We start from the raw sequence: 144,179 nt of genomic DNA, 5'->3' as shown, positions 1-144,179 counted from the left end.
TTTCTGTACCCAGAACATATTTGTGAAACCAGTCAGGATACATGGTTCATCAAGCATTAATAGAAGATGTGGTTCTCAAACTTGAGTGGGGCTCAGGGTCCCCTGGGGGACTTGTGAACACACAGATCTTGGATCTCCCCAAGGTCTCTGATGTCGGAGGTCTGGGTGGGGTCCTAGAGTTTGTTTTTCTGGCCAGTGCCCAGATGGTCAGAACCACTTTTGGGAACGACACTTTGAGAACCACTGGCACATAGTAAGGAGGCCTCTTCCAGAGGCCACCGGTGAAACCACTGTCCTGAAAGGTAAAGAACATTTGTCCAGGGGATGTGTTAATGAAAAGAGCTTAAGAATCAGACAACAAGACCAAAGGAGCATGAAGTGCTTCAAGAGTGCAGCAGTGATTTTGTTCCAGCTGGGGCAGGAAAACCTGGGGAGGCCCTGCGGTGAGGAACCATTTGGACTGGGCGTTGATGGATGGCTGAGCACTGCTTGGTGCTGGCCCTGCAAGTGCGATGTGGTGGGTCCTGTGTCCCACTTTGAATCTGTGTTTCATCCTTGAATATGGTGGCTTGTGGCTGCTTAGACCAGTCATCAAGGCCAGTGCACACTAATGCCCTGGGTACAATGCCTAGGACCTATGCCTCTAATGCCCTTGAATATATTTTAAAATCAGAAGGAAAAATGAATACAATAAAAAAGAATATACAATAATGCATCTAGACTGGATTATATTCACCTTTATACCAACATAGGCACAAAATATACCTTTAAATATTTTTATAGAAGAAGGAGCCCATGAAAGCAAAAGTGCCATTTCCCCAAAAGTCACACTATGGCCTCACTGATTGAACGTGATGGAAGTAATGCTCTGACTTCTGTGAAAGGGCCAGGAAAGGCCGTGCAGCGTCTGCCTGGTTCTTATGGGATGCTCCCAACTCCCCCCGAGAGCCCACGAGGCCTATCAGCCTGGGCCATGTGAGCGAACTGCCTTGAACACCCAGCCCAGCCCCGTTGAGCCCTCAGATGACTGCAGTCTCAGTCAGCAACCACGGGAGGGCTCTAAGTGATAACGGCCTGCTGAGCTCTCCCCAGATCTTTCAACCACAAAACTGTGACCAAAATGAAATCATTTATTTTAAGTAGCTAAGTTTTGGGATAATGTGTTACCTTAAAATAGTAACCAGAACATCCAGCCAAGAAAGGGAACTCGGGGGTTGATGCTCTCATGGGGCTGATGAGAGGATGGACAACCCTGATCCCAGCACCCTGGTTAGTTTTATAGGATATACCGGATTGCTGACTCTCGAGAGCCCACTTGTTCACTGAGGTGCTGGGCACGTGATACCATCGCTTCTTCAGTCACTAGCAGGAAGGAGTTAGGAGTCAGCATTGCCCATGTGGCAAGGGGAAGCCCCTGAGGAATTTGCAGTAGGGAGCAATAGGCTGTGCTCAGGTAAGGATCACTGTGGCTGTGGAATAAAGATGGCAGTGGTGGGGTACAGGGAGGGGCATGAAGGAAGTAGGTGGAGATTCCAGAGGGCAGAGCCCTGGTCATACATCCTAGACAGGGTTATTGGATGCAAATCACAGAAATGTCATCCAGCCAATTTACACAGAAAATAGCCTCACTGAATGGCATTATTTCTCCCCTGTACACTTCCCTACCCAGACTGATGGGCAGCTGCAGAGGAAGGACAGGGATGTGCAGCCCAGGAACCTGGGAACAAGACCAAATTACCACAGGGCACAGCAGTGAGCATGCCATAGCATGCAGGGTAGCCACAGGACACCCACCATCGCTGCTGCAGAAAACCCTCCCTCTCGCTTTGTCCCTGGGTCAAGGTCACAGAACTGCCAAGGAGTGGGACAAGGAGGACTTTACCTGCTGTTTTTTGTTTTTTGTTTTTGTTTTTTAGAAGCCACCTCTTTAGGGTACTCTGAAACTCATTTGTATACTGAATAGCCCTAGATTAAAAAATAAATTCCACTCCAGCAAGTGAGCAATTGGTCTGAACCATCCTGTGGCAATGGGTAGTGTCATGGTCTGTTCTGTGCTGCGGTAACAGAATACCACAGACTGCGTAATTCATAAACAATAGACTTTTGTTTGGCTCATGGTTTGGAGACTGGAAAGAAGTTCAAGGTCAAAGGACCACATCAGGTGAGGGCCTTCTTGCTGCCACATCACATGGTGGAAAGTGTCACATGGTGAGAGAGGAAGAGAGAGCAGAAGAGGGGGCGGGAAGGGGCCAAACTCATGTGCCCACTCCCGTGGTCACTAACCCACGCTCACGATAACTAACTCATTCCCACAATAACTAACCCACTCCCGCAACAATGGTATCGATCCACTCCTCAGGGCAGAGCCCTCCTGACCTAATCACCCACTAAAGCCTCTGCCTCTCAACACTGCTGCATTGGAGATTAAGGTGCAACAAATGAACTTCAGGGCACACAGTCAAATCAGAGCAGGCAAAGGAGAGAAGATGCCACTTTGAGAGGATCTGAAGAGGGATGCAGGCCGGCAAGTCACCCAGAGTCAGAGTTAGGCTGTGATCTCTCACTGCTTATATTCACATCCTATCTTTGCCACTGGATAGTGAGTGACCTCGGGCAATTTATGCAATTATCCGATCACTTGAAATTTTCACTTCCTTATCTGAAGGATGTGGACAATAATATTATCTACCCATAGAGCTGTGGTCAGGATGAAATGTGGCCATTGTGACAAGGTGTTTATAATAATAGCTGTCCCCAGTAAGAAGCCAAGAGAGGTCGGCCATCGCCATCACTTTCAGTCATGGGAGGAGAGCCTGTGGGGAGAGTGAGGGGCTGAGGATGATGCTCGATTCTGTGTGGGCCCCGGGGTGGGGGAAGAGGAGACCTGGGGAGGTGCAGGCTGCAGGGGAGGCTGCTGTGTTCAGCTCTGAGTGTGCTGCACTTCTGTGCCCCGGGAGACTGGGTCAGACATGCAGGAGTACGTTGAGACAGCAGCCTGAGCTTTGGGAGTGGGGTCCAGGTTGGAGAAGATTCCGGAGGTCTGGGCAGGGAGATGGTGATTGCCCTGTGGAGTTCCACCTGAGGAAAAAGAAGGGCTTTGTAGACTTTGAGCTGAGCACTCCAGGAACACCCAGGTAAAAGCAAGATGGAGACAGGAAGTGTCTGAGCTCAAGTTCCTAGAAGCAGAGCCAGGGACAGGGTCTGGGTGCCTGAGAGATATTGAGACAAGGTCTCAGGAATGAGGGGCCAAGATGGGGTGGGAACAAGCTGAGCAAGGAGCTGACTTGGTCTGATCCATGAAGGGAGAGGGGCTTGGAGCAGAAATGCCTCTGCAGAGCTGTCCTTTGAAACAAGAGGAGAGGCCTCCTATCATCCCTCTGTCTGTTGATGACACAGTGTGTGTGTTTGCCAGGGGGTGGGGGGGCTCTGGATTAAGGGGCCTTTGTCAGCCAGGGCAATTCTTCCTATTCGAGGGTCCCACACTCACAGCAGCTGGAAGAAGGTGCGACAGTTCTGGAAAGGGCATCTCTGTAGGCACAACAGCATTTACATAGGAGGCAATAAGGAATGCAATCATCCGCAAGTAACTAAAGCTCCTCCTGCTCGGATCTCTGGGAGGCGGAGTAGAAGGCGCCTCTAAGAGTCACTTTGTGCAGGGGTGTGTGTGTCCGGGGGTGGGGAGTGGTGCTTACACCGCAATTCCCGTCAGTGTTTGGTCCCGTATATCTCCACGTGTTAATTATTGGCACCTTTGGCTACTGGGCAGCCTGAGCTCTGAAAGTCCCCAGGTAAAGACGTGGCGGGCACTGGAGGCTGGGCAGGTGTGCAGGTGGAGGGGTCAGGCCTGAGGTGGGCAGTGCCAAACAGCGTCTGCTACAACTTTTAACTGAAAACACAAAAACATCCGAGACGGAGCAGCCAGAGGTGGGAGGAAAATCAGAAGAACGGAGCTGTGGGGCGTCATTTTCACAGACGCACAGGGCGATCCATGTCACCTTCTCCGGCATCCCACCCCATTGTGTCTGAGCACTTTATCCCGCCAGCCTGGCCAGCTGCGGCTCTGAGAAGCCCAAAAGGGGTGTCTGCTGAGCCACCCACAGCCGGTCCAACCTCAGCCTGGCGCTGCCAAGGCACATTCGCGGTCGGCGACAGAGGGGCTGGAGATCTTCCCTAGAAAATAATGAGCGGAGAAACCTTTATTGATTAGTTAAATCCCGGGTAATCCTGGCTGATGAAGACAGATTCGGAACCCTCAACGGATTTAGGGACCCAAAACGACTCCTGGGGGCGGCCTGGGGCGGGAACGCTAGCTGGGGCTGCGCCTATGGCCGTAGATTTGCAGGTGGTATCCAGGAGGGGGAAGCTGGAGGGAGCCATTTTTCTGGCCGCCAGGGCGCGGAGGCGTCCCCTAAACACGGCACGTAGATTTGGCACGTAGATTTGGCAACTGCGAGGGCACCCCGGGGACACGAGTATTGTGGGTGGATCGTGGGCTAGCTCTTTGTCTCTTGCAGACGTCTCCTAAACGGCAAGAAGTGCTTCTCTGGTCTTGGCTGACGCTGAGCGAAGTATAACTTGACGCTCGGCTCTGAGCGGATCCCCACCACTTAGGGCGCGCAAGTGGATCCCAGAGCCCCGGCAGCAGCGGGGACACAGATTAGAGCAGCCTCGGGTGGGGGTCATTTCTCACCGTAGGAGGCAATGAAAGTGTCCTCCCGCGCTGCGCTCCTGCCATCCCCACGCTGCGAAACACAAGGTGACCCAGGACCCAACTCCCCACCGCTGGGGTCCTGCAGGCCTCTCCCTGACATTGGGGTCCCGGGATGCGTTAGGAACGCCTCAGTCCAGGAATTGCAAGACCCCTTAGAAGTTCGTTCCTTCTCCATCTCTGAGTCCCCTTAGAGCCTCAACACGGGCTCCTTAATCGAGTATCTTGCTCTGTGTCGCCCTCCCCACGTCTCTGTGTCCGATGTGACTGGGTTAATAAGTCCCAGTTGCTCTCACCTGTAAAATGAGTTTACGACGATTCTTCCCGAGGATTTGGAAACTGGGGTGTTCTTGGCACTGCGCCGCGGTCACCAAGTGTCCAAGGCTGGGTTCCCACCGCCTGGCCTGTTGGTGTCTTTGAATCACTGGCTGTCTACTCTAGGTCTGTCACTCCGGTGATCGCCTACCTTCCAGGGAGACCGAGGGGAGGTAGACCCCAAGACCTGTCCCAGGTGAGGCCACTTGGTCGGCACCCGGGGCTGCAGGCGCGGCGCCTTCGTCAGCCCGCCCCTCTTAGTCTTTCCACTCGCGGACGACCCCGGTCGGGCCACCTTACAACCGACTACTCTGCCTGCCTGACCGGTCTCGGGCTACAAACTGTGTGGAAGCGTAGGTATCTCCCTTAACTGCGACCCCAAATTCGGATTTACAAACGACTACGCAGTCCCGTGTGCCCAACGCCTTCCCTAAACCCAGAGATAAATCTGGGGGAAAATTCCTCGCGGAGCCGAAAAACAACGCCGGCGTCTAAAGCGTTCTCCCCCGAGCTGTAGCGATTCAAAAGACAATTATCTCAAAGGAAAGTTATTGTTTTGGTAATCCCGGGAACAGCTTGCAAGGGGAGATTTGGGTCTTTAGTAATGGAAAGTTAATGCGCAGACTCCTGTAATTATCCTTATCGGAAGCCCCTTGTTTAATCTGCATGTTTAGCTGAGGCTCCACTCGAATGCGCAGAGAATGGGAGACCCACTTTGCAGGGCCCGGGCTCGGGCTCCGGTCCATGCGTGCGCGCAGGCAGCCGCGCCGGGTTCCCGCAGAGCTCAGGCGTTTGCTCCTCCCTGGCTGCGGGACCTCCAACTGTAGGCCCCTCAGAGAGTGGGACTGAGGAGATCTGTTTCCGGGGTTCTGGCATTGGGAAGGGGGGACTCAGGGCTCCCAACGATGAGGGCTGGTGGGTTCAAAGCGCTAACCAGCGGTGACTTACCCACGTGATTTGGGGTCAACTTTAGCGAATATGAAAGTTTCACTGATTATTCAAAGAATCAGGCTTTCTTTGAATAATCGTGAAATCGGACAATAAATTGTAAGCCCCGATGAAAAGGTGTGCTTTCCAGTAGACAGACCCTATTTTATTCCAATTTACCTCCCTCCACTCCTCCCCAATTTAGAGTTGCTGGATAAAATACTGATACATACTCCTACAAACAAACAAACAAACAAAAAACCCTCCTTGTTTATCTGAAATTCACATTTCATTGAGTCTACCGTATTTTGTTGGTTAAACCTAGTACCCTGCCCGTCTCAGCCCCGGGCAGTCCACTCCTCTCTGTGCTTCTCTCCCTTTCCCCAGCTGGTGAGAGTCTGCAACCCCCTACAGTTCAGCCGGTGGAGAGTTGGGGATGGACTTGGTGGTGGATTTGGTTGGAGGTAGAATGACCATGGATTAAATACACGGTTTTCATTCCTTTCCCCTTGGGGATTTTCAGAGAAGGCCTTCTTGCAGGAAGGTCTTCCTGGCACCGGCGGCGGAGGTGGAGGGCTGGGCTGGCTGGGCACATATAGGTGGTAGCCACCAGGGTGTGGTTGGCAGTGGGGTCCCTAGGTCTTAATAGGCAGTTGGGTCACATCAAAGAAGCTTCAGGGCAACCGGGAGTGGGCCTCCACCCAGAGTCTGGAAGGAAGGAGAAGACCACGCCAGGATGTAGAACTTGCGACTTTTCGAGGGACAGGCAGAGAGCGGAGTCATCGTCCATTCCCTTCTTTCCTCCCCTCCATCCTAGAATGGGGTGGGGTGGGGTGGGGTGGGCTGGAGAGAAGAGAGGAGAAGGAGGTGACCGAGGGGACTGCAGCTGGGAGGGCGGTAACCAAGGGGAGGGGAACTGGTGGCGTACCCATCTCGCTGGTTCCGGAACGGCGACGCGCCGGCGCCCAGCTGATTGGAGCCCTTCAGGCCTCCCGCGCCCGACCGACAGCCCAATCCTATAAAGCTTCCTCTAAGCTGGGCCCTCCGCAAAACGGATCCAGAGAGGCTCGTGCCTTGCTTGCTAAGGAACCATGACCGGCCGGGACGAGCTGTCCGACGGGCGCACTAGCAGCAGGGCGCTGGGGCCTGGCGGTTCCCCCAGGGGCTCGCGCCCCCGGGGCTTCGCCATCACGGACCTGCTGGGCTTGGAGGCCGAGCTGCCTGTGCCCGCCGGCCCGGGACAGGGATCCAGCTGCGAGGGTCCGGCGGCAGCGCCGTGCCTAGGCCCGGGGCTTGACCGCTCCAGCCTCGCGCGTGGGGCCCTTCCGCTGGGACTCGGCCTCCTCTGCGGCTTCGGCACGCAGCCGCCGACGGCCGCTCGAACGCCCTGCCTGCTCCTAGCGGACGTGCCGTTCCTGCCGCCCAGGGGCCCCGAGCCCGCTGCCCCGCAGGCCCCCAGCAGTCAGCCGCCTGCGCTCCGCCGCCAGAAGCGCAGCGAGAGCGTCTCGACGTCCGGTAATCAGGCCCGCGCTTTACGCTCCTACCCCGGTCCCCCAGGCTCTGAACCGCGCAGGGGTCACAGACCATCGCCCCACCGCGCCCCTGGCCCCAGCGTCCCAGATTTAAGCGGGGAGCCCAGAGCGAGGCCCCGTCGCTGGAGGGGCATTCGCGGAACTGCGCCGCTTGCCCCTTGCTGCATCCCAAATCCCTGCCTCTCATCCGGGGTGCTGTTCTGTTAGCGATGTGGGGCCGCCACCACCTGGTTCCACCACCTGGAACCTTTTGATGAGACCCTGGGGTCTTGGCACCCCAACAGCCATCTCCAGAGGGCCTTTTTTCCCCCAGCGCCAGGCGCCAGTCTCGGCCTCTGGCAGCGGTGTTAGTCGGGAAGGCCCGGACCTTTGTTGTTCACCAGCAGCACCGAACAAGGTACCAGGTGGAAACGCGGGCGGAAATGATGGAATGATTGAAGGTCCTTGAAGAGCACGGGGCCTCGAGCCCTGGAACTGTCCGCCCATCGGGGTGCTGAAAAGAGAGTCCCGGGTATCTTGCTCCTCTGCCGGCGCGGCGTCCACGCAGTCCCCCGTGCAGGAGAAACAAGCAACCTCGAGGATTCATTGTAGTTACGCCTAGAGATGTGTTCCTGGCCTACCATTTCCCCCAAAGAAATCCTGGCGGGTCGCGGGGAAAGAGAAGCAAGGAAATTCTATAAAGGTCAAGGGCTAAGAAAGCGAGTGGTTTTTGGGTGTGGGAGAGAAAAGAAAGAATTATACAAGAAAGGGTGGACTAGCGAAGGTACGTGGTAGAACCTAGAGCTGAGTATCCAGGCAGCCAAGGCAAAAAGAATACATTGGGTCTCTGATACTAAAAGGAAGCATGTCAGATCAACAGGCAGGCACATTTTCGCTCCACTCTAAAAGGACTTTATTTCATGAGCCTCTATATAAGATAAAATGAAACTCCCTATTAGTGTCACTAAAAATGCAAAAACTGTCTTCGTGGGATGGGTTCCTTCTTACAAAACCAAAGGTAACTAAATCCTACTCTGGTGGCATTTCTGAAAGTCTGGAGCAGAGCTGTCCAAGAGAAATGCAATGTAATTACATGTTTGATGGAAATTTCTCACAGTCACATTAAAAGTGAAATGAATCTAAATACTATATTTTAACCCAACAATGATCACAAATATTATCATTTTACACATAATCGATACAAAAATATTTTACTTTTTAGGAGCACTAAGTCTTCTAACTCCACTGAGTGGTTTATGTTTACAGCATGTCTTGATCTGACTGGCCATGTTTCTTGTGCTCGATAACCTTATGTGTCTCATGTCTCATAGGTTGGACAGTCCAATACAGAATGTTTTCATCCAAGTCAGGTTTCTGGTGAACTAACTGATGGATGAGTAAAACTAGTATTATTTAGTTATTTTTGCCTTTATTCATTTTAAAAATGAGTAAACTTCCACGATATGTTTTATATCTAAAAGAAAAACAAAGAAGCAGAAAATGAAATATAAGCTACATATCAAGATAAATTTTGATGTTAAAGAATGACACAAATAGGTCTTCTTTAAAGAATTTGAATGCAGCAGAGGATACTACAAAGGGAAGAAAAAATGACCACAGACAGCAAAAATATCTTCAGAAATCAAAATTCAAGCCAGATAATGAAGAGTGTACTTGACATTATATGTCCAAGGCTTTGTCATTGTTTTCAAAATTATTAAAGAGTAAGTGGCCAGGCGCGGTGGCTCACGTCACTTTGGGAGGCTGCGGCGGGCAGATCACGAGGTCAGGAGTTCGAGACCAGCCTGACCAACTTGGAAAAAACCTGTCTCTACTAAAAATACAAAAATTAGCCAGGCATGGTGGCACACACCTGTAATCCCCGCAACTCAGGAGACTGAGGCAGGAGAATTGCTTGGAGGCATAGGTTACAGTGAGCCAAGATCGGGTCTTTGCACTCCAGCCTGGGAGACAGAGCCAGACTCTGTCCTCCACTAAAAAAAAAAAACAATAATAAAATAAAATAAGTATGATATTTTGGCATTCAAAAAACTTTCACCCTGCCCCAACAGCTCAGCTGACTCCCGCCCCCACGACGCAGATGCCTATAAAGTTGTGTTGTGAGCTTGTAAAATACATTTCAAAATAGAATTCATTTAATTATGAAAATACAGACATAAAATGAATTTGTATCTAGGTTTTAGTCAAGTAAAATTAGAGTTTAATCAATTAATAAATGGTTAACATGTTCTACAATATGAAAACCTTACCCAGTTGCCTCTTGTTCTAATTCATGATTTTTCTTTCTTATTCGATTCGCATTACATTTCAGTGATGATATTAACTCAAAAAGTTTTCTTAATTCTTCATTTTTTTCTTCAGTCTTAAAAAAAAGTGTTTAAAATTACTTTGTAAAGTCTAGAGACGCTCTTTTATCTCAAATATATTTCTCATAAGTGGATGAGTAATACTTATTTGGGGCTTTTGCTCAAATGCCACTTCTCATCAGAGCCTTCCCTACATAGCTGCAAAGCTGCCACCACCTTCCCAGTCCCTCTATTCCCAGCCTGCTAGGGGCTTCTCTGCACTCACATGATACTGATTTGTCTACTTTCTGACTCCCTTCCTTTTCCTCTTTTTTAATTTTATTTATTTATTTTTTTGAGACAGAGTCTTGCACTGTCTCCCAGCTGGAGTGCAGTGGTGCGACTGGGGCTCACTGCAACCTCTGCCTCCCTGGTTCAAGTGATTCTCCTGCCTCAGCCTCCGGAGTAGCTGGGATTACAGGTGTGCCCCATCGTGCCCGGCTAATTTTTGTATTTTTAGTAGAGATGGGGTTTCACCATGTTAGCCAGGCTGGTCTCAAACTCCTGACCTCAAGTGATCCGCCTGCCTGGGCCTCCCAAAGTGTTGGGATTGCAGCTGTGAGCCACCGCACACGGTCCCTGACTCCCTTCTAAGCACCAGAAGGGCAGAAATCTGCACATTTTATCCAAAACTGTATTCTAAGTGCCCAGAACAGTGCCTGGCACATAGTAGGACTCATGCACATTTGCTGAATGAATGAGGGATTCGCCTGTGGCCTGACCCAATATGAACAACACTAACTAAAATGGTGAAGCCCCTACAATTTGTACAGAGGACAGTGGAGTCACCAGCAGCTCCACCTTCCTGGGCCTATCATTGCCGGAGAAGACTCTGCATTCAGCCCGGCTGCCTGACCTCTGATCCTCTCTTCACCCTCTGAAATGCCTTCCTACACTCTCCAGGGCATACATCTTCACCATCATTTACACGTGCCCACCGAGAAGCGTTTCAAGGTTGGGTGAGAATGATGACTTGGCCACGGTCAAGGCTGTCTTATTTATGGTGGCTCCAGGGCAACTGAGGACAGAGCCAAGGACAGCACCTGGGAAAACTGTAGGCGGATGACACAGCTCAAGCCCCCTGAATCTACGGAAGGTGCACTCATGTTCTCTGGTCTTGGCAGACAGCTTGGAGCGAGACACCCTCGGTCCACATCACAGGTGTGTGGAAGTGGACCCGGCTGCCTTTGAGGCCTTCAGGCAAGAGCTTCCACTCCCACAGAAGGAAATGACTCTTCGTGAGCCACATGGGTGAGGCTGGTGTCTGAGATGTGAGCCATGGAGACCTTGCAGGGCCAGTGCTGGGGCCATCTTCCTGCACCTGCACCATCGGGGCAAGCCCCAGAGGTCCATTTGGGTCCACTCAAGGGTTTTCCGTTGGCTGCCTGGCTGTAGAAGACTGACCCTTCTGCCCATGTCAAACCATCCTCTCTGCACCAGCCTTCTTCAACATCTTGAGGTCTCCTGTTCTCTCCTTTACGCGAAGTCAGGTCACAGAAAAACCACAGACATCTCCTGAGGACCCCTGATGTGCGATGCACACAGGGCTCATAAATACACAGCTGTATGGAGATCTGGGGCTTTCAGAGTGCAGAGCCCTAGGAAGCCATGTTTTCATGTCTGAACACACATTGCCCTAAATTACTGACCAATCATTTTGGGTATATGCTGTCACACTTTTAGTTTTTCCTACTAGATAGTAGTTTTTTTGAGGAAAGAGGATATTTCACATACTGGCGTGAAACAAGCAAGAGCAAACTAACAAAACTCTGCCACTTTAAAACTGCCTTTTACAAAGCATGTCTGCTGAGCAGGTTGTTTCATTTGGATGGGTCAGGTGGAGAACTGGGGAAGGGGCTGGGAAGGGATCCATGGCTTTCTCAACAGAAGTGAGGATTTGGGAATCCTTAGGGACGTCTGTGCTGGATTGCTGAAAGAGATGGGATGGGGAGGAGGAGACGGGGGGCCACAGAGGTGTCAGGGCCTGAGGCACTGCTATGGGTTGAGAGCCAGTGCCTAGCTTGGGGTCAGGGCTGGAGAGTCCAGGGACTGGGGTGGTCATTACTCTTCAGCACATGGCTAGAGTGCATGTCTGTGACTCCCTTCCCATCTGCGCCCAGTGCTCAGACGCCTATGAGTTCACAACTCAGGAGTCAACCATGACAAGGGGCAAAGCAGATCTCAGAGCCCCGCCTTGACCCAGCCCCTTCCAGGTATGTGATGCCAGGGGCACGTGACCCCCGATCGACTGTCTTCCGTCACACATCGCAACAGCCCAAAGCAGGTACAGCAGAAACGCTCAACAATCATCAGCCCCAAACTAGAGCTCGGAATCATAGTAAAAAAATGAAATAATGGGTAGTGTCGTTAAAATGTCAACTGTACTTCACTCTTTATTCTAATTCCTAAAATCGGAGAATTCAGTTATTCTTTGTTAATCAGAGCTTCATTAACCAGATAATTCAACCAACAAAACCACCAGATTTTCTAGAAAATATGTATTTCGAATTGCAACATATTTGATTTTGCTGTTGTCACAAGGATATATGTACCCTCTGTGCCCCTGAAAATGGGGAAAGCATGCCCTCTGCCATCAGTGGTGGGCCTGGTCTAGCCATTTGGTCTCCATTTGGTTTTTGAGGGATGTCACAGAGCACAAGACAATGTGGGTGGAGATGCCATGTGTCACTGAAGGAGAGGGACTTTCATTCTGTCGCCGATGCAGTGGTTTCTCACTGTGCTCTTTAGGGCCTGGGGCCTCTGTGAAGGGGCAAGTGGTGGTGGGGGGTGTGGCATGGATGCCTTAGAGTCCCTGAACCTGCCCAAGCCCAGACAGCTCAGACTTTTCCTGTTTTGCATGCTGGCTTCCCAGGCAATCTTTTCTAAAACAAATGGATCTCAGCTAAAATAAATAAATTAATGTATAATGTTCAAAAATGAGCGAGTCAATGTATCATTCAGAAGTAAACAGATTTTTCCTCCTAGTAGTTTCTAGCCCAATATTCCTAAATCATTTTATATTCTTTGAGGAAGGAGGTATTTTTAGAAGAAAATAATCCAGTTAGGTGCATAAAACATGAAACTTTTCTGTACAGAAAAATATATTAATCTCGCAAGAGAAATCAAATAAAACCCAAGTGCCTTGCATGTCCTAGAAGACATGAGATGAAGTTCCATTGTGCACTTTTGGGGCCTGTCTGCTGTAAATGAGGTGTGCACTGCGCTGCAGCCTTAGAGGTTGGGACTGACATTTTCTCTTTTGGAGGCCCCCAATTTGATTCTGGGTCCAGAGTAGATGCTTGCAAATATTTGAAGGAGATTATTTGCAAACAGACTCTCTGGAAATAAATGAGCGTTCAGTGTGCATAGGCAGAACGGTTGAAGCTGGGCCGGCCTGCCTTAATGGATCACCTCCATTCTATTTCTTTAAATTGTGTTTTCTTCCTTTGGGATGGGTGCTTTAGGTCTTAGCTCCTGGCACATCCCCATGAAGACTCAATTCCCATGATCAATAGACTTGCTTAGTGGGAGACCCGAACTCTCTTTCAAAAACGTTCGGCCCTTTGAGGCAGGGATGGGGTCCTGGAAGGCAAACTTTGGCAAGAAGGCCCTTGTAAGGCTGCATTCTGCATTCACTTGTGTCAGACAAAAACCTCACCAGAAGTAATGGGAAGAGGCTGGGGAGGTACATCCAGGGTTTCCCTGGCAATATCTGCCATGCTCCAGGAAGACAAGCATTCATTCATCACAAAGGGAAGTTATCAAAAGAGAACTGTCTCTGTTAATGGCTATTTGTTCTGGGTAAAGTGTAAATGTATTTCTTCTCTGAGAAGTTTCTGATTAGCACCTAACGATGGCCCTAGGGACCTGTAATGTTCTGGAAGCAGGAGCCGAATAAAGTGAAATTCATTAAGATTCACCTCTGTGTGTAGCTCCTGGTTTGTCTTTGTGAAGGTAATGGTGTTGTACACTGGACTTCAGGTTTTATGATGTGATAAGACATATCATTATATTAGAGGACTGGTTTTCTATATTCCTGCATTAACGAAATACTTGTTTTTTAACTAGCTATAGGCATTTAATCCAATGGTTAGAGTAGGATAAGAAGTTCCTTCATTGAGTTCACCCATCAGGCTAAGTTCTTCCTGTGGCCTGGAAGTGCTCAGTGGCCTGGGAGGGCAACTTTAGCAAACGCACTATATTTATTTATTTTTTATTTTGGAGATGGAGTCTAGCTCTGTCGCTCATGCTGGAATGCAGCAGTGCGATCTTGGCTCACTGTAACCGCCACCTCCAGGGTTGAAGCAATTCTCTTGCTTCAGCCTCCTGAGTAGCTGGAACTACAGGTGCATGCCACCAGGCCTGGATAATTTTTTTTTTTTTTTTTGTATTTTTTAGTAGAGACAAGGTTTCACCATGTTGCCCAGGCTGGTCTCAAACTCCTGAGCTCAGGCAATCTGCCTGCCTCGGCCTCCCAAGGTGCTAGGATTACAGGTGTGAGCCACTGTGCACAGCCTAGCAAATGTACTCTTGGGACTTGTCTTAGTTTAGGTACTCCCAGAAGCAGAGCTTGAGTAAAGGATTCAGGTGCAATTGCTTTCTTGGGAGGTGATCTCAGCAAAGATGATGGAGAAGAGGAGAAGTGGGAGCCTGGAGGCTGCTCCTGCTGGGACCTCGAGGAAATCAGTGTAAGATGCATTCTGAGTTATCCCTCTGGAATAAACTGACCCTGGTCTCCTGAGGGCAGAGATTCTCCCACCCTTTGCAGGGCAGACTTCAGGTCTTCAGAGAAAGTTCGGGCCCAGGGGTGTCTCAGGCAAGGGTCATCCCTGAGAAGGTATGGGGTAAGCGGAGCTGAGAGAACCTGCTGCAGAGCCTGTGGAGGAACTGGGGGTTGCTGGATGCCCCCAATACCGCCCTGGGGCAGCCCTATGTGGAACACGACCATGAGACTCTGGGACACTTGAGAGGGGGTGAGAAGACAAAGACACATGACGAACACATCATGCAGGATGAGGAACCTCATCACCGCTGCCAAACAGATGGGCGCAATGAACAGTTACATACCCTGGCCTTCAATGACAGGATGGGCCAAAGCTTTCCAAGACTTGGTGTGAAAGATCACTGGGTGATTCAGGTCAAAGTGGCCAAGATGCAGCAGGCCATCATTGTAAGCTGGCGATGATACTGTTTTTTCATTCTCATATGTTTTTATTTTCACAGCGTGGATATCATTTGTCTTGTACACTGGACTTCAGATTTTGTGAAGAAGGGTCTGGCGGCCGCAGACTCGGTAAAGGACTTGGGTGCAGGGAGAGCAGCGCAGGCAAAACTGGGGTTGGGGAGTGAGCAACACACACACAGGACTGTGGAGAGCAAGAGAGCATGGCTTGCGTGTGACAGAGAGGTGCCCGCAGCCAGACCGCTTCTCCCTGCTTGAACAAAACCGAACTTATCCCACATCAACCTACATGACTGGGAAATAAACAGGGATGCAGCCTTCTATGACCCATCCAGAAGGGCTGGTTTCACAGCTGAATGTCAAGTTATCATTGCCTGTTGATCCAGTTACTAAATGAGTACCTCTGCTTACAATGTACGTTGTTTGCATGGGTAATTCTCTGCCCAGAAGAGCGACATACAGCATGTTATTGCCTAAGACAATGGTTGTCCTTTTAGATCTTCTTATCTCCACTTTGTTTTTATGAAGAACTCAGCACATAACCCACCATGGCTTTTACTGTTTTCAGATGCACACTCCAAGCTAGTTTTTAGCAGTGTGGATTTGGGCTGGCTTAAAGGTAAAAATGAGAATAAGGACACCTACTGTCATCCAGTCCTCTTCATTATCACCTATCTCACTCCCAGTGCCACGCAGGGACACAGCCAGTGCCAGAGCCTGGGCACTCCCTTACGTTTCATGTCCCGTGTGCTCTGCTTGTCTCTCCTGTGTCCAGGTGGAAATACTGCCTGACTTCACATATCCTTAGAGCGAGGAAAATGAAAACTACACTAAGTCACCATTTCTCACTGATCAAGTCAAAATTAATGATACTATTAAGTGAGACTTCAGGGAAACAAACTGATGGGAATGCAAACTGGTGCAGTCTCTAGGGAAAAAATTGTCAATATATAACAACATTACTGACATGTGTTTTTGGTTTAGCTATCTTAGTTCTAGTCATTTATCCTGAAGATTCACATCCCAAAAATATAAAAACACATATGCACAAGGTTATTACTCACTGCAGCATTATAGGTAACTGGGAAATAGTGGAAACAACCTAAATGTTCATTCAAAGGAGACTGGTTAAATAAACTGGTATGTCCACACAATGGAATGCAATGCAACTTAAACAAGAATGAGAGACACCAATATGAACTGACTGGATTGGAACTGAATATGGATAGATTATCATTTCTATAGACAGAAAAATACAAATGTGTTGTTTTCTATATATATGGATATTTATGCATACATACTTTTCCCCTTACAGTCTGCTAAGAAGGCCTAAAAACAGTGAATCCCAAGTAGCAATGAGCACACCTAGCACCCAGTTTGTGTTTTCTAAATACCATTGTCCAATGAAAGAAACCAGGGATCCTTGGAGAAACAGCTGATTTCAAGGCTGGGGCTGGCAATGAACAAGATGCACCTGGAACAGCTGTGCCAGAAAATGCAATAAAAGGCAACTGAAGAAAGATGTGCTATGTCCAAAAGACACCGAAGCCAACTTGAAGGGACTTTTGCAGTCAAATCTGGAACAGGGTAAGCATCATAAACACTCAATAAATACTGTCAGTTACTCCCTGAATAAATAAAAAGCAATGGTCCAACCTGAAATAAAGTAATACATGATAAAAATAAATAAATGCAGGAGAAGGAAAACTCTTCCTCATAGTGGAATGTTAACTAATAAACATAGAGGGAACTATGGGTGACAATTGTCAAAGAATGCTAAAATGAGTTGGTGAATGTCTAATGAAAAGCAAGATTTTCACATGGTCTCACTGTACTTCCCTACAAGATGCTCATTAATTACAAAGCAACATTGTCACTTGGGCAGTGAGAAACTTTCCAGACACCAAATCAAATGATCAAAGCTACTGTCACCAGTAATGGATACCGTGGGCCCCCTGACCCAATGTACTAAAAAAGCACAGAGATACTTCTGGGTGTTTCCAGAAAAATGCATAACTGGAACCCAATCATAAGGAATTATCCAACAAATTCAAATTGACAGATTGCCCTGTACTCTGCAAAGACACCAGTCATGAAAAACAAGGAGAGACAGAGAGATTGTTCCAGACCAAAGAAGACTAAAGAGGCATGACAAGAAAATGCAATGTAGAATCTTAAAATCTTGGATTTGAATGTCTTTTTCTTTGGGTTTAAAGGACAACATTGAAAGAACAGGGAGGCTGGGCACGGTGGCTGTAATCCCAGCAATTTGGGAGGCCGAGGCGGGCAAATTATCTGAGGTCAGGCCAACCCCGGCCAACATGGTGAAACCCCGTTTCTACTAAAAATACAAAAATTAGTCAGGCGTGGTGGCATAAGCCTGTAATCCCAGCTTCTTGGGAGGCTGAGGCAGGAAAATTGCTTGAGCCGGGGGGGCGGAGGTTGCAGTGAGCTGAGATTGCACCACTGAACTCCAGCCTGGCCAACAGAGCAAGACTCTGTCTCAAAAAAAAAAAAAAAAAAAAAAGAAAAGAAAAGAAAAAGAAAGAACAGGCAAAATTTGAGTAAGGTCTATAGAAGATAATATTGCAACAATGACCATGTTAATTTCTTGACTTTCATAGTTGAACTTGTTATTAGAAAATACACGTAGTTCATTTAGGCATAAAAGAACATTATGCCTTTAACATACTTGCAAATTTCTCAGAAAAAAAGATACGCGTATAGAGAGATGTGTAAAGCAAGTATTGTAAACTCTTAAGATTGAGGGGAACTGGAGACAAGTATACAGGAATTCTCTGCACTATCTTGCAACTTTTGTGTAAGTCTGAAATTATTTCAAAAATAAAAACCCTCATTTGGCAAAATATTCAATATTGGTAAGCTGGGCAAAGGGTACCTGGGAGTTCTTTGGACGATTTTTGCAACTTTTCTGTCAGTATGAAATTATTTCAGAAAAAAAGAAAAGATACTAGTGTCCACTTATATATTTAAAAGTCTTGACTATAAACATTTGCTAAAGTCATGGCTATATCTTAATCTGAAAGAAAAAATTGCCATCTGTCTATTACTTGTGTTAATTAATAGATTACTTGTGTTAAGCAGACAGCAAAAATAAATAAACAAAAAGTCGAGAAACCCCTCATAAAGTGTAGCATTTTAGTGAAAAAATTATACTTTGATTATTTTTCCTTTGGGGATTAAGTGTTGCACACATTTTTTTTTTCCCTTTCTTTGACTGCGCTTTAATGGAAATAACATGGGCATTACTGGAAAAAGCAAAAAACCCACATTGAATTCACTTTTTTGTGACACATGAATAATTCATTTAGCATTGCAATTTGGTGTCTCATCGTGTTTGTCCTTTTCACATTCTCACAGAGAAGCGACTTAGTGGCGTCTGGTATCACACACCTGCCTCAGAAACACAGCACGTCAAACACTTCCAATAGCTGTGCTGGAGCTCAGCAGGTTGAAGACGGCTTCCAGCCTCCCCTCTCAGAACGGGGACCCTGTATAGTCAGAGGTGACTTCTTAGAGGACGAGGCAGCCCAGTGCCCACTGCCAGGCACCCTCAGAGCAACCGGCTCCTGGGTAGATCTGGCAGAGGAGAGCGGCTCACTTGCGCCACAGGAATGCTCTTCACAGGATGCCCACTCTCAAGAGCAGAACAGACCCACTGTCAGGATCCGGAAGGAATTTACAGCAGAGTAGTGGGTAAAATTTCAGACGGATGAGGGTCAGGACTGGGGCCGGGAGGTGGAGGAGGCTGGTAGAGTGCCAATCCTCCCAGGAACAAAGTGCAAGCTTGGAGGAACCTGACATCCATCCATCCACACTATCCATCTACCCAGTAAGTCGTCTCTGAGCTTCTTGTGAGCACCAGGAATGATTCCCCCATTTTCCCTCTGTATATCTGACCCTTCCTCCATCCTTAACCTCTGGCAACCACTGCACTATCAGTTGTTACAGTTTCATCTTTTCAAAAATGGCTTGGGAATGGAAAGATAAAGCATAAAACATTTTGAGTCTGGCCTTTTCCACTCTTGAGATCCATACAGCTTGCTCTGGGAGGGGTGCAGATGAACACCACTATATCCCTTCCTTTAAGAGGCCAGTGGCCATCTCTACTCCCCATATCCTGCCCAACTGTGTCCTCCATGCAAGGGCACCAGAAGCTTCTTCGGTTTGAGTGAGAACCACCTGTCTTACTCCAGAGTGGGAAGAATGTGGGTCTCCCACCTGATCAGTCTGCTGTCTCCTCCATGCTCTCAAGAGTTCCAGGCAGCGGCCAAAGTCACCAGCCCTCTGCAGTTTGAGAGCCTTAAATCTGCATCTCCCACCTCTGCAACAAGAAGAGTCAGCTGCAAAAGGCGTGGGCTAGGAGAGTCCTGAGTTCAGGTGATTCCAGGAGCCTCCCACCCAGTCTCTCTAAGCCCTCCTGGCTGGCCCCCTGGATACAGCCCCACATGCCAGGAAGTACCTGTGGTTCAGCTGGGCTGCCTAGGTTGCAAGGATTTGAGTATTTTCTAAACCAAAGTCTTACTGAAATACCAGGGGTTAGGTCTAGGTCCTGCTGCTCACCACACAGAAAGCCAATGACTGACACAAGGAGTATTGCCAAGGAAGAAGGCTTTAATTCAGTGCCACAGCTGAGGTGATGGGAGCTCAGTCTCTAATCCATCTCCCTGACTCACTAAAATTAGGGGTTTATACAGCAGAGAAGATGTAACAATGTGTAAGAAAATAGGAACCAGGGAGGCTTAAGGAAGCAATCGTGATGAATGAGGGGTCTGGCCTCTCCCCTGGATGCAGTGATCTGGTAAGTTTCAGTTCTTTGATACTTTAGGGTTGAAAGGCCTGAGGGTCCTTTCTTGAAGAAGGAACTCAGATAAAACAAATGTAAGTTTCAAGCTTTAAGATGGGAAGGGTTAATGTCTATGTTTCAAAAAGAAAAAAACTGTCTATGGGTCAATTTCAAAAGGTTGCCTCTGTGTAAAACAGAATTATAGTAAATCTCTGGTTATTTATGAAGGGATGGGCTGGGGTGTTCTAGGTAATTGGATATCAGCCATTTTTAATAATCATTAATTTCCTTTTTTTCTTCACTGTTCTAAAATGTTCTGCTTTGTTGAGAGAAAAGCATGTATTTAAGTGATATTTTTAGTTACAGTTTGAAGACTACAGAAAGAATATTTGAATTCATTAAACATGACTTCATACAATATAAATGTATTTATATGTGTATATATGTATGTTATATACATACACACACACTTTGAAATATTGTGTGTGTGTGTATATATATATATGCACTTTGAAATAATTTTGGACTTACATAAAAATTTCAAAAATAGAACAGAATTCCTGTAGGAACTGCAAAGATAGAACAGAGAGTTCCCATATACCCTTGCTTGCCTCTTACATAACCATAATGCAATGATCAAAACCCAGAAAATGACTTTGGTGTAACACTCCTGATTAAACCACAGACCTTAAGCGGATTTCACCAGTGTATCTGTGCCTCACTCTTGTGTGTGTGTGTTGGCAGTGTATAGTTCTATGGATTTTGTTGCATGTATAGATTTATGCAACCACTCCAACACCCAAGATGCAGAAAGGTTTCATCACCTCCAAAGAACTCCCTCATTTTTCCTTTTCATATTTCACCTTTCCCCATCCTTAACCCCTTGCAATCACTGCACTGCTGTTGGCTGTTACAGTTTCGTCTTTTTGAGCAGGCATAGGAATGGAAACATGCAGTGTACAACCTTTTGAGGCTGACCATTTCTACTGGCACAATACCCTTGAGATCCAGGTTGCTGGGTGTATCCACAGTTCATTCATTTTTTTTTCCTGAGTAATTACTTCCATAATAAGTACCACGATGTGTTTAATCCATTCATCCAAAAATGAAGAACATTTGCTCTTCCAATTGTGAGTTATTAGAAATACATGTTATAGACATATATGTACGGGTTTTTGTGGGAATGTAAGGTTTTATTTCCTCAGCATAAATACTTCGGAGTAGGATTGCTGGGTCATATGGTGTTTGTTTAAGTTTAGAAGAAACTGATAGTGTTTTCCAGAGTTGCTCTTCCAGTTTGCATTCCCACCGGCAATGTATGAGAGTTCCAGTTACTCTGCATCCCTGCCAGTACCCGGTAGTTTCAATATTTTGGATTTTAGCTACTCTGAGGTGTGCAGTGGCATATAATCATGGTTGTAGTCTGCATTTCCCTGATGGCTAATGATGTCAATTATCTTTCTGTGTGCTTTTTTGCCATGTACATATTGCCTTGTGTCTGTTCAAATATTTTGCCTATTTTTAAATTAGATGGTTTGATTACTTACATTTAAATTTAGACATAATTTTTCTGTATTCTGGATACAAACTGTCAGATACGCAATTTACAAATATTTTTTTCCCAGTGTGTAGCTTGTCTTTTCATCATTTGACAGTGTCTTTTGCAGAGCAAAAGTTTTTAATTTTGCTTAAGTAAAATTTGTCTTTTCTTTCTTTTATAGATTGTTTTTCTGATGTCATAGCTAAGAACTCTTCACTTTACCCTGGGTTACAGAGGTTTTCTGTTTTCTTTTAAAAGCTTTATAGCTAAGCACTTTATTTAAATGGGATGGCCCATATATTTTCAGAGCAGTGTTGCTACACATTTGTTCAGTAAATTAACTCTGCCAGAAGAATATTTTGCCTGTCCAAATAAACTCCATAATGTTATAAAATACAATACTGAAATTGGTGTATGACCATTTTTAAACAGCAGATTAAAAGTATTTTAGTCAACAAATGGTGCAGAGAAGACATCTTTTTTATTCCTTGCATCAACCTGCACTTCAAATAGATACGAAAGAACAACTTAAAAGAACTATCTAGTGAATGCTCACGTATTCATCACTTAGGTTCTACAATTAGCATCTTTACCGCACCAGCTTTATCATTATGCCTGCATCTGTTCATCCTCCTATCCACCCATCGCTTCATCTTATCTTTTTTGATGCGTTTCAGAGTGAGTTACACACAGCAGGACACTCCCACTAAACACTTCGGCATCACACCATTAACTGGGGTTCAGTATTTTTTTGTACTTTTTTTCTGTAGTAAACTTTACAAAAATTGATTTTTTAATAGAAAACTGGCATTTTTGGTTTTGATTTAGACAATTTGGATCCACTTGACCTTAAGATACAGGTTAGTCAGTATAATAGAATAGAAAAAGCATGAGATTTGGAGTTAAATTTTGATCCACCCCTTCCTAGCTGAGACCCTTGGGCAGGTCACCAATATCCCTGGGGTGGGCTGCCTCTGGGGCTCACTCAGGGGCTTCAACACTCCTGAGGCCTAGGTCCCTGATGCTCTCTCTGGGCATGCGGAACCTTATAAATGAATTAATCATATGTGATTCTAACATAAGACAAGATGGAAAACAAGCAGCTGGAACCTCAGATTCATCACATGTAAAACAAGGATGCCAACCTGTTTGAGCTAGGAAAAGCGCTAGACATGGACACACGAGTCACTCTCCTGTCACACACTGCCTGGATGTGAATATTTTCTTCTTGCCTTTTTGGTCACATATAGAAATTCTTCTCCTGTGGTCAAATTATGGTAAAGGCTAAGGAGGGGGAATAGTTTTCAGTTTGCAGAAATTCCAGCAGCCCCTGAGTGATGATTTATTGAGCTTGTATTTCCGACACCAAAGGGTGTCATGTCACTTGCAGTGGGCGGGTATTCGAGGGACACGTGCACTTTCTGTCTCCTTACATAGGGTGAGACAATTTCCTCAGGTCAGTGTGACGAGCTAGCAGATGTGAATTCCGCCGTGCCCCCAGAGTCCCTCAGGCCTTCAGAATTGGTTATGGACATGCATCATCTCTTGAGAAGCCCAGCTGATGAGTGGAGGTGGTGACATGTATGAACAGGGGGCACAGGACCACCTTCGGTTCAGGTGAACACATTTATGCAGAAGTGAATCTTCCAAAAGAGGACTGCAAGAAAATGCTGCCTGCTGCCTTTCTTCAGCCGGAATTGTTACATCAAATGCTGTGACTACCTCTTGCCTTTGACCTCAGATAGCACATTTTGAGTACTTATGGGAATATATAAAGTCCTCATTCCTCATGTTTTGGAAATCCTGTCGGCTGCTTACAGATCCACAGAGGTGATCAGGACAATGTGCGTCATACCTCTCATTGGTTTGGCCGCTGGCTCTTTCAAAACTCTCCTCAAGGTTAGCATCATTTTTATCTCAGTTTCTGATCCCCCAGACACTGAAGTCCTGCGTGGTCAGACTAGACTCCAGGTGTTATGAGAAGGGAGTAGAAATGACCGGATGGGAGACACGTCCCGAGGTCACCAGCCCTAGGAGTCCGGTATTCTCACACCCCTCCTCAGCCCACACTCACGACAGACAGATGGGGCTGCTATAAGGGGACAACTCTACCTGAAACAAAGTGGTCCATTCTGCTAACCAAGGAACGGGATAGGGACAGAGAAAAGAACAGTCCCTTTTATGAGCACATTTATTCCTTTCCGGTCATTACCTGAAGCCAAAAGAAAGCACATGCCTCCAGCAACTGCAGTGCAATGATGTCTCCTACTTCTCCCACAAAAGTGGACCAGCTGCTGCATTTCTTTTTCTTTCTTTCTTTTTTGCTTTTTTGAGACAGACTCACCCAGGCTGGAGTGCAGTGGTGCAGTCTCAACTCACTGCAACCTCCGCCTCCCGGATTCAAGAGATTCTCCTGCCTCAGCCTCCAGAGTAGCTGGGATTACAGGCGCCTGCCATCACGCCTGGCTAATTTTTGTATTTTAGTAGAGACAGGGTTTTACCATGTTGGCCAGGTTGGTCTCAAACCCCTGACCTCAGGGGATCCACCTGCCTCAGCCTCTGAAATTACTGGGATTACAGAAGTGAGCCACTGCACCCGGCCCAGCTGCTGCATTTCTAGCAGCTGTAGACACAGTGGAGAGGATGGTGCCCCCATTATACGCATATCACATGGGCCGAGTGGGAAGCCCAGTGTGGCTCTCCTTCCCTCCCTCCCATCCTGGAAGGAGCCTTCTGAGATTTCAGGGAGGCAGTAGGCAGATGCCACCAGGTGGGCACAGGCCCTGCTGGATGGACTTCACATGGTGCAGAAGTTAGAGGGGTGGTGCTTGGAGGCTGAGACTTGCAGGGAAGTCTCCAGAAAGGAGGAGGCTGGAGGCTCTGCTCCACACCACACAGGTCAGAGCACCTCTGGGCTCTCTTTTCCTAAGCTCTTTTCAAGAGGGCCCTGGAGTGACGGGGAACCCAGGAGAGTGGCATACCGTCCTGGGGAGAGTGGAGATGCTGGGGGTGTCCTTCAGAGCAGGGCACGCTTGGGCAGGAAGTGCAGGTGTGAGAGTTGTCTTCACTGGACGGGCCATCCTTAGAATGAGACAGCCAGGTGGGAAGGGGCCCTGGAAAACCTCCAACTGGCCTGTGCACTGGGAGCAGTGTGCACTGACGTGGAGCCACAGAAATTTGCACTGTTTACTCTGCCTGTGTGGAACCTGGGATTCAAACTGCCAGGCGGGAAGCACTCTAGCAGGGACTCTGGGCTTATGGAGAGTCCCTGTTTCCTCCTTTTCTTCCTTTTCACTCAATAAAGCCCTCCTTTACTCACCCTTCAAACTGTCTACAAGCCTGAATTTTCGTGGCTGTGAGACAGACAAGGACCCCGTCTTTAGCTGACCTAAGGAAAAGTCCTGCAACAAGAAGACGGCAGGTGTGATCTTCGGGCTTCCACAAGGGGCTACAAGGGGTCAGGTCGTGTGACTAGAGAAGGGCTATGCTCTCAGGAAAGGTCGGTCTCGTGCCTCCTCTGTCCCTGAAGTGGTCAGAGAACATGCATTTGGACCTTCATCCAGGAAAGTTTATGTCCTTCCCACTCAGGGTGCGGCCCCCAGCAGCTGTAGGAATGCAGACTCTCAGGCCCGCCCCGACCTGCCCTGGGACCTGCACTTTAACCAGACCCAGGTAATTCACGCACAGGCTGAAGCTTGACAGACTCGGGAGAGGGCTTTGGACAGGCGTCACTCAGCGTGGCTCCTTCACTCAGCTTCTTTCCCCTAGAGCACATCAGGAGCCTGGACCTCACTGTCAAACCTCCACCTCAGCAGTGAGGATGACAAACTGTCTGCTGCCTCCTTCGTTCTTTGTTCTGAGTTCAGAGTCCCTGCATCTTCTGGTCTGCACGGGCACTGGGATCATCAGCTGCCTTCCCACAGATGGGACAGTCTTCTCCAGGTGACAGCAGCCTTCCTGAGCCTGTCCAAGGAAAGCACGCCCTGACTCTGCTCCTGTGACTTGAGGCCAGGTCCTTTTCAGTGGCACTGGCACAGCTGTCATCTGATACTTTGCTCTCTTTCTCCCCCGCGGCACAGAACCTGCCAGCTTGGGCACAGTGAGGCCAGGAGTGTTTCCCCAAGTCCACATGGTGACGCACTCATTCAGAAAGTCAAAATGATGGTCTTTTGGAACAAAAAGATGCAAGGCCAGATTAATTCACGAGTCACAGAGTTGAAGTCAAAGAGCTGGGCTCTGCCTGGCTATAATGTGTGGGACTCATGGGGCCCTGACTTTCTAGTGAGTGCTATGAGTTTTCAGAGATGGGGGCAGGTACTCAGTGCTCCCAAACCATTTTTCTTTCCGTGAGATGAGTGTTCCATGGAATACACTTTAAGGGATGTGTGCAGTGATTAGTGATTGCAGCCAAATGCATTCAAAACAGGCTCAGCCCTTTATACAACAAGCTGACTGCTTCAGTGATTACGACCACGGTGTACACCAGCACCTCAGATCCACGCTTCTGCAATCAGGATCACCCGCAGGACTTTATGAAAAATACTGACCCCAGAAGTTTTGATATGATTGGTGTTAGGTGGGACCTCTCAGCAATGTGTTTAAAAAACACCAGGCTGAGGATGCGGGCTCTGGCTGCGGGCAGGGCCTAGGAGAGCAGTGCGGACCTGGCCACTTGCTGCCTTTCACCTGCCCCTGTTTGTCTTCTGCTCTATTGCTTTAGGGCTCACAAAGTAAGCACTCTCTGTAGAATGATTGGGGGGTTTCTTTTTTACTAAGACAGTAATGGCAGGTCATTCATAATACTCATGTCATGCTTTTATTCCTTATTTAAAGTCTGTCTTCATTTTGTGGTTCGTGGAAAACATATTCTCCTCTTGGGTCTCAGCATGATGCTGGATGTTGCTTGGGAACAACATTAGATGTGTTAACCATGTCATCCCTGAGACAGAAGATCGATGCCTGCCACTGCACAGGCCTAAGAAGCCAACTATGTACCAGGAGGCCTGAGTTCCATTCCTGCTTCTTGCATTTCACACAAGGTGACTTTTTAAAGCATTCAGCAAATTCAAGGTCACCTAAGATTTGCACTCAGAGGACTATCAAGGGCTTGGGTGCTCACACAGAGTTTGGCTTCATTCCTATCTTTAACACATAGGAAATGTATCTTGGAGTTCTCCTCTGATAGTTTCACTTATTTCTTAGATGAATCGACCGAATATTAATTATAATTATGTGCCTACTGTGTGCAAGCTCTGGGCTAAGATCTGGAGACCCGTATAGGAGTTGACTTCTCTGTTCCTCAGGGAGCCTGTGGCTGCTCACTGCACAGCTCCCTGGTGGTGGCAGCCAGCTGGCCTTCGACCATCACAGCCATCACCTTCACGGCAGAGTCCCCTGCAGGTCAGGCTGAGATTCCCTGTGTGGGACTCTGGCTGAGACGGCTCCCCTGCATGAAATCCCCACTCACTCGCTGCTCCTCCCTAGGAGGAATCTCTTTGCAAATCACTTGTTCATGGCTCCCACATCAGTGTCTGCTTCTGGGAAATGTGACCTAAGACAACTGTGTCCAGCAAGACAGAAAATAAACACACACACACACACACACACACACACACACACACAAATAATGGCATTTAAATGGAAATCGGGAGGGTGATAAGAAGCCAGCCAAGTGGAGGGCAAGAGAAAGAACATTCTAGGCAGAAGGAAGGACTGCAAGAACCCCCAAGACAGGAAAGCCCATGGAGTGGTTGAGAACTTGAAAGAGGGGCTGAGACTCAGGGCTGTGAGGCAGGGGAAGGAGAAGGTGGGAGCTGGGGCTCCGGGAGGTCCCCTGCAGAGAGTCTGGGTTTACTGAGCTGTTGGGTGATCTGCTGCCCAGGGGCAATTTTAAAGGGCTAAAGCAAAGTATTAGAGGAAGAGATGCAACAATGGACTAATCTGTCCCAGTGACTTGCTTTTTCCTCTATTTTCTAGAAGAAACACATTCCATAGCATCTACCACACTGAGAAACACCCAAACATCACCCAGCTTGGGCCAGAAGAACACTACATGCTTTGCTGGGAGAATGGCCATCTGCTGGGACCTCAAGTTACAGATGCCCCGTCCCCCCGTCCCCCATGGCGTCCCAGCACCCTCCACCACCAGGCCTCCTTGAAGCACCACTGTTATCTTGGCTGAATGAGTCCTGAAGCTGTATTTTACAGTCTCGGCCTGTGTGTGTCATGTCTTATGTAAGGTTATAGGACTCCAAGCTATACATTCCATTTCTAAAGAAACTTCTTGTATTGTAACTGATGAGTGTTCCTTCCTTCACATATTCTTATTTCAGGGTGGCAGAGACTTCCGCCATATCCCCGGTGGTTCTCACCTTTCCAAAAATGGGATTTCTAATTACTTGTCCCCTAACATATGACATCACTGAAGCTGGCTTACTTTTTGTCTACACATGAATTTGAGGTGCAATGAAAACTTACTGAAGATTCAGATGAACCGATCAAGGGGGTGTTTTTTAATGAACACCGGTGAACAACAGCAGGTACCTTTTTCTCTAAAGATTTATTATTTAAGCTGGGCAGAGGCTGTTTTCATTAACACAGTCTTGTGTTCTTCCGGTGTCTGGTGCATGGGACACAATGCAGGCTTCATTATCCAGGAGGAGAACATCTTTTCTTCTGGGATCTTCAGCCAGCTGCAAGTTCCAGGACAGCACAGTAGCAGCTTTTCCTCTTTCCTCGACTTGTGAATGAGAACACATTCTTCGCTACAGATGAGCCCAGGCAAGAATCATTCAGCACGCTTTGCACAGTGGGGGCCTCCTTCTCACCTCCTTCCGCTGCTGCTTCTTCCAGATAAATCAGAGTGCCAGCCACGTGTACCATTTGTACCAAGAGCACCAAAGATCGATGTGCTTGTTCTTCATCCATAAGGACAGACTATCCTCACCCTTCTAATCATTTTTACAGCCACAACATCTCCAACAAACGATATGCCTCTTTGTATTATTTTGGAAATCTACCTTTTAACAACACAGCATGCTGAGAATCAGTACAGCCGCATGGCCTGTAACCTGTTACAGTTTCTTTCTACGTATGAGAGCTTGTGATGCACCACAAACTACCAATGGTTCAGATGTGGGTTCTTATGTTTTTAGGAAATACTGTGAAACTGTTTGCTAGAGAAAAAAGAAGAAAGATATTGGTTGAAATAAAGGCTGGGCTCATCTCTGGATGTTAATGATGCACTCTGCCCGCTGTGTAGCATGATTAATACATATCTGAACTGTATTGTAATACAAAGACTGTTTCTCTGTACTCTTTTAAATCAACACATTGTCATCACCAATACCTTGAATTCAAATAATGTGTTTCTTCTATTTAATTTTAATGTTTATCATCACTTTTTTCCTTATAATATTATGGTATGATAAGTAGGAGACGCTGTTTTTATCTACATTGGTCAGGTTGAAAGGAATTCTCAAGGCCTTGTTACTGAAATGCTAGAGGTTTGGTCACAGTCCTGCTGCTGGCTGCACAGAAAGTCCATCACTGAGACATGACGACTTCCAGGGAGAAGGCTTTAACTGGGTGTTGTAGCCACAGAGATGGGAGATCCGCCTCCAATCTGTCTCCCCAACCAACTAAAATTACAGATTTCGCCAGGTGCAGTGGCTCACACCTGTAATCCCGGTACTTGGGGGAGGCCAAGACAGAAAGATCACTTGAGTCCAAAAGTGTGAGATCAGCCTGAGTAACACAGACCCTGTCTCTACAAAAAACAAACACAAAAATTAACTGGGCGTGGTGGTGAGCACCTGTAGTCTGAGCTACTCAGAAGGCTGTGGTGGAAGGACTGCTTGAGCCTGGGAGGTCAAGGCTTAAGTGAGCCAAGATTGTGCCACTGCACTCCAGCCTGGGTGACAGAGCAAGACCCTGTCTCTAAATAAATAAATTTAATTAGGAGTTTATATAACAGGAAAGAAATTTAACCATATGTGGGAAAACAAGAATTAGGGAGGGATAAGGACAAGGGGCTGGTCAACAGGCAGCATGTGGTCATTTAGGCAATTGTGATGGGTAAGGGGTCTCGTGTCTCATCCTCCAGATGTGATTTGGTGAATTTCATTTCCTGATGCTCTTTGGGAGGCCTGATGGTTGATTTCCTGAGAAAGGAACTCAGATAAGACAAGCATAACTTTCTCAAGTTTTAGGGTTGGGAGGATCAATTTCTGTTTATTCAAAGAAACCATAAATATCAGTTCTATGGGACAATTGGGCCAGTTTCAGCCTCAAGGCTAATCACTGCAGAAATAGACTTTAGACACATATTAGAGAGTTACCAAAGTGCTGAAGACAGAGGCAGGCCCATCAAGAGAGATGTTTTAATAAGCCCATGAGCACATCTACATTACAGGGCATTCTGAAGGATCCTTTCTATTGGTACTGGATTTTGTTTCAGTGAGTACTACTTGAGACAAGGGGGCCTTCAGCCAAGTTTGGGACAACTTTATTAAACTACAATTTCATTTAGAATCAACATTTTACTACTACTTGTTCAAAACCGAGTGTGGAAGAGGTTCTTGAATTATCAGCCTCTTAACTACTCCTCAAACTACATTTGTCACAATGACCCATGTCAGAAGGTATTTCCCTCATAGCTCCATGTAAATACAGAAAGCTGGATTTCATTATAATAATTATAGCCTTACAGTAACAAAAGATGAAGATTCTTTGGCCATTGTTCCCTTTATTAAGGCAGCCACAGATGGAACAGATCTCTATTCACCCACAATTTTCCCTAGTGTCACGGAAGCCACATCAAGAGATATGATCAGCACAAGTCTGAAAACTTTAAAAGATTTTCTTTTCTCAGCACACACATTTGGATAGATGCCCACACCCCTTTTCTTATCACGTTGTTTTAGAGGAAAATGAAGAATGATCCCCTTGGATTATTATCTGGGAGATTCTTTCCTTCTCACAGAATGACTACATTTCACACCCCAATGCCTTTTATTGACACACAAAAGATGAGATATCTAAGATAATAATGTAAAGACACTGATTTTTATTTTTTGAGAAACATGCCATTTAAATGAGTTATTAGTATTTTTGATATAGAAAATTAAAACATTAGATGCCATGCTACTATTCAAATCATGCTCATATTTTTTATTTTATTTTTGAAAATTGTAAGTATTTGGCATGCCCTCAATAGTGGCAAATACTTGCTTCATGAAGGAAATTCAATTTCTAGGATCAGCCAAAGTTCTTCATGCTGGTGGCTCTTCACAGAATAAGGTGGTTGCTGCAATTTGAGCAGCACGAAACGAGATGCAACTATAAGGAGGTGAAACTGATTCCTTTTTGTGAGTGATCTACACACAGAACTGGAAGAATCTGGAATATTTAAATGCATTTATCTATTTAGGGACTGCTCCAAGGGAGGGAAATGAGTAATTTAATCTTCTAATGCCATGACTAAATATATATCATATTATTGAAAGATAATTAATTTGATTAAAATTCTCAACCTAACCACAAGCCTTGTGTGGGCATCAACACATTCTTTGTCCATATTTACTGCATGTTGGGAAATGCACATCCAGTGCTTCAGATAGTATTCTGGCACGGCTTCTGCTAGGGCAGTCAGGAGGCAGGCTGATCTCGTGCCCAGGAAACAAGTGGACAAAACTGTCAAACACAGCCATAGCCAGGCTCTCAAACTGACCAGGAGCCAACAATATATCGAAAGGTGTTATTTATTAAAAACTGCTAAATTTTGAGTAGTAACAGTGGGAGTCTGTGGTGTTCTTTCCCTGGGCTGCTCCAAGTCATTCACCAGCTTGGTCCATGAAGTGCTTCTACTAGAAGAATGGGGTTAGCCGTGGAAACTAGGAATGTCACTGCTGGAAAGGGTTGAGTTGCTTGAGAGCAGAGGGTGGAAAACCATGCCCAGCTGCCAGTGGAGGTGCTTCTAGCTCTCCTAGTCTAAGGCTATAACTCTGGTTGGGTCAAATGGCAAACCAGAGGACAACCAGGAATTTAACGGGGAGCTCCTGGAAATGAGGGAAGCATAGAGGGGCTGGGTAAGCTCTCCTCACATCCCGAGTGGACCCGGTGGCAACGGAAATGCACAGAGGGGGCAGAAGAAAGCCAGACAGGAGCAGGGGCTGGAGCAGATTGGAAAATTGCCTGAACCTTGAATGCACTGTCCAAACCACACATGGAGCTATCGGCAGATGGAGAAACCTTATCTGCTTGAGGTATCTGAGCCCAACCTCTACCCAATAATTACCTGACTGACCTCTAAGCGATGCAGACCCCGGAGTGAATCCCAGGAAGTCAGGCTTAACAATAAAAAAAAGAGTTAAAAAAAAAAAAAAAGAAAAGAAAAGAAAAGAAAAGCTGAAGAGAGACGTCAGTGACTGAACGCTGCAGAGGAGAAAGACTCTGCATATTTAGTCCAGATAAGTCACTAGAAAAACTAAAACAAGACACCCAAAACAACAGTTTCTTTTTGTTATTGTTTTTTTCTTTGTTTTTGCTTTGTTTTTTTAGGAAACACCAAGTAACAATCATAACCTTAGGGGTAAAAATCAGAATCCTGTGTTGCTATCCTGTATCATTCAAGTTGTCTAGTTTAGTTTTCATTCACAACAAAAATTACTAGCCAGGTATAGAAACAGGAAAGCATGATCCATACCCAGTTTTGTTTTTGTTTTTGTTTTTGTTTTTAAAAAAGCAGTCAATAGAAACTATCTTGGAGTAGGGAGCACAGTTGAAAATCAGTCAATAGAAACTATCTCGGAGTAGGGGGCACAGTTGTTGGATTTAGTAAAAAAAAAAGACTTCAATGCAACAGTGACAAATATGTTCACAGACTAAAGAAATCCGTATTTAATAATAAAAGGAAAAGGTGATGACAATGACTCAATGTAAGAAAAGGCATAGAACCCATAAGAAGTCACTGGATGGAAATGAACATACAATATGAAATGAAAAGTCACAAGAGGGGCTCAACGGCAGATTTGTTATGACCGAGGGAACTACACATTTGAAAGATCAATTATCCAAGCTGAAGAACAGAAAGAAAAACGTTAAGGGAAAAGGAACAGAATCTCAAATATCTGTGGGAAAATATCAAGCATAACAATGTATTTACAATGGGAGTTTGAAAAGGAGAGGAGAGTCCAGCCTGGCCAACATAGTGAAAGCCTGTCTCTACTAAAAAAATACAAAAATTAGCTGAGCATGGTGGCATGTGCCTGTAGTCCCAGCTACTCGGGAGGCTGAGGCAGGAGAATTATTTGAATGCAGGAGGCGGAGGATGCAGTGAGCCGAGATCGCACAAATGCACTCTAGGCTGGGTGACAGAGCGAGACTGCATTAAAAACAAAACAAAACAAAAACAACAAAAAAACAAAACAAACAAACAAACAAAAACCAAAGGAGGAGAGGAGACAAATGTTTTTTTAAAAAGTTGAAGAAATAATGGCCGAAAACTTCCCAAATATAAAGAAAAAAGTTGTAGATGCAAGCTTAGTGAACTTCAAATAGGAAAAGACCAACATCAAGACAGGGCAATTACATTATTGAAAAACAGGGAAAATCTTGAAAGCAAGAGAAAAAAACCACAGAAGACTCATCCTGAACAGGAAATCAAGAAAACTGATGTCTGATTTATATGAAACAATGGAGGCTAGAAGACAACAGAGTGACATGTTACAAGTGAAAAAACTTCCAAACAAGAATTCGATATCCAACAAAACTACCTCTCCAAAAATGAGAGCAAAAGAAAGACATTCCCAGGTAAATAAAGGCTGAATGAATTTGTTCCTATCAGACCTGTCTTATAAGAAACAGTGAAAGAAGTCTTCAGGCTGGAAGTAGATGACGTAGATGGCAATTTGAATTCACAGGAAGAGACAGAGAGCCCTGGGAACAGTAAATATGAGTGAGGGTAACTATGTAATACTGTATAAATACATTTTTATTCTCCTGTGATCCTGAGAGGTTGGTTTACTGCTTGTTTAAGGATTATAGATCTTCCTTTTTATTTGTAAACATTTATGGAGTACATGTGCAGTTTTATGCCATGCATAAATTGCACAGTGGTCAGGTCAGGGCTTTTTAGAATATCCATCACCCAAATTACGTACCTTACATACGTATTAACCAATTTATCATCACCCTCCCCACTTCTACTCTCTCACCCTTCTGACTTTCCTTATCTATCATTTCATTCTCTACATCCATATGAACACATTTTTTAGCACCCACTTATGAGGTGAACATGTGATGTTTGTCTTCCTGTGCCTGGCTTGTTTCATTCAAGATAACAGCCTCAAGTTGAATCCATGTTGCTGCAACTGACATAATTTCAATTTTTTTTAAGGATGAAGAGTATTACATTGTATATATATACCACATTTTTAAATCCAATTATCCATTAATAGACACATTGATTGTGAAGTGTCACTATTCACAACAGTGCTATTGTGAATAGTGCTGCAATAAACATATGAGTGCAAGTATCATTTTGATATTGATTTCTGATATTGCTGGATCAAATGGTAGTTCTATCTTTAGTTCTTTGAGACATCTCCAAACTGTTTTTCCCTGTTATAATTTTTAAAAGACATACTTGTATAAATTAACAGTTGTTTAACACTACTGTTGGATTTATAACATGCGTATGAAATATATACACGACAGTATGAGCAAAAAATGGGGACAATCGGGCTGTACTGGAGTGTGGTTTCTATATTTTACCGGAATGAAGTTAGCACTACCTTGAAGTAACCTGGATAAATTTAGATGCTTATTGTAATTTGCAGAGACAATACTAAGGAAATAACAATACAGTTAAAAAGCAACAGAGAAACTAAGATGGTATTCTAAACATATTTACTTAACATACAAAAACAGAAGTAAGAAGAAATAGAGAAACAATAACAATTACTAAGCCAGGATACATGCAGAAAACAAGAATCAAAATGGCTGACATTATTCCAATCATATCGAAATTACGGTTAATGCCAATGGGCTAAATACTCCAATCAAAAGACAGAGAGTGTAAAGTTTATTTCAAAAACGTGATTCAGGTATGTCCCTTCTATTTGAGACAAACTTTAAATTCAGAAACAAAAATCAATTGTAAGCAAAAGGATAGGAGAAGATATATCACAAAAACAATAATAGTTAAGATTGAATGACTATCTTAATATCAGACAAGACAGTTTAAGACAAAAAATATTATTAGACACAAAGAGGGACATGAAACCTACTCAATAGTCCAGCAGATTATTTTTTTGGATAAACATAGAAACTGACACTTCTGGTCTTAAAGATTGAAACTTAAAATTGTTTTATCTGAGTTCCTTCCTCAGAAAAGTGTCCCCAGGCCTCTCAAAAAGTATCAAAGAACTGAAACTCATCAAATCACTGCATCCAGACAATGAAACACCAAGGCCCTCATTCATCATGATTGCTTCCTTGTCCCTCCAGAGTTCCTGTTTTCCTACACATTGTTACACTTCCTCCCTGCTACATAAACCCCTGACTTCAGTCAGCAGGGAGATGGATTTGAGACTGAGCTCCCATATCCTTGGCTGCAGCACCTGATTAAAGCCCTCTTCCTTGGCAATAATCATCTCAGTGATTGGCTTTCTGTGACAGGAGCAGCAGGTTCTAGATGGAATCCTTGGTGTTTCAGTGACAGAAGCTTTAAAATAAAATGGCCAACAGTTCAGCAAGATATAACAATTATAAAGGTATGCACACTTAACAACGGAGCCCCAAAACACATGAAGTAAACACTGACAAAAGAAAGAAATAGGCAATTCCCTAAAAGTAAGTATTTCTGATACTTTATACAAGGAGGAAGCAGATTTAGAGAGGCCAAATAACTCATCTAATATCTCATAGTAAGAATGCAAGCCCGGATTTGAACTCAGTCCCATAAATTCAAAGCCCATAATCTTTCTATAGCATGTGAAGTCATTTCTTCTTGGGTCTCTGCACTTGGTTCTCCTTCATCACTTCAGGCAGCATAAGATGCTGAGCGTCTACCAATTGCTATTTTTTTCTTCCTTTGTCTTTATTAAGGTAAATAATATGTATATAATTTACCATCTTTACCATTTTAAGTGTCAAGTTCAGTGTAATAAATACATTTATATAATTTTTTCCATTTATCTTCCTACTTGCCTGTCTTCTTCCCAGTCTTTGGTAACAACCAATCTAATCTGTATCTTACTCATATGTAAGAGCTTTAGAGAACATGTGATATTTGTCTTTCTGTGCTTGGCTTATTTTGCTTGACATAATGCCTCTAGTTCCATCCATATTACTATAAATAACAGGATTTCATTGTTTTTATAGCTGAATAATTTTTTATTGTGTATATTTACCACATTTTCTTTATTCATCTGTTGATGAGCACTTAAGTTGATTCTGTATTAGGGCTATTTTGAATAGTGCTACAGCAAACGTGGGAGAGCAGATAGCTCTTTGGTGTGTTTATTTCCTTTTTCCTTCTTTTTAAAAATATGCCCAGTAGTGGAATTGCTGGGTCATATGATAGCTCTGTTTTTACTTTTTCGGGGAACTTCCATACTGTTCTTCATTGTAGCTGTACTAATTTACATTCTCACCAACAGTGTATGGGGGTTCCCTTTTCTCTACCTCATTGCCAGAATTTGTTATTGTCTATCTTTTTGATGCAGACTACTTTAATTGGGGTGAGACTGATGATATTGCATTGTGGTTTTGATTTGAATTTCTCTAATGATTAGTAATATTGAGTATAACTTCATATACCTGTTGACCACTTGTACATTATCTTTTTGTATGTCTTTGTATGTCAAAATGTCATTTTGTATGTCTTCTTTTGGGATGTGTCTGTTAAGATCTTTTGTCTGTTTTTAATCTTTTTACTTTTTTAAAAAAATTTTTTTAGATACAGGGCCTCACTCTGTCACCCAGAGTGGAATGTAGTGGCTCAATTATAGATCACTATAACCTCAAATTCTTGGGCCCAAGTGATCCTACTGCCTCAGTCTCCTGACTAGCTAGGACTTCATTTTTGCTTTGGTTGCCTGTGTGTTTTGAGGTCATATACAAAATTCTTTGCCCAGACCAATGTCCTGGAGCATTTCCTCAATGTTTTCTCCTGGTACTTTCATCATTCCAGGTCTTAGATTTCAGTCTTGAATCCATTTTGATTTGATTTTCATGTATGCTGAGAGATAGGGGTCTTGTTTCATTCTTCTGTAAGATAGTTACCCAGTTTTCCCAGCATCATTTACTGAAAAGACTGTCTTTTTTTAATTGTATGGTCTTGGCACCTTTATCAAAGATGAGTTGGTTGTAAATATGTGGGTATATATCTGAGTGCTCTATTTTGTTCCATTGATCTACATGTCTGTTTTTATGTGAGTACCATGCTGTTTTAGTTACTATAGCTTTGTAGTAAGTTTTGAATTCTGGTAGTGTGATGCCTCCAGGTTCGTTGTTGTTGCCAGGATTGCTTTGGCTATTTGGTATCTTTTGTGGTTCTATATAAACTTTAGAATTTTTTTCCTATTTCTGTGAAGAATATCATTGGTATTTTGAGAGGGATTGCATTGAATGTGTAAATTGCTTTGAGTAGTATTGTCATTTTAACAATATTAGTTCCTCCAAACCATGAGCATGGAATATCTTTTCATTTTTGTCTTCTTCTATTTCTTTCATCAGAATTTTATCGTATTCCTTTGTTCTTTGTATGGACCCTTCCTCCCTCCCTCCCTCCTTCCCTCCCTCCCTCCCTCCCTCCCTCCCTTCCTTCCTTTCTTTTTTCTTTTTTTTTTTTTTTTGATGGAGTCTCGCTCTGTTGCCAGGCTGGAGTACAGTGTCGCGATCTCAGCTCACTGCAACCTCCACCTCCCAGGTTCAAGCGATTCTCCTGCCTCAGCCTCCTGAGCAACTGGGACTATAGGTGCATGCCACCATGCATGCCCAGCTCATTTTTTTTTTTTTTTTTTTTTTTTTGTATTTTTAGTAGAGGCGGGGTTTCACCATGTTGGCCAAGATGGTCTCGAACTCCAGACCTTGTGATCCACCCACCTCCACCTCCCAAAGTGCTGGGATTACAGGTGTGAGCCACCGTGCCCGGCCTTGTATAGATATTTCTTCTCTGGTTAGTTTGATTCCTAGGTGTCTTATATATTTTGTAACTATTGTAAATGGGATTGCTTTCTTTCTTTTGTTTTTTCTTTGAGATGGAGTTTTGATCTTGCTGCCCAGACTGGAGTGCAGTGGCCTGATTTCAGCTCACTACAACCTACGCCTCCTGAGTTCAAGCGATTCTCCTGCCTCAGCCTCCCGAGTAGCTGGAATTACAGGCATGTGCCACCATGCCTGGCTAATTTAGTATTTTTAGTAGAGACGGGGTTTCTCCATGTCGGTCAGGCTGGTCTCGAACTCCTGACCTCAGGTGATTTGCCCGCTTTGGCCTCCCAAAGTGCTGGGATTACAGGCATGAGCCACCATGCCCGGCCCTGCTTTCTTGATTTCTTTTTCAGATCAGTCACTGTTGACATATATAAATGCTCCTGATTTTTGTATGTTGTTATGTACCCTGCCACTTTACTAAATTCATTTATCAATTCTAGTAGTGTTCTTGGTGGAGTCTTTAGGTTTTTGTAATTATAAGATCACGTCATCTGGAAACAAGGCTAGTTTGACTTCTTCCTTTCCAATTTGGATGCCCTTCATTTCTTCTCTTGCCTAATTGCTCTGGCCAGGACTTCTGGTATTATGCTGAATAATAGCAGTGAAAGTAGGCATCCTTGTCTTGTTATAGCCTTTAGAGGAGGGGCGTTCAATTTATCTGTGTTGAATATGCTATTAGCTATGGGTTTGTCATACATGGCCTTTATTATTTTGAGGTAGTTTCTCCTATACCCATTTTGATGAGTTTTTTTTTTTTTTTTAATCATATAGGATGTTGAGTTTTATCAAATACTTTTTTGGCATCTATTGAAGTAATGGTTTTTGTTATTGACTCTGTTAATGTGATTGTATCATGTTTGTTGGTTTGCATATGTTGAACCATCTTTGTATCCCTGGAACAAATTCCACTTGATCATGGGGAATGACTTTTTCAATGTGTTGTTGAATTTTGTTTGCTGGTATTTTGTTGAGGATTTTAAAATTATGTTTATCATTGATACTGGCATGTAGTTTTCCTTTTTTGGTTGTGTCCTCCTCTCATTTTGGTATTGGGGTAACTTACGCTGGCCTTGTAGAATGAGTTTGGAAGTATTCCTTCCTCTTCGGTTTTTTTTGAGGTGTTTGAGTAGGGTTGGTATTAGTTCTTTAATGGTACAATTCAGCAGTAAATCCATCAGGTTCAAGGCTTTTCTTTGATGGGAGACTTTTTATTATGGCTTGGATCTTATTGGTTTGTTGAGGTTTTCTATTTCTTCATGGTTGAATCTTGGTAGGTTTTATAGGTTCAGGACTTTATCCATTTCTCTTAGGTTTTGAAATTTGTCGTATAGTTGTTCATAATAGTGTTGTAGTCTCAGCAATGCACGAAGATGTAACAGTCTCTTCTTGTCTGAGATAACACCTGGAGTTCTTTGTCCTACCTCCAAGATGATTAAGGAGTGCAGACACAAAGGTGAGGTTAGAGCAAAAGTTTAATAAGCGAAAGAAGAAAGCTATTTGCCAGCAGAGAGGGGGGCTCAAGTGGGGTGCCCACTATGAGGCTGGGCTCCCAGGTTTTATGGACTGGGAAGGGGAAGGAATGTGCTTAGTTCCTGGGCTGTCTTGGAGAACATGTGACTCAGCTTGGCCCAGGGACCCTGGCTGCGACCAGTCAGGAGCTGAAATGATGATTCATAGCTGCTGCTCAGCTTGGCCCAGGACCTATCAGAAGCTGAACTGAAAGCTTGGCCCAGGACCTTAGCCTGGGACCAATCAGGGGTTGAAGTGATAATTCATAGAAGCCGGACTTACAGTCCAAATAAAGGAAAATAGAGTGCCCACTAGAAACCACCAGAACCCACTGTGCCCATGCCCACAAAAGGAGAAGGAACTTTTCCTGAGAACCTGCTGAATATACAAAGGACAAAGGCATTTCTATGCCAGGCCTTGTTCTCTTATCTGAGTGAGCTGGAGGTTTGTGCAAGTTTCTTTCCAAAAGGGCCAGAGGTTTTACTATCTGTGCCACCATGGGCATGTCTCTAGGCACAGCACCCTGTGTTAGTTCCCTTATCAGCCTCAATTTTTTCTCAGGCTGCTTTTTTGCTTTTTTTCTTTCTTTCTTTCTTTCTTTTTTTTTCTTTTTTTTTTTTGAGACAGAGTCTCGCTCTGTCGCCCAGGCTGGAGTGCAGTGGCGCAATCTCGGCTCACTGCAAGCTCCGCCTCCCGGGTTCACGCCATTCTCCTGCCTCAGCCTCCCGAGTAGCTGGGACTACAGGCGCCCGCCACTGCGCCCAGCTACTTTTTTTTCTATTTTTTAGTAGAGACGGGGTTTCACCATGGTCTCGATCTCCTGACCTTGTTATCCGCCCGCCTCGGCCTCCCAAAGTGCTGGGATTACAGGCGTGAGCCACCGCGCCCGGCCCTTTTTTTTTTTTTTTTTGAGAGGGAGTCTTGCTCTGTCGCCAGGCTGGAGTGCAGTGGCCCGATCTCAACTCACTGCAACCTCTGCCTCCCAGGTTCAAGCGGTTCTCCTGCCTCAGCCTCCAGAGTAACTGGGATTACAGATGCGCGCCACCACGCCCAGCTAACTTTTGTATTTTAATAGAGACGGGGTTTCACCATGTTGGCCAGGATGGTCTCGATTTCTTGACCACGTGATCCACCCGCCTCCTCCTCCCAAAGTGCTGGGATTACAGGCGTGAGCCACTGCCGGCCTCTCAGGCTGCTTTTTATGTTATGTGAGAATGAGGCACTGACCCATGGGCCAGGGGCTCTCTGGCACCCTTCCCTTGTTATCTATCTAAGGCAAGCTAAATAACTCCTTTCAAATAGTATCTAATAATCCTTTCTAAGGTCTCAGTTGTTGTATCTCCTTTCTCATTTCTGATTTTATTTATTTGGATCTTCTCTTTTTCTCTTAGTCTAGATAAAGGTTTGTTGATTTTGTTTATCGTTTCAAAAAAACAAGGTCAAGCACGGTGGCTCAGGCCTGTAATCCCAGCATTTTGGGAGGTTGAGATGGGCAGATTAATTGAGCTTATGAGTTCAAGACCAGCCTGGGCAACATGGTGAAACCCCATCTCTATAAAAAATGCAAAAGTTAGCTGAGTGTAGAGGCGCACACCTGTAGTCACAGCAATTTGGTGGGAGGATGGCTTGAGTTTGGGAGGTGGAGGTTGCATTGAGCAGGGATGGTGCCACTGCACTCTAGCCTGGGCAATAGAGTGAGACCCTGTCTAAAACACAAAAAACAAAAACAAAAACAAAACAAAACAAAAAACAAACTATCTTTTCATTTTGTTGATTTATTTTCATTTATTTCTGCTCTGATCTTTATTGTTTCTTTCCTTCAACTAACTTTGGGTTTGGTTTGTTCTTGCTTTTCTAGTTTCTTGAGGTGTATCATGAGGTTGTTTTATTTGTTTTTCCTCTTTTTTGATATAGGCATTAGTTGCTATAAACTCTCCTCTTAGTATTGCTTTTCCTGTATCCCATAGACTTTGGTATGCCATATTTCCATGTTCATTTGTTTCAAGAAATTTTAAAATTTCCTTTTTCTAGGCCAGGTGTGGTGACTCACGCCTGTAATCTCAGTGCTTTGGGAGGCCAAGGTAGGTGGATCTCTTGAGTCCAGGATTTCGAGATCTGCCTGGACAACATGGCAAAAAACAGTCTTTACAAAAATAAAAATAAAAAATTAGCCAAGTGTGGTGGCGCATGCCTGTGGTCCCAGCTACTCAGGAGGCTAAGGCAGGGAGATCACTTGAGCCTGAGAGTTTGAGGCTGCAGTGAGCAGTGATCACATCACTGTACTCCAGCCTGGGCAATGGAGCAGAACCCTGTCTCAAAAGAGAAAAACAAAATTTTCTTCTTTTATTTTTTTCTTAAGAGATGATCTTGCTATGTTGCCTATTCTGTGTTGCCTGGGCATAGCTCATTACTGATCAGCATGCAAGTTTTGACCTGCTCTGTTTCCAACTTGGGTCACTTCCCAGTCTCTTTGGGCAACTTGATGATCCCCTGCTCCCAGGAGGTCACTGTATTGATGCTGAACTTAGTGTGGACACTTAATTGACATACCACACTATAGCCCAGAACTCCTAGATACAAGTGATCCTCCAGCCTCAGCCTCTTGAGTAACTTGTACAAAGGCATGTACCACTGCACCTGGCTCGCTCTTAATTTTTTCTTTGACCCATTGGTCATTCAGGAGCATGTTGCTTAATGTCCATGTGTTTGTGTATTTTTCTGAGATTCCTCTTGTTATTGATTTCTGTAGTTTTATTCCATTTTGGTCAGAAAATATACTTGATATGATTTCTATTTTTTCAAATAGAAGTCAGACTTGTTTATTTTTAATAGTCATCAGACTCGATACAGACTTGGTTTGTGGCTTAAGGTATGGTCTACTCTGGAGAATGTTCTATGTACTGGTAAAACTGCTGCATTTGATAGCAGTTGGGTGAAATTTTTTTTTTTTTGTCACCCAGGCTGGAGTGCAATGGCATGATCTCAGCTCACTGCAACATTTGCCTCCTGGGTTCAAGCAATTCTCCTGCCTCAGCCTCCCGAATAGCTGGTATTACAGGCATGTGCCACTACACTTGGCTAATTTTTTTTTGTATTTTTAGTAGAGATGGGGTTTCACCATTTTGGCCAAGCTGGTCTCGAACTCCTGACATGAGGTGATCCTCCCACCTTGGCCTCCCGAAGTGCTGAGATTACAGGAGTGAGTCACCATGCCCAGCCAAAATTTTCTTTAAATGTCAGTTAGACCTATTAGATCTTGTGTAGTTTAACTGCCATTTCTTTGTTAATTTTCCATGTGGATGATCTGTCCATTACTGAGAGTGAGGTGTTAAAAGCCTCTACTATTATTGTATTATAGTCTAACTTTCTCTTTGGAGCTATTAATGTTTGCTTTATATACTTGGGAGCTCTGGTGTTGGGTACACAAATTTATTTATTCATTTTTATTTTTTTCGAGATGGAGTCTTGCTCTGTCGCCCAGGCTGGAGTGCAGTGGCGCGATCTCTGCTTACTGCCATCTCTGCTCACTGCAAGCTCCGCCTCCCAGGTTCACACCATTCTCCTACCTCAGCCTCCCAAGTAGCTGGGACTACAGGCACCCACTACCATGCTCAGCTAATTTTTTGTATTTTTAGTAGAGACGGGGTTTCACCGTGTTATCCAGGATGGTCTGGATTTCCTGACCTCGTGATCCGCCCACCTCGGCCTCCCAAAGTGCTGGGATTACAGGTGTGAGCCACCGCGCCCGTCCAGGTGCACAGATATTTATAATTGTTATATTCTCTTCCTGAATTGATGCCTTTATCATTACATAGTGACCCTCCTTTTCTTTTTTATAGTCTTTGATTTGTAGCGTATTTTATTTTACGTAAGTATAGATAGTCCTGCTTTTTAAAATTTTCCATTTGCATGGAATATCTTTTTCCACCCCTTCACTTTCAGTCTACATGTGTCTTTAGAGGTGAAATGGGTTTCCTGAAGGTAGCATATGGTTGGTTTTCGCTTCTGTATCCATTCAGCCACTCATGTCTTCTAGCTGGAGAAGTGAGAACATTTACATTCAGTGTTATTATTGATAAGTAAGGACTTACTACTGCTATTTTGTTGCTTGTTTTCTGGTTGTTTTGAAACTTGTCTCTTTCTTCCTTTCTTACTGTCTTCCTTTGTGATTAAGTGATTATCTCTTGGCATGTTTTAATTTGTTGCTTTTTACTTGTAGTGGATCTATTATAAAAACTGTGCTGTGATTACCATGAAGCTTACAAAACAGTTTTTATAGATATGAGTTATTTAAAAGAGATGACAACTTATCTTAGATCCCAAATAACAGAAACAAACAAAGCCCAAACCCCCACAAAAGTTTTACAGTTTAATTCCTACCCCCACGTTTTAACTTTTAGTTGTCTCAATTTATACTTTTTTTTTGAGATGGAGTCTCACTCTGTCTCCCAGGCTGGAGTGCCGCGGTGCGATCTCAGCTCACTGCAATCTCTGCCTCCCTGGTTAGAGCAATATTTCTGCATCAGCCTCCTGAGTAGCTGGGATTACAGTTGCCCGCCACCACACTCAGCTAATTTTTGTACTTTTAGTAGAGACAGGGTTTTGCCATGTTGGCCAGGCTAGTCTCAAACTTGTGACTTCAGATGATCTGCCAGCCTCAACCTCCCAAGCTGCTTGGATTACAGGCATGAGCCAATGCTCCTGGCCAATTTATACATTTTTATGTAAAATAATAAGTTTTCTTTTGCATGTTAGTGTTTTTTTCTTTCAGGCTGAAGAACTGTCTTTAGCATTTCTTGCAAGAAGGGTCTGGTGGTGGTGAATTCTATCTGGGAAATACTTTATTTCCCCTTAATATTTTAATGACAGTTCAGTTGGATATGATATCCTTGGATGACAGTTTTTATTTCTTTGAGTACTGAAAATATCATTCCACTCCCTCCTGTCCAGTATGATTTCCATTGAGAAGTCTGTTGCCAGACATATTGGAGGTCTTTTATATGTTGTTTCTTATTTCTCACTGGTTTTAGGATCTTCTCTTTGTCCTTGACCCTTGAGGTTTGCTTATTAGATGACTTGGAATAGTCTTGTTGGGTTGAATCTGCTTGATGTTCTAATGCCTTCTTGCACCTGGATATTTATCTCTTTCTCCTGTTTTTGGCATTTTCTGTTATCACTTCTTTGAAGATTTCTACCCCTTGCTCTTGGTCAGCTTCCTCTTGAATATCATTCTTAGATTTGGTCTTTGGAGGTAATTTTCTCTATCTTCTTTCTTTCTTTTATTGAGGCAGAGTTTTGCTCTGTTGTCCAGGGTGGACAACACATGGCACAATCATGGTTCACTGCAGCCTCAACCTCCTGGGGTCAAGCAATCCTCCCACCTACAGGCGCCAGCCGCCACCCCAGCTGAATTATTGTATTTTTAGTAGAGATGGGTTTTCGCTGTGTTGGCCAGGCTAGTCTCGAACTCCTGACCTCAAGTGATCTGCCCACCTCGGCATCCCAAAGCATGGGGATTACAGGCGTGAGTCACCACTTGCCCAGCCAAAACTGCTATTTTGAATTCCTGGTCAGAGAGCTCACAGAAGTCTAATTCTCCTGTCCTTTGCTTGAAGTTTTTCCCCTTCTCTGTGGCCCTGGGAACGGTCTCACCCTTGTACCTGAGCTCTGGGTTGTTGCTGGTGAGGATTTTGGAGGTGCATATTTGGTTTTGGTTTTCTGTGGTGGGGATTGACGCCAACTTGGAACTTCTTGTCATGTGGTTTTAAACACATCTATTTATAAGTGTAATATAAATAGTAAAAAAAAAAAAAAAAGTCACCATCTAGATAGGGTCACTCTCTGAATTTTTACTTTGTCCTTTTGGGGAGGTCATATTCCTCTGTTTGCTGTTGTTTCTTGTGGGTATATATCTATGTTTTTGCAATAGAGGATTATTTATTTATTCTAGTTTTCTCTGACTTGTTTTGCTTTTTATTGAACATACTTGCTTAGTGAATCATCACTGCCTTCTGTGGCTCTAGGTGGCGCGTTAAGCCCAGGTTTAACTCTTCTAAGTGATCAGAGTTCTGCCTGTCTTAAATGGAGGAGGTCCTAAAGAGATTACCCCAGCAGTGAGGAAAGATTGTCTAGGTGTTCGTGTCCAGGGGACCTGGGGAACTCCCTCCTGCAGCATGGTGCTGGTGAACAGACACCCTGATTTGGCATCTCCTTTGGCTGAGTTACAAAGAGGTTTCTGAGGCTGGGGATGGTAGTCCTGCCTACCCTGTTTGTTTCTGCCTGTCCTTAGGGTTAGTTCTCCGTTCAGGCAGTCACGATGGTACCCATGGGTTAAAGCATGAAGAGGTCTCCTGCCTGGGAATCCAAGAAGTTGGAGGAGTGGTTGACCACCTCAATTTCACTTTTTCCATTGTAGAAACCATGAGCTGTGGGGAGACTGGTGCCAGTTGTAATAGGGGGAGGGGCATCATGGATATGGAAGTCTAATTCTCCTGTCCTTTGCTTGAAGTTTTTCCCCTTCTCTGTGGCCCTGGGAATGGTCTCGCCCTTGTACCTGAGCTCTGGGTTGTTGCTGGTGAGGATTTTGATGGTGCATATTTGGTTTTGGTTTTCTGTGGTGGGGATTGACGCCAACTTGGAAATTCTTGTCATGTGTTTTTAAACACATCTATTTATAAGTGTAATATAAATAGTAAAAAAAAAGTATATTTTGTATGTTTTCTTTACATATATAATTTAGTAGATGTTTTAAAATAAAAATGAGACAATATTAAAGAGTATGAAACAATAGAAAAATTAAAATGAGATGAAATACGAACAGTTGATTTCTGTGTATGTGTATATACATACACACACTTTCCTTTTAGATACTACAGTTTACTCTAAAATATGAAAAATCAGAAGACCTTATCAGGTACTTGGTTTCAAAAATAAACTATAAATTTGAAAAGGCAGAAGTAATGCCTTCCAAATGACATTGACCATAATGCAGAAATTTAAAAATGAAAGATAACAAAAAATGTATCCATTTGGACATTGAAAACATACATTGGAGTCTTAGCTTAAAGAAGAAGTAAAAGTAAAAATTGCAGCATAAAGAAAGGAAATGACAATCAGCGTACAGTTTAGAAACTTAAAGGTATTTTGATAGAAACAAGAAGAAGCAAATAAATGAGTTTAATACAAATGTAAGAAGCTGGAAAAGGACCAAAAGGCCAGGCATGGTGGTTCATGCCTGTAATTCCACCATTATGGGAGCCTAAAGTGGGAAGATCACGTGGGGCAAGGAGTTCAGGACCAGCTTGGGCAACAGAGTGAGACCCTGTCTCTACAAAAAGTACAAAAATTAGCCAAGCATGGTGGTGCTTGCTTGTAGTCCCAGCTACTTGGGAGGTTGAGGCAGGAAAGGATCATTAGAGCCCATAAGTTCGAGGCTGCAGTGAGTTGTGATCACACCATTGCATTCCAGCCTAGGTGACAGAGCAGGACCAAAAAAAAAAAAAAAAAAAGGAAAAAATAAGAAAGAAAGGGAAAACAATAAAATAGCTCAAAGAAGTTACCAAGAAAATAAGTAAACATAAAAATGCAGGTTAACAAACTACAAAACAAAGAAGAGAAGTGAATTAGTGATCAAGGAAAGCTAGTTATTTGATGAAAATGAAAATAGAAAAATATTTGGCAAGAATAGTCATAAAATAACATAAGAAACAAAAATGGCTGGGCATGGTGACTTACACCTGTAATTCTAGCACTTTGGGAGGCCAAGGCAGGAGGATCACTTGGAACAGCCTGGGCAACATAGCAAGCCCCATCTCTTAAAAAAAGAGAAAAAGAAAAAGAAAACCAAAAGTTAAGACATAAACACAGGTGTGGAGGTGAGTATGTAATTGTAAAGAAATACAATATAATCTTTGGTAAGAATAAAATTAGGAGAAAGGTATGTGCTTCTCTAGGAAGGACATGCCTGTTATTAAAAAATGTTTAAAGAATAAGGAAAACCTTTGATTCACTAAACTGCAAGTCACTTCTCGGTAGTTTCAAACAGCACTTACTTTTTTGTGTCGGTATTGTTTATTTGGAATTTTCCTCTATAGTTTGTTTAAATATCAGTAAAGATCTGAATGGCACTGTGTTTTTACTTCATCATTTGTACATAGGATGTTCACTCATTGTTAAGAAAGCATTTTGTTTAGGAGAGAGTGTCTGTGTACTGTGGTGTACAATGGTAGATGTAATTATCACTGAAGGTCACCGAAATGTGAAAATCCCTGGTAATGTCTTGACAGCTGCGTGGAAATAAAGACAACTCAAATGGGAACAGTCAGGGCCTACTTAGAAAGTGGGAAGGCGTCAGATGTGCTGTTGACTGCAGGCTATTGACATGGGACACTGGAAGTGTCTAATAAGCATTGAGGCATCTCATATGACTGGTTATGGGGGTACATTTGGCTTTCTCTGCTTGGTTCTGAGTTCGAAGCTAGGGCACAAATTAGAGAAGCTGCATCACTGCCATGTCCTGACTGGTGTGGGTTGGTTGCTACAACAGTTTCTGGTTTGCCTTTCTGAGCTGGTTGCTGCAGAGGGTGTGGGTCAGACCCTGCTCAGATTCCCACTGACAAATGCAGGCTTGGGAGTGAATGGAGAGGAAGCCATTTAATCATGGGGCCAATGAGTCTCTGCCTTAATCATGGGATTTGACATTCAGTGTTCTATACACTGATTGACTGATTTCTTTCTTTACTGAAGACAGATTTATATAATATAAAACTAACCATTGTAAAGAGAACGACTCAGTGGCAGCTGGTAGATTCACAATGTTGCTCAATTATCACTTCCATCTAGTTCCAAACAATTCCATGTCAAAATACGGCTCTGTACCTACCTGTTAAGCAGCTCCTTCTTATTTCTCCCTCCTCCTAGCCCCGGACAACTACCAGTGTTCTTTTCATCCGTATGTATTTACTTACTCTGAATGTTTTAAATGGAATCATACAATATGTGACCTTTTGTGTCTGTCTCTTTTCCCTAAGCATAATGTCTTCAAGGTTCATCCACGTTGTAACAGATGTTATGATTACTTTCTTGTAATTTTCTTTTTCTTTCTATTTTCTTTTCTTTCTTTCTTTCTTTCTTTCTTTCTTTCTTTCTTTCTTTCTTTCTTTCTTTCTTTCTTTCTTTCTTTCTTTTTTTTGACACAGGATCTCACTGTGTTACTCAAGCTGGAGTGCAGTGGTGCAATCTTGGCTCACTGCAGCCTTGACCTCCCAGGCTCAAGAAATCCTCCCACCTCAACCTCAACCTCCTGAGTAACTGGGACTACAGGTACATACCACTACACTTGACTAATTTTTTTTTGTTTTTTTGTAGGGACAAGGTTTCACGATGTTGCCTAGGCTGGTCTCGAACTCCTGAGCCCAAGTGATCCTCCTACCTTGAGCTCCCAAAGTGCTGGGATTACAAGCACAATAAGCCACTGTGGCTGGCCACTCTCTTGTAATTTCCTTTCAACCTTTAAGTGTATTTTTCTCATGGGAGTATGGGAAGAACAGTATGGTGATCTGGGCACTCTTTTTGTTTGGAAACATCTGGAATTATCCAAAGACATGAAAGGTAAGGCACTGGTTCCAAGCTTTCTAGGTACAGACTGGAAACTAGTCAAAGCGTTAAGGCATACGGGACTTAGTGACCCTACTATTAATGCTTTTGCTTTTGGAGCCATTCCCAATCCTGCATACATTTGTTAGTGACAAGTCTGGTGGGTTGCCCAGGATATGTCTATTTTGAGAGATTCTGCAGTGGGCCTGGGACAGAGAGGGAAGCACTGAGCCTTGGGAGGGTGAACCAGAGGGTGCAGTCTGCTCTCCTGTCCTTTCAGGGAACTTTCAAGTTCTATCTGTTGCATCCCTCCCATTTAGAATCTAATGTTCCAGAATTCATATTTATTTAAGTACTTACCATTTGAGTTCTCATGTAGTATGGCAGTTTTATGTCTCCTGTAAAGCATTCAAAAATTTAAAGACCACTAAATCAAACTTTAAAACTTCTGTGTATCACCGGATATGGTGACTCACGCCTGTAATCACTTGAGGTAGATCACCTGAGGTCAGGAGTTCAAGACCAGCCTGGCCAACATGGTGAAACCCTGTCTCTACTAAAAATACAAAAAATTAGCTGGACGTGGTGGCACATGCCTGTAATCCCAGCTACTCAGAAGGCTGAGGCAGGAGAAATGCTTGAACCTGGGAGGCGGAGGTTGCAGTGAGCCAAGATTGCACCACTGTACTCCAATCTGGGCAACAGAGTGAGGTTGTCTCAAAAAATAATAAATAAATAAATAAAACCACTGTGTATCAAAGAATATAATTTATAAAGTGAAAAGGCAACATACAGTATAGGAGAAAATATTTACAAATCATATATCTGATAAGGGGTTTATGTGCAGAATGTATAAAGAATACCAAAATTGCGGTGTTCGGGTATGAGGCTGGGGCTAAGCTGAGGGATTCAGGTGTGGTGCGGGTGGGAACTGAGGAAGCGCCCAAGGATGTCAAGATGACAGCATCTATGCATGGTCAACCTAGTCCTTCTCTAGAAGATGCAAAACTCAGAAGACCAGTGATCATATAAATCATAGAAAAAAATTTTGAGTACCTTAGAAAAGAAATGACACCAAATATATATCAAACGGCATCATTTGGGACAACAACTGGTTTCTCTGGAATATTCTCAAACTTCCTGTTCAGACGTTGCTTCAAGATAATATAAGCAAGGAAAACTGTGTTTTCAGAAGCTCACTGATTGGCATAGTTTGTGGTGGTTTCTACCCCAGTTCTTTGGCGTTTACTAAAAATGGACATCTGGCAACCAAGTATCATACCGTTCCACTGCCACCAAAAGGAAGGGTTTAACTCCATTGGATGATGCTTTGTCAAACGCAAATGAAATTAATGGCGATTCCTCTAGTCTTTCAGATCATGTTTGGAATATTAAATGGTCTACACCATTATGTAGTATTTGAACGGACACTTGGGAAAACTATACATGAAGAGGAACCAAAAAAATGAATGGTTGCTAACTTAGCAGAATGAAGTTTTTATAAAGAGGACTCAGGCATTGCTGAAAGAGTTAAAAGTAACTGTGAACAGATAATTTGTTTCTCTGCCTTTTGCCTGGTATATAGCAAATACTCAAAAAATATTCAATAATTCAATCAATAAATATAAGTTTCATCTTACATATAAGATATAGGTTTTATCTCCTGATAGTGTGTCCATTTTGCTTGGTACATAACAGATAATAAATATTCAGTATCAATAAATGTAATAATAATTTAAAAAAAGAATTACAACTCAACAACAAATAACATTAAAAATAGCAAAGGACTTGAATAGACATTTCATCAAAGATGATATACAAATGGCCCAGAAGCATATGTAAAGATGCTCACCATCACTGATCATTAAAGACATGCAAGCCAAAATTCTGTTGGGATACCACTTCATACCTATTAGGATAGCTACTATAAGAAAAACAGAAAATAACAAGTGTTGGTGAGGACGTGAACATGTTATAACCCCGTGCACCTTTTTGGGGATTGTAAATGGTGCCACTGCTTTGGAAAGCAACATGGAAATTCCTCAAATAATTAAAACTGCCATATGATCCAACAATCCCACTTCTGGGTGTATACCCAAAATAATTGAAAGCGGGGTATTGAAGGGATGTTTACACACCCATATTATAGCAGCACTATTCAGAACAGCTAAGAGATAGAAGCAACCCAAATGTCTATCAACAGATGAATGGATAAGCAAAATGTGACACACTTTTCCCTCAGTATCTATAGGGGATTAATTCCAGGATACTCTGCAGATACCAAAATCCACAAATGCTCCAGTCCCTTATATAGTGTGGCATAGTATTTGCATATAATCTAGGCACATTTTCCCATATACTATAACAGCAGTCCCTAACTGTTTGGCACCAGGGACCGGTTTTGTGGAAGACAATTTTTCCACAGACAGGGTCGGGGGATGGTTTTCAGATGAAACTGTTCCACCTTAGATCATCAGGAATTAGTCTGATTCTCATAAGGAGTGTGCAGCCTAGATCCCTTGCATGTGCAGTTCAGAATAGGGTTCATGTTCCTATGAGAATCTAATGCCACTGCTGATGTGACAGTGGCATTACCGCTCAGGCGGTAATACTTGCTGGCTTCTTTGTTCATCTCCTGCTCTGCGGCCCAGTTCCTAGCAGGTTAAGAACTGGTACCCATCCACGGCCTGGGGCTTGGAACCACTGCTTTGAATCCTAGGTTACTTATAATACCTAGATTCCTAGGTTACTTATAATACCTAGTACAGTGCCTACATATAACTTTATTGGTGTGGATTTGACTTAGTATTTGACTCAGGGAAAATTCAAGTTTTGCTTTTTGGAACTTTGTGAAATTTAACGTATTTTTGAATATTTTAAATCTGAGTTTGGTTAAATCCACAGACACAGAACCCATGGATATGGAAGGCCCATAATATATACACAATGGAATATTATACAGACTTAAAAAGGAAGGTAATCCTGTCTCATGCTCCAACATGGATGAATCTTGAGTGCTAAGTGAAAGAAGCCAGTCACAAAATGACTGTGTGATTTCACTTACATGAGTAATGTAAAGTAGAAAAATTCATAGAAACAGAAAATAGAATGGTATTTACTAGGGTGTGGAGGGAAGGGGAAAAATGGAGAGTTGTTTAATGGCTATAGAGATTCCATTTTGCATGATGCAAAAGTTCTGGGGATCTGTTCCACAACATTGTGAATATATTTAATGGTACTAAAATATATGCTTAAAAATGACCAAGTTGGTAAATTTTGTTGTGTGTTTTAATATAATTTTTTTTTTGAAACAGGGTCTCACTCTGTTGCCCAGGCTGGAGGACAGTGGCACCATCTTGGCTGACTGCAACCTCAGCCTCTTGGGCTCAGGCGACCCTCCCACTTCAGCCTCCCAAGTAGCTGGGACTACAGGCATGCACTACCACACCCAGCTAATTTTTATATTTTTTTGTAGAGATGAGGTTTTGCTATGTTGCTCAGGCTGGTCTTGAATTCTTAGGCTCAAGCAATCCTCCTGCCTCAGCTGGGATTATAGGCATGAGCTACTGCATTTTTAACTAATTAAAAATAGTAAAATTTTCTCTTATAGCACAGTGGTCATGCCTGTAATCCTAACACTTTCGGAGGCTGAAGTGGGAGGATCACTTGAGCCCAGGAGTTTGAGACCAGCTTGGGCAACATAAGGAGACCCTCGTCTCTACAAAAAATGCAAAAATTAGCCAGGCATGGTGGCATGTGCCTGTAGTCTCAGCTACTCAGGAGGCTGAGGAGGGAGAATCACCTGAGTTTAGGAGGTCAAGGCTGCAGTGAGCCATGATTGCACCACTGCACTCCAGCCTGGGTGACAGAGCAAGTCCCTGTCTCAAAAAAATAAAATAGTTTAAAAAGCGTAAGCCAGGCCGGGCGCGGTGGCTCAAGCCTGTAATCCCAGCACTTTGGGAGGCCGAGACGGGTGGATCACGAGGTCAGGAGATCGAGACCATCCTGGCTAACACGGTGAAACCCCGTCTCTACTAAAAACTACAAAATCTAGCCGGGTGAGGTGGCGGGCGCCTGTAATCCCAGCTACTCGGGAGGCTGAGGCAGGAGAATAGCATGAACCCGGGAGGCAGAGCTTGCAGTGAGCTGAGATCTGGCCACTGCACTCCAGCCTGGGCGACAGAGCAAGACTCTGTCTCAAAAAAAAAAAAAAAAAAAAAGTGTAAGCCAAATTGTGAGTGAATGAGAGAGAGAGAAGTGGGGGTGGGGTGGGAGGTGTGTGTGTGTGTCTAGATAAATATTTGATCAGTTTGTGGAGGCAAATGAATTTCAGCATCAGGGCAGATTTATTGGAGAAAGTTTTGCCATGGTGAGGGTATTTCCTTGGGATAGGAATGAAGTAGGAAATACTAATTTGTGACTCTGGTTATTTAAATTATTCAGTGACTATCTGCTTAGATGTCTTTGCATAGATAATGCAAATTAGATTGGGAATTGCCAGAATTTGGTGCCTGAACTATATAATTTTTAAACTTTTTAGATGAGAACATAATTTCTATTTCCAGCTCTATTCAGACACTGAAGACTTAGGTTGGCCAATTCAAGGTCACCTCTTTTTTTTTTTTTTTTTTTTTTTTTGAGACGGAGTCTCACTCTGTCACCCCGCTCTGTCACCCAGGCTGGAGTGCAGAGTGCAGTGGCACAATCTTGGCTCACTGCAAGCTCCGCCTCCTGGGTTCACACCATTCTCCTGGCTCAGCCTCCCAAGTAGCTGGGACTACAGGCGCCCGTCACCACACCTGGATAATTTTTTGTATTTTTAGTAGAGACGGGGTTTCACCATATTAGCCAGGATGGTCTCGATCTCCTGACCTTGTGATCCGCCCACCTCGGTGTCCCAAAGTGCTGGGATTACAGGCGTGAGCTACTGCACCTGGCCACCTCTTTTTTTTGTATTTGTATTTTTGCAACTTTGTTGAATTTATTTATTAGTTCTAACAGGTTTTTTTGTGTGGAATCTTCTACATATAACATCATAATTACAAACAGAGATGATTTTTCTTCCTTTCAAAACTGGATACCTTTTCTTTTTCTTGCCTAATTGCTCTGGCTAGAAATTCCAGTACTATGTTGAATAGAAGTGATAAAAGTGAACATTCCTGCCTTGTTCCTCCTCTTAGAGGAAAAACTTTCGACTTTCACCATTAAGAATGATGTGAGCTGTGGGTTTTTATAGATGGCCTTTATTATGTTTCCTTTACAGAAACTACCTTCCCATGACATAGTTTCCTTTTATTCCTAGTTTGTTGAATTTTTTTAATCATAAAGAGGTGTTGAATTTTGTCAAATGATTTTCTTGCATCAATGGAGATGTTTATGTGGTTTTCTCCCTTCAATTTGTTAATGTAGTATATTGCCTTGATTGATTTTTGTATACTCAATTATCCTTGCATTCCAGGAATAAGTCCCACTTGGTCATGGAGTATAATCCTTTTAAATTAAATTAATTAACTTATTTATTTGAGACAGGGTCTCGCTTTGTCAAACAGGCTGGAGTGCAGTGGCACCATCTTGGCTCACTGCAACCTCCATCTTCCAGGTTCAAGCGATTCTCATACCTCAGCCTCCCAAGTAGCTAGAACTATAGGCGTGCACCACCATGCCCAGCTAATTTTTGTATTTTTAGTAGAGAGAGGGTTTCGCCATGTTGACCAGGCTGGTCTTGAACTCCTGAGCTCAAGTGATTCGCCCGCACTGGCCTCCCAAAGTGCTGGGATTACAGGCGTGAGCCACTGCGCCTGGCCTAATCCTTTTTTAAAAATAACATTTTATTGAGGTATAATTTATATACTTTGAAATTTAACCATGGAAAGTATTCAGTTTGATGAGTTTTAGTTCATACAGTTGTGCAGTGATCATCATAATTTAGTTTAGAGCACTTCCTTCACTCCCAAAAGTTCACTTTGTAGTCATTCTTCATCTGACCTTCCCACCCCTAGGCAACAACTAATATACTTTATATTTTTAAGATTTGCCTTTCTGGAAATTTAATAAGTAAACTCATACAATTTGAGGTATTTTATGTCTGGTTTCTTTGTTTAGCATAATAGTTTCCTTTAAAAGTTTTATTGATACATAATAACGATACATATTTATGTAGTACATGTGATATTTGAATGTATACATACAATACGAAATGATTAAATCAGAGTACTTAGTCTATCCATCACCTCAAACGTTTACTGTTTTTGTGTTGGGAACATTTCAAATCTTTTTTAGCTATTATGACATATACAGTATATTGGTGTTAACTATAGCCAACCTACTGTGCTATCAAACACTAGAACATATTCCTTCCATTTAACTCTTATGTTCCTACGCATTAACCAGTGACTTTTCATTCCCCTAGGCCTGCCCTGTTCCCAACCTCTGGTAACCATCATTTTACTTTCTACCTCCATGAGATCAACTTTCTTGTCTCCCACATATGAGTAAGAATATGTGATGCTTGTGTTTCTGTCCCTGGCTTATTTACTTAACATAACGACCTCCAGTTCCATCCATTTTGGTGTAGAATAACAGGATTTAATTATGTTTTTATGGCTGAATAATATTCCACTGTGTATATATAGGATATTTTATTCATTCATCCACTGATGGATACTTAGGTTGATTCCAGGTTTTGGCTATTGTGAACAGTGCTACTACAATAAACATTAGGGCACATGTATTCCTTTGGTATACTGATTTCTTTTTTTTTTTTTCTTGAGAAGGAGTCTTGCTCTATCACTCAGACTGGAGTGCAGTGGCACGATCTTGGCTCACTGCAAACTCAGCCTCCCAGGTTCAAATGATTTTCCTTCCTCAGCCTCCCAAGTAGCTGGGATTACAGGTGTGCGTCACTACATCTGGCTAAGTTTTGTATTTTTAGTAGAGACAGGGTTTCACTATGTTGGCCAGGCTGGTCTCGAACTCTTGACCTCAAGTGTTCCACCAGCCTCAGCCTCCCAAAGTGCTGGGATTATAGGCATGAGCCACCACACCCTGCCTGATTTCCTTTCCTTTGGATAGATACCAAGTTGTAGGATTACTTCATTGTATGGCAGTTCGATTTGTAGTTTTAAAAAGAACCTCCGTATCATTTTCCATAATTGCTGTACTAATTTACATTCCCAGCAGTAGTGTATAAGAACTGCCTTTTCTCCACATCTTGCCTTTTTTTTTTTTGTCACTTTATTGAATTTGTTTATTCTAAGTTTTTTGGTGAAGTCTTTAGAATGTTCTATATTTAAGATCATCTTGTCTGTAAAGAGGGATAATTTGCCTTTCTGTTTTCCAATTTGGATGCCTATTTCTTTACCTTGCCTGATTCTAAGACTTCCACTACTATGTTAATAAGAGAGGTGAAAGTAGGCATTTGATTCATGTTTCAGTTCTTAGAGGAAAGACTTTCAGCTTTCCCCTATTCATTATGATGTTAGCTGTGGGCTTGTAGTATGTGGCCTATATTATGTTGAGGTATGTTTTTTCTGTGCCTAATTTGTTGACAGTTTTTATCAGGATGGGATGTTAACTTATATCAAATGCTTTTCCTGCATCTATTGAGAGGATCATAGTTTTTGTCTTTCAATCTGTTGATGTGATATATCACATTTATTGATTTGCATATGTTCAACCTCTTTTGCATCCCTGAGGTAGAGCCCATTGATCACGGTATCTTTTTGATGTGTTGCTAAGTTCAGTTTGCTAGTACTCTTGAAGATTTTTACTGTATGTTCCTAAGGGACTTTTTGGCTGTTGTTTCCTTGGTATCAGAGTAATGCTGGTCTCATAGATTAAGTTTGAAATAATTCCTGCCTCTTCATGTTTTTGGAATAATTTGAGAATTAATGTTAGTTGTTCTTTTGAAGTTGAATGTAGCAGCAATGCCATCTGGTCCTAGATTTTTCACTCTTGGGAGACTTTTTATTATGGATTCAATCTCATTACTTATTATTAGTCTGTTCAGGTTTTGTATTCCTTTTTTTTTTGAAGATTGAAAAATTGCTTATTTATTTAAAAAAACTTCTGAATTAAATAGGGAAATGGCAATAACTGGTATATACATTAATTCAAAATATTTTCACTGAGCACTAAATAGAATAGTTTCCAATCTTTTCACTAAAAACCCCTTTTAAAGAATGCCTAAAACTGGCCAGGCGCGATGGCTCAGGCCTGTAATCCCAACACTTTGGGAGGCTGAGATGAGCAGATCACGAGGTCAGGAGTTTGAGACCAGCCTGGCCAACACAGTGAAACCCCATCTCTACTAAAAAAAAAAAAAAAAAAAAAAAAAAAAAAAAAAAAAAAAAAAAAATTAGCTGGGCATGGTGGCAGGCACCTGTAATCCCAGATACTCAGGAGGTTGAGGCAGAATTGCTTGAACCTGGGAGGCTGAGGTTGCAATGAGCCGAGATGGCATCATTGCACTCCAGCCCTGGCAACCGTGTGAGACTCTGTCTCAAAAAAAAAAAAAAAAAAAAAAGAAGGGCCGAGTGCGGTGGCTCATGCCTGTAATCCCAGCACTTTGGGAGGCCAAGTTGGCTGGATCACAAGGTCAGGATTTCAAGATCAGCCTGGCTAAGATGTTGAAACCCCGTCTCTACTAAAAATACAAAAAATTAGCCGGGCGTGGTGGCACGTGCCTGTAATCCCAGCTACTCTGGAGGCTGAGGCAGAGAATTGCTTAAACCTGGAGGGGCGGAGGTTGCAATGAGCCAAGATCGCGCCACTGCACTCCAGCCTGGGCAACAGAGTGAGACTCTGTCTCAAAAAAAAAAAAAAAAGAAAAAGAAAAAGAAAAAAAAAAAAAAGAATGCCTAAAACTCAGTTTATTTCGGTCTTTAATCAAGAAATCTAAAGCTGCTAATCAGAGTTTTTGAATCACCATTAGAAGACTAGGCTAACAACCTTGAGGTAATATAGTGTGGGTTTTAAAAGCTTTGTTTAAACTATACATTCTAACAGAAGGGATTCATTGGTCTCAGGCAATTAATCACAGGTTCAATGCCAGATACTGTATATACACAGACAAAACAGAGTAATAGGTATCATTTATAAGGATAAATAACATATGGTCCTGGTATATTCAAAGGGAATAATGTCTAATATTTATGGGTGTACAATTAGTGATGGGCAGGGAGACAGATACAAATGACTAACCCACAAGGGAGAACCTAACAAGGACAATAGAAGAGATAAAAGTCCTGTGCCCTAGGGATGCAGCAGAAAAGGTGCTGGGAGACTTTAGGGACCAGGTGACATCTAGGTCAGATCAAGATATGAATGGATGTCAGTGTGTGTGGGAGGGACCTTCAAGGCTGGAGAAAACAAAGCGAGCCAAAACACTGAGCCACAGGAGTACTCCCTGCTCAGATGACAGTGAAGCATTTGTTCTGAGTAAAAAGATGTAATCTAATAAAAGACTGCATAAAACACTGGAAAACCTCACGCAATGAGAGCTGGAAACAATGCTTGTATTTCTTAACAGCAATTCAACAGAGTATCTGAGGTGGCCTGTGGAAGGAACAAGAGAGCAAAATATCTTCCCAAAGGCAGAGGCGCCGCATGCTCTTGGTGGAGGTTAAGTAGCCAAGGATCGCACCCGCAAGCCCACCTCCACCCTGAGACCCCAGTCCCTTGGAATCAAATCCACAGCAAAAATCTTCCTTAATGGAAAATCTCTCTCTTCCCAAAATGTAAAATAAAAACAATATAAGCAAACAAAACTGAAAACAAAAAAAGATAATCAGAGCAAGCTTTAGCCTCTGATACTTCACCTATGCCCCGACTGCCATGTTACTGAGAACAGGGTCTGCTCCATTACTTAAATGGATTCCTTATTGCAGAACATGACAAAATTTAGCATATCACTGATCCTACTATGTCCCTCCCTATATATAAAAAAAGTAAACAAACACTACACAAAATATAACCTTACCCTGAATAAAAGTCAGCATCAACCTAAGGATCCTACTGTAATGTGACTACCCTAACCCAGGAAACAATCCTATTCTGACCTATTCACACAAAAAATCCCCATTCTAAGAGCTTTGGAAGCATTACAAACATGGTTGCATTAGATTCCTCTTCTGAAGTATTCTGAAGTCTTGAAACACAGCAAATTTACATATTTTTCTATACTACCACTGAAGGGTAATTATCATAAAAGGCCTACAACCAAAATCCTAATCCCCTGATTTTCAGGCTATTGCAATTTTTTCCCCCTCAGATCAAATAATAGGAAATACACACAAAAAAATGAAAAGCCATACAAACATAAAAACACAGAATCTATAAGTGTCACCACACTAACAGTCTTAACTATGCTAAAGAGAAAAAGAATTTGGTTTACTCAAGCTCTGGGCATTTTATAAAGTAATTAAGACATTAACAGCTTATAAAAATAGTGAAAAAAATTTAGGTGGGAGCATAAAACTAACTCGTTCATTCAAAATTCCAAGTTCACAAGAAGGGATTTGTGGCAAACTGTCTGCACAGGGCAGCCTCAGACACTAGCCCAATCTTGGGCTGATGGCCTTGACCTTTGTGCTCAGGTCAGCTTCTGGGGTGCAGGGATGTTGGCAGATGCCTGCTTGAGGTATGCGGAGGAGCCCTGAGGGCTGCTGGCTGGTGTTCTGTGCTGCACATTTGATGCCCTTCGGCCCCTGTTGCCAATGCCTCAGCTTTGTCAAGTGCTTCTGGACAGTGTGTGTTTCTGTTGTAATTCATTCCTTAGTTCTGAGACATCCTCTTTGGTAACTTGCTCTGGTGTCTGGACAAATAATTGCAATCGTTTTCTGTAGGAAAACATTCTGCCTGTGTTGCAATATCCAGAAACTCCTAGATATACTGATCAACACCAGTTTAAATGTTTTCCTGATCATTGCCATTGACAGTCCTGACTCACCAGAGAAGCTAAGCAAGCTTTGAAAGATGACTCCAACTCATTCACCTGGTACTGTTAGTAGGTCTCAGAGTATCTGGTGCTGCCTGAAGAAGTGAAGCCTGGCCCTGGAGCTCCAATGTGGATGGTGGGATCCCTGGTAGCTGCTAAGAGAACATACCACCTAGTGGAGCCACCATGTCTAGAATAGCCTGTATTTCTTTATGATTCAATCTTGTTATATAAAATGCATCTAGGAATTTATTCATTTCCTCTAGGTTTTCCACTTTGTTAGTGTGTAGTTGCTCATAAGAGTCTCTAATGATCCTTTGCATTTTTGTGGAATCAGTTGTAATGTTTTCTTTTTCATTTCTATTTATTTGAGCTTCCTCTTTGTATTGTTGGTTAGTCTGGCTACTGGTTTATTGATTTTCTTTATTAAAAAAATAAAACAAAACAAAAAAACACATAACTTTCCCTGTGATTGTTTCCTTGTAGATTTTGTCTCTATTTTGTTTTATTCTGCTCTGATCTTTATTATGTCTTCCTTTTACTAATTTGGGGTTTGGTTTTTCTTTCCTTGAGGTGTCTCATTAGGTTATTTGAAGTCTTTCTGCTTTTTGACTCTAGTTATTGTTACAAATTTCCCTCATGGCAATGCTTTTGTTGTATCCCATAGGTTTTGAGATGTGTGTTTCCAACATTTTTTACTTGAAGAAATGTTTTTATTTCCTTCTTAATTTCTTCATTGACCATCATTCAGGGATATGTTAATTTCCATGTATTTGTAGTTTCTAAAGTTCCTCTTGTTATTGATATGTAGTTTTATTCCACTGTTGTCTGAGAAGATACTAGATGTGATTTAAATTTTTTTTGAGATGGAGTCTCGCTCTATCGCCCACACTGGAGTGCAGTGGCGGATCTTGGCTCACTGCAAGCTCCACCTCGTGGGTTCACGCCGTTCTCCTGCCTCAGCCTCCTGAGTAGCTGGGACTACAGGTGCCCGCCACCACGCCCAGCTAATTTTTTGTATTTTTACTAGAGACGGGGTTTCACCATATTAGCCAGGACGGTCTTGAACTCCTGACCTTGTGATCTGCCCGCCTCAGCGTCCCAAAGTTCTGGGATTACAGGCCTCAATTTTTAAAAATTTGTTGAGGCCAGGCTTGGTGACTCACGCCTGTAATCCCAGTGTTTTGGGAATCTGAAGCTCCTTAAGTGGGAGGATTGTTTGAGGCCCAGAGTTTGAGACAAGACTGGGCAACATAGTGAGACACTGTCTCTACAAAACGTTGAAAATTAACTAGGCATTGTGGTGTGCACCTGTAGTCCTTATTACTTGGGAGGCTGAAGAGGGGATCATTTGAGCTCAAGAGTTCAAGGCTGCAGTGAGCTATGATAACAGCACTGCACTCCTGCCTGGATGACAGAGCGAGACCCTGTCTTAAAATAAAAAAAAAATGTTGAGACTTGTTTTGTGGCCTAATGTATTAGGTTTACCCTGGAGAATGTTCCATGTGCTGATGAGAAGAATGTGTGTTCTACAGCTGTTGGATAAAAGATTCTGAATATCTGTTAGGTCCATTTGGTCTAAAGTGCAGTTTAAATCCAATGTTTGTTGATTTTTCTGTTTAGATGATCCAATGCTGACAGTGGAGTGAAGTTCTCAATAGTTATTGTCTTGGAATCTTTATTTTTTATAGTATTTGCTTTATGTAGCTGAGTGCTCTGTTGTTGGATACATATATATTTAGAGTTGTTATCTACTCTTACACTCCGATAGCATTTTTGCTATGAAGTGAATCTCCTGGGTTGGATGTTATATTACTTGGTATTTCATGTCTTTGGATCAGGCATGAGTAATAGTGCTGGCTGAGCCTTACAGGACTAGAAAGACAAATCCATGTTTGGAATAAATCCAGGTTTTTATCCCTGTGAGGTTGAATCACTGTTTTTTAGAGGCTGGCAGGTGGCTGATGTAGTCAGTTTGTCCCCAGGTAAATAGTTTATTTTCTTGAGGAATACTGTCATATTAGGGACTCAACTTTCTGCTGATACATGCTGGGTAGTTCTTGGCAATTTTTTTTTTTTTTTTTTTTTTTTTTTTGAGATGGAGTCTCGCTGTCACCCAGGCTGGAGTGCAGTGGCGCGATCTTGGCTCACTGCAAGCTCCGCCTCCCGGGTTCACACCATTCTCCTGCCTCAGCTTCCCGAGTAGCTGGGACTACAGGCACCCGCCACCACACCTGGCTAATTTTTTGTATTTTTAGTAGAGACTAGGTTTCACCGTGTTAGCCAGGATGGTCTCGATCTCCTGACCTCGTGATCCACTTGCCTCGGCCTCCCAAAGTGCTGGGGTTACAAGTGTAATCCCAAATATAATTGTGTATTTATATAATTATATTATATATATGTGTGTGTGTGTGTGCATATGTATTTGTCGAGCTTTCCTGTTCATCATTATATTGTGCATTGCCCATTTAATCAGCACAATCAGTGAAATGACAGTTTCTACTTTGTTGCTCCTATTAGGATGTGGTTTTTTTTTAGAATGTTAGTAATGTTGCAGAAACTAATTCAACCTTTTTTTTTTTGTTTTTGTTTAGACAAGGTCTCACTCTGTTGCCCAGAATTGAGTGCAGTGGTGTGGTCACAGCTCACTGCAGCCTCAACTTCCCAGCCTCAGGTGATCCTCCCATCTGAGCCTCCCAAGTAGTTTGGACTACAGGCATGTGCCGCCACACCTGGCTAGTTTTCTGTGGAGATGGGATTTTGCCACTTTGGCCAGGCTGGTCTTGAACTCCTGCACTTAAGCGATCCACTCAACTTGGCATCAGAAAGTGTTGGGATTATAGGCATGAACCGCTGTGTCTAATCTCTAATTCAACTGTTTTACTTCACTTCTCCATATGCACATTCTACCAGTGCACTAACTTCATGTTGAGTAAGAAACAGGGAAGAAGTAGCTATGAGTTGCCTTATGTTTCCAATCCCATCTGTGTGATCATTTTCCTGCTCAAAAGGAACTTGAGCAGGAAATGCGTTGACCAGGTTCCTTGGCTGTTTATGCTAAGATGTTGTCTTCTGAATTCAAATCAAATTCTGGGTCCAAATGGATAGTGGTCTCTTGGGGCTGTCAGTGTCCCTGATTACTCAGATGTAAATGTGCTTAATATGGAAGAGAAGCACAGAATTCTGGTGAACCCACAATGTGCAGTGAAACTCAAAATGAGTATGAGGAAAGTTATGGAAATTGAAGGGCAAGCATCACAAATACCATTTACAAAAGGATAGGCATACTGCATGTATCTTCCCTGTGCTGTTAACCATTCACTGTTTGCTAATGGCTGAATGACGTCTTCAATTTCTCAAGGTCCTTCTGCAGGTGGTAATGCAGATCAGCGATAATCAGTCTACTCCGCTCTTTGTAGGCACTTTCCCTACATTTTCCAAGGCCTGCATCATCACACAGGCCATAGCATTCTCTATCATTGAAGCATTTTCTCAGGAAATCACCTGTGAAATATTTTGCAGCTAACCACCTACCTGTGCCCCACTAGTCAACCTGGTTTACTCCTGCCAGGCGAGTGGTCCCCAGATCCCTATTTTACCACCTGTTTTGTCAGACTGTTCTTGGTATCAGTGTGTTGGAGGGAGTTCTCTGCAAAGACCAAGATGGGACTGCATGTACAGAGATTTTATTTCAAGATATGATTGTGAGAGAATGATGAGGGGAGCAGTTACTTAGTCTATTTGAGCTGTTATAACAAAATACCACTGGCTAGGAAATGTATAAAGAGGACTTTATTTTCCCAGAGTTCTGGAGGCTGTGAAGTTCAACATCAAAATATCAGTAGGTTCAATTGTCTGTTGAGGGCTCATGTCTGTTTCTAAGATGCCTTCATGCTGCATCATTTGGAAGGGAGGAGCATTGTGTCCTCACAGAGCAGAAAATAGAAGGGCCACAGGACAAACTCCCTCTATCAAGCCTTTTCATAAGGGCACCTGATCCCATTCACAAAAGCTCTATCTTCATGACTTGACTTAATCACTTCCCAAAGGTCCCACCTCCTAATACTGTCACACTGTTTCAACAGTAAACAGTTTATGTAGCGTTTCAACATAAATTAAGGAGGGGACAAAACATTCAAACCAAGGAAGGCTGGGAGGGCAACCAGAGGGAAGGAAAGTGCAAGAAGAGGTTTGGTGGAGGTGTCCTAGATTGCCTGCAGTCCAAGGAGGTTGGGGAGATTTTCAGTAACAGACCTCCCTTGGTATCCCTGCTCTCAGTCACTGGCTAAGAGCAGTCCTTAGAAAGCACAGCCTGGCACAAATACAAGAATATGTGCTCAATAAGAAAGAGACCATATTTCCCCAATAGCCCAGATAATGCCCTCCCCTCTACTGGCATCTCTGTTCCTTAAACATTGACCTCTTTTCTCCAAATCTCTTGGGGACACATGGGTTGAATTCAGGTTCTCTGTGGCCCTCTGGATTCTGTCTGCCTTTGTTATATCTTCACAAACAAGTTATGCAGCCTCAACTCAAGCTTGTAACAAAGCAAAGTTACTCTCCTGTGTGTGTCCTCTGATGGCTGGTGAGATATGGCTTCAAGATGAAGCCTCACCCACACTCCCTGTACAAAAACCCTTCTCACGTGTCTCTTTAAGTGCTTACTGTAGTATGACTTATTGCTAAACTTTCGTCCACACTCTTGGCATTCATAAGGCCTCTCTCCTGTGTGTATTCTTTCATGTACAGTGAGGTCTGACTTACTGGTATAGCCTCGCTTACACTCCTGGCACACAAAAGGCTTCTCCTTTGAGTGTATCCGCCAGTGGTGTCTGGTGAGACTTCTCTTCCAGCTGAAGCCTTGCCCACACACATTACACACGAAGGGCTTCTCCCCTGAGTGTGTCCTCTGGTGTGTGAGGAGATTTCCCTTCCAGCTGAAGCCTCACCCACACTCCTTGCATACAAAAGGCTGCTTGCCAGAATGTGCAAGCTGGTGTTTCACAAGGTTTGACTTCCAGATAAATCCTTGCCCACATTCACTACAGATGAAAGGCTTCTCCCCCGAGTGTGTCTTCTGGTGGAAGAGGAGAGTTGACTTTAGGATGAAGCCTCGCCCACAATCCTTGCAATTAAATGGCCTTTCCCCTGAGTGTGTCCACTGAGGTCTAAGAAGATTTGCCTTCAAACTAAAACTTTTCTCACACTGCTTGCACATGAAGGGTTTCTCTCCTGAGTGTGTCCTCTGATGTATGGTGAGATTTGGCTTCAAGGTAAAGCCTCGCCCACAATCCCTGCAGAAAAAACGTTTCTCTCCCAAGTGTGCCCTCAGGTGCTTGTTATACGAGGACTTATCCCGAAACCTTCGCCCACACTCCCGACATCCATAAGGCTTCTCCTCTGAGTGTGTCCTCTGGTGTAAAGTGAAGGTTGACTTTTGGATAAAGCCTCGTCCACAGTCCTTGCACACAAAAAGCTTCTCCTCTGAGTGTGTGACCTGATGTTTCACGAGGGTTGACTTCTGAATAAACCCTTGCCCACATTCTCTACAAACGAAAGGTTTCTCCCGAGTGTGTTCTCTGGTGGTAGACGAGAGTTGACTTTTGGCTAAAGCTTCGCTCACAATCCTTGCACACAAAAGGCTTCTCCCCTGAGTGTGTTCTCTGGTGTCTGAGGAGACTTCATTTCACGCTAAAACTTTGCTCACACTGCCTGCACGCGAAGGGCTTCTCCCCTGAGTGTGTCCTCTAGTGTGTGATGAGGTGTGACTTATTGCTAAAGCCTCGGCCACACTCCTGGCATCTGTAAGGCTTCTCTCCTGAGTGTATTCTCTTGTGCACAATGAAGTATGACTTATTAGTATAGCCTCACCCACACTCCTTGCACACAAAAGGCTTCTCCCCTGAATGTGCCTTCAAGTGCTTGTTGTATGAGGACTTATCATTAAACCTTCGCCCACACTCCTGGCATTCATAAGGCTTCTCTCCTGTGTGTGTTCTCTCATGCACAGTGAGGTATGACTTACTGGTGTAGCCTCGTCCACACACTTTGCACAGAAAAGGCTTCTCTCCTGAGTGTGTCCTCTGGTGTCTGAGGAGATTTGCCTTGAGGCTGAAGCCTCGCCCACACTCACTGCATACATAGGACTTCTCTCCCGTGTGTGTCTTCTGGTGCAAGAGCAATGCTGACTCATTTCTAAAGCCCTGGTGACACTCCCTGCATGTAAAAAGTTTCTGCCTGGAATGTGCTTTTTTGTGTATGATTACTATCGTCTTCTGGCTGAAGTCTTGCCCACGCTCTGCACACCTGAATGCTCCCCATCTTGAATTTTCTATTCCTTTCAATACTTTGTCTATTTCTGTAGGATTTTCCCTCTGGCCTTGACTAGACTCTATTTCCACTACACTGTTCCTCTTCCTTGAGCTTACTGCATGTCTTAGGGGTGGGCTGGAAAATGCCATGGGCTTAGAGCTTTTTTCTTTCTCTTGGCCTTCAGCTGTGTCACTCTGGAAGCTTTGATCAGAAAATTGTAGTTGCTGTTGCCTCTGATGTGCAAGTCCAAGATTGTTGGGCCGCAGGACATCTTCTGCATATATTCCTGGAGAACAGACCAACAATGAGACTGAATCAGTAATGAAAAGTCTTCTATCAAAGAAAAACCTAGGACCCAATTGCTTTACTGCTTAATTCTAGTAAACTCATAAAGAACAACAAACATCAATTCTTCTCAAATTATTCCAAAAACCTGAAGCGGGGCAGGGAGGAATTCTTCCTAACTCATTCTACAAGACCAGCATTATCCTGATACCAAAAACAGACGAGAACACAACAAAAACAGAGAACTACAGGCCAATATCCCTGATGACGCTAAATGGAAAAATCCTCAACAAAATACTAGCAAACCCAATCCAGTAACACAGAAAAGATAATACACCATGACCAAATGAGATTTATCCCAGGTATGCAATCATGATTCAACATACACAAATCAATACTTGTGATACATCACATCAACAGAATGAAGGACTAAAAGACATATGATCATCTCAACAGATACAGAAAAGGATTTGATATAATTCAAAATCCCATTATGATAAAAACTTTTGTTTCTTTGAGACAGAATCTCACTCTGTTGCCCAGGCTGGAGTGCAGTGGCATGATCATGGTTCACTGCAGCCTCGACCTCCCAGGCTTACACGATCCTCTTACCTTAACTTCCCGAATAGCTGAACTCCAGGTGCCTGCCTGTAGTCAAGCCACAGGTGCCACTGCCTGACTAATTTTTGTATTTTTTTGTAGAGATGGGATTTCGCCATGTTGTCCAGGAAAAGTACTCCAAAACTTGTCGGATATATGATTATATGAGCTTTCCTACATCATCTGTATAATTTCTAATTTTTCTGATCACTCAGATAATGAGAGTTAAGTTTGCTGATTTTGTAAAGTTACAGGGTAACTTACAATGGTGTTATTTTGGCACTACCCACATACACCCCACCTTCTCATACCTGCACTGAACCAGCTTTGTCATTCTGCCAGTAACCTCACTTATGAGTTAAATAAAATCCTAACATGTACTCCCATTACATTAAACATTCACACTTTTAGAAGTCAGTGGCAGACAAGAAGCCTTTTATTTTAATTAACTGACAGACAAATCAGCAAGCAATTAATATGGGGGCGAGAGAAGGGAGTTGATAATGGACTGAACATTAGCATCCCCCCCAAATTCATATGTTGATGCCTTAACCTCCAATGTGATGGTATTTGGAGGTGGAGTTGTTGGGAGATAAACAGGTTTAGTTGAGATCATGGGGTGAGCCCATGAGAGGACACAGCAAGAAAGTGGCAGCCTGCGAGCCAGGATGGGGACCCTCACAATGAAGCAAAGGTGCCAGCACCTTCATCTTGGAATTCCCAGATTCTAGAACTGTAAGAAATAAATATCTGTTGTTTAAGCCTCCCAGTCTATGATATTTTGTCATTTCTATGATATTTGAGATGACTAAGAAAGGAGTCTCTTCCCACCTATGCAAACTGAGGGAGTGGCACCGATCATAAATCCAAAAGCAGAGACCTCATACCCATGAAAATTCAGACCGGCTCCAAATTTCTCAGTGGATGCCCCCACATTTTTTATGGGGTGGTGGGAAGCAAGGAATGGGAAAGAACTCCACAGTCTGTATGAACCTGCTTTTTTTGGAAACAACAAGACAAAGTCAACAACAATAACCATAAAAAAAAAAAAAACCTGCTAATTTTCTGACAGAGAGTATACTGTGTAATTCCACTTACAAGAAGTTCTAAGATAGGTGAAACTAAGGCATATTGAACAAAATCCGAATAGTGATTTTCTCTGGTGGATGTGGGGGCAGGAAATGACTGGAAAAAGGCATAAGAGTACTTCTGGGGTGAAAGTAATTGTTATGTGTTGTCATAGGGGTCCAGATTACATAAAGTTATGCATATGTCAAAGCTCACTGAATGTTACACTTAAGATTTATGCATCTTACATAAGTCCTAAGAAAAACCACAAAGAAACAATATAATATTACTTATTGATATGCATGCTGAAGTGTTTATCAGTAAAGGATAATGATGTCTCCAATATTAAAGAGCATCAAAAGGAAGATGGACTTATGGATGGAAAGAGCAATGTACAGCTGGATAAGTAAGTGATAAAGAATATGGAGCACAGAGGTAAATGCTGACTGTAGGTGGGGGACTGACAGGTGTTCATTCTATAAGCCTTTCAACTTTTTAGTATCCACCAAAATATAATTGTTTAACATTTGCTTCACAAAAAAAATGCTGGAAGAAAGAAAGTATTATAGGATGTAAACTCAAAATATACATGCCATGAAATAAGGAAAGTTAAATGAGCATTACAGTCACCAAAAATATCTTAAGAACTAATATTAATATTAAATGAAATAGATAATAATATACTATTATTATGTTTTACAGATGAAATATGATGACGAGGATTTGCTTCAAAATAATCCAGGAATGGGAGATGAGGGTGAAAGTACAGAGGACACAAGATTCCCTGTAAGCCAATAAAATTATAATAATTCTAACCCTGCATGTATTTAATAGTAGGCTAAAATACATAAAGTAAGTCCTATAAAACTTAGTAGATATAGAACAATCCACTATGAATATAGAAGATGTAAAAACCATCTTTTCAAGTATTGCATAGTTCAAACTGCCCTCCCTAAAAAAAATCTGTAAAGACACAGAAGAGTTAAGCAACAACAAAAAAAATCTTTATATATAATTGGCCAAGCATGGTGGCTCACGTCTGTAATCCCAGCACTTTGGGAGGCCGAGGAGGGTGGATCACCTGAGGTCAGGAGTACAAAACCAGCCTGGCCAACATGATGAAACCCATCTCTAGTAAAAATACAAAAAAAAACCAGGGGTGGTGGTGAGCACATGTAATCCCAGCTACTCAGAAAGTTAAGACAGGAGAATTGCTCGAACCTGGGAGGCGGAGGTTCCAGGGAGCCAAGATCGCGTCACTGCACTCCAGTCTGGGTTACAAGAGTGAAACTCCGTCTCAAAACAAAACAAAACAAAACTTTATATCTTTAAATCTTTGTATCTTTATAAACTTGATCTACGAAGCGTTTCTTAAACAAGACACAAAAGAGACTTCTAAGTACTCGAGGAGAACTGCAGCTAAGTAAGGATAAATCTGTCCACACATTCACTAAATAGGATATAAAGGTCAATAGAAACAGATAACCCTGAAACTGACACATAACAAAACAGAGAAAACTAAATTTATCATTGTCATAAGCAGAAAACTTAACATCACTTTTTAGCAGTCTCCTGGGGTCCCACTGTGAGGAGTGAGGGAAGCCAGTAAAATAGCATGAAAAGAGAAGAGAGGAACACAGGGGCTAACTGTGAACTAAAACTGCTCCAAGAGAGAACAAGTCCACCCTAGAGGCAAGAATCATCATCATCACCGTCATCGAGGCAACAATCATCATCATCATCATCATCATGAGTCCTGATCATCATCATGAGACCTGATCATCATCATCATCATCATCATGAGTCCTGATCATCATCATCGAGTCCTGATCATCATCATCATCATCATCATGAGTCCTAATCATCATCATCATGAGTCCTGATCATCATCATCTTCATGAGTCCTGATCATCATCATCATCATCATGAGTCCTGATCATCATCATCATCATCATGAGCCCTGATCATCATCATCATGTCCTGATCATCATCATCATGAGTCCTGATCATCATCATCATCATGAGTCCGGATCATCATCATCATCGAGTCCTGATCATCATCATCATCATCATCATGAGTCCTGATCAACATCATCATCATGGTCCTCATCATCATCATTATCATCATGAGTCCGGATCATCATCATCATCGAGTCCTGATCATCATCATCATCAAGAGTCCTGATCATCATCATCATCATCATCATGAGTCCTGATCATCATCATCATCATCATCATCATGAGTCCTGATCATCATCATCATCATGGTCCTCATTATCATTATCATCATCGAGTCCTGATCATCATCATCATCATGAGTCCTCATAATCTTCATCATCATCATCATCATCATGAGTCCTGATCAACATCATCATCATGGTCCTCATCATCATCATTATCACCATGAGTCCTGATCATCAACATCATCATCATGAGTCCTGATCATCATCATCATCATGAGTCCTGATCATCATCATCATCAGTCCTGATCATCATCATGATCATCATCATGAGTCCTGATCATCATCATCATCATCATGAGTCCTGATCATCATCATCATCATCATCATCATGAGTCCTGATCATCATCATCATGAGTCCTGATCATCATCATCATCGAGTCCTGATCATCACCATCAAGAGTCCTGATCATCATCATCATGATCATCATGAGTCCTGATCATCATCACCATCATCATCATGAGTCCTGATCATCATCACCATCATCATGGTCCTCATAATCATCATTATCATCATCGAGTCCTGAACATCATCATCATCATCATGAGTCCTGATCATCATCATTATCATGATGAGTCCTGATCATCATCATCATTAAGAGTCCTGATCATCATCATCAAGAGTCCTGATCATCATCATCATCATCATGAGTCCTGATCATCATCATCATCATGATCCTGATCATCATCATCATCATCATGAGTCCTGATCATCATCATCATCATGAGTCCTGATCATCATCATTATCATCATCGAGTCCTGATCATCATCATCATCATCATGAGTCCTGATCAGCATCATCATCATCATGAGTCCTGATCATCATCATCATCATCATGAGTCCTGATCATCATCATCATCAAGAGTCCTGATCATCATCATCATCGAGTCCTGATCATCATCATCATCATCATGAGTCCTGATCATCATCATCATCATCATGAGTCCTGATCATCATCATCATCAAGAGTCCTGATCATCATCATCATCATGAGCCCTGATCATCATCATCATCATGAGTCCTGATGATCATCATCATCATGATCCTGATCATCATCATCATGAGTCCTGATCATCAACATCATCATGAGTCCTGATCATCATCATCGTCATCGAGTTCTGATCATCATCATCATGAGTCCTGATGATCATCATCATCATCATGATCCTGATCATCATCATCATCATGAGTCCTGATCATCATCATCATCATCATGAGTCCTGATGATGATCATCATCATGAGTCCTGATCATCATCATGAGTCCTGATCATCATCATCATCATGAGTCCTGATCATCATCATCAACATGAGTCCTGATCATCATCATCATCATCATCATCATGAGTCCTGATCATCATCATCATCATCATGAGTCCTGATCATCATCATCATCATGGTCCTGATCATCATCATCACCATTGAGTCCTGATCATCATCATCATCATCATTGAGTCCTGATCATCATCATCATCAAGTCCTGATCATCATCGTCATCGAGTCCTGATCATCATCATCATCATCATCATCATCATGAGTCCTGATCATCATCATCAAGAGTCCTGATCATCATCATCATCGAGTCCTGATCATCATAATCATCATGGTCCTGATCATCATCATCATCGTCATCGAGTCCTGATCAACATCATCGTCATCATGAGTCCTGATCATCATCATCATCATCATGAGTCCTGATCATCATCATCAAGAGTCCTGATCATCATAATCATCATGGTACTCATCATCATCATCATCATCATCATCATCATCGAGTACTGATCAACATCATCATCATCATGAGTCCTGATCATCATCATCATCATGATCATGAGTCCTGATGATCATCATGAGTCCTGATCATCATCATCATCACCATGAGTCCTGATCATCATCATGAGTCCTGATCATCATCATCATTATGAGTCCTGATCATCATCATCATCATCATGAGCCCTGATCATCATCATCATCATCATCATCATGAGTCCTGATCATCATCATCATCATGGTCCTCATCATCATCAGTATCATCATTGAGTCCTGATCATCATCATCATCATCATGAGTCCTGATCATCATCATCATGAGTTCTGATCATCATCATCATCGAGTCCTGATCATCACCATCAAGAGTCCTGATCATCATCATCATCATCATCATGAGTCCTGATCATCATCACCATCATAATCATGAGTCCTGATCATCATCACCATCATCATGGTCCTCATAATCATCATTATCATCATCGAGTCCTGAACATCATCATCATCATGAGTCCTGATCATCATCATCATTATCATGAGTCCTGATCATCATCATCATCAAGAGTCCTGATCATCATCATCAAGAGTCCTGATCATCATCATCATCATCATGAGTCCTGATCATCATCATCATCGAGTCCTGATCATCATCATCATGGTCCTCATCATCATCATCATCATCGAGTCCTGATCATCATCATCATCATCATGAGCCCTGATCAGCATCATCATCATCATGAGTCCTGATAATCATCATCATCATCATGAGTCCTGATCATCATCATCATCAAGAGTCCTGATCATCATCATCATCATCATCAAGAGTCCTGATCATCATCATCATGAGCCCTGATCATCATCATCATGAGTCCTGATGATCATCATCATCAACATGATCCTGATCATCATCATCATGAGTCCTGATCATCAACATCATCATGAGTCCTGATCATCATCATCGTCATCGAGTTCTGATCATCATCATCATCATGAGTCCTGATGATCATCATCATCATCATGAGTCCTGATCATCATCATCATCATGAGTCCTGATCATCATCATCATCATCATCATGAGTCCTGATGATGATCATCATCATGAGTCCTGATCATCATCATCATGAGTCCTGATCATCATCATCATCATCATGAGTCCTGATCATCATCATCATCAACATGAATCCTGATCATCATCATCATCATCATCATGAGTCCTGATCATCATCATCATCATCATGAGTCCTGATCATCATCATCATCATGGTCCTGATCATCATCATCACCATTGAGTCCTGATCATCATCATCATCATTGAGTCCTGATCATCATCATCATCAAGTCCTGATCATCATCGTCGTCGAGTCCTGATCATCATCATCATCATCATCATGAGTCCTGATCATCATCATCAAGAATCCTGATCATCATCATCATCGAGTCCTGATCATCATAATCATCATGGTCCTGATCATCATCATCATCGTCATCGAGTCCTGATCAACATCATCATCATCATGAGTCCTGATCATCAACATCATCATCATGAGTCCTGATCCTCATCATCAAGAGTCCTGATCATCATAATCATCATGGTACTCATCATCATCATCATCATCATCGAGTACTGATCAACATCATCATCATCATGAGTCCTGATCATCATCATCATCATGAGTCCTGATCATGATCATCATGATCATGAGTCCTGATGATCATCATCATCATGAGTCCTGATCATCGTCATCATGAGTCCTGATCATCATCATCATCACCATGAGTCCTGATCATCATCATGAGTCCTGATCATCATCATCATCATCATTATGAGTCCTGATCATCATCATCATCATCATGAGCCCTGATCATCATCATCATCATGAGTCCTGATCATCATCATCATCATGGTCCTCATCATCATCAGTATCATCATCGAGTCCTGATCATCATCATCATCATCATGAGTCCTGATCATCATCATCATCATCATGAGTCCTGATCATCATCATCATGAGTCCTGATCATCATCATCATCATCATGAGTCCTGATCATCATCATCATCATCATCATGGTCCTGATCATCATCATCATGAGTCCTGATCATCATCATCATCATGATGAGTCCTGATCATCATCATCATCATCATGAGTCCTGATCATCATCATCATCATGAGTCCTGATCATCATCATCATCATGATGAGTCCTGATCAACATCATCATCATCATGGTCCTGATCATCATCATCATCATGAGTCCTGATCATCATCATCAACATCATGAGTCCTGATCATCATCATCATCATGATTCCTCCTCATGATCATCATCATGAGTCCTCATCATCATCATGAGTCCTGATCATCATCATCATCATCATGAGTCCTGATCATCATCATCATCATCATCATGGTCCTGATCATCATCATCATCATCATCGAGTCCTGATCATCATCATCATTATGAGTCCTGATCATCATCATCATGAGTCCTGATCATCATCATCATCATCATGAGTCCTGATCATCATCATCATCATCATGAGTCCTGACCATCATCATGATGATCATCATGAGTCCTGATCATAATCATCATCATCATCATCATGAGTCCTGATCGTCATCATCATCATCGTGAGTCCTGATCATCGTCATGAGTCCTGATCATCATCATCGAGTCCTGAACATCATCATCATCGAGTCCTGATCATCATTATCATGAGTCCTGATCATCATCATCATCATGAGTCCAGATCATCATCGAGTCCTGATCATAATCATCAAGAGTCCTGATCATCATCATCATCGTCATCATAAGTCCTGATCAACATCATCATCGAGTCCTGATCATCATCATCATCACCATGAGTCCTGATCATCATCATCATCATCATGAGTCCTGATCAACATCATCATGTGTCCTGATCATCATCATCATGAGTCCTGATCATCATCATCATCATCATGAGCCCTGATCATCATCATCATCATCATCATGAGTCCTGATCATCATCATCATCATGGTCCTCATCATCATCAGTATCATCATTGAGTCCTGATCATCATCATCATCATCATCATGAGTCCTGATCATCATCATCATCATCATCATGGTCCTGATGATCATCATCATGAGTCCTGATCATCATCATCATCATCATCATCATGGTCCTGATAATCATCATCATCATGAGTCCTGATCATCATCATCATCATCATCATGGTCCTGATGATCATCATCATGAGTCCTGATCATCATCATCATCATCATCATGGTCCTGATAATCATCATCATCATGAGTCCTGATCATCATCATCATCATCATCATCATGAGTCCTGATCAACATCATCATCATCATCATAGTCCTGATCATCATCATCATGGTCCTGATCATCATCATCATCATGAGTCCTGATCATCATCATCATGATTCCTCATCATCATCATCATCATGAGTCCTCATCATCATCATGAGTCCTGATCATCATCGAGTCCTGATCATCATCATCATGAGTCCTGATCATCATCATCATCATCGAGTCCTGATCATCATCATTATCATCATCATGAGTCCTGACCATCATCATGATGATCATCATGAGTCCTGATCATCATCATCATCATCATCATCATGACTCCTGATCATCATCATCATCATGAGTCCTGATCGTCATCATCATCATCATGACTCCTGATCATCATCATGAGTCCTGATCATCATCATCAAGAGTCCTGATCATCATCATCATCGAGTCCTGATCATCATCATCATTATGAGTCCTGATCATCATCATCATGAGCCCTGATCATCATCATCATCATGAGTCCTGATCATCATCATCGAGTCCTGATCATCATCATCATCAAGAGTCCTGATCATCATCACCACCATCATGAGTACTGATCATCATCATCGAGTCCTGATCATCATCATCATTATCACCATGAGTCCTGACCATCATCATCATCATCGAGTCCTGATCATCATCATTATCATGAGTCCTGATCATCATCATCATCATAAGTCCTGATCATCATCGTCATCATGAGTCCTGATCATCAACATCAACATCAAGAGTCATGATTATCATCATCATCATGACTCCTGATCATCATCATCATGAATCCAGATCATCACAATCATCATGAGTCCTGATCGTCATAATCATCATGAGTCCTGATCATCATCATCATCATCATGAGTCCTGATCATCATCATCATCGTAAGTCCTGATCATCGACTCCTGATCATCATCATGATCAAGAGTCCTGATCATGATCATCATTGAGTCCTGATCATCATTATCATCATCATGAGTCCTGATCATCATCATCATCATCATGAGTCCTCATCATCATGATCATTATCATCATGAGTCCTGATCATCATCATCATCATCATCATGAGTCCTGATCATCATCATCATCATGAGTCCTGATCACCACCATCATCATGATGAGTCCTGATCACCATCATCATCATCATCATGAGTCCTGATCATCATCATCATCATCATCATGGTCCTGATCATCATCATCATCATGAGTCCTGATCATCATCACCATCATGAGTCCTGATCATCATCATCATCATCATGAGTCCTGATCATCATCATCATCATCAAGAGTCCTGATCATCATCATCATCATCATCATCATCATGAGTCCTGACCATCATCATCATCATCATGGTCCTGATCATCATCATCGAGTCCTGATCATCATCATTATGAGTCCTGATCATCATCATCATCGTAAGTCCTGATCATCATCGTCATCATGAGTCCTGATCATCATCATCATCAAGAGTCATGATCATCAACATCATCATCATGAGTCCTGATCATCATGAGTCCTGATCATCATCATTATCATGATGAGTCCTGAACATCATCATCATCATCATCATGAGTCCTGATCATCATCATCATCATGAGTCCTGATCATCATCATCATCATGAGTCCTGATCATCGACTCCTGATCATCATCATGATCAAGTGTCCTGATCATCATCATCATGAGTCCTGATCATCATCATTATCATGATGAGTCCTGAACATCATCATCATCATCATGAGTCCTGATCATCATCATCATCATCATCATCATGGTCCTGATCATCATCATCATCATCATCATCATGAGTCCTGATCATCATCATCATGAGTCCTGATCATCATCATCATAAAGAGTCCTGATCATCATTATCATCGAGTCCTGATCATCATCATCATCATGAGTCCTGATCATCATCATCATCATCATGATTCCTCATCATCATGAGTCCTCATCATCATCATCATCATGAGTCCTGATCATCATCATCATTATCATCATGGTCCTGATCATCATCATCATCATCATGGTCCTGATCATCATCATCATCATGAGTCCGGATCATCATCATGAGTCCTGATCATCATCATCACCATCATGAGTCCTGATCATCATCATCATCATCAGTCCTGATCATCATCATCATCATGATTCCTGATCATTATCATCATCATCATCATGGTCCTGATCATCATCATCATGAGTCCTGATCATCATCATGATGAAGTCCTGATCATCATCATGAGTCCTGATCATCATCATCATTATGAGACCTGATCATCATCATCATCAAGAGTCCTGATCATCATAATCATCATCATGAGTCCTGATCATCATCATCATCATGGTCCTGATCATCATCATCATCGAGTCCTGATCATCATCATCATTATCACCATGAGTCCTGACCATCATCATCATCATCGAGTCCTGATCATCATCATCATTATCATCATGAGTCCTGATCATCATCATCATCATAAGTCCTGATCATCATCGTCATCATGAGTCCTGATCATCAACATCAACATCAAGTCATGATCATCATCATCATCATGACTCCTGATCATCATCATCATGAATCCAGATCATCATCATCATCATGAGTCCTGATCATCATAATGATCATCATCATGAGTCCTGATCATCATCATCATCATCATGAGTCCTGATCGACTCCTGATCATCATCATGATCAAGAGTCCTGATCATCATCATCATCAAGCCTGATCATCATTATCATCATCATGAGTCCTGATCATCATCATCATCATCATCATGAGTCCTGATCATCATCATCATCATCATGAGTCCTGATTATCATCATCATTATTATCATGGTCCTGATCATCATCATCATCATCATCATCATGGTCCTGATCATCATCATCATCATCATGAGTCGTGAACATCATCATCATAAGTCCTGATCATCATCATCACCATCATGAGTCCTGATCATCATCATCATCATCGTCATGAGTCCTGATCATCATCACCATCATGAGTCCTGATCATCATCATCATCATCATCATGAGTCCTGATCATCATCATCATGAGTCCTGATCATCATCATCATGAGTCCTGATCATCATCATCATCATGAGTCCTGATCATCATCATCATCATGGTCCTGATCATCATCATCATCATAATCGAGTCCTGATCAACATCATCATCATCATGAGTCCTGATCATCATCATCATCATGAGTCCTGATCATCATCATCATCATGAGTCCTGATCATCATTATCATGGAGTCCTGATCATCATCATGAGTCCTGATCATCATCATCATCATCATGATTCCTCATCATCATCATGAGTCCTCATCATCATCATCATCATCATGAGTCCTGATCATCATCATCATTATCATCATGGTCCTGATCATCATCATCATCATCATCATGGTCCTGATCATCATCATCATCATGAGTCCTGATCATCATCATCATGAGTCCTGATCATCATCACCATCATGAGTCCTGATCATCATCATCATCAGTCCTGATCATCATCATCATCATCATCATGATTCCTGATCATCATCATCATCATCATCATGGTCCTGATCATCATCCTCATGAGTCCTGATCATCATCATGATGAAGTCCTGATCATCATCATCATCATGAGTCCTGATCATCATCATCATCATCATCATGGTCCTGATCATCATCATCATCGAGTCCTGATCATCATCATCATTATCACCATGATTCCTGACCATCATCATCATCGAGTCCTATCATCATCATTATCATCATGAGTCCTGATCATCATCATCATCGTAAGTCCTGATCATCATCGTCATCATGAGTCCTGATCATCAACATCAACATCAAGAGTCATGATCATCATCATCATCATGACTCCTGATCATCATCATGAATCCAGATCATCATCATCATCGAGTCCTGATCATCATAATGATCATCATCATGAGTCCTGATCATCATCATCATCATGAGTCCTGATCATCGACTCCTGATCATCATCATCATGATCAAGAGTCCTGATCATCATCATCATCAAGCCTGATCATCATTATCATCATCATGAGTCCTGATCATCATCATCATCATGAGTCCTGATCATCATCATCATCATTATCATGTTCCTGATCATCATCATCATCATCATCATGGTCCTGATCATCATCATCATCATCATCATGAGTCGTGAACATCATCATCATGAGTCCTGATCATCATCACCATCATGAGTCCTGATCATCATCATCATCATCATCATGATTCCTGATCATCATCATCATCATCATGGTCCTGATCATCATGATGAGTCCTGATCATCATCATCATCATCATCATCATCGAGTCCTGATCATCATCATCATCATGGTCCTGATCATCATCATCATCATCGAGTCTTGATCAACATCATCATCATCGTGAGTCCTGATCATCATCATCATCATCGTGAGTCCTGATCATCATCATCGAGTCCTGATCATCATAATCATCATGGTCCTGATCATCATCATCATCATCATCGAGTCCTGATGAACATCATCATCATCATGAGTCCTGATCATCATCATCATGAGTCCTGATCATCATCATCACCATGGTCCTGATCATCATCACCATCATTATGAGTCCTGATCATCATCATCATGAGTCCTGATCATCATCATCATCATCATGAGTCCTGATCATCATCATCATGAGTCCTGATCATCATCATCATGAGTCCTGATCATCATCATCATCATGAGTCCTGATCATCATCCTCATGAGTCCTGATCATCATCATCATCATGAGTCCTGATCATCATCATGAGTCCTGATCATCATCATCATCATGAGTCCTGATCATCATCATCATCATGAGTCCTGATCATCATCATCATGAGTCCTGATCATCATCATCATCATGAGTCCTGATCATCATCATCATGAGTCCTGATCATCATCATCATAAAGAGTCCTGATCATCATTATCATCGAGTCCTGATCATCATCATCATCATGAGTCCTCATCATCATCATCATCATGATTCCTCATCATCATCATGAGTCCTCATCATCATCATCATCATCATGAGTCCTGATCATCATCATCATTATCATCATGCTCCTGGTCATCATCATCATCATCATGGTCCTGATCATCATCATCATCATGAGTCCTGATCATCATCATGAGTCCTGATCATCATCATCACCATCATGAGTCCTGATCATCATCATCATCATCAGTCCTGATCATCATCATCGTCATCATGATTCCTGATCATTATCATCATCATCATCATGGTCCTGATCATCATCATCATGAGTCCTGATCATCATCATGATGAAGTCCTGATCATCATCATCATCATGAGTCCTGATCATCATCTTCATCATGAGACCTGATCATCATCATCATCATCAAGAGTCCTGATCATCATAATCATCATCATGAGTCCTGATCATCATCATCATCATCATGGTCCTGATCATCATCATCATCGAGTCCTGATCATCATCATCATCACCATGAGTCCTGACCATCATCATCATCATCGAGTCCTGATCATCATCATCATTATCATCATGAGTCCTGATCATCATCATCATCATAAGTCCTGATCATCATCGTCATCATGAGTCCTGATCATCAACATCAACGTCAACAGTCATGATCATCATCATCATCATGACTCCTGATCATCATCATCATGAATCCAGATCATCATCATCACCATCATGAGTCCTGATCATCATAATGATCATCATCATGAGTCCTGATCATCATCATCATCATGAGTCCTGATCGAATCCTGATCATCATCATCATGATCAAGAGTCCTGATCATCATCATCATCAAGCCTGATCATCATTATCATCATCATGAGTCCTGATCATCATCATCATCATCATCATGAGTCCTGATCATCATCATCATCATCATGAGTCCTGATCATCATCATCATTATTATCATGGTCCTGATCATCATCATCATCATCATCATGGTCCTGATCATCATCATCACCATCATGAGTCCTGATCATCATCATCATCATCGAGTCCTGATCATCATCACCATCATGAGTCCTGATCATCATCATCATCATCATGGTCCTGATCATCATCATCATGAGTCCTGATCATCATCATCATCATCATCATCATGAGTCCTGATCATCATCATCATCATGGTCCTGATCATCATCATCATCGAGTCTTGATCAACATCATCATCATCGTGAGTCCTGATCATCATCATCATCATCATCATGAGTCCTGATCATCATCATCATCATGAGTCCTGATCATCATCATCGAGTCCTGATCATCATCATCATCATGGTCCTGATCATCATCATCATCATAATCGAGTCCTGATCAACATCATCATCATCATGAGTCCTGATCATCATCATCATCATGAGTCCTGATCATCATCATCATCATGAGTCCTGATCATCATTATCATCGAGTCCTGAACATCATCATGAGTCCTGATCATCATCATCATCATCATGATTTCTCATCATCATCATGAGTCCTCATCATCATCATCGAGTCCTGATCATCATCATCATTATCATCATGGTCCTGATCATCATCATCATCATCATCATGGTCCTGATCATCATCATCATCATGAGTCCTGATCATCATCATCATGAGTCCTGATCATCATCACCATCATGAGTCCTGATCATCATCATCATCATGATTCCTGATCATCATCATCATCATCATCATGGTCCTGATCATCATCATGAGTCTTGATCATCATCCTCATGAGTCCTGATCATCATCATGATGAAGTCCTGATCATCATCATCATGAGTCCTGATCATCATCATCATCATCATTGTCCTGATCATCATCATCATCGAGTCCTGATCATCATCATCATTATCACCATGAGTCCTGACCATCATCATCATCGAGTCCTATCATCATCATTATCATCATGAGTCCTGATCATCATCATCATCATAAGTCCTGATCATCATCGTCATCATGAGTCCTGATCATCAACATCAACATCTAGAGTCATGATCATCATCATCATCATGACTCCTGATCATCATCATCATGAATCCAGATCATCATCATCATCATCATGAGTCCTGATCATCATAATGATCATCATCATGAGTCCTGATCATCATCATCATCATGAGTCCTGATCGACTCCTGATCATCATCATGATCAAGAGTCCTGATCATCATCATCATCAAGCCTGATCATCATTATCATCATCATGAGTCCTGATCATCATCATCATCATCATCATCATGAGTCCTGATCATCATCATCATCATCATGAGTCCTGATCATCATCATCATTATTATCATGGTCCTGATCATCATCATCATCATCATCATCATGGTCCTGATCATCATCATCATCATGAGTCGTGAACATCATCATCATAAGTCCTGATCATCATCATCACCATCATGAGTCCTGATCATCATCATCATCATCGTCATGAGTCCTGATCATCATCACCATCATGAGTCCTGATCATCATCATCATCAGTCCTGATCATCATCATCATCATCATCATGATTCCTGATCATCATCATCATCATCATCATGGTCCTGATCATCATCCTCATGAGTCCTGATCATCATCATGATGAAGTCCTGATCATCATCATCATCATGAGTCCTGATCATCATCATCATCATCATCATGGTCCTGATCATCATCATCATCGAGTCCTGATCATCATCATCATTATCACCATGAGTCCTGACCATCATCATCATCGAGTCCTATCATCATCATCATCATGAGTCCTGATCACCATCATCATCATAAGTCCTGATCATCATCGTCATCATGAGTCCTGATCATCAACATCAACATCAAGAGTCATGATCATCATCATCATCATCATGACTCCTGATCATCATCATCATGAATCCAGATCATCATCATCATCATCATGAGTCCTGATCATCATAATGATCATCATCATGAGTCCTGATCATCATCATCATCATGAGTCCTGATCATCGACTCCTGATCATCATCATCATGATCAAGAGTCCTGATCATCATCATCATCAAGCCTGATCATCATTATCATCATCATGAGTCCTGATCATCATCATCATCATGAGTCCTGATCATCATCATCATCATCGAGTCCTGATCATCATCACCATCATGAGTCCTGATCATCATCATCATCATCATGGTCCTGATCATCATCATCATGAGTCCTGATCATCATCATCATCATCATCATCATGAGTCCTGATCATCATCATCATCATGGTCCTGATCATCATCATCATCGAGTCTTGATCAACATCATCATCATCATGAGTCCTGATCATCATCATCATCATCATCATGAGTCCTGATCATCATCATCATCATGAGTCCTGATCATCATCATCGAGTCCTGATCATCATCATCATCATGGTCCTGATCATCATCATCATCATAATCGAGTCCTGATCAACATCATCATCATCATGAGTCCTGATCATCATCATCATCATGAGTCCTGATCATCATCATCATCATGAGTCCTGATCATCATTATCATCGAGTCCTGAACATCATCATGAGTCCTGATCATCATCATCATCATCATGATTTCTCATCATCATCATGAGTCCTCATCATCATCATCGAGTCCTGATCATCATCATCATTATCATCATGGTCCTGATCATCATCATCATCATCATCATGGTCCTGATCATCATCATCATCATGAGTCCTGATCATCATCATCATGAGTCCTGATCATCATCACCATCATGAGTCCTGATCATCATCATCATCATCATCATGATTCCTGATCATCATCATCATCATCATCATGGTCCTGATCATCATCATGAGTCTTGATCATCATCCTCATGAGTCCTGATCATCATCATGATGAAGTCCTGATCATCATCATCATGAGTCCTGATCATCATCATCATCATCATTGTCCTGATCATCATCATCATCGAGTCCTGATCATCATCATCATTATCACCATGAGTCCTGACCATCATCATCATCGAGTCCTATCATCATCATTATCATCATGAGTCCTGATCATCATCATCATCATAAGTCCTGATCATCATCGTCATCATGAGTCCTGATCATCAACATCAACATCTAGAGTCATGATCATCATCATCATCATGACTCCTGATCATCATCATCATGAATCCAGATCATCATCATCATCATCATGAGTCCTGATCATCATAATGATCATCATCATGAGTCCTGATCATCATCATCATCATGAGTCCTGATCGACTCCTGATCATCATCATGATCAAGAGTCCTGATCATCATCATCATCAAGCCTGATCATCATTATCATCATCATGAGTCCTGATCATCATCATCATCATCATCATCATGAGTCCTGATCATCATCATCATCATCATGAGTCCTGATCATCATCATCATTATTATCATGGTCCTGATCATCATCATCATCATCATCATCATGGTCCTGATCATCATCATCATCATGAGTCGTGAACATCATCATCATAAGTCCTGATCATCATCATCACCATCATGAGTCCTGATCATCATCATCATCATCGTCATGAGTCCTGATCATCATCACCATCATGAGTCCTGATCATCATCATCATCAGTCCTGATCATCATCATCATCATCATCATGATTCCTGATCATCATCATCATCATCATCATGGTCCTGATCATCATCCTCATGAGTCCTGATCATCATCATGATGAAGTCCTGATCATCATCATCATCATGAGTCCTGATCATCATCATCATCATCATCATGGTCCTGATCATCATCATCATCGAGTCCTGATCATCATCATCATTATCACCATGAGTCCTGACCATCATCATCATCGAGTCCTATCATCATCATCATCATGAGTCCTGATCACCATCATCATCATAAGTCCTGATCATCATCGTCATCATGAGTCCTGATCATCAACATCAAGAGTCATGATCATCATCATCATCATCATGACTCCTGATCATCATCATCATGAATCCAGATCATCATCATCATCATCATGAGTCCTGATCATCATAATGATCATCATCATGAGTCCTGATCATCATCATCATCATGAGTCCTGATCATCGACTCCTGATCATCATCATCATGATCAAGAGTCCTGATCATCATCATCATCAAGCCTGATCATCATTATCATCATCATGAGTCCTGATCATCATCATCATCATGAGTCCTGATCATCATCATCATCATTATCATGTTCCTGATCATCATCATCATCATCATCATGGTCCTGATCATCATCATCATCATCGAGTCGTGAACATCATCATCATGAGTCCTGATCATCATCATCATCATCATCATCGAGTCCTGATCATCATCATCATCATGGTCCTGATCATCATCATCATCATCGAGTCTTGATCAACATCATCATCATCGTGAGTCCTGATCATCATCATCATCATCGTGAGTCCTGATCATCATCATCATCATCATGAGTCCTGATCATCATCATCGAGTCCTGATCATCATAATCATCATGGTCCTGATCATCATCATCATCATCATCGAGTCCTGATGAACATCATCATCATCATGAGTCCTGATCATCATCATCACCATGGTCCTGATCATCATCACCATCATTATGAGTCCTGATCATCATCATCATGAGTCCTGATCATCATCATCATCATCATGAGTCCTGATCATCATCATCATGAGTCCTGATCATCATCATCACCATCATGAGTCCTGATCATCTCATCATCATCATCATGAGTCCTGATCATCATCATCATGAGTCCTGATCATCATCATCATCATGAGTCCTGATCATCATCCTCATGAGTCCTGATCATCATCATCATCATGAGTCCTGATCATCATCATCATGAGTCCTGATCATCATCATCATCATGAGTCCTGATCATCATCATCATCATGAGTCCTGATCATCATCATCATGAGTCCTGATCATCATCATCATAAAGAGTCCTGATCATCATTATCATCGAGTCCTGATCATCATCATCATCATCATGAGTCCTGATCATCATCATCATCATCATGATTCCTCATCATCATCATGAGTCCTCATCATCATCATCATCATCATGAGTCCTGATCATCATCATCATTATCATCATGGTCCTGGTCATCATCATCATCATCATGGTCCTGATCATCATCATCATCATGAGCCCTGATCATCATCATGAGTCCTGATCATCATCATCACCATCATGAGTCCTGATCATCATCATCATCATCAGTCCTGATCATCATCATCATCATCATGATTCCTGATCATTATCATCATCATCATCATGGTCCTGATCATCATCATCATGAGTCCTGATCATCATCATCATGAGTCCTGATCATCATCATGATGAAGTCCTGATCATCATCATCATCATGAGTCCTGATCATCATCTTCATCATGAGACCTGATCATCATCATCATCATCAAGAGTCCTGATCATAATCATCATCATGAGTCCTGATCATCATCATCATCATCATGGTCCTGATCATCATCATCATCGAGTCCTGATCATCATCATCATTATCACCATGAGTCCTGACCATCATCATCATCGAGTCCTATCATCATCATTATCATCATGAGTCCTGATTATCATCATCATCATAAGTCCTGATCATCATCGTCATCATGAGTCCTGATCATCAACATCAACATCTAGAGTCATGATCATCATCATCATCATGACTCCTGATCATCATCATCATGAATCCAGATCATCATCATCATCATCATGAGTCCTGATCATCATAATGATCATCATCATGAGTCCTGATCATCATCATCATCATGAGTCCTGATCATCGACTCCTGATCATCATCATCATGATCAAGAGTCCTGATCATCATCATCATCAATCCTGATCATCATTATCATCATCATGAGTCCTGATCATCATCATCATCATCATGAGTCCTGATCATCATCATCATCATGAGTCCTGATCATCATCATCATCATTATCATGTTCCTGATCATCATCATCATCATCATCATGGTCCTGATCATCATCATCATCATCATGAGTCGTGAACATCATCATCATGAGTCCTGATCATCATCATCATCATGAGTCCTGATCATCATCACCATCATGAGTCCTGATCATCATCATCATCATCATCATGATTCCTGATCATCATCATCATCATCATGGTCCTGATCATCATCATGAGTCCTGATCATCATCATCATCATCATCATCGAGTCCTGATCATCATCATCATCATGGTCCTGATCATCATCATCATCATCGAGTCTTGATCAACATCATCATCATCGTGAGTCCTGATCATCATCATCATCATCGTGAGTCCTGATCATCATCATCATCATCATGAGTCCTGATCATCATCATCGAGTCCTGATCATCATAATCATCATGGTCCTGATCATCATCATCATTATCATCATCATCGAGTCCTGATGAACATCATCATCATTATGAGTCCTGATCATCATCATCATGAGTCCTGATCATCATCATCACCATGGTCCTGATCATCATCACCATCATTATGAGTCCTGATCATCATCATCATGAGTCCTGATCATCATCATCATCATCATGAGTCCTGATCATCATCATCATCATCATCATGAGTCCTGATCATCATCATCGTCATCATGAGTCCTGGTCATCATCATCGTCATCATTGAGTCCTGATCATCATCATCATCATCATGAGTCCTGATCATCATCATCATCATCATGAGTCCTGATCATCATCATCATCATCATGAGTCCTGATCATCATCATTATCATCATCATGAGACCTGATCATCATCATGATCATCATCATGAGTCCGGATCATAATCATCATCATCATCGAGTCCTGATCATCATCATCATCATGAGTCCTGATCATCATCATCATCATAATGAGTCCTGATCATCATCATCATCATGAGTCCTGATCTTCATCATCATGGTTCTCATCATCATCATCATCATGAGTCCTGATCATCATCATCATCATGGTTCTCATCAAAAGTCTTGATCATTATCATCATCAAGTCCTGATCATCATCATCATGAGCCCTGATCATCATCATCATCATGAGTCCTGATCATCATCATGATCATCGAGTCCTGATCGTCATCATCATCAAGTCCTGATCATCATCATCATTATCATGAGTCCTGATCATCATCATCATCATCATGAGTCATCATCATCATCATCATCATTATGAGTCCTGGTCATCATCATCATCATCATGGTCCTCATGATCATCATCATCATCATCGAGTCCTGATCATCATCATCATGAGTACTTATCATCATCATCACTATCATCATGAGTCCTGATCATCATCATCATCATGAGTCCTGATCATCATCATCATCAAGAGTCCTGATCATCATCAAGAGTCCTGATCATCATCATCGAGTCCTGATCATCATCATTATCATGAGCCCTGATCATCACCACCATCATCATGATCCTGATCATCATCGAGTCCTGATCATCATCTTCATCATCATGAGTCCTGATCATCATCATCATCATGAGTCCTGATCATCATGAGTCCTGATCAGCATCATCATCATCATCATGAGTCCTGATCATCATCATGATCATCGAGTCCTGATCATCATCATCATCAAGTCCTGATCATCATCATCATCAAGAGTCCTGATCATCATCATCATCATCATGAGTCCTGATCATCATCATCATCATGAGTCCTCCTCCTCCTCCTCCTCATCATCATCATCATCATGAGTCCTGGTCATCATCATCATCATCATGGTACTCATGATCATCATTATCATCATCGAGTCCTGATCATCATCATCATCATGAGTCCTTATCAACATCATCATTATCATCATGAGTCCTGATCATCATCATCATCATGAGTCCTGATCATCATCATCAAGAGTCCTGATCATCATCATCATCGAGTCCTGATCATCATCATCATTATCATGAGTCCTGATCATCACCATCATCATCATGATCCTGATCATCATCATCGAGTCCTGATCATCATCTTCATCATCATGAGTTCTGATCATCATCATCATGAGTCCTGATCATCATCATCATGAGTCCTGATCAGCATCATCATCATCAGTCCTGATCATCATCATGAGTCCTGATCATCATCATCATCATCATCATGAGTCCTGACCATCATCATCGAGTCCTGATCATCATCATCATCAAGAGTCCTGATCATCATCATCATCGAGTCCTGATCATCATCATCATCATGACTCCTGATCATCATCATCATCATCATCATCATCATGAATCCTGATCATCATCATCATCGTCATGGTCCTGATCATCATCATCATCATGAGTCCTGATCATCATCATCATGAGTCCTGATCATCATCATCATCATGAGTCCTGATCATCATCATCATCATCATGAGTCCTGATCATCATCATCATCATCATGAGTCCTGATGATCATCATTATGAGTCCTGATCATCATCATCATTATCATGAGTCCTGATCATCATCAGCATCATGAGTCTTAGCCTGGGCAACAGTGAGACCCTGACCACCATCCCCCCCAAAAAACCCAAAAGGAAAACCAAGAAAACCCCAGACAGCTTAAAGACCAAGTTGGGCTCCTCAGGCTGGCATCCAGGCCTCTGTCCTCAGGAGGGTCAGAGGTAGCCAGCAGTCTTTAGGAACAATCAGATGACAGGGGCCAATGAGGGAGGTAGGTGGGAGCTATCTCAGCAGTTTAGGCCACGCCGTGAGGAGTCTGCAGGAAGTGGCAGAGCTATGGGAGGTGGCAATCCTACACTGTCAAACCGTGAGGACCCTGGTGAGCTTGGGCATCTGTGGCCAACTGACAATGCAGGCTCGGCACAGGGCAGTGACTACTCCTCAGAGACGTAGCCGATCCAGGGCTGTAGGTGCAATCTCCCAGTTTGGTAATGCTGAAAGCCCATCTAACCATCCAACACACTGTCTGCCAAACCAGAGATATTCAGGTGCCCTGTGTGACTCTGCACCTCCACTAGAACACACAGAAAATCAGCTGTGGCCACCCCAAGCCAGCACCTGGCAGATTTCTGAGTTGGGAGCCTAAGGGACCACAGTCCACTCCTGCACCCACATCTAGGCCACGCTTCTCGCAGCTGTTCCAGGCAGTGGCCATGCATTTTAAGGACATCAAGGCAAGCCCCTTCCGATCCAGGCGCTCCTCTGATGTCCCACTATGGCTTGAAGACCTGCTGGCCTGGCTGAGCCTCCCAAGGCTGTACTTGGTCTCCGACACTTCCACGCAATTTTATCCCCCTCTCCTCACTGGAGTCTGATGAGGCTCCAGTCATCCCCTTTTCTCTCTTGCAGGCCTTTCCTCTAACACGACCCCAGCCCATCTCATTGCATCTTGGGATCTGCTTCTCCTAGGACCTGGATTCATCCACCAGCCGTCTGTGAGAACGTTGACTGCTAAAACCCTTCGTCCCTGCAGTTGAGCAGTCTGCCCAGTGGCGGCCTGAGATTGAGCACACTTCTGCCTCTTCCCCATCTCCTGTACTTGCCACATCTCTCGCAACTGCCCAGGGAGCCCCTCCCACTGGAGGCCTTTGTGACCTCCCTCTCTGCCCTACCCTTCATTGACACCAACCCAACATCATCACTGGACACCTGAGTGTGGAGATTCCTGCCTTTGGCTGTAAATGCTCCCTGGGTGTTATACACAGATCACTACTTGATAAGTGACACCCACAGGCCAGTCACCTGCTGGAGGACGCCAGGAAAGACAGATCACTCCCCAGGAGCGGTGCTGGCCTTGATCCTGTGCTAACAATGTGACTGCTAGGGCCAGTGAAGGAAACGGGCCCATCCTGTGACAGCAAGAAGGACAGTTCTGGGAAGTCTCACCTGTCTCCTGGCTCCCTGGGGTCCCATGACTGTCTTCCTGCTCTCCATGGAGAAGGGAAGCTTGCAGATGGCTGATCTGTGGGAGGAGAGAAGTCAGAGGGTGGCTGGGTGCAGCTGCCCTCCCCACATGTGACACAGGCCTGATTCCAATACCAACTGGGGATCTGGGGAGAGCACATCTGCACAATCCCCCTGTGGGGGTCTGGCCAAAAGGTCTAGGGAGCCAGGCTCCCTGCAAATCCAGGACAAGCTCATCTGGGAGTGAAGACCCTGTGTCCCAGGAGCTGGGTGAGGTTTGTTGCTTACATCACTGAGGGGCTAAAAGGATGTGCAACACCTGCAGATGAGGTCTTGAGTTTAAGGTTAGGGCTCAGAGTTGCAGGTGTTCTTTGCATTGGACAGAACACACAAAAGCTGTCTGCCTCTTCTAGCCTCCGTCTACCTGGGTTTAAAGTCAGGATAATCACAGGGGCAGACAAACCTAAGAAGGCCACAGGCAGATGGCATTGGCAGTTATTAGGTACTGTACAACACCAAAGCCTGTAACAAATTAATAGCATGGGGAGTGTAAGCCTTCAAGAATAAAAGTCCTCAGACATGTGGTCAATCTAAGGCAGTGAGTGATCCAATGCAATTTGGATCCTGATTGCAACAAAGAACACGTGAGGAGTTTTAGCAGCCAGTGAAATCTGAACACTAATTGGATATCAGATTATCAAACATTGATTTTGTTGTTATAAAAATATTTTGGGTTTTAAAAGCATGAGCCCTTCCTTGTATACAAACGTTCAGAACATTCGTGAGTGAAAATGATGTCTGGATGTGCTTAAACACCCCTTCTCACCCTCAAAAGTCAATTGAGCATTATTGGCCATACTTGATAATTTTTAGAACTGAATAATGTGTACTGGGTTCATTGTACTATTTTCTCTGAATTTTTGGAAAATAATTCCAGTAGAAATACAGGAAAAGAATTGTAAATTAAAGTGGTGGGTACAATGATTTCATTAGAGTACTCACTATACTTTTAAGTGAACGTTTTGATTAAAAAAAGTAAAAGTAAAAACAGACATACAGGGGTGAAAAGAAGGAAATGTGAAGGAACAAAGATGCTATCGTGGTGATTATGATGAACACAGCATACATTCACTGGCCAGCAACTTTGAGACAGAAGAAGTGAACAAATACTATGGTGTTATGAAAGGAAAATAAAACTAGGGACCCCAATCCACTATGCCAAAAGGAAAACATGTAAGAAGCTGCCTTTTCTTTTGTTCCAAAGGAGGTAGCTACAGATAAAAGGTTAGGTATCTCCATAGTAGCTGCTCTATGCACACCTTATCTTACATAAAGTGCTGATTTACTGAGTGTGAGATGAATACATAACTGACTATTCTCCTATCTGCTCCTTTTCTCTTGCCACAGGTGGATTACCACACCCTCCCTCTTTCCCCTCCAGCCTACTTTTCCCTTTTAAACAATGAAGCTCTCAAACTCATCTTTGGGGAAAGCCACTGACCTCTCTCTGGGGCATGTGCTCAACCTTGGCAAAATAAACATCTATTAGCACATCAAAAAGCTTATCCACCATAATCAAGTGGGCTTCATCCCTAAGATGCAAGGCTGGTTCAACATATGCAAATCAATACATGTAATCCAACATATAAACAGAACCAAAGACAAAAACCACACGATTATCTCAATAGATGCAGAAAAGGCCTTTGACAAAATTCAACAGCCCCTCATGCTAAAAACTCTCAATAAATTCAGTATTGATGGAATGTATCTCAAAATAATAAGAGCTATTTATGACAAACCCACAGCCAATATCATACTGAATGGGCAAAAACTGGAAGCATTCCCTTTGAAAACTGGCACAAGACAGGGATGCCCTCTCTCACCACTCCTATTCAACATAGTGTTGGAAGTTCTGGCTAGGGCAATCAGGCAAGAGAAACAAATCAAGGGGATTCAGTTAGGAAAAGAAGAAGTCAAATTGTCCCTGTTTGCAGATGACATGATTGTGTATCTAGAAAACCCCATCGTCTCAGCCCAAGATCTCCTTAAGCTGATAAGCAACTTCAGCAAAGTGTCAGGATACAAAATCAATGTGCAAAAATCACAAGCATTCTTATATACCAGTAACAGACAGAGAGTCAAATCATGAATGAACTTCCATTCACAATTGCTTTGAAGAGAATAAAATACCTAGGAATCCAACTTAAAAGGGATGTAAAGGACCTCTTCAAGGAGAACTACAAACCGCTGCTCAGTGAAATAAAAGAGGACACAAACAAATGGAAGAACATACCATGCTCATGGATAGGAAGAATCAATATCGTGAAAATGGCCATACTGCCCAAGGTAATTTATAGATTCAATGCCATCCCCATTAAGCTACCAATGAGTTTCTTCACAGAATTGGAAAAAACTGCTTTAAAGTTCATATGGAACCAAAAAAGAGCCCACATTGCCAAGACAATCCTAAGCCAAAAGAACAAAGCTGGAGGCATCACGCTACCTGACTTCAAACTACACCACAAGGCTACAGTAACCAAAACAGCATGGTACTGGTACCAAAACAGAGATATAGACCAATAGAACAGAACAGAGTCCTCGGAAATAATACCACACATCTACAGCCATCTGATCTTTGACAAACCCGACAAAAACAAGAAATGGGGAAAGGATTCCCTATTTAATAAACAGTGCTGGGAAAATTGGCTAGCCATAAGTAGAAAGCTGAAACTGGATCCTTTCCTTACTCCTTATACGAAATTAATTCAAAATGGATTAGAGACTTAAATGTTAGACCTAATACCATAAAAACCCTAGAAGAAAACCTACGTAGTACCATTCAGGACATAGGCACGGGCAAGGACTTCATGTCTAAAACACCAAAAGCAACGGCAACAAAAGCCAAAATTGACAAATGGGATCTATATTAAACTAAAGAGCTTCTGCACAGCAAAAGAAGCTACCATCAGAGTGAACAGGCAACCTACAGAATGGGAAAAAATTTTTGCAATCTACTCATCTGTCAAAGGACTAATATCCAGAACCTACAAAGAACTCAAACTAATTTACAAGAAAAAAAAAAAACAACCCCATCAAAAAGTGGGCAAGGGATATGAACAGACATTTCTCAAAAGAAGACATGCATACAGCCAACAGACACATGAAAAAATGCTCATCATCACTGGTCATCAGAGAAATGCAAATCAAAACCACAATGAGATACCATCTCACACCAGTTAGAATGGCAATCATTAAAAAGTCAGGAAACAACAGGTGCTGGAGAGGATGTGGAGAAATAGGAACGCTTTTACACTGTCAGTGGGAGTGTAAATTAGTTCAACCATTGTGGAAGACAGTGTGGCGATTCCTCAAGGATCTAGAACTAGAAATATCATTTGACCCAGCAATCCCGTTACTGGGTATATACCCAAAGGATTATAAAACATTCTAGTATAAAGACACAGGCACATGTATGTTTATTGCAGCACTGTTCACAATAGCAAAGTCTTGGAACTAACCCAAATGCCTATCAATGATAGACCAGATAAAGAAAATGTGGCACATATATACCATGGAATACTATGTGGCTATAAAAAACGATGAGTTCATGTCCTTTGCAGGAACATGGATGAAACTGGAAACCATCTTTCTCAGCAGAGTCACATAAGAAGAGAAAAATCAAACACTATATGTTCCCACTCATAAGTGGGAGTTGAACCATGAGAACACATGGACACAGGGATGGGAACATTATACACTGGGGAATGTTGGGGGCTGGGGGGCAGGGGGAGGGATAGCATTAGGAGAAATACCTAATGTAAATGAGTTGATGGGTGTAGCAAACCAATATGGCACATGTATACCTATGTAACAAACCTGCATGTTGTGCACATGTACCCCAGAACTTAAATTAAAAAAACAAAGAAAATCAGTATATAGAAGAATGAGATCCAAATTATGTCAAAAATTTATATTTACTTATACGGAAACATAAATAAAAAACAAAACAAAACAAAAAGAAGCTAACATAGGAATACCCTGACAGTATCAGGAAGGGGCGACAGACTTAGGCTTGCAGTCGGGCAGTCACGAGGAAAGTCACAAATGAGGAGACTGAGTGGGAGAAAGAAGCCTAGCAAGTAGGGGGAAAGGAGGCTTCCTGGGAGAAGGAGTCCAGGGGCCCCAAGAGAACCCCTCACTCAGCAAGGACTGAAAGGAAGGCAGGGCCAGGTGGTCTGAAGAGCAGCCAAGGAGGCCAGAACAGCTTCCAGGTCCCCTGGCCTCAGAGAAGCCTCCTCCCTCCTGAAAGGCTGAGTGCCTTGTGCTCTGTCTGCCCTGTCTATCCCCTCACCTGCACGGGGGCCTGGCCGGCATCTTCTCTCTTCTCCCCAGGGCGCTTCCCCTTGCTCTAGCCGCCTGATGAGTTCTGGTTTAGAATGGAGAATTCCTGCTCACAGGGAAAAAAACCATAAGGTGACTCCTGGTTGTAGGCTCCAGGGGCCATTTGCTGGAACCACCCAGGGCAGGAAGGGAGGGAGACTCAAGAGGGGGAAGGCTCAGGAGGACCCTGTCTACCATGCTCAGAGTACAAACCCCCAGGGGGAGCCGCAAGGTGGGGAAAGAGGCCTGCAGGTGCCCAGTGGCAGTCAGTATGAAACTTTACCAAAGGTAGACCTTCCTCAGGGGAATAGAGAAAACAACATTCTTGTCTCTGAACCTAACCCTATGGCAACATCAGAGGCGCCACAGGTCAAATGTTAGGCTCGAGGGAAGCCACGCTTACCTAGTGAGACCAGGTGGCTGTAGTTCTCCAGCGTCACCTCCCTGTACAGGGCTCTCTGAGCAGGATTCAGCAGCCTCCATTCCTTCTGGGTGAAATCCACAGTGACATCCCCAAATGCCAAGAAAGCCTGTAACACAAAACCCAGGCATGCTCACCAGGGACAGCGTTGCACTCAGGCAGTTGGAGGATTCCAGGTTCTGCCACCTGTGCCTGGAGTTCAAAGACCTCCGTCTCTGCCTGGCCCCAGTATTTATGGAGGTAGGTAGTCTTAATGGGGCTTCCTAGAAGCACAGAGAGTTTCAACTGCGTGGAGCTTTAAACCTAGGCAGCGACAAGAGGAAAACTCAAATTACCCACAAATTTCAGATGATGAAACAGGCACAAAACATTTAAATACCTTTCTCAAAGCAACACAGTCAAGAAAGTGATAGAGCCTGGGTTTCAGCTCTCACTGTAAAGGGTTATGTCTTAACCAGTAGGCAGGGCTCTGACATTTCTCAGTGAATCTGCACAAGTTAGGAGGGGATCTGGGTCAAGCTAGATTAGCTTGCAAGGTCATGAGGTATATCTTGACTGATGGTTCTCTCTACCTTGGGGTTCTGCTTACAATTTTTCCATAATGAAATGATTAAAATCAGTTATTTGGCCAGTCCACAGCCCCAGAGGCATTTAAAAAAACTGCTGGGCCCAATGGTTGCTGTTACTCCCACTCCAATAACCAAGGAAGCCCTACCAACCTGGTGAGGATGAAACTCACCTTTTTTCCCTTGCCCAAATGCGTATATATGGGGCTTGGGGAGTCCTGCCCTAGAAACCATAAAATCTAATCAGACGAGTTTTATTACTCTTATACAATGTGGCTCACTTTCCAACCTGACTCTGGTACAGCATCACATGACAGCAGATGCTGAAGGAAGTTATTTTAGCCCAAAATATACTTCTTTGACAAGTTTTGAAGTGGCTGCCACAGGCGCAACATACTGAAATGGATAGCCCCGCAAAGTTGCCTTTAGTGGGAAAATTTGCATCTGTAGCAAATCTCCACTAATGTAGCCAGATCTCCTTCATTCTAAGCCTTTCCTAGGTCTGGAAGAGACAGCCAGTTTGACACATGGTGGCTCACACCTGCAATCCCAGCACTCTGGGAGGCCAAGGCAGGTGGATCACCTGAGGTCAGGAGGTCAAGACCAGCCTGAGCAACATGGTGAAACCCCATCTCTACTAAAAATACAAAAATCAGCCAGGCGTGGTGGTGGGCACCTGTAGTCCCAGCTACTCAGGAGGCTGAGGCAGGAGAACTGCTCAAACCGGGGAGGTGGTAGTGGCAGTGAGCTGAGATCACGCCACTGCACTCTAGCCTGGGCAACAGAGCAAGACTCTCTCTCAAAAAAACAAAAACAAACAAAGAAACAAAAATAACTGAAAACATACATTTACCATCTATTCTGTGGGCTGCCAACTAAGAGGCTTCATCTACATAACAAGAACTTTGATCTATGCAATCCCCTTAACTCTGGCATACTTCTGATTCCAGGCTTTAGGCAACAGCTTAAGTCTCTCAACCAATTGTCCACTAAAGAATACCTAAGTGCCCCCATGAGGTGTAAACCCGTTTGGAGATACTGGATATTTGGGAGGAACCCATGTGTATCTTCCTCATATTGATTTATGATTTTCTGAGGCAGGATCTCGCTGTGTTGCCCAGGCTGGCATGCAGGGCAGCCAACATAGCTCGTTACAGCCTCCACCTCCCGGACTCAACTGACTGGGCCACCGAAGTAGCTGACACCACAGGCATGGGACACCACGCTCTGCTAATTTTTTATTTTTCTAATTTCAGGTAGAGACAGGGTGTCTCGCTGTGCCGCCCAGGCTGCTCTGGAACTCCTGACCTCCCACAGTGCTCAGCCTGATTTATGATTTTACCTGAAATTCCTGTCTCCCTGGATTGTATAAAATTAACCTGCAAGCCGACCACCTCGGGCACTTTCTCAGGACCTCTTGAGACTGAATAACCTGGGCCACAGTCACTCACACTGACTCAGAATAAACCTCTTTAAATATATTTTGCCATCATTAGTAGGGCTCCAGGGAAGAGACCACCTGGGTCCCCACAGCTACCTCACCTCCCGCGGACGCTGCCCCACGCAGAGGCCCCCACACATGTCTAGAAGTGCCCGTGCCAGGACAACTGGTCCCGGCCTACCCTCCCATCCAAGGAAGACAGTCCCAAGGCGGCCTGCCCCCAACCCAAAGCAGCAACCCTTCCCCAAAACACGCGGGCGAAGTCCTCCCCGGTCCCGCCTCCCACAACAAAGTCTGGAGCACCAAGAGTCGGAGGGAACCCGAGTCGGACCTAGTCCATCAGTCTCTGGGCTATAACCCCCACCCAACCCGTGGACCCAGTCTGTGGCCGAGTCCCCCTCCACCTCCAGCCAAACGATCCGCGTGGCAGCTACCTAGGCCGCTGGCCCGTCCCCACCCGAGGAGCAGCGACACTGGCACACGGAGACCTGGGTTGCTCGGCGCCCCTGTGAAATCCGGGCTGCCTAACCGCCACTACACACAACCAGGACGGAGACCGAGTAGCGGCCCAGACCCGGGACGCTCGGCGAGCCGCAGCACCACAGTCCACTCCAAGGCGCGGCCTGGGTCTCCGCCCCTCCCCAGAACATGGAGACACCGGGTCTGAGGCAGGGCGCCCTACGGCCCCAGCAGCGCCCTGGCGTCCCAGGCCTTCCCGGCCCTTCTTCCTGCGCAGGAAGGGCGCTGGAGAAAGGGACCCGGAGGAGCGCGACTCACCAAGGCGGCTGACGGCGAAACGAGGCGCTGAGTACACCGACGGTGGACTACCCACCTCACGGTTCGCTGACGCCCAGGGATCTGGACCGCTCGGTCTCCGCCCCTCCCCAGAACATGGAGACGCCGAGCCTGAGGCAGGGCGCGCTACGGCCCCAGCAGCGCCCTGGCGTCCCAGGCCTTCCCGGCCCTTCTTCCTGCGCAGGAAGGGCGCTGGAGAAAGGGACCCGGAGGAGCGCGACTCACCAAGGCGGCTGACGGCGAAACGAGGCGCTGAGGTCACCGACGGTGGACTACCCACCTCACGGTTTGCTGACGCCCAGGGATCTGGACCGCTCGGCGCCGCCCGGGACTACGCTAGGCAGAATCCTCAGCGCGGCCGGGACTACGCTACCCAGAATCCTCGGCACGGCCCGTGGCTATGCGACCCTGCGCTTCGCATCCCCTCGGTAGACTACACTCCCCAGGGTTCTCGGCGAGTCGTCCAGGTACACGCCCCAGAATGTTGGTCAAAGCCGTTCACCGGGGTCTGCGCGACCCGGAATCCTTGGAAGGACTCTTGTCTGACAGGCGCCGCGACCCTGTGGTCTTTTGGACGCGGAGGGATCCTTTCAGAACCGGCGATTTCTTTTATTTATGTAGCCCTATACATACAATAAGAATATTTTTCCATTTCTATGATATAGGTAAATAATTTTCTGTCTTTTGATTATGGTTATATCTTTTTTTCTTTTCTTTCTTTTTCTTTTTTTCTTTTTTTTTTTTTTTTTTTTTTTGCTATGTAGTCCTTTTGATCTCTGAGAGATTTTCCTACGGATTTTGTGGTTTTATCATTCTCATTTAGATCTCTCAATGGTTTAATTTTTCTCCAGGTATACACTGTGAATATATACTTATTTTTAAAATTTTCCAATATTTTATTTTCCCATTAAATTTATTAAAAATATAGTCTTTTACCACATAATTTAAGGTTTCAGCTACATCATTGAGTATACTCACAATTTACATTTGCATTTCAATTTCTGATTTTCCCCCATATATCTAATTATGCATCAGTGCCACAATTCTTTCATTATGTAGGGTGTATAATATGCTGATATCTTTTGTGGCTTGCCAAACCACATAGACTTTGTATTTCAGGCCTTTACTAGGTATACTTTCTGTTTGCTTTTTCTCTTTTGGTTTTAAATTTTTAATTATTCTGGATAAATATTAGTTGTACATATTTATAGGTTACGTTATATTTTGATACAGGCATACAGTGTTTAATGGTCAAATTAGGGTTATTGGGGTAACCATCCCCTCAAGCATTTAGCATTTCTTTGTTTTAGGAACTTTCCAGTTCTCTCTTTTATTTTTAAATGTATAGTAAAATTGTTCTTAACTATAGTCACTGTATAGTGCTACCAATTACTAGAACTTATTCATTCTATCTAACTGTATTTTTGTACCCATTAACGAGTCCCTATTTATCCCCTCTACCCACCATCCTTCCCAACCTCTATTAACCATCTCATTCTACTTTCCGTCTCCATGAGTTCATGTTTTTAGCTCCTACAAGTGAGTGAGCACATGTGATATTTGTCATGCTGTGCCTTATTTCACTTAACATAATGTCCTCCATTTTCATCCATGCTATTGAAAATGACAGAATTTCATTCTTTTAATGACTGGCTAATATCCCATTGTGTTTATGTACCACACTTTCCTTTTCCATTCATCTGTTGATAGACACTTTGATTCTATATCTTTACTATTTTGAATAGTGCTGTAGTAAACATGAGAGTGCAGATATATTCTTGAAATACTGATTTCCTTTCTTTTGGATATATACGCAGCAGTTGGATAGCAGTGGGATAGCAGTGGGATAGCAGTGGGATTGCGGGATCGTATATATTTGTTAATTCTTTTGAGGAACCTCCATACTGCTCTCCATAGTGGTTATACTAATTTACATTCCTAACAACAGTGCATGCTGGTTCCCCTTTATCCACACCCTCACCAGTATTCATTATTGCCTGTCTCTTGAATAAAAGCCATCTTGACTGGGGTGACATGATATCTCATTGCGGTTTTGATGTACATTTCTCTGATGATTAGTGATATTGAGCATTTTTTTCATACACTTGGCTGTTCGTTTGTCTTATTTTGAGAGATATCTGTTCAGATCTTTTGCCCATTTAAAATACCAGGTTATTTGTCTTTTTCCTATTGAATTGTTTTAGCTCCTTATATATTCTGGCAATTACTTTCTTTTCAGATGGATAGTGTGCAAATATTTTCTCCCATTGGATTGTCACTTCACTTTGTTGATTGTTTCCTTTGCTGTGCAGAAGATTTTTAGTTTGATGTGGTCTCATTTGTCCACTTCTGCTTTGGGTGCTTGTGCTTTTGCAGTCTTACCAAGAAACCTTTGTCCACACCAATGTCCTGGAGTGTTTCCCCAATGTTTTCTTCTAGTAGTTTTATAGTTTCAGGTCTTAGATTTACCTTTAATCCATTTTGATTTGATTTTTATATGTGGTTAGGGATTTACTTTAGATAGGGATTTAGTTTCATTCTTCAGCAAATGGATATCCAGTTTTCGCAATGCCATTTATTGAAATGACTATCTTTCCCCAATGTAAGTTCTTTGCACCTTTGTGGGATATGAGTTGAACTATAAATGCGTGGACTTATTTCTGGGCTCTCCACTCTGTTCCATTGGTCTGTGTGCCTATTTTTATGCCAGTTTTGCTGTGTGGATTACTATAGTTTGCATAATTTGAAGCCAGGTAATGTGATTCCTCCAGCTTTATTACTTTTGTTCAGGATGGCTTTGGCTATTTTGGATCTTCCATGGTCCCAAATAAATTTTAGGATTAATTTATCTATTTCTGTGAAGAATGTCATTGATATTTTGATTGGGATTGCACTGAATCTGTAGACTGGGTGGAATGGACATTTTAGTAAGATTAGTTCTTCTAGTCCATAAACATGTACTGTCTTTCCATTTTTTCTATCCTTTTCAATTTCTTTCATCAATGTTTTATAGTTTCTGTTGTAGAGATCGTTCACATCTTTGGTTGATTTTATTCCTAGGTATTTTATTTGTAACTGTTATAAATAGGTTACTTTCTTGATTTCTTTTTCAGATTGTTTATTGTTGGCATATAGAAATGCCACCAATTTTTGTATGTTGATTTTGTATCCTGAAACTTTACTGAATTTCTTAATCAATTCTAATGTTTTTTGGCTGAAGTCTTTAGCTTTAACTAAATATAGGATCATATCATCTGCAAACAAGGGTAGCTTCACTTCTTCCTTTCCAATTTGAATACCTTTTCTTTGTCTTCAGTAATTCCTCTAGCTAAGATTTCCCAGTACTACGTTGAATAAAAGTGGGGAATGTGGGAATCCTTGACTTCTTCCAGATCTTAGAGGAAAGGCTTTCAATTTTTCAGTTGTGGGTTTATCATATATGGTTTTTATCATATTGAGGTATATTCCTGTTACACCGAGGTTTTTTTTTTTTTTTTGGTTTATTATGAAGGGATGTTGAATTTTACCAAATGCTTTTTTGGAGTCCATTGAGATGATCATATGGTTTTTGTCTTTTATTTTTCTGATGTGACAACATTTATTGAATTACATATGTTGAGCCATACTTGCATTCCTGGGATGAATTCCACTTGGTCATGATGAGTAATCTCTTTAATGTGTTGTTGAATTTGGTTTGCAAGCATTTTGTTAAAGATTTTTGTGTCTCTGTTTATTGGAGATATTGCTTTATAGTTTTCTTTTTTTTGTTACATCTTTGTATGGTTTTGATGTTAGGATAATACTGACATTATAGGATGAGTTTGGAAGTGTCCTTCTTTCTTTTTTTTGAAATAGTTTGAATAGATAGATGTTAGTTCTTTTTAAAATGTTTAGTAGAATTCAGCAATGAAACCATCAGGTCCTGGGCTGTTCTTTGATGGGAGACTTTTTGTTACTGCTTCTATCTCATTTATTATTAGTCTACTCATGTTTTGGATATTTTCATGGTTCAATCTTAAGTTTTATGTATCTAGGAATGTATCAGTTTCTCCTAGATTTTCCAGATTAATAACATATAGTAGCTCATAATCATTTCTAATGATCCTTCAAATTTCTATGGTATCAATTGTAATGTCTCCTTTTTTCATTTTTGATTTCATTTGTTTTGGTCTTCTCTTTTTTCTTAGTCTGGGTAAAGGTTTGTGAATTTTATCTTTTTAAAAATTATACTGTAAGTTCTGGGGTACATGTGCAGAATGTACAGGTTTGTTACATAAGTATACACGTGCCATGCTGGTTTGCTGTAGCCATAAACCCATCATATACATTAGGTATTTCTCCTAATGCTATCCCTCCCCCAGACCCCCACCCTCCAACAGGCCCCAGTGTGTGATGTTCCTCTCCCTGTGTCCATGTGTTCTCATTGTTCAACTCCCACTTATGAGTGAGAACATGTGGTGTTTGGTTTTCTGTTCTTGTGTTAGTTGACTGAGAATGATGGTTTCCAGCTTCATCCATGTCCCTGCAAAGGACATGAACTCATCCTTTTTTATTGCTGCATAATATTCCATGGTGAATATGTGCCACATTTTCTTTATCCAGTCTAACATTGATGGGCATTTGGTTTGGTTGAAGTCTTTGCTATTGTGAACATTGCCGCAATAAACATACAAGTGCATGTGTCTTTATAGTAGAATGATTTATAATCCTTTGGGTATATAGCCAGTAATGGGATTGCCGAGTCAAATAGTATTTCTAGTTCTAGATCCTTGAGGAATCGCCACACTGTCTTCCACAATGGTTGAACTAGTTTACACTCCTACCAACGGTGTGAAAGTATTTCTGTTTATTCACATCCTCTCCCGCATCTGTTGCTTCCTGACTTATTAATGATCACCATTCTAAATGGCATGATATGGTATCTCATTGTGGTTTTGATTTACATTTCTCTAATTACCAGTGATGATGAGCTTTTTTTCGTATGTTTGCTGGCCACATAAATGTCTTCTTTTTTAAACTGTCTGTTCATATCCTTCACCCAAATTTTGATGGGTTTTCTTTTTCTCATAAATTTGTTTAAGTTCCTTGTAGATTCTGGATATTAGCCTTTTGTGTGGATAGATGGATACATTGCAAAAATTTTCTCCCATTCTGTAGGTTGTGTCTTCACTCTGATGATAGTTTCCTTTTCTGTGCAGAAGCTCTTTAATTAGATCCCATTTGTCAATTTTGGCTTTTTGTAATTACTTTTGGTGTTTTAGTCATGAAGTCTTTGCCCATGCTTATGTCCTGAATGGTATTGCCTAGGTTTTTTCCTAGGGTTTTTATGGTTTTAGGTTGTATGTTTAAATCTTTAATCCATCTTGAGTTAATTTTCATATAAGGTGTAAGGAAGGGGTTCAGTCTCAGTTTTCTGCCTGTGGCTAGCCAGTTTTCACAACATCATTTATTAAATATGGAATCCTTTCCCCACTGCTTGTTTTTGTCAAGTTTGTCAAAGATCAGATGTTTGTACATATGTGGTGTTATTTCTGAGGCCTCTGTTCTGTTCCATTGGTCTATATATCTGTTTTGTTACCAGTACCATGCTGTTTTTGTTATTGTAGCCATGTAGTATTGCTTGAAGTCAGGTAGTGTAATGCCTGCAGCTTTGTTCTTTTTGCTTAGGATTGTCTTGTCTATATGGGCTCTGTTTTGGTTCCATGTGAAATTTAAAGTAGTTTTTTCCAATTTCCTGAAGAAAGTCAATGGTAGCTTGATGGGAATACCATTGAATCTATAAATTACTTTGGGCAGTATGGCCATTTTCACGATACTGAGTCTTCCTATCCATGGGCATGGAATGTTTTTCCATTTATTTGTGTCCTCTCTTATTTCCTTGAGCAGTGGTTTGTAGTTTTCTTTGAAGAGATCCTTCACATCCCTTTTAAGTTGTATTTCTAGGTATTTTATTCTCTTTGTAGCAATTGTGAATGGGAGTTCACTCATGATTTATCACTCTGTTTGTCTATTACTGATGTATAGGAATGCTTGTGATTTTTGCACATTGATTTTGTATTCTAAGACTTTGCTGAAGTTGTTTATCAGCTTAAGGAGTTTTGGGGCTGAGACGATGGAGTTTTGTAAATATACAATGATGTCATCTGCAAACAGACAGTTTGACTTCCTGTCTTCCTGTTTGAGTACCCTTTATTTCTTTCTCTTGCCTGATTGCCCTGGCCAGAAATTCAATACTATGTTTAAAAGGAATGGTGAGAGAGGGCATTTTTGTCTTGTGCTGGTTTTCATAGGAAATGCTTCTAGCCTTTGCCCATTCAGTATGATAGTGGCGGTGAGTTTGTCATAAATAGCTCTTAGTATTTTGAGATGTAGTCCATCAATACCTAGTTTATGAGTGTTTATAGCATGAAGGGGTGTTGAATTTTATCAAAGGCATGTTCTGCATCTATTGAGATAATCATTTGGTTTTTGTCATTGGTTCTGTTTATGTGATGGATTACGTTTATTAATTTGTGTAGATTGAACTAGTCTTGCATCCCAGGGATGAAGCTGACTTGATCATCGTGGATAAGCTTTTTAATGTGCTGCTGGATTCGATTTGCCAGTATTTTATTGAGGATTTTCGCATTGATGTTCATCAGGGATATTGGCCTGAAATTTTCTTTTTTTTGTTGTGTCTCTGCCAGGTTTTGGTATCAGGATGATGCTGGCCTTATAAAATGAGTTAGGGAGGATTCCCTCTTTTTCTATTGTTTGCAATAGTTTCAGAAGGAATGGTACCAGGTCCTCTTTGTACCTCTGGTAGATTTTGGCTGTGAATCTGTCTGGTCCTGGGCTTTTTTTGGTTGGTAGGCTATTAATTAGTGCCTCAATTTCAGAACTTCTTGTTGGTTTATTCATGAATTTGACTTCTTCCTGGTTTAGTCTTAGGAGGGTGTGTGTGTGTCCAGGAATTTATCAATTTCTTCTAGGCTTTCTAGGTTATTTGTGTAGAGGTGTTTATAGTATTCTCTGATGGTAGTTTGTATTTCTGTGGGATCAGAGGTGATCTCCCATTTATCATTTTTTATTGTGTCTATTTGATTCTTCTCTCTTCTCTTTTTTAATTAGTCTGGCTAGCTATCTGTTTTGTTAATATTTACAAAAAAACAGCTCCTCGATTCATTGATTTTTTTGAAGGAGTTTTTGTGTCTCTATCTCCAGTTCTGCTCTCATCTTAGTTATTTTTTGTCTTCTACTAGCTTGTGAATTTGTTTGCTCCTGCTTCTCTAGTTCTTTTAATTGTGATGTTAGAGTTTCAATTGTAGATCTTTCCCATTCTCTTTTGAAGGCATTTAATGCTATAAATTTCCCTCTAAACACTGCTTTAGCTGAGATTCTGGTACGTTGTGTCTTTGTTCTCATTGGTTTCAAAGAAGTTATTTATTTCTGCCTCAGTCTCGTTACTTACCCAGTAGTCATTCAGGAGCAGGTTATTCAGTTTCCATGTAATTGTGCAACTTTGGGTGAGTTTCTTATTTCTGAGTTCTAATTTGATTGCACTGTGGTCTGAGAGAATGTTTGTTATGATTTCTATTCTTTTGCATTTGCTGAAGAGTGTTTTACTTCCAATTATGTGGTCAATTATAGAATAAGTGCTATGTGGTGCTGAGAAGAATGTATATTCTGTTGATTTGGGGTGGAGAGTTCTGTAGATGTCTATTAGTTCCACTTGGTCCAGAGCTGTGTTCAAGTCCTGAATATTCTTCTTAAGTGTTTGTCTCATCGATCTGTCTTAATATTGATAGTAGAGTGTTAAAGTCTCCCACTATTATCATATGGGAGTCTTAAGTCTCTTTGTAGGTCTCTAAGAACTTATTTTATGAATCTGGATTCTCCTGTATTGGGCGCATATATATTTACAATAGTTAGCTCTTCTTGTTGCCTTGATCTTTTTACCAGTATGTAATGCCCTTCTTTGTCTTTTTTGATGTTTGTTGGTTTAAAGTCTGTTCTAACAGAGATTAAGATTGCAACGTTTGTTTGTTTGTTTGCTTTTGCTTTCCATTTGCTTGGTAAATCTTCCTCTATCCCTTTATTTTGAGCCTATGTTTGTCTTTGCACATGAGATGGTCTCCTGAATACAGCGTACTGATGGGTTTTGACTTTTTATCAAATTTGCCATTCTCTGTTTTTCACTTGGGGTATTTAGCTCATTTACATTTAAGGTTAATATTGTTATGTGTGAATTTGATTCTGTCATTATGATGCTAGCTGGTTATTTATTTATTTTTGAGACGGAGTCTTGCTCTGTTGACCAGGCTAGAGTGCAGTGGCGTGATCTCGGTCACTGCAAACTCTGCCTTCTGGGTTCACGCCATTCTCCTGCCTCAGCCTCCTGAGTAGCTGGGACTACAGGTGCCCACCACCACACCCGGCTAATTTTTTGTATTTTTTTAGTAGAGACGGGGTTTCACCGTATTAGCTGGGAAGGTCTCAATCTCCTGACCTTGTGATTTGCCCACCTCAGCCTCCCAAAGTGCTGGGATTATAGGCGTGAGCCACCATACCCAGCTGCTAGCTGGTTGTTTTGCCCATTAGTTGATGCAGTTTCTTCATAGTGTCTATGGTTTTTACATTTTATTTTGTTTCTGCAGTGGGTAGTACTGGTTTCTTTCCACATTTAGTGCTTCCTTCAGGAACTCTTGTAAGGCAGGCCTGGTAGTGACAAAATCTCTCAGCATTTGCTTGTCTTGAAAGGATTTTATTTCTCCTTCACTTATGAAGCTTAGTTTGGTGGGATATGATATTCTGGGTTGAAAAAAAATTTTTTTAAGGATATTGAATATTGTCCCCCACTCTCTTCTGGCTTCCAGGCTTTCTGCAGAGAGATCTGCTATTAGTCTAATAGGCTTCCCTTTGTGAGTAGCCCAACCTGTGTTTCTAGCTGCCATTAACATTTTTTCCTTTATTTCAACCTTGGTGAATCTGACGATTATGTGTTTTGGGGTTGCTCTTCTTGAAGAGTATCTTTATGGTGTTCTCTGTATTTTCTAAATTTGAATGTTGGTCTGTCTTGGTAGATTGGGGATGTTCTCCTGGATAATACCCTGAAGTGTGTTTTGCAACTTGGTTCCATTCTCCCCGTCACTTTCAAGTACAACAATCAAACATAGGTTTGGTCTTTTCACATATTCCCAATTTCTTGGAGGCTTTGTTCATTCCTTTTCATTCTTTTTCTCTAATCTTGTCTTCATGCTTTATTTCATTGAGTTGATCTTCAACCTCTGACCTCCTTTCTTCTGCTTGATCAATTTGGCCACTGATACTTGTGTATGCCTCATGAAATTCTCATACTATGTTTTTCAGCTCCATCAGATCTTTTATGTTTTTCTTCAGACTGGTTATTCTTGTTAGCAATTCCTTTAACCTTTTATCAAGGTTCTTAGCTTCCTTGCATTGGGTTACAACATGCTCCTGTAGCTCAGAGGAGTTTGTTGTTACCCACCTTCTGAAGCCTACTTCTGTCAATTTGTCAAACTCATTTTCCATTCATTTTTGTTCCCTTGATGGTGAGGAGCTGTGATCCTTTGGAGGAAGAGAGGCATTCTGGTTTTTGGAATTTTCAGCCTTTTTGCACTGATTTTTTTCTCATCTTCGTGGATTTATGTACAGTTGGTCTTTGCTGTTGGTGACCTTGGATGGAGTTTTTGCATGGTTGTCCTTTTTGTTGATGTTGATGGTATTGCTTTCTGTTTGTTAGTTTTCTTCTAACAGTCAGGCCTCTCTTCTGCAGGTCTGCTGGAGTTTGCTGGGGGTCTACTCCAGACCCTGTTTGCCTGGGTATCACAAGCGGAGGCTGCAGAACAGCAAAGATTATTGCCTACTCCTTCCTCTGGAAGCTTCATCCCAGAGGGTCACCTGCCAGATGCCAGCCAGAGCTCTCCTGTTTGACGTGTCTGTTGACCCCTGCTGGGAGATGTCTTCCTGTCAGGAGGCATGGTGGGAATCAGGGACCTACTTGAGGAGGCTGTCTTTCCCTTACCAGAGCTTGAGCACTGTGCTGAGTTATCTGCTGTTGTCTTCAGAGCTGGCAGGCAGGAACTTTTAAGTCTGCTGAAGCTACACCCACAGCTGCCTCTTACCCCAGGTATGTCCCAGGGAGATGGGAGTTTTATCTATAAGCCCCTACTGAGGTTTCTTCCTTTCTTTCAGAGATGCTCTCCCCAGAGGGGAGGAATCTAGAGAGGCAGTCTGACTATAACGGCTTTGTGGTGCTTCGGTGGGCTTCACCCATTTCGAACTTCCTGGGGAGTTTGTTTACACTGTGAGGGGAAAACCGCCTACTCAAGCCTCAGTAATGGCAGATGCCCCTCCCCCTACCAAGCTCAAGCATCTCCATTTTGAATTCAGACTGCTGTGCTGGCAGCAAGAATTTCAAGCCACTGGATTTTAGCTTGCTGAGCTCTGTGGGGGTGGGATCTGCTGAGCAAGACCACTTATCTCCCTGGCTTCAGCCCCCTTTCCAGGGGAGTGATTGGCTCTGTCTTGCTGGCATTCCAGGGGCTACTGAGGTATGAAACAAACAAACAAACAAACAAACAAACAAACAAACCAAAAAACTCTTGCAGCTGGCTCAGTGTCTGCCTAAATAGCTGCCCAGTTTTGTGCTTGAAACCCAGGGCCCTGTGCTGTAGGGAACCAAGGGAATCTCCTGGTCTGCAGGTTGTGAATACCATGGGAAAAGTGTAGTATCTGGGCCAGATAGCACCATCCCTCATGGCATGGTCCCTCACAGCTTCCGTTGGCTATGGGAGGCAGTTCCCAACCCCTTGCATTTCCCGGGTGAGGCAGTGCCCCACCCTGCTTCTGCTCACCCTCTTCGGCGGCACCTACTGTCTAACCAGTCCCAGTGAGAAGAACCAGGTATCTCATTTTGAAATGCAGAAATCACCCGCCTTCTGCGTTGGTCTTGCTGGGGGCTGCAGACCGGAGCTGTTCCTATTTGGCCATCTTGCCTGGGAATCATGGTTTATTTTTAATGTATCCTTTTTTTTTTTTTTTTGAGACGGAGTCTCGCTCTGTTGCCTAGGCTGGAGTGCAGTGTTGCAATCTCCACTCACTGCAAGCTCCACTTCCCGGGTTCATGCCATTCTCCTGCCTCAGCTCCCGTGTAGCTGGGACTACAGGCGCCTGCCACCACGCCTGGCTAATTTTTGTATTTTTAGTAGAGACAGGGTTTCACCATGTTAGCCAGGATGGTCTCGATCTCCTGACCTCATGATCCGCCTGTCTCGGCCTCCCAAAGTGCTGGAATTACAGGTGTGAACCACCGCGCCAGGCCTTTAATGTATCTTTTATAGGTTGGTTGTTTTGTGGTTACCATAAGGCTTGCAAATATAACCAATTATTTTAAACTGATGACCACTTAACTCTAATTACAAAGAAAATTAAATGACAAACAATTTTAAAAAATTTTTAAATATACACTTTAACTCCATCCCCTTGCATTTTCACTTTTTGATGTGTCTACCTTTATCTTTGTATGCCTATCTCTTAAAAAGGTGTTGTAGTTATTATTTTTTGTATTATAAATTTGTATCTTAGTCTTCCTACTAAATATGTGTGTGGTTTACACATTGCAATTATAGTGTTAGAGTATTCTGTATTTGTCTGTCTAGTTACTATTGCTAATGAGTTTTATACATTCAGATGATTTTTGTTGTTTGTTAACATCTTTTTATTTTAGAACGAAGAACTATCTTTAGTATTTTTTGTAAGACAAGTCTGATGTTGACAAAATCCTTCAACTTTTGTTTGGGAAAGTCTTTATTTGTCCTTCAGGTTTGAAGGATATTTTTGTAGGATATAATATTCTAGGTTGAATATTTTTTTCTTCAGGTTTTTGAATATGTCATCCCACTCTTTCCTGGGCTATAAGATTTCCACTGAGAAGTCTGCTGCCAGATGTATGGGAACTGCTTTATATGTTATTTGCTTCTTTTCCTATGCTGCTTTTAAAATCCCTTCTTTATCTTTGAAGTTTGAGAGTTTATTTTATGCCTTGAGATTGTCTAATTTGGGTTGAGTCATTTGCTGTTTCTTATGACCTTCTTATACCTGGATATTCATCTTTCTGTCTACCTTTGGTAAACTGTCTGTTATTATTTCTTTGAATAACCTTTCTATCTTGCTATCTCTTTCTCTGTATCCTCTTTAAGGCTAATAACTTTCAGATTTGCCCTTTTGAGGCTATTGTCTGGTTCTTATAGACATGCTTTTTTAAATCCTTTTTTTCTTCTCTGTGTATTTTTATATAACCTGTCTTCATGCTCAATAAGTTTTCTGCTTGATCAGTTTTGCTCTTGAAAGACTGGTGTATTTTTCAGCCAATTAATGTATTTTTTGTCAATTGAATTTTTCAGCTCCAGAATTTCTGTTTTTTAAAAGTGTTTCAATCTCCTTTTAAAATTTATCTGATAGAATTCTGAATTCCTTCTCTGTGTTATCTCGAAGTTTGTTGAGCTTCCTCAAGACAGCTATTTTGAATTCCCTGTCTGAGAGGTCACATATCTCCATCACTTCTGGATTTCTGTCATTCCTGGATTGCCTTATTTGGTTTGTTTGATGGGGTCTTGTTTTCTGGATACTTGTGGATGTTCATCAATTTCTGCATATCAGTAGATGAAGAGTTAGGTATTTATTCCAACCTTCACAGTGTAGGTTTGTTTGTATCCATCCTTTTTGAAAAGACTTTCCACATATTCAAAGGGCATTGAGTATTGTGACCTAAGCCTGTGGTCACTGCAGTCATATCAGCACTGTGGGGTTCCCTAAGCCCATGAACACTGTGACTCTTGCTGACTCTTAGATGCACTGCCTTTGTGGGCTTAGGTAAGATAAGAGAAAATTCTTTCTGGAGTTATTAGATAGCATAAGGAATAACTGTAATAGCATTGTTTGAAAATGAAATGGGCTGGCTTGGGAAGCTGTAAATTATCTGTTCCTGGGAAAAGAAAGCAAGGATTTGGAAGGAATGTACATGCCAGACAGGGGTTGAGTAAGATGAGCTCCTTCTAACTCACAGCTTCTGTGACTATGCGCACTGTCCATGTCTCCAGGATCCATCCAGGATGCTTCTAATTGCAGACATGTGGTCTCTGCATGGCCCAGCATTGATCCACATGTTCTCCTTCCGACACCTGGAAAAAAAGGTTGTGCCCCAGAAAGATGCCTGGTGTGGGATTCAGGACACCTGGGCTGCAGTACTCTCTCTGACACATGCCATGCAACACTCTCCTCATTCTCCCTCTGATCTCAGCATTCTCTCCAGCAAAATGAGAGACCTGGATACTCCTAAGTGGTCTTTACTGTCCTGTGTTTCTCCGACAGTCTTTGGGCCCTCAACAAAGTAAGCAGATGCCAAGAGAAAGATGTGTGAGGTGCCCAAGCCAGTATAGCACTTATACAGTGTGAGGTCCCTGAGTCAGTGTGGCACTTACATGGTGTGAGAGACCTGAGCAGCTGGTGGAAATCTGGTCAAAGCTCCATCATTGCAGACATAGAGGGGAGAACAAATATACTGCAGCAGCTGTAGGTGTGACTATCCTTCTGTCAGTCCCAAAAGGGTGGTTGTCTTCTTTCTAACCATCTCCGATTTACAGGCAAGCAGGCCAAGTGATAAGTTAGCAAAGCCTGCCCTCCTCCCTCTTCAGCCTGTCTGAATATCTGTGTGATCTGTACCTATAACCTGCATGAAGTTATATGCTCAAGTTCACATCTCTCTTCCCTTCTCCACCCTTCACACTGCTTGTGGAGTCCTTCAAAGGCAAGACTCAAGCTATGCTGTCTGTGTCACTGGGCCTTGCACATTCCTGGTAGACAATAGTGCTCAGTGGACTAGTAAGGAGTGAATGAGAGGAAAAATATGAGCCCAATGAACAAGACAGTAAATGGTTCTGCAGCAAAGATGGGTAGACAGGGTAGGGCTCCATCTTACAAGTAAAGGAATGGTCACCTACCAAATACAACAAGCAGGTGTTTATTGAATGAAACACTCAAAAAACCCTAAAGGAGTCATGCAAGGGCAACCACAGTCCCCATTCAGCAGACAAGCAGTGAGCACTCTCTGACCCCCACACCCATCCCTGACTTCATGAAGCTTACTTTTCTATGTGAATGTGTGTGTATACACACACATATATATGTATACAAAAAATAATTTTTCAGGTGGATCAATAATTTGCATGAAATGGGTCATGTTATTGAAATAGAGGATGGCATAGAGATGGGGTACAAATCACACTGGGTATAAGGTGATGTGTATACTGACTGTGGAGAGGTGGAGGCTCGGGTAGTAGAAAGGGTAAAATTAATGCAGTTGTCCCAAGTTATTCCACATGTTAATGAATCACAGTTGATCCAATTATAATATTACATAAAATGCTTCCATTCACGTCAATCTAAAAATCAGACCAGCTCTTTGCTGTATCCTCCATAATTTTCTTTGAATCTTTTGCATAGAATTCTGGTGTGAGATTAGGTTGGACAATCCTAACTTGCATCTGTTACAAATGTTTACTCCAGTGATTTCAATTATAGACTGTGCTTGGAGAATAATTTATAGACCTTCATTCAATACCTATTTATTGAAATTCTTTATAAGTTATGTTCTATTTTATACACAGAGTTTTAAAAGTCAGTTACGATCTCCATGTTATTTCTATAACATCATCCCTAATATTTGGGAACATCTGGAGTTCACAATTTAAAATTTTTTCTCAGGTATTTGACATGGTATGTTGACATCCTTACTCTTTTAGTTAGTATTCAAAATCTTTCTAAGGATACTGTGTTGTTCTTTACTCCTAATAGTAACAAAATTAGATTGAATCAGATATGAAGGCACACAGTGTTTTTGCACTGGAAATCTCAATATTACTTGAAATGTCAATTTTCATAAATTTATAATTTTAGTTAGAGTCCAACAAAAATTCCAATAGATTTCTTTCTCTTGTTTTGAAACCATACACGTTAATTATAACGTCCGCATAGAAAAACGAAACATCAAAAAGGCAGAGCAAGGTAGCCAAATAGAACCCTCCAGCAACCATCTCCTCTCAGAAACACAAAATTGAACTATCTGTGCAAGAAAACACCTTCATAAAAACAAAAAAAAAAAATTCAGGTCACTAATCACAGTACCTGATTTTAACATAATATCAAGAAAAATGGCATTTATGGGTCATAAGAAAAATATTCTTTCATTGCCTGCACCACCCCTCCCTTACCCTGTGGCAGAGCAGTGCAGACAGAAAAATCTGTGTGCTTGCAGGAGAAAAAGCAAAGTGAGTGTGAGACTTTGCATTGGAACTCAGTACTGCTCTGTCACAATGGAACACAGTTCAGGGAGGAATTCTGCTGGTACCCATGGAGGAAGCATTTAGACCAGCCCTGGGCAGAAGCGAATCCTCAGCTCCAGTGGGAGGAACATGAGTCTGGCTGGATCCATGTCCAGTTGACTAAAGTAGCCTTGAGCCCCATACATTTGAGTAGCAGTCAGATTACAAGGACTATAGTCCTTGGGCAAGACTTGGGGCTGCACTTGTCTCAGAGGAGTGGACTTAGGATGCATGTGACTTAGTGCAACACCAGCTGTCACAGATAAAAGAATGCTGCCTTACCTCTCTAATTCCAGGCAATGCAGCTCTGGGATAAAGATACTTTTCACTTGGGGAAAGGAGAGGAAAGTATACAGAGAACTTTGTCTTATAACTTAGGTACCAACTCAGTCATAGGAAAACAAAGCACCAGGTAGAGTCCTGAAGCTACTGATTCCATGCCTTTGGTGGGACGATCACTTGAGCCCAGGGGTTTAAGTACAGCCTGGGCAACATGGTGAGACCCTGTCTCTACATAGAAGGAGAAACAAAGAACATGTGATATACATACACAATTGCTTATTAGGCATAAAGAAGAATGAAATCCTGTCATTTATTGCAATGTGGATGAACCTAGAAGACACTGTACCAAGTGAAATAAGCAGGTACAGAAAGACAAATACTGCATATTCTCATATGTGGAAGTTTAAAAAGTTAATCTCATAAATTAGAGAGTAGAATAGTAGTTACCAGAGCCTCGGGATAAGGGGGAGGGTGAGGGAGAGAGAGGTTGTTTAATGTGCATAAAATTATAGTTAGAAAGAACCAAATAAATAAAAACAGCATTGAAAAAAGTAGACTTTACAACTGGTACCACAGAATGTAAAGGATCATTAAGACTATTATGAACAACTTTATGCTAAGAAATTGGAAAACCTAGAGGAAAGGGATAAATTCCTGGAAACATACAACCTACAAATATTGAACCAGGAAGAAATAGAAAACTTCAACAGACCAACAAGTAATAAGATTGAAGGAGTAATAAAAACATCTCCCAACAATGAAAAGCCAAGGACCAGATGACTACTGTTGAATTCTACCAAACATTTCTAACACCATTTCTTCTCAAATTATTCCAAAAAGTTGAAGGGGAGGGAGCTCCTCCAAACACATTCTATGAGGCCAACATTACTGTCATTCCAAAACCTGACAAGGACACAACAACAAAAAAAGAAAACTGCAGGTCAATACCCCTGATAAACACAGATACAAAAATATTCAACAAAATACTTGGAAACCAAATTCAAAAGCACATAAAAGGTAATATACCATGATCAAGTGGAATGAAAGGATGGTTCCACATATGCAAATCAATAAATATGATATATCACATGAACAGAATTAAGGACAAAACCATACGATTGTCTCAAATGATGCAAAAAAAGCATTTAATAAAATTCAACATCCCAGCCTGGGTAACATAGTGAGACCCTGTCTTTTAAAAAAAAATTAGGCGTGTGGCATGCACTTGTAGTCCCAGCTATTCAAGCTGAGGTGGGAGGATTGCTTGAGCCCAGGAGTTTGAGGTTGTAGTGAGCTATTATCATGCCATTGAACTACAACCTTGGTGGAAAAAAAAAAAGAAAAGAAAGGAAAATGAAAATTAACTTAGCTTGCAAGTAGGAAAAAATATTCAACATCCTCTCACAATAAAAACTTTAACCAAATAAATATAGAAGGAATATACTCCAATAGAATAAAAGCCATATGTGAAAAACCCACAACTAATGTCTTACTGAATGGGGAAAAGTTGAGAGTTTACCTGAGGAAAAAAAAAAAAAGATCCCCACCTTCACCATTCTTATTCAGCATATTACTGGAAATCCTCACCATAGCAATCACACAAGGGAAGAAATAAAGTGCAACTAAACTGGAAAGGAGGTATTAAATTGTCCCTCTTTGCAGGAGACATAATCTTGTATGTAGAAAGAGCTACAGAGTCCACCAAAAAACCTTAGAATGGATCAGTGAATTCAATAAAGTCTCAGGATACAAAATAAACCCACAAAAATCAGTATAGTTTCTATATGCCAATAATGAACTGTCTGAAAAAGAAATCGAGAAAACAATCTTATTTACTATAGCCACACAAAAACAGACCTAGGAATAAATTGAACCAAGGTTGTGAACAATCTGTAAAATAAAAATTATAAAACTGTGATGAAAATAGTTGAAGAGGACGCACAAAAAATGGCAAGACATTTCATGTTTATAGATTGAAAAAAATAATATTGTTAAAGCGACCATACTGCCCAAACCAAGCTATAGATTCAGTGCCATCCCTTTCAAAATATTAATGAAATTCTTCACAGAAATATAGAAAAAATTCTAAAATTCATAGGGAACCCAAAAAGACTCTGAATAGCTAAACCAGTTATGAACAAAAGGAACAATGGTATAGGCATCACATACCATGACTTCAAAATATACTAGAAAGTTATAGTAGTCAAAACAGAATAATACTAACATAAAATCAGATGCATAGACTAATGGAAGAGAATAGAGAATCCAGAAATAAATCCAAATACAGCCATGCTTTGATTAATGATGGGCATACGTTCTGTCAAATTTGTCGTTAGGCAATTTTGTCATTGTGCAAACATCATAGAGTGTACTTACAGAAACCAAGATGGTATGGCTTACTATACACCTAGGCTATAGGGTATAGCCTATTCCTCCTAGGCTGCAAATCTGTATAGCATGTTACTCTACTGAATAGGCAATTGTAGCACAATAGTGAGTATTTGCATATGTAAACATAGAAAAGGTACAGTAAAAATATGGTATAACATTTAAAAATGATATACCCGTACAGGTCACTTACAATGAAAAGAACTGGCAAGACTGAGAGTGAGTCATGCAGCTTTGAGTAGGTCGGTGAGTGGTGAGGGAATGGGAAGGCCTAGGACACTACTATAGAATTCATAAACATTCTTCACTTATGTAACACTGTAATTACTTTAATTTTTTTCTTTTTTAAATAATGTTAGCTTACTGTAACTTTTTAACTCTATAAGCGTTTTAATTGTTTTAAACTTTTTTGACTTTCGTAATAATATTTAGCTTAAAATACAAACATACTATACAACTGTTCAAAATATTTATATTCTTATTCTATAAGGATTTTTTCTATTTAAAACATTTCATATTTATATTTCTTACATTCTTAACTTTTTTCTTAAAAACAGGCACACAAGACAAACATTAGCCTAGGCCTATCCAGGGTCAGGATCATCAACATCATTGTCTTCCACCTCCATATCTTGTCCCACTGGAAGTTCTTCAAGGACAATAACATGAATGGGGCTGTTATCGTCTATGATAACAATGTCTTATTCAAGAATACCTTCTGGGGGACCTGAGGCTGTTTTAGAGTTAACTTGTTTTTATGAGTAAGAGGGGCACACTCTATTATAGCAAAGTAAAGACACCAACCAGTAACATAGTAACTTACTTATTTTATTTTATTTTTTTATTTCTTCTTAAAAAAGGTGGGGGGGATACCTGTGGAGAACGTGCAGGTTTGTTCCATAGGTATACACTTGCCATGGTAGTTTGCTGCACCTATTGATCTGTCTTCTAAGTTCCCTCCCCTCACTCCTCGCCACCCAACAGGCCCTGATGTGTGTTGTTCCCCTCTCTGTGTCTGTGTGTTCTCAATGTTCAACTCTCACTTATGAGTGAGAACATGCAGTATTTGGTTTTCTGTTCCTGTGTTTGTTTGATGATGATGATGGCTCCCAGTTTCATCCATGTTACTACAAAAGACATGATTTCATTCCTTTTTATGTCTGCATAGTATTCCTTGGTGTATATGTACCACATTCTCTTTATCCAGTCTATCATTGATGGGCATTTGGGTTGGTTCTATGTCTTTGCTATTATATATAGTGCTGCAGTAAACATATGTGTGCATGTGTCTTTATAGCAGAATGATTTTTATTCTTCTGGTATATACCCAGTAATGGGATTACTGGGTCAAATGGTATTTCTGGTTGTAGATCCTTGAGGAATCACCACACTGTCTTCTACAATTGTTGAACTAATTTAAATTCCCACCAACAGTGTAAAAGCGTTCCTATCTCTCCACAGCCTCATCAGCATCTATTGTTTCCTGACTTTTTAATAATTGCCATTCTGACTGTCATGAGACGGTATCTCATTATGGTTTTGATTTGTGTTTCTCTGATGATCAGTGATGTTGAGCTTTCTTTCATATCTTTGTTGGTCACATAAATGTCTTCTTTTGAGAAGTGTCTGTTTATATCCTTTGTCCACCTTTTGATAGGTTTGTTTTTTTCTTGTAAATATGTTTAAGTTCCATGTAAATTCTGGATATTAGACCTTTGTCAGATGGGTAGATTGCAAAAATTTTCTCCCATTCTGTGTGTTACCTGTTCAGTCTGATGCTAGTTTCTTTTGCTGAGCAGAAAGTCTTTAGTTTAATTAGATCCCATTTGTCAATTTTGGCCTTTGTTGCAATTGCTTTTGGGGTTTTTGTCATGAAGTCTTTGCCCATACCTATGTCCTAAATGGTATTGCCTAGATTTTCTTCTAGGGTTTTCATGGTTTTGGAGTTTACATTTAAGTCTTTGATCCATCTTGAGTTAATTTTTGTGTAAAGTGTAAAAAAAGGGGGTCCAGTTTCAGTTTTCTGCATATGGCTAGCCAGTTTGCCCAGCACCGTATATTGAATAGGAGATCCATTCCTTATTGCTTGTTTTTGTCAGGTTTGTTGAAGATCAGATGACTGTAGATGTGTGATGTTACTTCTGAGGTCTCTGTTCTGCTCTATTAGTCTATATGTCTGTTTTGGTACCAGTATCATGTTTTTTTGGTTACTGTAACCTTGTAGTATAGTTTGAAGTCAGGTAGTATGATGCCTCCAGCTTTGTTCTTTTTGCTTAGGATTGTCTTGGCTATATGGATCTTCTTTGATTCCATATGAAACTTAAAATAATTTTTTCTAATTGTGTGAGGAATGTCAATGGTAGTTTGATGGAAATAGCATTGAATGTATAAATTACTTTAGGCAGTGTGGTCATTTTCACAATATTGATTCTTCCTATCCATGAGCATGGAATGTTTCTCCATTTGTTTGTGTCCTCTCTTATTTCCTTGAGCAATGGTTTATAGTTCTCCTTGAAGAGGTCCTTTACATCCCTTGGTAGCGGTATTCCTAGGTATTTTATTCTGTTCGTAATTGTGAATGGGAGTTCATTTGTGATTTGGCTCTCTGATTGTCTGTGGTTGGTGTAAAGGAATGCTTGTGATTTTTGCACACTGATTTTGTATCCTGAGACTTTGCTGAAGTTGTTTATCAGTTCAAGAAGTTTTTGGGCCTTTATTTCTTTCTCTTGCCTGATTGCCCTGGCCAGAACTTCCAATACCATGTTGGATAGGAATGGTGAGAGAGGGCATCCTTGTCTTGTACTGGTTTTCAGAGGGAGTGCTTTTCATTCAATATGATATTGGCTGTGGGTTTGTCATAAATAACTCTTATTACTTTGAGATATGTTCCATCAATACCTAGTTTAGTGAGAGTTTTTAACATGAAGAAGGGATGTTGAATTTTATCAAAGACCTTTTCCTCATTTATTCAGATAACCATGTGGTTTTTGTCTTCGTTTCTGTTTATGTGATGGATTACGTTTATTCATTGGCATATGTTGAACCAGCCTCGCATCCCAGGGATGTAACCAACTTGATCATGGTGGATAAATTTTTTGATGAGCTGCTGGATTTGGTTTGCCAGTATTTTATTGAAGATTTTTGCATTGATGTTCATCAGGGATATCCAAAGACAGACACTAATGCACTTCTTATTTCTGTGTTCATTACTTAATTTCAACATCACTGATATAGAAAGCTTAATGTTAATATATAAAATATAATTCAGTAGAATCATAGACCATCCTCAAAGTTTCTTTAACCCTTGCCTCCAAAATAAATAAATAAATAAATAAACATGAAATCTCATGTCTATCTTTAGTAATATTTGGAATTGCAAAATAAATTAAATAATATGATTTGAACCCAATCAAAACAACTGTATTTATTATACTTCTACTTATATCCCACTCTAGGAATCTGTATGTTGCTCTGACAGTGAATAATCACTGGTTCTAATAATCTGATAAAATCTCTTATTTTTATTGCTTTTCTTAGAGACAGAGTCTCATACTGTCACCCAAGCTGGAGTGCAGTGGCATGATAATAACTCACTGTAACCCCAATTTCCTGGGCCCAAGTTATCCTCCCACCTCTACCTCTCTAATAACTAAGACTTCAGATGTATGCCACTACTGCTGGCAACATTTTTTTTTGTAAAGACAGGGTCTTTCTATGTTGCCCAGGCTGGTCTCACACCTTTGGCCTCCAGGACCCTCCCACTTCGACCTTCCAAAGTGATGTGATTGCAGGCATGAGCCACTGCGCCTGGCCTGAAGATCTTATTTACTAAGTCTTTTGTGTAGGCAGCCGTTGGAGGAACTCATTAGATGTATTTTCTTATTTGGTTAAGGAACTGAATGGGATGTCTTACCTTGCCCCTCACCCTTTTTTTTTTCCTTTTTAGATACTGTTATTTAAAATTCCTTAGATATATAACAGAGTTCCTTAGTTCCTGAGTTTGCTTTGATACACAGTTGTTAGACCAAAAATAAAAAGCCTTTTTTTTTTTTCATGTCTGTTCAAAATGTAGGATCCTCTGGATATCCCTTAAAGAGTTCCCATAAATTTTATGGATTTGTAGCCTTCTTCCAAAGAATGAATTAAGATAGCAACTGAGATATCTCAGTTTTCTTTTAGTTAAGTAACCCCACTAGAGATTCAATGTGAAGTTTCTTAATATTTTAAACTAATCTTTCCTCAATATTTTAATGCAGTTTATACTCTAGTACTCTATACATTCTTTATGAACGTGTATATACCCTAGATTCTTCTCTTGCCTTCTGCACTCTATATGTATTACATGCATTCTAGCAGTTTATACATGAAATTTGAGTCGTTATACAAAACAATATCATGTGAATGTACTAAAAGAGAAACAGATGGTCAAGAACACTGTACACTTCTTCGTAAACCAACTCCCACAGATTGCGTTTCTTCAGGTTTTTTGCCCAAGTAGACCCAATCATCAATCAAACAAGTGATTTGAGACGCTTTATGATGGAAATATTCCTCTTGAACAATAACAACAACAAAAAGCCATTTCAATCACATTTTCATTGTAAAGAAAGTTCTATTTAACTCTCTTTAAGTTTATTGTTATAAAGTCTCAGTTAATTATCTCTATCAACTTATATTCTTATTCAAAGTGTCGGTAAAAAAACTTTGTAACTCTCATTCTTGAATTTCTATTATACCAGTGTAACAGAAAGAAAACAAATTGTATGGGATAAATGTTTGTCTTAGGCAGTGCCTCTAAATTTAAATGAATTTCGTGATTGCTATATTGAGTTGAATTGCATAGTCCACATTCTAGATAGATACCACATGATCATTTTTCACTGCTTTCTAAAATTTATCAAATCCAAAAAAAGTAACTATTAAAGTGTTTTGTTTCTTCATTTGTTTTGTTTTGTTTTACCGGATAATTTTCAAGTCCTGGTTGTATAATTCAGGCACTAATTCGTTAAATTATTTAAACAAAAATAAGAGTTAAATGAAACTGAACTTACATTTGTTAGTTGAGTGTTATATGAGCATATATTACTGGAAGGAGACCCCATCTAGACCCCAAGAGAGGGTTCTTGGATCTCACATAAGAAAGAATTCATGGCAAGTCTGTAAAGTGAAAGCAAGTTTATTAAGAAAGTAAAGCAATATAAGAATGGCTGCTTCATAGGCAGAGCTGGTTGCCCTTTTTTATTTTTATTTCTTGATTATATGCTAAATAAGGGGTGGATTATTCATATCTTCCCTTTTTAGACCATATAGGGTAACTTCCTGACATTGTCACGGCATTTGTAAACTGCCATGGCCCTTGTGGGAGTGTAGCAGTGAGAATGACCAGAGGTCACTTTCATCACCATCCTGGTTTTGGTGTTTTGTTTTGTTTTGTTTTTTTCTCGCTCTTTTCGCCCCAGGCTGGAGTGCAGTGGTGCCATCTCAGCTCATTACAAGCTCCTCCTCCCGGGTTCACGCCATTCTCCCGCCTCAGCCTCCCCAGTAGCTGGGACTACAGGTGCCCGCCACCACGTCCAGCTAATGTTTTGTATTTTTAATAGAGACGGGGTTTCACGTGTTAGCCAGGATGATACGCCCGCCTCGGCCTCCCAAAGTGCTGGGATTACAGGTTTTGGTGGGTTTTACCTGGTTTCTTTACTGCAAACTGTTTTATCAGCAAGGTTTTTATGATCTGTGTCTTGTGTTGACTTTCTGTCTCATCCTGTGACTTAGAATGCCTAATTGTCTAGGAATGTAGCCCAGTAGGTCTCAGTCTTATTTCACTGAGCTCCTATTCAAGATGGAGTTGCTCTGGTTCTAACACTTGTACATAGGTAATGTGACCTGACTTTGTTAATGTGATTGCTTTGACATAATATATTACATTTCATTTACATATTGATACGTAATTTACAGTGAACTATTATTTGTATGGTATCATTCAATTCTTTCAGCATTCCTAAAGGGAAGAGGTTCTTGCCCAAATTTAGAGATCAGGAATCTGAAACACAGACATGACAAGGACTAGCCAAGGCTTAGAGCTTACACTGACGGCTGACTCCAATCTAAGTCCTAGGATTTTTCACTGTACCGAAGTTGTTCAATAGGAACATTAACATTATTTTAGAAAATTTCTCTATATTAATATTCTTGATTTTGGCAATCATTTTATAAATGCAGTTTATAAACTAAGTGATTCTGCCTAAAATGTGTTGAAGGTATCACCGTTGACTCAAACATAAAGTAAAGGGAGGAAAATTAACAATGGTTTGAATAGATTGACATTTCACCAAATAGGGATTAACATGTGGAGGGGAAAAACAATCCAGGTATTTATTGATATCTGACAAATGAAGCATATTTCATAGCATCTTATAGCCCTTTAAAGTTTCAGGGCTAAAAGTTGAAAGTTTTTCTCTAATTTTGTGGAGCAGAATTAAAACAGTGGCTTTGTAATATAATTCAAAACCCAAAGCCTGCCACCTTGACATTGTCTTAACATTATTCCTTCATGGAGGTTTTCCTCAGCTGGGAAGTTCCCTTTCTTATATGCTCATGGAAAGCCCTTATTTGAGTGTTCAGTTTATGCCAGGGACAAGGCAATTGTCTAAATGGGCAGTTCCTACAGTATCTGCCCTTTATGGCAGGAATAAAAATAGAGAATAAAGATTTATATTTGACTAACCTCCCCAAATGCTATTAGTTTGATACTTGCTGAGAATATTTTTAGGAACCACTTCAAATTTGCTTATGGCTATCTTAATTCTATTCATTTGCTGGGATTTGAGAACTCTGATCTTTGACTGATGTTTAGTTAGTGTACGTTGATAGCAAGACTGTTACATTATTCAATGGAATATAGATCACATTTGTTGGTCCTTACTTTTCTTGAAATTGATTTTAGCACAACTATCTGAGAGGTTAATTTAACCTGACTTATTGATGTAAACTGAGCATATCCATTTGTAAACAGTCCAAATCAAGCTAAAATAAGATCATCAGATCATTAGAAGAGTTGTTTATATTTTGTTGTCATAGTAAAATTAACTTTTATTGGGAAACGAACCTCACATAAGCTGGGGAATATGGAAGTATATTCTCTAAGTACCTCCTTGGACTCCATGTTAATATAAAGAAAAAATGTGCATGGATAAACACCTAGATCATTATCGTCTCCCCTATCTAACCTGTTTTTACTGAGCTTTAGGATTACCTACACAACTACCACTCCTTGTATTTTAATGCTTTTTTTTTTTCTTGTAGGATTCTATGTCCTGTGATTAATTATTGCACTGTTTCCTTTCAATCTTAGTAAGAAAAATGTACAGTTTCCATGGTTTTTGATTTTCAAACAGTAACCTGATCTCATAAGAGCACTTAAATGTTAACCTAATTTAACTCCTTCATCATGCTTCAGAAAACCATCCCTTTTCTATTTTTCTAGTATTTCACTTTTTGTACGTCACCACTTCTTCATTCTGGAAGTTTAGGTTATGAGTTTCAGTTTTTTCTCAGAAGGATTAAAAGTGAAGGTCATTGAAATAGTAATGGATTTAAAGAAAAGGCCATTAACATCTGTGGTTTGACATCTGTTTCATATTTTACTCTACCTCCAATTTGCCAGCTCAAGATTTTAGGTGTTATCTTTGACAACTCCCCAAATATATTTTACTAATGCAGTTATAATCCATCTATTATATGATGTTTATTTTTAAAATTCTTCTTCACCAAAATCTAGCCCACATATGATTAGTTGAATCATATATGTAGTTTGGGAGACATACATTTTAATTCCATTCAACAATCTGACATGGTAAATAAAGTCTAGAGTATTCTCTATGGTTATTTTGTTTAATTTTTCTCAATTTTCAGCAAGATTCCATTTTCCTGTGACTTAATTCTCTTACATTAGCTTTAGCTTTTAAATTGTAATGGGTCATTTTATAACTTTCAGATAATCAAACATTATCAAAACATCATGTTTTATAAAATGAATACAATTTTATATGTCAATTAAAATGAATAAATAAATTTGAAAGAAACATTAATTATGAATTTGTTAGGAGAAAAGATTATATGACCCTTAATTATGAGTATTACAGGAAAGTGGAAATTATATTGTAAGTTTTTCAGTAGGGATGATCTAATCAAATAGCTCCATGATGCGGTTGAAGAGAAATGCTGCATGTTATGTCAGATAAAGTAGGGGTAGTTAGTATCTGCCAGCAAGATGTAAAGGCTAGACTACTGCTATAGTTGAATGAGCTCTCTTGTTCCTTATTGTGAATTTCATACTGCTTTTGATCATATAGAAGTGAAAGTTTTAGATACAGTGAAACCATATTAAGATCCTCATTTTGTTGGTGAGTAAACTGAGTCCAAATATGTTTAAATGGTTTGCTCAAGATCACATCATTAACAAAGGTACATCAAAGCCGGGCTTCAGTTTTTCCAATACTTTCAAACTATTGAATATTGTAACTCAGGGATTAGCAAGTCATGAGAATGCTGTTTTATTAACACTACAATTCTCTAAAATACCAGCAAGAATAAATTAAATAAGCATGCATTAAGTACCAACTGTGTTTCCAGTATTGTGTTGAATATGAGTTTAAAATAAAAACATCATTTATCTCTTCTGTTTCTATTTTTATTAGATAATGGTAAACATTATATTAATAGGTAATGAAGCTATCTTTACAAAGATAGCTTCCTTACTCCACTTTCTCTCTTAATAAATGGTTTACTCTATTTTCTCTCTTCACAAATGGAATAAACAACTAATACCTGGAAATGTTTCTAAGTAATTTTTTAAATTGAATTTTGTTGGTTAAAACTCATGAAGCTGCAGGTCAGAAGGAATATTTTCTCTCTCTTCTGCAGTCTGCAGCATGCTGGAGCTTGCTTGTACTGGCTTGTAAGATCTCATTGCGCCATCTCTTCCCAATTTAGTGTTCACTGATGTCAGGTTGGTAGCTTGAAATCAGCCATGATGGTAATATTTACGCCACAGAAACTGACAAATGCTATATATCATTGAACTGTCTCCCGACACCCAGTGTCTGCTTTAAACATTCACCAACATACCAATGTACAGCTTGTTGGCTGAGCAAAACTGGATAAGCTATTTTACTTATTGAGCCACAATTGCATCCTCTATGAAGTAGGGATGATAATACATTCTGCTGTGTTTATTGTAACATTTTATGAGGATCATGTGAAAGTGGTTTGAAACTATATGGAGTAAAATTACTAATGTCACAATAATGGGAGTTGTGTATTCATTAAATATGAGACAGTTGGCTGAACCAACATAATATAGGTAGATCTAGAATTTCTTAACATTGTATCTATACTTGATGTGACAATGTGCATAGACAGATAAAAAGAAGAGGGGTGAAATTCAGAGCTAAGGGCAAAGCCTTGTTTCTCTGATAGATGTCAGATAACATACATTGGTACTGAATAGAATTTAGTGATCATTGAGCATAAAGTAGTATCCCCATTCCTTTCCTCATGCCGTGAGTCGTTTATGCCTCTGATGAGTTAAGCTTATAAAGTGTGATAAAGTATTCTCTGTATGTATACTGTGAAGAGCTTCTGTAGAAAATATTTTCTACTTTCTCTTTCTCAGCTACTTGACACAGAGCTCTGAATACAAAGGGCACGTAGAAAAAAAATATTAACAATTGACCTCTTAAAGCTACAGACTTCTGCTTTCATTTTAATGATACTTCAAAATACCTTCAGAAGCATCATAAAACTCTGCAAGGAAATTCTTACCCTTTGGTACAATGTTGTTGCCTTTGTCATTTGCAATGTGGTTAAGTAAAATATATCGTGAAAGTACAAAATCATCTTCTGACTTCAAGCACTTTTGAGAGTGTACATGGGAAAAGTGGGTCCTTTATACTAGTCCTCTTTTATTTACCTTTGAAAAAATATTTCCAAAAAGCTTCATACATAGAAAAAAAATCACTATTGATACTGACCTGTTAATCACCATAACACCATACAGATCATTATTTACTTTTTCCACCAATTAACTCCGTGTTGGAAGTGATCCTAAGAACTTGCTATTCCAAGCTGAATGCTCTTAAGTAGCTAAAGAAAACAATTTTTTAAAGTTAAAATTAAAATAGTTATAGCCAGGTATATGTGAGCTTAAATTTTGGTCCTGTCATCTACACCTGATTATTTAGCCTTTCTTTCCCATCACCACCAAACCTCAGTGTCCTCATATATGACATAACATCTACTCACAGGTTTTTGGCAAGGATTAAATGAAAAAGGACCATATATAGAGCTCTTTACACTGTTTCTGGCCCATTATATACTCTCAATAAATTATTCTTATTGCTGCCTCTTAATAATTGCTTATCTTTTTACCCCAGGTTTACTCTTAGCTTGCCAAATCATGTTAAATATGTCTGTCTGTCCCTTTATTTACACATATTAGAACAAGATCTAAGATCTATCACTTATTGTCTGTCTGGCATACTATAAGGATTACTTCATGGCAGAGTGAATTATTTTCAGCAAGTTCAGTGCTGGAAGTTCTACTTTTATTTAAAGAATTTACTATCAACCCTGCTTTATCTGACAGCACAAGCCATTTCATAATCTTAAAAGGTATCATGAACTGTGCCAAAATAATTTCAAAACAAAATTAACTTGCTTGTGCTTTACTGCAGACTAGAATACAATGAAAGGACTATTTTAACAGTAGGGAAGAAAACAGCAGATATTCCATTTCAATATGTCCAGGGATGACTGCTTTAAGTTCCATGTTATATAGTTGACACACATATACTCCTCATAAGAATGAATGGAAATATTGACAAATGTGAATGATAGAATCTCAAAAAAACATACATTTATTTATTGTTCCATACATGATTTTTGATGGGAAAAATAATATCATCATAAATGGTCTCTGTTAGCTTTCTGGTGTGACTCTAGAGTTGAGAATGTGCAGATATGTTCTGCAAAGATTACTAATAGAAAGCCAATTATTTGGCGGGGCATGGTGGCTCATGCCTGTAATCCCAGCACTTTGGAATGCTGAGGCAGGCAGATCATGAGATCAGGAATTTGAGACCAGCCTGGCTAACATGATGAAACCCAGTCTCTACTGAAAATACAAAAAAATAAAAAATTAAAAAAAGAATTAGCTGGGTGTGGTAGTGGGTGTCTGTTATCCCAGCTACTTGGGAGACTAAGGCAGGAGAATCATTTGAACCCGGGAGGCGGAGATTGCAGTGAGCCAAGATCGCGCCATCGCACTCCAGCCTGGGTGACAGAGCGACACTCTGTCTCAAAAAAACAAAACAAAAAGCCAATTATTTTATAATATCTCAAATTACTATAGACTAGAAGAACCAAAAACCATTTTTTTAACCTGTGACATAGTCTTCCAGTGGAATCAAGCACAAATCTCAGTTATTGGAAGATAAATATGAGAGGAGAAATAGAAGAGCTCCTGAATTAAGAATATAAAGGTATATTTTGTTATACACTTCATCTCACATTCCAGATAGAAGAATTTCTGGGCTCATTAATGGAAACTTTGTTTATAATATAACATTAAATTACAACTGTTGGCACAGTGAAATTCCATCCTTGATATTCAAATTCTTCTAGAAATTATCACATTTGATTTTTTGAAGAAGACTAACATTTTAAGAGGGAAAAAACTATCATTATTAGGTTGGTATAAAATTAACTGCAGTTTTTACCATTACTTTCAATAGCAAAAACCACAATTACTTTTGCACCAATGTTATACTTCTAAAAATTTAGACTTCTTTATTTAAATATAAACACAAACTAATTTTCTTTGTCTGTCAATATACTGAATGTGAGCTCTCCTTAGTATCAATGTTGTTAATTATAACATTGTTGTTCTAGAACTGTGGTTGCTTGAAATAATCAGGTATTTTGACTCATCAGGTGATTATTATCTGCTATTATTATGAGATACAATCTAAAATATTACTGGATTTAAAATCAGTAAGCATTTATTAGGTACCTTCTTTTCTCTGCAATGTACTACAACCTGAAGGAACGAGAGGGAACAAAATTGTGACGAGAAAGGAGACAAGAAATAAGAATGTTTCACACAATTTCATGGAGAGAGAAGATTTGAAACTACAATCGAATTTTGTAGAGGAAACCCCAAAGCCATAAATTAAATGTTTGTTTCACAATTAAGGAAATATGTCCATTGAGGTTAAATGAGGTGACCACAATTGTCCAGCCAATAAGTAGTCACAGAAGTTTCCAAGAGAGAAGTGGGATTTGTGAGTGGGACTGAAGAATGATTGTTTTGTGATATGTTGAGAGCTAAGTAGTATCACTTATTATATGTCAAGTTTTATATTCTTTTACCTTTACTGTCTCTTTTACAGCATCACAACATTTTATGTTAAATATTGTTAACTGGGCTCCAAGGAAGGGAAGCAGTTTTCTCAAGTACTTATAAACATATCACAGATTCAAAACTGCATCTACTGACTATAAATATAGCCTTCTATAGCACACCGATTTGGTCAGTAGAAACATTACAAATTTTGAGTTTCTTTGATGTAAGAAATGGAACTACCATGTTGGAACAAGAGTATATAAGACACCTCACTTAGCCAAAACAGAGCTTTCATGCTCTGTTTTGTATGTGAGAGAGTAGTGAGATCTACAGAGGCTACCAAATTTATTAAAAAGTTATAAATGTTCTATGTACACATAAAGTCCAGAGTGAATGTTTCATACAACAGAAGAAAGTATAATCATAAAACAAAAGGGAAGGAAAGAAAGAAGAAAGGAGGGAAGGAAGGAAAGAAGTAAGAAAGGAAGAATGAAAGGAAATTAATAATATTAAAAATAAAGCCTCTCTGATGAAAAATAACTTGTATATGTCTATATATGAATGTAACATACATTAAGATCCAAATCAACCAGAGAAGCAAAAGAATGTCGCATATTATAGCAGTAATTATCTTTATGTGTATGGATTATAGGTAATATTTTTCTTACTCAGATTTTTTTTTCCTTCAAATTTTCTATAAGGAGCTTACATTGATTCGGTAACACACACAAAAAATCAATTTACATAGAAAGAAATACATGTATGCAAACTAAATTATTGGTTGAATTTAAAATTTTGCTAAATTTTAAACTATAACATGTATATTTGGGATAAAAATTAGAACATGTTATACTGAAACAGTGTGACTATTCCATTATTTTATAATGTATTATTTTCAATTTATTATTTTTCCTAATGAGGATGAAACACAAGTTAATATTCTATCTCTTTTTGATAGACTCCATAAGAATTTGCAGTTTTCAAATATCAAATTGTATATAGGTGTATACATTCAGGTATGGATTTCAAAATTGTAGTCTGGGCTCTAGCTTTTAATGCTGATAATTATTATCTAACCAAATATGCTAACAGAATTTAAAAGAATATCTATTTTTGTTATTTTCACATGTGGAATTTGTTACTGGTTTAATACTGAATTACTATAATTTAGATTGGCCTATATAATTTCAAACACAACATTAGGTTGATAATGAACACAAAATATAGTCTTCTTGACTGTATTTGATCAGTTCTGTGTTTTTAAATTTTTAGAAAGTTATTACTTATTGCCTGACTTAAGGTATTTTTCAACTTTTCTGTTACATATTGATGTCATTTATTAAGGTGTATTTTTCTGTGATACTTTTTAGAAATCAATAGGGTAAGTGGCATTTATTTTATGTTTTTTCTTCAAAAATGTCGTGAAATATTAATGGTATATTTTTCTTTGAAATTATTCAAAGTGTTGCAAATGAAATTCGCAAAGTTTATTTTTCTGTTAGCTGAATTAAAGCTAAATTAATTCAGTATTTTAACTGCATAGATTAATTTATCTAGAACAAGACCACAGAAAGGTTTTAAAGCCACTCTACCCATTATTTTCAAATTATTTTCAAATAAGATGCTTCGCAATCACAGTTTCATTTTCAAGACACTTCAGTGATATTCTATTTGTGGTATCTCATAAGATGTGCTGAATCAAAAAAGGTTGAGTGATTGCTCATCTCTGACACCATTTTAAAGAAAATAATTTTGCCTTCAGCATTTCTAACATTGTAGTTACTTATTTGTATTGCATGTAGAAATTGCTTTGGTATTTGTCAATGAGCAACCATAGTTACATGAACCTTGAGGAAATCTCTCCAGAATTAGGAAATGGAAAGCATTCATTGAGAGTAAGAAGTTTGGAGTTTCATACAAGTAATATAGCAGCATTTTTCTCACATTAGAAATAATTCACCATGAACCTCATACTGTCAAATTATTCCTAATCATTGACTTTGCCTAATGGAAATACTCTTTTCTTTTTGACTGAATTTGAATTTGCTTGGCTTACTTTAAAAATTTATAAATAGATAGTTTTTTTTTTTTAAACTAACCGACTGCATCACCTAACCTCTGTAACCATACACGTTCACAATGCTTTCACATAAGATCACATTCGCAATACTTTCCTATAATCATTATTTCATGTTAAAATACACTTGTTTTCTCAGAGCCCAGTGAGCTTCAGGCCATATCATAGTTTCTTCAAAGTCTTCAAAGAAGTTTGACTATGCTCCTTGCATAGAATCACTCTCTATGGTTTCTTCATTATGTTAATAGTGTATAAGTTATGGTTTTGCTCATTAAGTTACTCTGAGTTATGAGAAAATTCCTAGATGTTCTTCTCTGAAAATTTCTTATAAAATCTTCTTTACTGATTACAGACGTTCTCAAAACAATTGTGATAATAAATGGTTCATAACACATTTCATACAGCTCAAAATATTTAGCCCACGGCCTTCAGTAAATGAGAAAAATAGAATATGTGTAAGGCCATTCCTGATTCAGAGAAGTGAGAAAATGAAAGACAAAATACAAAATTATTATGGTGAGGTATATTTTCCCTGTTTTGGATGTTTCCCGTGAAGTTTGAAAGTATAAATTTATTTAAGGAAATGAAGTAACATATCACTTTAAGTTTTTTTCAGACTCAGTAATCTAGATATATTTTATCTCACCTGGAAAGTTTTATAAAAGTTTTAGAGAAAAAGAAAATAATATGTGAAATCTAAAGCAAGTTTATTAAATACAGCAACAAATGGGATCTAACGTATTTCCCTTACATCTGGATGGCAGAGTACATATCTCTCCAAATAGAAGACAATAGCAAAAACAAAATAATTTTTAAACTTATTAAGTTTTTGTGTTTATGATTAGACAACTTTGAAAGTAAGAGAAAAATCCACACTCAGCTGTTTTCAAAAAACATCATTGTCCTTAAGGAAATGAATATACCAAGAAATATTGGAAATCTCCTTTCTTCCAGAGATGTGAGTTTGTGTGCTTTTCACACGAATGTTTGACAGCAATTATGGATTTAAACATTTTGAAGTACTTTATTGCCTGTAAAGTACTTATCAGCATTGATTAACAAAATGTTGAATTGTGTATGTGGAAAACTATCAATTATTCTACAACTTTTTTTATTTATGAGTGGAACTAAAGCTTCTAATTTGCTGTAGTAAATTGTGACTTGGAAAATTAGAGCTGAGTAAGTCAGTTGATATAACATAGATAAAGCATTTATTTCTTTGGAATTTTAATTGCAATATCATACATTTTGAAAATCTATAGGCATAGTTTCAAACTATTTTTTTCTAGGAAGATTATTTAATCTCTACCCAGTTAGCATGACTTCTGCAGTCATATTTAGTCCCTTTTGAGAAGATTTTACTCTGCATATTATATAAATGTTTGCTATTGGTTCATTTCAAAGGTGAGGTTCTACAGTAATATTCACCTACATTCCAGGTCCCGTGGGTATTTATATGACCTTAAGAATAAGAAAGAAAATAAAGATTAAAGAAAAAATAAAATAAGGGCATCAAATTTTCTAAATGCTTAGAAATATTTCTTCAGTAATTCTTTAAAATATTATTCATAAAGATACTTTTTAAGTTTTCTGCATTGTATGCTTGCTATAGGATATGCTCTGTTTCTCTAAATTCTTCTTTTCTTGATTTTGTTTTTTGTTTTTCCAGCTACTGGCTGACCAACAAAGTTCCTATCCAAAGACCCAGCACAGGTCTCCTCATGTATACACTTGCCACAAGATTCTGTGATGAAATTCACCTGTATGGATTCTGGCCATTCCCTAAGGATTTAAATGGAAAAGCGGTCAAATATCATTATTATGATGACTTAAAATATAGGTACTTTTCCAATGCAAGCCCTCACAGAATGCCATTGGAATTCAAGACATTAAATGTGCTACATAATAGAGGAGCTCTAAAACTGACAACAGGAAAGTGTGTAAAGCAATAAAGCACATTTTGAAACAAACAATATGCACTTCTTTTCTGAAGATGCTTCCGGAGATTTGAAAATAGGATCCAAAACACGGCTGGGTTTCAGCATCCACCAATTAACTGAAAGGTGAATAAAGGACGTTCATGAGAAATTGACTACCAGCTGATGAACTACCTGCAAAGTATTTAAAATTTTCTTTTTTTTGTTATGTCTCTTCCAGGTTTTGGTATAAGGATGATGCTGGCTTCATAAAATGAGTTATGAGAGAGTCCCTCCTTTTTAAATGTTTGGAATAGTTTCAGAAGGAATGGTACCAGCTCCTCTTTGTATTTCTGGTAGAATTCAGCAGTGAATTCATCTGGTTTTGGGCTTTTCTTTGTTCATAGGCTATTAATCACTGCCTAAATTTCAGAGCTTATTAATGGTCTATTCATGGATTCAACTTCGTCCTGGTTTAGTCTTGGTTGGGCATATGCATCTAAGAATTTATCCATTTCTTCTAGATTTTCTAGTTTATTTGCATAGAGGCATTTATAGTATTCTCTAATGGTAGTTTGCATTTCTGTGGGGCCTTTGGTGATATCCTCTTTATCATTTTTTATTGTGTCTATTTGATTCTTCTTTCTCTTCTTCTTTATTAGTTCAGCTGTCTATCTATTTTGTTATTTTTTCCAAAAAATTAGCTCCTGGGGTCATTGATTTTTTGGAGGGTTTTTTTGTGTTTCTATCTTCTTCAATTCTTTTCTGATCTTAATTATTTCTTGTCTTCTGCTAGCTTTTGGATTAGTTTGTTCTGGTCTCTCTACCTCTTTTAATTGTTATGTTAGGGTGTCAGTTTCAGATCTTTCTAGCTTTCTGATGTGGGCATTTAGTGCTATAAAATTTCCTTCTTAACACTGCTTTAGCTGTGTCCCAGAGATCCTGGTACACTGTCTCTTTGTTCTCATTGGTTTCAAAGAACTTTATTTCTGCCTTAATTCATTATTTACCCAGTAGTCATTCAGGAGCAGGTTGTTTAATTTCCATGAACTTATGTGGTTTTGAGTGAGTTTCTTAATCCTGGTTCTAATTTGATTGCTCTGTGGTCTGAGAGACTGCTTGTTATAATTTCAGTTATTTTACATTTGCTGAGGAGCATTTTACTTTCAGTTACAATATGTGCCGTGTGGCACTGAGAAGAATGTATATTCTGTTGATTTGGGCTAGTGAGTTCTGTAGATGTCTACTGGATGCACTTGATACAGAGCTGAGTTCAAATTCTGAATATCCTTGTTAATTTTCTGTCTCATTGATCTGTCTAACACTGACAGTGGAGTGTTAATGTCTCCCACTATTATTGTGAGGGAGTCTAAGTCTCTTTGTAGGTCCCTAAGAACTTATTTTGTGAATCTGGGTTCTCCTATATTGAGTGCATATGTATTTAGAATAGTTAGCTCCTCTTGTTGAATTGTTCCCTTGGCCGTTATGTAATGCCCTTCTTTGTCTTTTTTGATGTTTGTTGTTTTAAAGTCTGTTTTGTCAGAGACTAGAACTGTAACCCCTGCTTTATTTTTGCTTTCCCTTTGCTTGGTAAATTTTCCTCCATCTCTTTATTTTGAGCTTTTGTGTATCTTTGCACGTAAGATGAGTCTCCTGAATACAGCACACCAATAGGTCTTGACTCTTTATCCAATTTGCCTGTCTGTGTCTTTTAATTGGGGCATTTATTCCATTTACATTTAAGGTTAGCATTGGTATGTGGGAATTTGATCCTTTCATCATGATGCTGTTGGGTTATTTTGCACACTAGTTGATGCCATTTCTTCATAGTGTCATGGTCTTTATATTTCAGTGTGTTTTTGCAGTGGCTGGTACCTTTTTTTTCCCCTCCATATTTAGTGTTTCTTTCAGGAACTCTTGCAGGGCAGGCCTGGTGGTAATGAAATCCCTCAGCATTTGCTTGTCTGGAAAGAATTTTATTTCTTCTTCGTTTATGAAGCTTAATTTGGGTGGATAGGAAATTCTGGGTTGAAAATTCTTTTCTTCAAAAATGTTGAATATTGGCCCCCAGTCTCTTCTGGCTTGTAGAATTTCTGCTGAGAGGTCTGCTGTTAGTCTTATGGCCTTCCCTTTGTAGGTGACCTGGCCTTTCTATCTGCCCTTAACATTTTTTCCTTCATTTCAACCTTGGAGAATCTGATGATTATGTGTCTTGGAGGTGATCTAGTGGAGTATCTTAATGGTGTTCTCTGTATTTCCTGAATTTGCTTTTTGTTCTGTCTTTGTTAGGTTGGGGAAGTTCTCCTGGATAATATCCTGAAGTGTGTTTTCCACCTTGTTTCTGTTCTCCTCATCTCCTTCTGGTACTCCAATCAATCGTTGGTTCAGTCTTTTTATAAAGTCTCATATTTCTTAGAGACTTTGTTCATTCCTTTTCATCCTTTTTTTCTCTATTCTTGTCTGCATGTCTTATTTCAGTAAGGTGGTCTTCAAACTCTGGTATCCTTTCTTCCACTTGGTCGATTTGGCTGTTGATACTTGTATATGCTTCATGAAGCTCTTGTGCTGTATTTCTCAGCTCCATCAGGTCGTTTCTGTTCCTCTCTAAACTGGTTATTCTAGTTAGCAATTCCTCTAACCTTTTATCAAAGTTCTTAGCTTCCTTGCATCAGGTTAGAACATGCTCCTTTAGCTCAGTGTAGTTTTTTATTTCCCATCTTCTGAATCCTACATCTGTCAATTTGTCTATCTGATCCTCTGTCCAGTTCTGCACCCCTGATGGAGAGACGTTGCAGTCATTGGACAAGAAGAGGCAGTCTGGCCATTTGGGTTTTCAGCATTTTTCGTTGATTCTTTCTCTCGTCGTGAGTTTATCTAGTTTCAGCCTTTGTGGGTGCTGACCCTTGGATGGGGTTTTTGTGGTGGCCTTTTTTGTTGCTGTTGATGCTGTTGTTGTCACTCTCTACTTCTTTGTTTTTCTTTCAATAGTCAGGTCCTTCTTCTGTAGGGCTGCTGCAGTTTGCTGGGGGTTCACTTCAGGCCCTATTCATCTGATTTCCTTCTGTGCCTGGAGATGTCACTCAGGGAGGCTGGAGAACAGCAAAGATGGGTGCCTGCTCCTGCTTCCAGGACCTCTGACCTTGAGGGGCACCAACCTGATGCCAGTAGGATTGCTCCTGTATAGGGTGTCTGACAACTCTAACCTTTTATCAAAGTTCTTAGCTTCTTTGCATCAGGTTAGAACATGCTCCTTTAGCTCAGTGCAGTTTTTTATTTCCCATCTTCTGAATGGGTCTCACCCAGTTCTGAGTGATCTCACCCAGAGTTTCCGCAGCTCACCCTGGGAAGCAGAAACCATTTAGTAAAGCACTTTGTCCCTTGGTGGAGAGGATGTGCTTCACTGGGGGAAACCCACTCATCTGGGCTACCTGCATTCCTCAGAACTACCAGGAGGAGAGGGTAAGTCTGCTGATCTGCCGAGACTGCGGCCACCCTTGTCCCTAGAGGCTCAGGCCCAGGGAGATCTGAATTCTGTCTCTGAGCCTCTGGCTGGAGTTATTGGAGATCCTGCAGGGAAGGCCCACCCGATGAGGAAGGATGAGTCAGGGTTAGGCCTGAAGAGGCATTCTGGCTGCAGACTGCCACAGCAGGTGTGTTGGGCTGTGAGGACAACTCTTGGGATCAAGCCATCCAGCCTCTCTGGCTCCAGCATGGGAAAAGTGCAGCCTGGAGCTATAGAAATGTTTGCCGTCCTTCCCACACCCAGGGAACTTAGCCTGTTAGGCCTTTGGGAGTCCCAGTGCTGCCACTCCTCCAAGGAGCTCAAATGGCTTAGACAGCAGGAAGCTGCAGTCAGTGCTGGTTGCCCCTCCCGCCGGGAGTTTGGTGGGCTTAAGCAGATTCCAGCTAAGAGGCTGTAAGAGTCTGTACTTTTCAGGGTTGAGATGCTAGGCACCAATGGCATGGGTTTGTGAGTGGGATATTCCAATCTGTGAGTTGCACAGTTCTGTGGAAATAGCACAGTTTCCCCAGCTGGTAGCAAGCTCACTCACCACCTCACTTGGCTGGGGGGAGGGGGTTCCCCTTCACTGTGTGGCTCTCAGGTGGGAACACTGCCTGTTCTTTCTCTCCCTGAGTCACGCCAGCCTTCTAGTCAACTTTGAAGAGAGAATCTGGATACTTTGGTTCCTGGTGAAGGATTCACAGGCTTATGTTTTTTTCTTTTCTTTTTTTTATTTTTATTATGCTTTAAGTTCTAGGGTACAATGTGCAGGTACATGTGCCATGTTGGTTTGCTGTACCCATTAACTCATCATTTACATTAGGTATTTCTCCTAGTGCTATCCCTCCCCCCACCCCCACCCCATGAAGCCCCCGTGTGTGATGTTCCCCACCCTGTGTCCAAGTGTTCTTATTATTCAATTCTCACCTATGAGTGAGAACATGCAGTGTTTAGTTTACTGTACTTGTGATAGTTTGCTCAGTATGATGGTTTCCCACTTCATACATGTCCCTGCAAAGGACATGAACTCATCCTCTTTTATGGCTGCATAGTATTCCATGGTGTGTATGTGCCACATTTTCTTTTTATTTATTTATTTATTTATTTATTATTATTAAACTTCAAGTTGTAGGGTACATGTGCACAACGTGCAGGTTTGCTACATATGTATACTTGTGCCATGTTGGTGTGCTGCACCCATCAACTCGTCATTTACATCAGGTATAACTCCCAATGCAATCCCTCCCCCCTCCCCCCTCCCCATGATAGGCCCCGGTGTGTGATGTTCCCCTTCCCGAGTCCAAGTGATCTCATTGTTCAGTTCCCACCTACGAGTGAGAACATGCGGTGTTTGGTTTTCTGTTCTTGTGATAGTTTGCTAAGAATGATGGTTTCCAGCTGCATCCATGTCCCTACAAAGGACACAAACTCATCCTTTTTTATGGCTGCATAGTATTCCATGGTGTATATGTGCCACATTTTCTTAATCCAATCTGTCCCTGATGGACATTTGGGTTGATTCCAAGTCTTTGATATTGTGAATAGTGCTGCAATAAACATACGTGTGCATGTGTCCTTATAGCAGCATAATTTATAATCCTTTGGGTATATACCCAGTAATGGGATGGCTGGGTCATATGGTACATCTAGTTCTAGATCCTTGAGGAATCGCCATACTGTTTTCCATAATGGTTGAACTAGTTTACAATCCCACCAACAGTGTAAAAGTGTTCCTATTTCTCCACATCCTCTCCAGCACCTGTTGTTTCCTGACTTTTGAATGATCGCCATTCTAACTGGTGTGAGATGGTATCTCATTGTGGTTTTGATTTGCATTTCTCTGATGGCCAGTGATGATGAGCATTTTTTCATGTGTCTGTTGGCTGTATGAATGTCTTCTTTTGAGAAATGTCTGTTCATATCCTTTGCCCACTTTTCGATGGGGTTGTTTGTTTTTTTCTTGTAAATTTGTTTGAGTTCTTTGTAGGTTCTGGATATTAGCCCTTTGTCAGATGAGTAGATTGCAAAAATTTTCTCCCATTCTGTAGGTTGCCTGCTCACTCTGATGGTAGTTTCTTTTGCTGTGCAGAAGCTCTTTAGTTTGATGAGATCCCATTTGTCAATTTTGGCTTTTGCTGCCGTTGCTTTTGGTGTTTTAGACATGAAGTCTTTGCCCATGCCTATGTCCTGAATGGTACTACCTAGGTTTTCCTCTAGGATTTTTATGGTATTAGGTCTAACATTTAAGTCTCTAATCCATCTTGAATTAATTTTCGTATAAGGAGTAAGGAAAGGATCCAGTTTCAGCTTTCTACTTATGGCTAGCCAGTTTTCCCAGCACCATTTATTAAATAGGGAATCCTTTCCCCATTTCTTGTTTCTCTCAGGTTTGTCAAAGATCAGATGGCTGTAGATGTGTGGTATTATTTCTGAGGACTCTGTTCTGTTCCATTGGTCTATATCTCTGTTTTGGTACCAGTACCATGCTGTTTTGGTTACTGTAGCCTTGTAGTATAGTTTGAAGTCAGGTAGCGTGATGCCTCCAGCTTTGTTCTTTTGACTTAGGATTGTCTTGGAGATGCGGGCTCTTTTTTGGTTCCATATGAACTTTAAAGCAGTTTTTTCCAATTCTGTGAAGAAGCTCATTGGTAGCTTGATGGGGATGGCATTGAATCTATAAATTACCTTGGGCAGTATGGTCATTTTCACGATATTGATTCTTCCTATCCATGAGCATGGTATGTTCTTCCATTTGTTTGTGTCCTCTTTTATTTCACTGAGCAGTGGTTTGTAGTTCTCCTTGAAGAGGTCCTTTACATCCCTTGGAAGTTGGATTCCTAGGTATTTTATTCTCTTTGAAGCAATTGTGAATGGAAGTTCATTCCTGATTTGGCTCTCTGTTTGACTGTCACTGGTGTATAAGAATGCTTGTGATTTTTGCACATTAATTTTGTATCCTGAGACTTTGCTGAAGTTGCTGATCAGCTTAAGGAGATTTTGGGCTGAGACAATGGGGTTTTCTAAATATACAATCATGTCATCTGCAAACAGGGACAGTTTGACTTCTTCTTTTCCTAACTGAATCCCCTTGATTTCTTTCTCTTGCCTGATTGCCCTAGCCAGAACTTCCAACACTATGTTGAATAGGAGTGGTGAGAGAGGGCATCCCTGTCTTGTGCCAGTTTTCAAAGGGAATTTTTCCAGTTTTTGCCCATTCAGTATGATATTGGCTGTGGGTTTGTCATAAATAGCTCTTATGATTTTGAGGTACGTTCCATCAATACCGAATTTATTGAGCGTTTTTAGCATGAAGGGCTGTTGAATTTTGTCAAAAGCCTTTTCTGCATCTATTGAGATAATGATGTGGTTCTTGTCTTTGGTTCTGTTTATATGCTGGATTATGTTTATTGATTTGCGAATGTTGAACCAGCCTTGCATCCCAGGGATGAAGCCCACTTGATCATGGTGGATAAGCTTTTTGATGTGCTGCTGAATCCAGTTTGCCAGTATTTTATTGAGGATTTTTGCATCGATGTTCATCAGGGATATTGGTCTAAAATTCTCTTTTTTTGTTGTGTCTCTGCCAGGCTTTGGTATCAGGATGATGTTGGCCTCATAAAATGAGTTAGGGAGGATTCCCTCTTTTTCTATTGATTGAAATAGTTTCAGAAGGAATGGTACCAGCTCCTCCTTGTACCTCTGGTAGAATTCAGCTGTGAATCCATCTGGTCCTGGACTTTTTTTGGTTGGTAGGCTATTAATTATTGCCTCAATTTCAGAGCCTACTATTGGTCTATTCAGGGATTCAACTTCTTCCTGGTTTAGTCTTGGAAGAGTGTAAGTGTCCAGGAAATTATCCATTTCTTCTAGATTTTCCAGTTTATTTGCGTAGAGGTGTTTATAGTATTCTCTGATGGTAGTTTGTATTTCTGTGGGGTCGGTGGTGATATCCCCTTTATCATTTTTAATTGCGTCGATTTGATTCTTCTCTCTTTTCTTCTTTATTAGTCTTGCTAGTGGTCTGTCAATTTTGTTGATCTTTTCAAAAAACCAACTCCTGGATTCATTGATTTTTTGGAGGGTTTTTTGTGTCTCTATCTCCTTCAGTTCTGCTCTGATCTTAGTTATTTCTTGCCTTCTGCTAGCTTTCGAATGTGTTTGCTCTTGCTTCTCTAGTTCTTTTAATTGCGATGTTAGAGTGTCAATTTTAGATCTTTCCTGCTTTCTCTTGTGGGCATTTAGTGCTATAAATTTCCCTCTACACACTGCTTTAAATGTGTCCCAGAGATTCTGGTATGTTGTATCTTTGTTCTCATTGGTTTCAAAGAACATCTTTATTTCTGCCTTCATTTCGTTATGTACCCAGTAGTCATTCAGGAGCAGGTTGTTCAGTTTCCATGTAGTTGAGCGGTTTTGATTGAGTTTCTTAGTCCTGAGTTCTAATTTGATTGCACTGTGGTCTGAGAGACAGTTTGTTATAATTTCTGTTCTTGTACATTTGCTGAGGAGTGCTTTACTTCCGATTACGTGGTCAATTTTGGAGTAAGTACGATGTGGTGCTGAGAAGAATGTATATTCTGTTGATTTGGGGTGGAGAGTTCTATAGATGTCTATTAGGTCTGCTTGCTGCAGAGATGAGTTCAATTCCTGGATATCCTTGTTAACTTTCTGTCTCGTTGATCTGTCTAATGTTGACAGTGGAGTGTTGAAGTCTCCCATTATTATTGTATGGGAGTCTAAGTCTCTTTGTAAGTCTCTAAGGACTTGCTTTATGAATCTGGGTGCTCCTGTATTGGGTGCATATATATTTAGGATAGTTAGCTCTTCCTGTTGAATTGATCCCTTTACCATTATGTAATGGCCTTCTTTGTCTCTTTTGATCTTTGATGGTTTAAAGTCTGTTTTATCAGAGACTAGTATTGCAACCCCCGCTTTTTTGTGTTCTCCATTTGCTTGGTAAATCTTCCTCCATCCCTTTATTTTGAGCCTATGTATGTCTCTGCGTGTGAGATGGGTCTCCTGAATACAGCAGACTGATGGGTCTTGACTCTTTATCCAGTTTGCCAGTCTGTGTCTTTTAATTGGAGCATTTAGTCCATTTACATTTAAGGTTAAGATTGTTATGTGTGAACCTGATCCTGCCATTATGATATTAACTGGTTATTTTGCTCGTTAGTTGATGCAGTTTCTTCCTAGCCTTGATGGTCTTTACATTTTGGCATGTTTTTGCAATGGCTGGTACTGGTTGTTCCTTTCCATGTTTAGTGCTTCCTTCAGGGTCTCTTGTAAGGCAGGCCTAGTGGTGACAAAATCTCTAAGCATTTGCTTATCTGTAAAGGATTTTATTTCTCCTTCACTTATAAAACTTAGTTTGGCTGGATATAAAATTCTGGGTTTAAAATTCTTTTCTTTAAGAATGTTGAATATTGGCCCCCACTCTCTTCTGGCTTGAAGAATTTCTGCTGAGAGATCTGCTGTTAATCTGATGGGCTTCCCTTTGTGGGTAACCCGACCTTTCTCTCTGGCTGCCCTTAAGATTTTTTCCTTCATTTCAACTTTGGTGAATCTGGCAATTATGTGTCTTGGAGTTGCTCTTCTCGAGGAGTATCTTTGTGGCATTCTCTGTATTTCCTCTCAGGCATTTCTTTATAGCAGTGCAAAAATGGACTAATAGAGGGTGATCTCAGGAATACCGATAATTCATAAGTTCCATCACTCTGTGTAGTCCCAGACATCTTGAAGATGTTCATTCTTATTCTTTTTTTTCTTTTTTTTTTGTCTGATTGGATAATTCCAAAAGACCTGTCTTCAATTTCTGAGATTTGTTATTCTGATTATTTTATTATTAATGATTTCACTGTATTTTGTATTTCTTTCAATGACTTTTTTAGTTCCAGATTTTCTGCTTGCTTTTTCTTTAAAATATTGATTTCTCTGGTAAATTTCTCGGTTCTTATCCTGAATTGATTTTCTGATTTCTTTGTATTTGTTTCTAGATTTCTCTTGTGAAGGGGTGGCCTGCCCCTCTACACCTGTGGGTATATCTCATCAGGTGGGACAAGAGACTGAGAAAAGAAATAAGACAGAGATAAAATATAGAGAAACGACAGTGGGCCCAGGAGACCGATACTCAGCATACCAAGGATGTGCACTGGCACCGGTCTCTGAGTTCCCTCAGTTTTTATTGATTATTATTTTCATTATCTCAGCAAGAGGAATGCGGTAGGAGAACAGGGTGATAACAGGGAGAAGGTCAGCAAGAAAACATGTGAACAAAAGAATCTATGTCATAATTAAGTTCAAGGGGAGGTACTATGCCTGGATGTGCACGTAGGCCAGATTTATGTTTCTCTCCACCTAAACATCTCAGTGGACTAAAGAATAACAAAGCAGCATTGCTGCCAACATGTCTCGCCTCCTGCCATAGGGCAGTTTTTTCTCCTATCTCAGAACTGAACAAAGGTACAATCGGGTTTTATACTGAGACGTTCAATTCCCAGGGGCAGGCAGGAGACAGTGGCCCTCCTCTATCTCAACTGCAAGAGGCTTTCCTCTTTTACTAATCCACCTCAGCACAGACCCTTTACAGGCGTCGGGCTGGGGGATGGTCAGGTCTTTCTAATTCCCTGAGGCCAATTTCAGACTATCACATGGGGATAAACTTTGGACAATACCCAGCTTTTCAAGGCAGAGGTCCCTGCAGCTTTTCACAGTGCATTGTGCCCCTGGTTTATTGAGACTAGAGAGTGGCGATGACTTTTATCAAGCGTACTGCTTGTAAACATTTTGTTAACAAGGCATGTCCTGTACAGCCCTAGATCCCTTAAACTTTGATTTCATACAACACATATTTCTGTGAGCACAAGGTTGGGGCAAAGTTACAAATTAACAGCATTTAAGCAAAGCAATTTTTCATTTTTTTTTTTTTCCCTACACTCTTGTATCTCATTGAGCTTCTTTCAAATCAATATTTTGTATTCCTCATGTGGCATTTTGAGCAATTCTTTTTATATTAGGGTCTGTTGCTGAATGTATTAGCATGTTCTCGCATTGCTATAAAGAAATATCTGAAACTGGGTAATTTATAAGGAAAAGAAGTTTAATTGGCTCACAGTTTCGCAGACATTACAAGAAGAATAGTGACACCTGCTTCTGGAGGAGCCTCAGGAAGCTTCCAATCATGGCAGAAGGCCAAGGGGGAGCACACACATCACATGGTGAAAGCAGGAGCAAGACAACAAAGGGGAGGTGTTACACACTTTTAAATGAATAGAATTCATGAGAACTCACTCACTATTATGAGGACAGTACCAAGAGGGATGGTGCTAAATTATTCGTGAGAAATCCAGTCCCATGATCCAGTTACCTCCCACCAGTCCCCACTTCCAACCTTGGGAATTACATTTCAATATGAAATTTGGACAGGGACACACATCCAAACTATATCACTGGACAATTGTTGTGGTCCTTTGGTGATGTCATATTTCCCTGCTTTTTTA

The 144,179-nt window shown here is 41.2% G+C and overlaps 1 protein-coding gene, 1 long non-coding RNA gene and 3 pseudogenes across 2 annotated transcripts; 3 read left to right on the top strand and 2 right to left on the bottom strand.

Annotated features, from left to right (window-relative positions):
* Nucleotides 1–7,041: 7,041 nt before the first annotated feature.
* Nucleotides 7,042–7,689, top strand: LOC140708637 (visual system homeobox 1-like). Its single transcript, XM_073004861.1, has one exon. It carries the CDS (start codon nt 7,042–7,044, stop codon nt 7,687–7,689), a length of 648 nt encoding a protein of 215 aa, XP_072860962.1.
* Nucleotides 7,690–48,685: 40,996 nt separating this feature from the next.
* Nucleotides 48,686–51,946, top strand: LOC140709647 (complex I assembly factor TMEM126B, mitochondrial pseudogene; annotated as a pseudogene).
* Nucleotides 51,947–57,704: 5,758 nt separating this feature from the next.
* On the bottom strand, nt 57,705–60,556 carry LOC119623749 (mediator of RNA polymerase II transcription subunit 28 pseudogene; annotated as a pseudogene).
* A 2,834-nt stretch (nt 60,557–63,390) lies between these two features.
* On the bottom strand, nt 63,391–98,951 carry LOC140709646 (uncharacterized; annotated as a pseudogene).
* Nucleotides 98,952–108,305: 9,354 nt separating this feature from the next.
* On the top strand, nt 108,306–133,354 carry LOC140709645 (uncharacterized). Its single transcript, XR_012090312.1, has 2 exons — nt 108,306–108,861; nt 132,932–133,354. It is a non-coding gene; the product is annotated as an uncharacterized lncRNA (long non-coding RNA).
* The last annotated feature ends 10,825 nt before the right edge of the window (nt 133,355–144,179 follow it).

The sequence above is a fragment of the Chlorocebus sabaeus genome, chromosome 2 (assembly GCF_047675955.1).
Source record: "Chlorocebus sabaeus isolate Y175 chromosome 2, mChlSab1.0.hap1, whole genome shotgun sequence".
Classification (NCBI taxonomy): Eukaryota; Metazoa; Chordata; class Mammalia; order Primates; family Cercopithecidae; genus Chlorocebus; species Chlorocebus sabaeus.
This window is presented reverse-complemented; position numbering and strand designations above follow the sequence as displayed.

Excerpts from the sequence above, each read along its gene's own strand:
- LOC140708637 (XM_073004861.1), top strand. The coding sequence starts at position 7,042 with ATGACCGGCCGGGACGAGCTGTCCGACGGGCGCACTAGCAGCAGGGCG.